This window comes from Hakea prostrata, chromosome 9 (assembly GCF_041222555.1).
Source record: "Hakea prostrata isolate BN-2017 chromosome 9, UWA_Hpros_2, whole genome shotgun sequence".
NCBI classification, from domain to species: Eukaryota; Viridiplantae; Streptophyta; class Magnoliopsida; order Proteales; family Proteaceae; genus Hakea; species Hakea prostrata.
The window spans coordinates 61262949-61380991 of record NC_142608.1 but is presented as its reverse complement, the minus strand read 5'-3'; the positions used below and the strand labels follow the sequence as shown (position 1 = coordinate 61380991).

The window sequence follows — 118043 nt, the reverse complement described above, 5'->3', positions numbered from 1 at the left end:
ACCTTTTGACTCCTTTTCTTAAAGAAAATATTCAAAAAGTTACAAGATTCAATCATGTACAATATTCTAATCCAAGGACATTCATTGGATTTATTCTAACCTTCAAATTAGAATATGCCATGTGACTGAATCTCATATATACTTCATTGAAAACTTATTGAGAGAGCCCTCCAAAAAGAGGATCCATACTAGTGAGTGGGTGCTTGTGTGGCATATTTTTTTAAGAAGCTCATATGGAAAACTTTAAAATCCTTCCTCTCACAAAAAATATGTAGTCATTTTAAATTTAGTGATGCCCATTATCTGTCATTTTTTCTTTTCTCTTTTTTGTCTGTTTATTCCAATGGTAGTGTATTTCAGTCCAAGTTTGTCACGAAAGCAAGGACTGAGATGCTAGGTATGATGCCAAGTGGCCAGGAGAGTTATGTCGCTGGATCGTGCTTATGTGGTGTGTCTAACATAGTGGTCCCTACAATGCCCAAGTGGATATCATTAAATTTGAGCCACTCAGGACATTATGTGTACAACCAATTTAAATGAAACAAAACTAACTTTTCTTAAAATAAATTAAACCATATTTTAAGCGGTGGGGCATTTGATATAATTCATATGGTGTGCATCCAACTGTGGGCACCATAGGTACCACCACGTCATACACACCACCCAAGTATGATCCCCACCTTTTAAGGTGATTAGTATGTCCAGGATGGAACCATGATCATATAAAGGAGTGGGTGTCAGAGAACATCAAGAAATGTAGGAAAATCATAGGCCATGGGAGAACAATTGTGTAAAGTGCGTCAGATAAGAAGGGAAGAGTCCATAAGAAAAAGTTTGGATCACCTCCTCTCAAGGCAAAACAATATATTCCCATGCATATTAACAAGATAAATTATAGGAAGGACTACCAATTAGGGGTGTAAACAGGATCGAATAGTGGTAATACCATATAGTCATCCTATTATATTCGAAAGATTCGGATAATATTCTATAGATTTTGGGACGGATCCAATCGGACTTGGATGAATTCAAATTGAATTCAAATTCTTTACTATCTATTGACATCTTTATCATTTTATTTGTGAAGACAAAGTTTGAAATTTAACAACTTTTGTAATTATTTAGAAGAAAAATAAATAGTCACGTATCTCAAATAAAATAATGTACAAAAATTAGAAAACAAATCAAAATAAGGTACTTAATTGAAATAATCGGTAGAAAAGAGGTATACATCCGAATCTCCTAAACAGATGCGGATGAGAATTCAAAAGTAGATTTTGATTATTCATTTATGTAACCAAACAGGCCCTTACACCTTTACTCCCACCGAATCTCACATATATTTTACCACTATTATTAAAAAATAGAAAAGTGTAAAAAAAAAAAAAAAAAAAACATTATTCTCCCGTGACGCAGTGGATCATGGTGATCCACTCTGGTACGAAAAGGCATGAAAGAAGTTTTTCCCCAAATTCCTAACTAGTGTTTTAATGTCGTTCTACCTTCCTCTTGTTCTTCTATTAATTCGATGAAACAGGGCAGCCGTATCAAAGTCCCGTCGGAATCCCAAAAGGAAGAAAATCAATGAGGGTGGAAATGGTGGAAGGAGCTGCTGAGTTGGTGTTTGTCCCAGCCATGGGAATCGGTCACCTTGTTCCAATGATGGAGTTAGCCAAGCATCTCTTCGACAGAGATCATCGCTTATCCATTACAGTTATCCTCATCAAAAGCCTCTTTGTTTCAGATTTCACCTGTTACATCGATTCGCTCACCGATTCCCTTCCTCGGCTCCGATTCGTTCAGCTTCCAAACCTCGATCCACCTCCTTCATCGTCTAATCTCCGAACTCGAGAAGCGCTCGTTTCAGTTCTCGTCGAAACCCATACACCACTCGTCAAGCAGACAATCACCGCTCTCTTCTTCTCCTCCGTCTCCGGCTCTGAATCGGCTCCAACTCGGTCTCCACTAATAGGGTTAGTCATCGATCTTTTCTGCACCAACCTGATCGACATTGGCAACGAACTCGGCGTCCCTTCTTACGTCTTCTTCACCTCCACCGCTGGCTTGCTCAGTCTTATGGCCCAACTTCCTGAACTCGACAACCGGATCGACACCGATTTTAAGGACTCGCCGACCGAGTTGAGCATTCCGGGTTTCACTAATCCAGTTCCCCCTTCTGTGTTGCCGTTGCCGCTGTGGAGCAAAAACAACGACGGCTACGGCTGGTATGTCTACCACGGCCGCCGGTTTGCAGAAGCGAAGGGTATTATCGTAAATACATTCGCCGAGCTCGAACCAACAGCGGTCAACTCGTTCTCGGGTCGAACCAAGATGCCAAAGGTGTACCCGGTTGGACCATTAATCGATCTGGACGGCCAGGTTCACAATCAGAAACCGTTGGAAGAGAACATCAAGCGGTGGCTGGACGATCAGCCACCTTCGTCTGTGGTTTTCCTGTGCTTCGGCAGCAGAGGAAGCTTCGGTGCAGCGCAGGTGAAGGAGATCGCTCTTGGGCTTGAGCGAAGTGGACACCGGTTCTTGTGGTGCCTGCGTCGGCCACCGGAGAAAAATAAGCTTGGATCGCCGTCCGATTATGCTAACGCCGGAGAGGTTCTACCCGAGGGATTCTTAGATCGGACGGTGGGGAGAGGGCTGGTTTGTGGGTGGGTCCCACAGACAGGCGTGCTGGCCCACCCTGCGATAGGTGGTTTCGTGTCGCATTGTGGGTGGAATTCAACATTAGAGAGCTTGTGGTTTGGCGTTCCAATGGCAGCGTGGCCTCTGTATGCGGAGCAGCATCTGAATGCGTTTGAGATGGTGAAGGAGTTGGGAGGGTTAGTGGTGGAACTGAGGTTGGATTATAGGGGTGGAGATGATCTGGTGACGGCAGAGGAGGTGGAGAGAGGGGTGTTGCGTTTGATGGATTCTGATTGTGAGGTGAGGGTGAGAGTCAAGGAGATAACAGAGAAGAAAAAGAAGGCTTTGATGGAAGATGGATCTTCATCTACTTCTCTTACCTGCTTGATCAATGACCTAATGGGTTAGACTGGAACTCCTGTTAAGGATTGTAAGGTGTTGCAGCAAAAAATAACAGAAGTTTACAATTTCATCCAACTTGATGTACTTCATTCTGTGTTTACCAAAAAAAGATGTGCTTCTTTCTGTTATTGCTTAGTGAAGAAAGAGAATCAGAAGCTATGGTTTATCAGAAAACATCTATAACTAGACTGACTGAATCCAGGATGGATCATCATTGTTACAAAATCACAATGGGTTAGGTGCACTAGATTCAGATTAGTTGATGAAAATCACTTTCAGATGCAAGTAGTCAAAAACATCAGTTGACACACAAATGATCAATATATTTGAAAGAATGTAACATATGAGAACAAGAGTACTCTTCAAAATTCAATCCATATACCAATATGTTCAATGCTCTCAATTATCATGAAGCTGTCAACTAAGTAGGTTAACAACAACACAACTTATTCCTCTATAGAGCATCAGTGCCAACCCCTCTATATCAGCTGGCCACAAGGTAGAAGGTAAAGATCGAATCTAAGATGATGAGACATGCCTGGCTGCCATAGCATCGCATAGAATGCAGGAGAGAACAATCACCTGGTTCCTATTGACAGCGACTTCAATGTTGGATGAGATCAGAATTAAATCACTGATTCAGGTTTAGCCGAAGTGTGTAATTGAGATACAGCAGTGTCAGTCTCTTCATTCTCCTCAAAAATGATAGGATTCCCACTGATAAGCTTCCTATCATCAGAATGAAATTTACATGAGTTCATCTAGAAGAGATTCAGTGTCAAAATAATCAAGATTAGAAGCACAAAACATTAGAATTCTCATGCAATTTTCATTTGGAAACTGTGGTCGCATAACCTGCAATGCAGAATCAAAGTGAAGTAGCTAAGGGAACAAGTATGACTTACCTTTGGCAGACATTATTCTCTTCTGACAATGCTTTCTCTAACCTCTCCTCAAATGGGGTGGCATGAAAGTTGACTCTTTGATCCTAAGAATAGTAACAAAATGTAAGCAGAAATGAATGTTACAGAAAATAATATGTACGAAAAAAGATTATGAGAATTACCTCCTTGTATTTCCTAGTTGAATTTGGGATTCCGTTACCATCCTGCCACTTAGGTGTATCATGAGATAGCCCCTCCTTCCAGTGTGCAGCAACCATCCCTAAAATAGGCCTGCTGTACTGACCAGATAGTTTGGGAGGCTTTTCACTTGATATAGAGCAAACACCACTATTTTCTTTCCCCTCATTTTGTGGAGATGATGGCTTTAACCAGTGAGCCAAACTTGCATCCAGTTTCAAGTGTTCACCAACTGTAGCTGCTTCTTCATGGATGATTTCAGACTTATTGGAAAAAGATATAGGTGTACACTGAGGAGTTGAATTTCCACACTTATCAAGAGATTCTCTTTGTTGACCAACTTGTAGGTAAGGATTACAATCTTCTTTCAGTAGCTTCCATTGAGAGAAGTTCTCAACAGGATTTAGAACCGGGTACACATACTGGGACCTGATCCTGGCATTCTTCACATTTTCAAGATTCTCTCTGCTTCTTGGGTAAACTGTTCCAGGAGTTTGCATCTCATCAGTTAGTTTTAATGGTGTTGGATAAGGAGAACATTTGGATCCACTCCCTGGAACAACAGATGGCTTTAAACTCTCACCATTTGAAGGAAGCGATTCCACTTGTGACTCAAATTCAAAGCGCACACTCTTCCTCTTGGATTGGATATCTACTACCGAATCAGGAGTTACTGAGGGGAGATTTATATTGTCAATTGGAATAATAGGATTTTTAGTCTCTGAGTTGGGACTTTCAAACTCGCAACTGTCATTTGTACAATTCTTTTCTTCCAGCTCTCCTTTCCACATACAGCTGCGGGAAGTAATGAAATTAGTCATAGCATCAGTAAGCTACACAAATTTGAAAACAAACTTAAGTTCCATAACTAAGAATAGTCATACTCATGATACAAGCAGCCCAAGATCGATCTCCTAGAGGATCATTTCGTATTAGGAACAACTGAAAACACCAGCCTAAGTTCCATACACTTATTTTGCAGATTCTTAAGTTCCTTCATTTATTTATTTTTTTTCTCTCCCATCTCGTAATTATTGAAGGGAATAAGAGATATAGAAGAGAAGCCATCAATCAAAATAGTCTAGTTAAACATTCCAGGGATATGCTAACCTTATGACAGGGCCGTTCATTCAGACAATTTCCCCAAATATACCTAGATGCAAAATAACACAGAACAGGTAGTTGACAAAGCGAGGAATTACCTGCTATGTTTGTGCCCAGGAGAACCCAGTTCCTTCCCCAGATCTTCACAAAGTTTAACAGGCGAACTAGAAACCTGATCAGGTTTCTCCTCCATTTGCAATTTCTTGACAGAAGAAACAGGGAGCCATGAGTGGAACCTGGAAGATGCTGTCTCTCCATTACAGGACGGTGAATCTGTCACTGTCTCAGACACTCTCCAAATTTCAGGAATCACCTGCAGTGTACCACAGGCGTTGAGAAATTTGGCCTGTCAAAGGGCCATGTTAGAAAACATTATTCATTATGCAGGGGCTTAATGGTACTGAATTAAAGAAAGGCATGAAACAGAGAAGAGCAACATTCATAGTGTGGAAAACAGAGTAAGAGATTGCAAATTGTACTTAACATTGGATTTAACAAAACGATTTTTTGTAATGGGAAAAGAAGTCATCATCCATAAAATAATCGGTTAAGGATTTAATTTAATGTAGATAAGTTTTTCATGATCAAAATGTTAGCAGCATAAAAACATCCTTGTTTGAGTTATGAAATGATCCCCTCAGAAGGTCTGAATTTAGCATTTCCAGCCCCTCTAATTCAGCAACATAAGTGGAGATCTAGTGATCCAACAATCAAAGCACAGTCAAGAAGACGACAAAAGTTTACTTGATGAAGAAATTGAAGAGTGTTTAGAACTATGCTGCTATTGGCAATGTGAGACTAATTTTCTGAATCCTGAGTGTCAGACACTTCATAAATCAATCAGATGAGATATACAGGATTTGAAGAAATTTGGTGTTTAATATGTATTTCATATTGTTTCTAGTCTATCTTTGTCTCTGTTAGTTATTCATTTGTTTTTCCTCAAAAAGCTATCGTAACCAATTTTGTTACTATACATTATTTTAGTAAGAATGAAAACGTGGGCTTCCTCAACCTGGATTTCACTAATAGAAAGACAGCAAAATCAAGAACCACAAGTCATCAAAACACCAAATGAATATTTAAGAAATTAATAGCATCATAATCATCACATTAACAGAGAAAAACAGTCTGATTTGAGCATCCACTAGTTTTCCATTTTGTTTTCTATCGTTTTTTTGGGTGGGGGGGGGGGGAGAAGAAGAAGAAGATAGCAATTACTTAATTTGTTTCTGTTTACAGAGAAGAAGAGGAGTAATAATAATCATAATAATAATCATAATAATAAACCAAAAGGAAAAAACTCCAATGTGTGTACTGGAACCCTTTTGCAGCATGATACTAAATTTCACTAAATTCGTAGCTGAACTCCCCAAAAGCTGAAAATTAGTAGTAAAAATGCACCAGAAATCCATAAGTAGTTAACCACAGTCAAAAAATTAAAAGCAGAATCATCCCACATGATTCAAGTATAAACTCTTAAATGGCAGAAGCATCCCACATTCAAGTAAGCAAATGAAGATACACCAATGACCCCCCAATGTAATCAAGCACAACTAAATTACTGAATGTAATTATCTGACAGCTAGAGCAAAACAACGTTGAGTCAGTCTTGAAATGTGAAGATAAAAAGCCCCCACCAAAAAGGGGGGGGGGGGGGAAAGGGAAGGGGAGGGGGCAGGTTGGTGGGGGTTGAAGGAACCACAGAAAAAGATCACAAACCTCATCTCTGAGCTCCCCTACATCACCATCTTCACTGAGCGGTGCAGATCGTAGAGGGTGACATTTTGTGTCCTTGCAGGGTGAAGATTCTTTGTCTTCTAGGGGAAAAATCACAAATAAACCAACAAATTGAGCAGATTAGCCAAGGGAAAATGAAACTCTGAAATGTTAATACATTCTAAACGATCAATTACAGATAGTATAAATATATTTGAAACAAAAACGCAGAAAAATTTTAGAACGAACCATTGGATCAAAATTAAAGACCAAATCCAATTGTGTTTACCTTCGGATAGAAATAAGGATCCTCTTTTATTTCTTGTCAGTAAAGGATCCTGCAAAATTAAGCAAAATCAACAAGAGAACGCGAATATACAGTATAGACCGCATTAATCAAATACAGCTTCAAGCCAAGAAAGAAACTCAAAATGAAAGACAAACCATTACAAGAAAATGAGTAACAGATCGTACTGTCTTCTTCGATTGAACTGCGTCAGAAGCAAGATGAACCTGAGATCGTTTATCGTCTTTAACACGAAAGCATCCAAAGAAACACGCCATACTTCTCAGTAATCCTAGGAAGACACACCCTGTTTACAGAAAATTGTGATGTATCAGAACAAAAGAAAACAGATGATATTATATAAAAAAATAAAAAAAATAAAAAAATAAAAACCGTAATTCGATCGAACGAAATCAAAATCGAAATGCCCTATTTTACACGGACAAGGAGATGGAGGAGAAGAACGCGAAACGGGGCGAATCAGAGCGGAGTCTTCTCTTTCTTCCATTGTGTTCCGTTTGTGTGTGTGGGTTTGTAAATTTATTCGTTTGCTCTGCTTCTTCTTTTAAATTTAAATCTGGTTGAGAAAGAAGAGGGAAAATAATAATGAATTAAATGCAGAGAAATTATTTGGTGTTGTGGTTGTAGTTTAAGCATGATAGAACCAGCGGACCCCACGTAAGCTTGATGATAGATCCCAACGTTGATTTTGTTTACCATGATGTTCTGTTTATTTATTTATTTTTACTTTTTTGGGTATGATGATGCATTTTATATATTAGGATAAGGATATTACATGTATGACATTTTGTTATCAGCATTAGGGTTACAATGAGTTTGAATCACTTCCTCGTCAAAGGAGCACATTTTTATCACGTATATTGTGTGGGACTCGTGTGAGATTCATTGAGGATCATACCTCTGAATTTTGCCATCAATGGACATGTTAAAACTCTTAAGTTGGGCTAGACTTTTTAAACCTGATCTTGACAATAAATAATCTAAGGTCGCCTAAACTTGACCTTGACCCTTACCCTAAACATACAAAGCTAGGTTGGGTCAAGTTGGGTTAAACATTTGACTCTAATTGTCTTCTTGAACTTAGCCCTAACTCACCATGATCCTAACCACAAAATACATAATTCTATATTGTGGCTTTGTAAGGTGTTGGCGGGTGGTGAGTCTAGCTGACCTTAGCCTAATCCACTGGATTTGAGTTATAAGCCCAAACCCTATTCGAAATCAAAGTAGCAAGACACGTGCAGGTGATCAAGACAAAACTTGCACTGTTAGTTGAGCGGTTAAAGCTTAAACTCCCATAAGGAGGTCTTGGGTTCGCACCCTTCCGACAACCCCTATATTAGTAAACCCCCCCCCCCCCTCAACCCTCTAAGTCCTAATACGCATTTGTATTTATTTTGGAGAATCCAAATATATTTGAAAACTAATTGGATGGGGATATGATAATATTCCTTTTGACAGGTTAATTATATAATTAATTACGTGTTGGGTCTGTTTTCTTATTTTCATTTAAGTTAAGATAATGTGTTTATTTTTCCAGGTTTTCTATTAAAATAATTAAAGATAAAAATCAATAGATAGAGCCAATGTAAGGTTGTTCAACTAGTAAGATCCATATCTCTTAGTGAAGAGCTTCTAAATTTGACTCTTGCTGATGTCATATATAATATCCACATCCCATATATTAAAAATCAAAAGCTAAGAAATGTAGAGTTTAAATGATACGGCATGATATTTCATTTTATATATAAGGCATGATATTTAATTTTTTTTTAAATGATAATTAATTAGTTTTCAGATTTTTATACAGAATTAGTAATAAATTTCACAATACTCTATCTATATCTCGACATTTGGTAAAATTTGTCAAAATTAAGTTGGGCTAGCTTTTAAGCTGGTAAATTTATCCCAAGTCATTACTCGTATGTGGCCATTAATTATAAAGTTTTTGTATAAAGGCAAATAATGTTTCGAAGTATAATAAGAACTAGTGAATAAAAGTGAAATAAACCAAACACAAAGAAATGTTCAAAATTGTGGGTTTAAGTAAAAATACTGATCATTTGAGGCATTTTAATAATGCTTCATTTCTTTTTTATTTTCTCTAGTTATTTAAAACTACTTTGTCCATACATTTTGCATGATTGAGGATATTATATAATCATAACAAATCCATATGGATAATCGGATGTTTGTGGCTATTGTATATGGTTATTCTATATATTTAGGTATAATTTAATTAACACAATGATTTTCAATTTGTCTTTTTCTGAAGAATAAGTTTGATGTACTGGAGGCAATTGATATACTCTTAACCTAAAACAAGAAAATCTTAGGTAACTTTTGTTATCTCTAATTTCATAATAATATGAACTAAGTTATATTATTTATTTTGAATGAGTTGAATTATTGTTCAAATCTTTGAATTATAGAATTTCATATATGTGAATGCATATATTAGATGCTTGACATTCTTTTTTATTATGAACTATAATTTTGAAATATTATCATATAAAAAAATAAGTTGAATAAAGTTACAATTTTGTAATTGTGAATTAAAGTTGTATTGGAATTGTTGTGATATTAGGTTAATTTGAATTCAGGAAATTTTTTTGTTAATTGATATTTAAATTTTGATTAAAAAATTAGATTATTTATTTTTTCCTCATGTGAGACAAATTACATGTAGACCCCCTGCGTTTGCAATCAATTACATCTACTACACCTAAAAAAATCAATTATAGATGTCCCTTATTGCAACAGAACTGTCCATTTATAGTTTTCAATTCTTAACAGTAGGGGACATCTAAAATTGATTCATAAATATTGTTTTGATGGTTCAATATGGACCGTTAGATCGTGCGGCCGAACGATCCGACGGCTCATATCTGAACGTCAGCATTCGTATCCCTACAGAGAGGTGCACCCATACGAACAGAGTCATGGACTGTTCAGTAGAGGCACCTCAATGCCTATATATACGTCTAGCTTCACAACAGCAGTATAAGAGAGAAAATCCCGAAGTCTTCTCTGTTCTTGAGTTTTGCGAGTGCTTAGCAAAACTCAAGAGATTCAACTCGAAGTTGAGCTTCTTTGTATCTTGGGAGACGGTTCGCAATACCTCATAGCACCTTGATGTGAGGGCGAATTACGTCTTAAAGAAAACGACGTTGTAACGCGCCTAGAAGTTCCAGCTCAAACACTGTGATCCTTTTTCATTTTCTTTAACAAATTTCATCATTGAGATCCTCCAGCACTCGATGATGCTGCGGTCAAAGGCATAGACAAATCCAAAGCTGCTACCAACAACATCCATTATGATCAGAAACTTCAGGAAGAGAAGCTCTTCCGAAGGACTTGTTCAAACCCAATATCAAACACTGGCTGTTACTAACGAGACTGAAAGCAATGTAGTTGGGGAGATTAAACCACAAGAGAAATCAAGCGTGAAAGATTGTAAGAAGAACTAGGAGACGAACTGTGATGTCAATTTCTACCAAAAACAAAAGAAAAAAAACAGTGATGCCAATTAGGGAAAGGCGAATCTGTGATGTCAATTTCTACCAAAAACAAAAGAAAAAAACAGTGATGCCAGTTAGGGAAAGGCTCAATCCGTGGGAAAAAGTATTTGTCACTTCTTGAATCCATGAATTACCCTTGAAAGATGATGTTGGATCCGAGTGCATTCCCTTTTCTAAGTTTTCAAATTTTCAGGCTTAAGGATTTTCTGTTTCTATCACATGTTTTATTGGATTACCAAGAAGAAAAAAACTTGCCCCATGTTTTATGATAGTTCTGCAAGTCCTGAATGGTAATATCTTGGCGTTGTTTGATGAGTGCTAGCTAAGGTTATATCATCGCTGGATCAATCTAATGGTTTCACATCTGTCTGTTTGCGGTTAAAAAGCTAATCTAACATTAACAATAACACTGGAGTGAAGAATGACATAGTCTGAGAAGGGAGTGATTTTCGAGGAAGGTGAAGGCAGTGTTTGCTAGCAGGGGAAGGTGTGGGATGGTTTTAAATGATGGTGGTGGGCAGTTTTCAACGAAGTATAGATAGAAGATGACCCACCTAAGGGTTGGATTTGAGAGGGTTTAAATGATAGTAGTTATGTGTTTGATTATAATGAGGGTAATATAGTCATTTTACTCATGATTTAATAGAATTTTGTATGGAATGTTATGAGTGTACAATTTGTAATTTTGAGAGTGTGCAACCTTTGATTTAGGACACTAATAAGCGTGCAATGCAGGGTATAAGTCCTAATAAAACATGCAATCTGTAATTTTTTTTTCTTTGTCTTGGCATATTATTGACATCTACATTATAGCATAATTTAATTATTACTTTATTTTTTATAATTTTTGAAATTACTTATTCAATTTTAGATTTTACTCGAAATTACTGTTGCCCCATTTACCTAATCAACTAATGATGTGATAATTCTAATTTTTTCAAAAAACCCTAAAATAAATCTAAGGTTCCAATTATTTACTTATGTCATTTTGGATGGGACAATAATACAAGGGCAAAAAGTCAGTATTTCCTATGATTTTTCTAAATGAAGTTAATATTATCTTTTAGATTCTTAATTCTGATAGAATTTAACCCAATTCTCAAAAAAACACAAACAAACACACAGAAACGAACAAAATAAACACTACAACAACCTAAATAACCTTTTGACACATTAGAAGTGAAGAGATGGTTGCTATTGGTAGTAGCTTTGGAATCGTGGAAGATAACTACCCTCAGTGGGTGGTACTACGAGCTCGCAATGAAGGCATTGTAAAAAAGATTCCAATCTATCACATAGCCGTGTGCACTACATACACTTCAACTACTACATACACTTCAACTACGTATATAGGGACACAAAATAAAACTGTTGATTGGATGTCCAAGCTTCGTCTACTTCAAAGGACTTTTTCGGCTTCCTTTCACGATCCCTCTTAGGATTTTAAGGAGATCCTTCAAGCCGACTTAGTTGCTATTTCTGGGTAGTTGTTCGGTGTTGTGCTTGGGCTTATAGCCCCATCTTTGTTCCCAAAAGAAAAAATAAGCGAAAGGACAACAATAATTCCATAAGAACTAGGATTCAATTGGTAATTAGGGAGCAATTTATCCCTCTCTCCATCTCGCGCTGCTCCCCCCATCCGCCCTTCGCCTGCGCGTTCTGTCTCCTCCCTCGGCGAGATAAGTGTCGCGAAAGAAGAGAGATGATAAGAAAGTTTCCTTCATATACGAAAGGAAAAAAAAAGGTTTTATACAACCACACTTCCCTAGAGAGGAAAAAAAAGAAGGGGGGAAAAAATCTACCAGCGCCATCTATGGCTATACATCCAATCTCATGCAGCTGCCTATCCCTAAGTCCCATTAGATTGGAGATCTTGTCTTCTTCTCCGGACAAGATATTATACACATTTTCAACCACTGGTCTTGATCAAATATGTTCTGGCTCTTCGGTGTTTGTAGATCGTCTGTGTATAACTGAAGAATTCGAGTATTCAACACTGCTACCAGTTGATGTGAAATTAGATGATATAGATGAGTTAGGAACTGAAGCTGTCACTGAATTTTGTAGTCTGTTGTTCTGGGCAGCTAGTGATGGGGCTGGTCTTTGTTGTTCAGGAGTTAGACGACCTTGGGCTTCTTCAGCTAGTCTCTTCATAAGGTTCATCATTGTGGGAAGAAACTTCGACAAAATAGAAATAATCCCTGCAAGCTGCAAATGTGCCAATGAAACATGATTATGATCAGTTTACTCACAGTTGTCAAGGATAGCAATTAAAAACAGACGAGGTAAACTAGATGAGGCTCTCAAAATTTTCAATTTCACTGCCCACAGCAATCAGGCTTTTTATAGCATGATAAAAGATGGCAAGGTGGATCAGCACCACCATTTTGTTAAAGGATACTCTTACTCTTTGTTCCCCTAACCTAAAATCACTGCCATGGCTCACCGTCTATGCATCTTCAAGCCCAAGAATGATAGATATTGAATATTTACTAAAGATTTTAATATTTCCTAACAATAAGAAAATTGCATAAGAAGACAAGTCTTCTTACTAAATGGTTAAAAAGAAAGAATTAGCACATAGAAAATATTACACAAGACAACATGACGGTAGTTATAATGGAGCCTAGGTGGCCTCAGGCGATGGAGGAGGCCTAGATGCAAAGTGACAACAAAAGGTGACTAAGGCACCAGAATGCTAGGCAATGCTGACGAGATGCACCTCCACAACTATAATTTGGAGTCAATTAGGGCTAGGCTGCACGGATAGTTTCATAGCAGAAAACTCGAACTTTTCAATTATGACATAGAAGTGACAGACAGCTACCTAAAAAATTACCCAAAGAAGAATCCGTTGAACGAACCAAGAAACACCAGTTTTTTTTCAACAAAAATGTACCCTACTTAGATAAGAGATTTTAGTATGTACAGATGGAAGGTAACATTTTTTTTAGATTGACTGTTCCTTGATATTTCTAGTTAAACTAGATGTTAACATTAGAAATAATACACTTGACAGTTCATGACAACCCAGGTTCTACTGTGTTTAAACACCCCCCCCCCCCCTCTCCCAAAAAAAAATCCCCAGAAAGGTTCTACCCAGTGCAAAGAGGGAAAGCTCCCCATTTGGTAGGATCTAGGGAGGTCAAACGTAAAACTCTTACCCCAGTTTCCAGAAAGGTTGTTTCAAGACTTGAGCCTATGACCAAGCATTCAACAAGTGAGCACTTGAAAGAATGAATCAAGACAACCTTCTGAAGGTTCAATTGAGTTAAATTCCCAGAACCGAAGTAAGATCATATCCAGTTCTGGAGGTCAGAAATTAAAATAAAACCATATAAAAAAAGAAGAAAATGAATTGCTACTCACTGTGCCATGGCGGAATTCCCCTGGAATATCAAGCTGTACCCATATGGCTTTAGACAATAAATAAATAATAAACAATGCCAGCATATAAAGAGGATTCCTGTTTCATTGGCACAAGCAACAGTGATCAGCTTTAGCAAGGACATAAGGTGGAATGAGCAGGTAATGTAAAAAGTGAAGCAAAATAAAAATGAAATAAAAATGACAACAGTAGAAATAATAAAGTAATAATAATAATAATAATAATAATAATAATAATAATAATAATAATAATAATAATAATAATAATAATAATAATAATAATAAAAGAAATAGTTGGTGATTACTTTAGAAGGATCATAAACTCATTAAATCCAAGAACACCTATTGCAAGTATTGTCCATAATGGAGGTAACCAGCTGTTATTCCGCTTATGAGCTTCCTGAAAAAACAACGTATCTCATGTGTTAGATTCCACCAATCAATAAAATATCCATGCAGAATTGATCATTTACCAGCTTCTTCAACAGTGCTTTCATAAATGAAGGAATGGATAAGTATAAACAACAACGTAGCAATAAGTAAAGAAACAATTTCAGGGAGAATGGGACACTACCACAAAACCAAAATGTGCTCTTTCTCTGTTTCATGCAAATTGTAAATCAAGAAACCAATCAAAGACAATGAAAATTCCAATGGAGCAGCCATTGCTCTGAATCCAGACTGATATACTTTTCCCCGATCAATGGCAAGCTCAAAATCATAAATTACCCTTGCAGCTAATTGATAAATAACTCAGTATAGATCATAAGAGTATAAAAGTTAGCTCGAATATTTGTTGCATATATCCAAAGGAACAGCTCAGCCATCTTGAGCTGAGTCTTTTTAAGTACTGCAACTAAAATTCAAAGCTGCTAGAGGAATAATATTCTTCTCTGAGGGGGACAGTCAGATGACCAAAATGAGTATCTTTACCCTTATTTTGAGAGTGAACAAGAGTAGTAATAACCATGGAGAAAAAAAAAGGAGGTCATCAGCCATGAGATGTTAACCACAAATCCCATGTGAACACATGAAACAATTCTGCACGCATGGTGAAAAACAAACAGTATTACCTCACAGAAACGCTACCCATGGGTGGCCTGGGTAGGTCATCAGCCATGAGATGTTGTATTTTTTTTTTCAGCTCCCATAAATGGTACTAAACACAAATGATCACCTTACCCTCCCACAATTCTAGTCCCAAGAAGTTTTTAGTATTTGAAAAGCCATATCTCTCCAGATGTATAATATTAACATTAAGGTTGTCCTCGGTAATTTTAATTTTTTTTATTTGCTATTTTCAACTAATAAAATGTCTCTGGTTGTGTTTAGTACCATTTATGGGAGCTGAAAAAAAATACAACAAAAAAAAAAATTGGCTGAGAGCTGTTTTTCATTCTTTGTTGGAAACCATTTTAGGTTGGTTTCTGCACGGAGTTTAAAACAGAAGTGTTAACAGGTGTATTTTGAGGAAGAAAAGATTTTAGGTGCCCAAAGTACTTCTGGAACCCTCCTGTCCAGTCTCTCATCTCTTACTCCTTGTATCATCTTGTTCCAGCCCTTACTACTCGTCTAAGTCTGACACCCATCTTATTCCAGCACTGCTGAGTGCTGCCTCTCACACCTCTATCCGTCCAGTTCTGCTACCTCTCATACCAGTTACTCTTAAAACCTTGAAGGAGAAAAGTCAGGAAATCTGACATGACAGGTCCAATTAGTCCATATGCTTGAGTCACAAGGCATAAGCGCCAAGTAAGTGACCGCGGAATGAAGGAAAAAACAGTGTTGTGCCAGAACTGACACAGTTACTTCTAATCCTCAGATGTGTGGGCCTCCTTTTACTTAGGAGAGCTGAGTTTTCTTGGTTATGCTTGCATCTACTTTTTCCCATTATGGTTGATACTTCAATTGCTTTCTTTCAAGATTCACAAGAAGACCAAAATTGCACCCTTGGAATTCAACTCTGAAGCATTGCACCGGCTATAGACCATCAGATCCTAGGAATTGTGTCCTTGCATTACATGATTTGAGATTGAATAGGAAATGAAGCCCTTTAGTAGCTGTAACAGATAAATACAGGCAGTATAAGCTCCTGTTTGTGGTTTGTATTCCCCACCAGAGATTCAAGCATCTTAGTTTGCTGATGTTTCAAACAAGGTCTTCAAGTTTGCGGGGTTTTGACATACAGGTTCACTCTTTGATTTCAAGTAAAGCAGCTATTTAGCTTTAGCTTGACTAGGACTCATTGAAAGCAAGACAAACAACTGGGACAGATTTTCCTACTGCAGCTATGCAAAGGAATAGAGAGATGAAGATGGGTGCATTAATCAGAATATACCATAGAAACTCTTTATACTTGGGTAACTAATTCTCCATTATGTCGTTACCAAACGGTTTTTAAGTTCAAATTAAAAAATGGTTCTCATTAAAGTTTTTATTAAATAGATAAAAGAAAAAAGAAAAATTATAAGAGCATAAGAAGAAAGATGGCAACAAGTACAACTCGGAATGATTTGAATCAGCTAATAAGATGTAGGAGCAATGGGTACAAACATCAATGAAGAATTCTGATAGCCGATAGAAAGGAGATTTAAAAATAAAAATAAAAACATTGAAGGGGATTTAATAAAAAAAAAATTTAAAAATAAAAAAACATTCAGCAGAAAAGAAGAATTCAAAATTTATTTATGAAAGGAGGGTGGTTTCACCAAGGAGCACCCCTCATCCTCATTCTAATAGGAGGCTGAGGGATTAAACTTTTGTTTGAAGCAACAGGGATATCAGAGCTGGCTGTAACTTTTAAGGAGATAGAGATTTCACATGTCAGCTTGCAAATGATATTATCTTGTTTGGTAGAGATGGATAGGACTAGTCCATCTGGTAAAATCTTATGTAGTTTGCAGCCAGAGATTAAGTGCCACATACAAGGGTGGTGTGGCAAATCCAGACATTGTATATCCAGTGGATGATCTAGATTGGTCATATGTCAAATTTCAGATCAAATTCAACTATACAACATACGAGGCATCCTCCCTCTTGATGGTCAATGTATAGGCATGCATTTTTCTGCATTCCTGGATATTACATCCTTGACATACACCGATCAAGATATTACATTGAAATGTTTGTCCAGAACTTTCCAGTCTTAACACCGATAGAAAGTGGGGTTTCACATGATTTTAACCGGTATACTTGAATCCACGGCTCTAAAGCATGGAGAATTAACTCCAATAGCTTCTAGAATTGTTACAAGTGATATTTGTCTCTGACAATCAGCAAACAGAGTGGCATGCTCACAGAACACCCTTGTTTATTGTTTGCAATTTATATGTAATGACGCTGCATGTGATCAAAAGTAAAACAAACAAAATTGAAAGAGATTAAGACTCAAGTCACATTGACCTCCCCAAATATGTCCCTCATATGCTGAATATCTGATAAGTTTTTTAAGACTATAGAGAGTGATGAGTGTAAAAACACATTAGGTGGTCTCTGTAGCTTTCGAGGCATCTACACTACCCCAGGTGTTTCAGGGATGCCTGAGCATAGTTCACGTTCTGGTCGTGATCTCAGTAAAGATCTCATTTTGTCTTTGCTACCGAGTTGAAACCACAGATGAAACAGGGAAAAGATCCACGACTCTACTAAAATTCTTGTCTGTACCTAGCTTTCTTACTGGTCAAAATGTTATGAACCACCTTCTATTAAGTACCAAAACTGAAAATATTCCGTTGGTTATTAGCAGCTTTGAAGAAAAACCCTTGAATCTCTTATTTGCCCCAGTATAACCCCACAAGCCTGGACAAAGAGGATTAGGTGCTCAATAACAACATTTGGAAGAATAGGAGTGAATTGGTAGTTGTTGCCCTGTACAAGTACATATGGCTGTGGAAAATTTATAGACCCTTGGGGGGACAACACCCTTTCATATCTATTGAAGTGGGGCAAGTGTTCGTGTGTGAGAGTGTATGTGTTTCTTTTCTTTTGGGAGTAGGTGTGTTGGGAGAGACATGAAAGGAAAATTACTCAGACAATATGTGACATGAAGAATGACGAAAGGGGGGTGGGGGGAGGGAATAAAAAATCCAGACGTACCTGTGCAGATATAGCTTGAACAACAGTATACTCTGTTTCAGTTTTCAACTGTCTCCACAAAGACTTACATTGGACTGGTGTAATTAGTGTATTACTCCTAGGAACCTTTTACATGCACCTGTTAGTGAAGAATCATAACAAAAGTTTCATCCAATTAAATTCAGAAAAGAACTTACAAATACCTCATCCCATGTGCTTGAAGCTAGGGGATCTGTAGTGGATTCTATTCCCCTCTCCTGGGTAGAAGAAACAGCAACTGTACCATCCATAAGGGATGAATAAAGTATAGCCTCAATCTTGTCTGGCTTATCATCCAAGCGAATGGCAGCCATTACAGATAAAATTTTCAGAGACTGCAACAAGATTACAGGATCTTCATCATACCACAAACGTTAACGATGTACACACACAATGCATTAAAATTTTTAACTTTTTATTCATCCAGGAAACGCAAATTACCACAGAAAGGGCAGCTTTTTTGATTGCCTTTATATCTTCCTTCCCAGTCCAAACCCTGGGCATTGAATCATCATCATGACTGAAGACTGTTGAGAACCTGGAAACAACTCAATGGTGAGACCACCAAATAATGAAATAAAATGAATACACATGATAAGAGTATGAAAAATTAACCTTTACCTGTCCTTCATACGAATAAGAACTTTCCCCGCTTCTTCTCTTGCTTTATTTTCCACCACACCTCTTCCAAAGTCCCGTATATCTTGCACCATTTTATCAAATTCTGCTTGATCCACCTCAAAACCAGCAATAGCAGTTGAAAACCTTGATACAGCAGTTTCAGTTTCACGCTTCAGAAGTTTTCTTATTGATGCCCAGGTATCACCTTCAGCAGTGTCAAAAAGAGATTCTACAGGATGGGTGAGTGCTTCCGTGAGTTGGTTCTACAATTCAAAAAGGATATGTTTGTCATGGCGTTGTGAAGAAATGATCTCACATTCCCCCTGCTAATAAGAATTTCAATATATTTTTTTTTCAATTTTGAAGTACAATACCTCATAGTTTGATACCATCTCTGATAACTTTGCAGTACGAACAGATGCTACATGTGCATCGATATCTCGACGAAGCTTTTCCCTCACTTTTGAAGGATCCCAGTTAGCTTGCTTAACAGCAGCATCTGTCAGAAAACAAAATCACAAATAAAATCTCCACTTAAATGAGTGGGATGGACAGGTTCATGAAATAGAGGATATTTCATCCATTCCCCTGGTTATGCTTAACCAAATAAGCTGGAAATGGCTCAGAAGTCAAAAACTTAATCCTAGGTCTTACAATGTCTTTACACTGTAACTATATCACTTCAGAACTTGCTTTTTCATGTCTTCCTCTGCCAGGAAGTATGGTGTGTTCTCCTTTTATCACATAACCGACCCTCTTCAACCAATATGATAGGTTGAATTCAATAAATTCAACTTCCCTCCCCCCCTCCCCGCGCGGGGATGGGGGGGTGGTGGTTGTCTTAATGCTATCTGTTCATGCAGTTGTTGCATTTGAGTGTTGTCATTGTTGGCAACAGATTTGTAGCCATGAAGTGAAGACAGCAATTGGCTGGTTAGCAGAGTATCTTTGATGTTTACGTGGGGTTTCAGACGCTGAAACACCTGAGGCTTTTTGGGTGTATTTCTCAAAAATTGCATTTGCAGCAACATGTATTTCTGGGCAGACAATCTTGCCTCATTGTGGACCATAATCTTGCTTTATTTTTGGAAGAAAAGTTGGAGTGATATCTACAGGATCATGCATATGTGATTTCCTTGGAAATGGAAATTATTTCTTGAAAACTCAAAATACTAGAGAGATATATTAGAGAAGATGGAAAATAGCAGACATGTGTTGGAGGTGATGGGTTGCCCTCATCTGGACTCAACTAATTACCTTGGAGGAGGTAATCACATTTACAAAACCTTGAGCGTTCCAGGCAGTTATTATGGTTAAAACCATACTTGGGAAAACCTAGAGTGATTGGGTTGGGTTTGTACCTGATTTCCTTTAAAATTTTGGGAAGGCCAAGGCCTACACAATTGGGAATCGAAGTTCCAGCCTCATTGAGGCACAGGTTGAATTAGGGTTAAGGATATCTTGGCCATAGGGGTAGCATATCATATTAAGAAGAGTATTGAGCATATGCGAGACCCCAAGGTGTACTGCTCAGTGGACTAACCTTAAACATTGTCAGGTAAAACACATATATTGTGTACCAAATTGTGAATGCTTGATTTTATTTGTTGAACACCAGTCCCTGTTCTGCAAAGTATGTTTACAATTTTGATAGACCCAGTCACATTCTTCTATGGGTGTAAGGTCAGGTTTTCAATGAACTTTTGTCCCATAGAATGCAGCAAAAAAAGTGTGGAACTGATTCAACACCAACAGACAAGACACCCCCCCCCCCCTCGACCCTCTTGATCCCATGTCAACAATATCAAACGAGTCTCTAATAAGAAGAAAAAATATTAATTAAGCTCACCTGCACATGCTTCATCAAAGTCATGCATACATGACTGCTTGAGAATACGAACAGAAGCAGAGAATCCTTCTCCTCTATTTAGTGATTGTTCCAGTCCCTTCTTGAAATTATTTAGAAATTTAGAACGCAGATGCCCCAACATGGTTTGATAAGCAGGATGAACAAACTGGAAAATAAACAAACATGAATAAGAAGAAGACCAAGACATCACTAAGAAAGGAGGAAAATAGGAAAAACAAAGAACATGAAATGAATGCAAAAATAGCTTTTGCTTATCAGTCTGAAATGACTAATTTCTATTTTCAGTAGATAATCTGAGTTTATATAATAACCAAAGATGCTCACTTCTGATAAATCTAAGGAGAATAATGAATTGTCATCAAAGTGTTAAAGCATAATTCAATAGTGGTGAATTTTCCTCATTCTGTGCTTACTTCTCCCCAATCTGCAGGGAGGCATATTCAGCATTTTGGTGGGGCTATGTGGAGGCATATTTTTGGCTCTTCACATAACCTGAAGTCATGCATGCTAGATAGCAATATTTCATAGTGTTTGCCTAAGAAAAATGTTATTTTAATTCATATAGCTAGTAAAAAATATCCTCCCTCTGGAAAACTGTTACCATGTCCAGTAAATGAAATAGCATATTACCATACTAACATTGAATCTTGGAGGATAGATTCTATTTATCACAAAACAAAATGGAGAAGTTATGTAATAGAAGGAGACAATTTTGGTTTACTTTCTTTTCACACTGCATGGATGCACTGTTAGTTCAAAAAAGTGTTTTATGTACATGCTTACTGTATTGTAACCTGATGAGTGATGTAATGCGTTACTTTTAACATTTTACCTTTTTACCTCCCCTAGCTATCTTATGCTAGCATAGGTGACGTAGGCTAGCAAACACGATTGTCAAATTAGAACCAACCAAATAGGTCTTTTTTAGAGTTAGGTTTCAAATCCGGGGAAAACAAGAGAAGTAGGGTTTAAGGTTAGATGGCGGTGGGGAAGGTTCAGTACAAATTTGAAGAAAAACTAACGCTGGGAAATATGACTTCTGAAATTTGGGTTTTGAGGCAATTCTAGATTTTACAGTTTTGGGGCTGCAAGTAGGATAAAGTGCAGGTACTTTCAGGAGGAATATATCCTAAAAATTTGAACCAATTCTCATGATGGGAATGGAAGGAATAATGAATCCTAGACTCCAGAGTTCAAGGATGGAAAAGGGCCTTACCAGAAACTAGGTCTAGAAGCGAAGAATATGCTGTCACTTGGATCAAGTGTGGGGGCTGCTGTTGGGGTAAAACCTTTTGACTCCGGAAAGATTCCGATGGGTGGAAAGGTTGGAATGGAAGGATGAATGGTTTGTAGAGTTATATAAAAAAATTGAAAAAAAGGACGGAGGGGACAAGATGAAGATAATGGGAAGGATAAGATCTGGATTTTAATGACCAAATCAGGCTTCAGAAACTAGGATATGACTGACGTAGAAGCTCTATTGAATATACAAACTGAGACAAATGGAATAACTCACCAGCCAAGGTTTCCATGATGAAGAAGACACAACAACAGCAAAAAGCTCATGTAACCAGCAATCAATTATCAAAATCTAGTCTACTCTCATGATGGGGGAAATAATAGGGGTTAATCGGCCTTACAAACTTAAGGTCTATTCCAACTTCAAGTGGCCTGAACCTTACTTAGAATGGAAAACTTGTCCTTTAGAAAGGAAGATGCATTATGTATCATGGGATGCAATCTGCAAACCAAAGGAGGGAGTTTCGGGATTCGATGCATAAAGGACTTCAATATTGCAGGCATACTAAGATTTGGTCAATTGCTTCCAAGAAAGAGATCATATGGTCCACTGTTGCATTGTAGATACCTTAAACAAGGCTCTATATGGACACTTCAACCAAATGCTAACTGCTCCCGGGTTCAGAAAAAGGTTCTGCAGTCAGGGATAAGGTGGAACCCCTCATGCAGCATGTCATTGGTGATGGAAAGGGTACTTGTGTGTGGCTGGACAATTGGCGGCCTACAGGAGCATTGATCAAAAGATACAGAAAAACAAGCAGATTAGCCAAAAGGTCTCAGCATATGAATATGGCGGACAAGTTTCTCATTGATGGACTACGGAGAAGTTGTACAGGACTATTGAAGTGTACAATTGCTAGGAACACAAGCCCAGAAAATGATGCAACTTCCCCATTAATAAAGCATTTATGAACTACCAACTATTCTGAGTATACAAACTGAAAACAAACGGATGATCACAAAAGGAAAATATACTTACATGCAACATTTTAGCTCGCAACTGTTCTCGTTTTGCATTTCTTACACCTTCATCAAAGTAGATAGCCTCCATGTCATATCTACAGAGAAAGCAAGTACACATAAACTCAGAAAGAAAGGCAAATGCAACTAGTCAAAGAACAGTATTTGAAACTGTTAGGTACCTGAATGAGGCTACTTAACAAGGTGGAATAACTCAAGAAGAAAAAAGGGACTTTGAATAAAAGTTGAATAAGAAACAATACATTCTACCAGCAGTAGGTGATTCCTATGGCTACCCAAGAGCAATGGCTCTCACATAAACTTCTCTATATCTCAAAACATGTCTCTTCTACTCTTCCTTCCCCCTATTTATAGCAATTGCGTTCCTACAATATTAATTAACAGAATCATCCCAATTCGAATAGGACTCTTCAAAAGTAACCTGAATTCGAATAGGACTCTTCAAAAGTAACCTGAATTCGAATAGGACTCTTCAAAAGTAACCTGAATGTAATATGACTCTAACCTGAATGTAATATGACTCTTCAATCTAATCCTAAAAAGTAACCTGAATACAATAGGACTCTTCAAATCTTCCAATCATTTCCTTCCCTAGAATTTAGGGATTTACTTTCCCTGTCGAGTGTAGACTTGTGATACTAGGGACCTATCAGAAACCCTAGCTGAGTCACCTACTTGGTCAAATGCATTGAATATGCCATTCCAAATATACTTGGCAGTCTTCTTTCTCACAAACCTCCCATCGCTCTCAGGTCTTATAGATGATGTCAGCCAAATTATAACAGTGGAGTTCTCTGTCTCTCATACACTGAGGCATCAGGCAGAGGCTTGAATGGCACCTGTAATATACCTTAGTTTGTCCCAACTCCTTAGGGAAGGCTATACCAAATAATCCAATCCAAGTAGTTGGGTCTTGTTCGACTTCTCAAGTAGAAATCTAGGTGTTAGGGTCTGAAAGACCAGAGTAATAACCTAAGAACCACTTGGAATACTGAGCCAAAGCATGCAATGCCCAACCTCAAACATAATGGTGGAATACTCTTGAAAATATGGGAATGATATCCAAACCAAGATGGGGGTACACAAAGGGTTCAAAGTATCAGTATATATCATATTGTACTACATCCACCAAAACGACTCAATATTCAATCTTGGTTTTTCTCACTTTTAGACTGAAAAATGAATGCAGTGTTAGAACATTATTCTTTGTGTTCTCCAATACTCTTATGGCCATAAACTGTTACAACACGCAAGAGACCTCATCCTTTATTTTTTTTAACAAAATATCCAAATTAATGCACCTGTTGGTACATTATTCTTCTTTTAGTGTTCATCCACAGTATTCGTTATATATTTGTTTAGTGTCTCAAAAGTGTATTTCTATGCATATTTGTAGTGCTCAATATAATATGATATGGTACATCTCTTAAAATTACCTAACAATATGATAACCAATACCATACTTTAAACCTTGGGTGGAGACTAAAACCCAAAAACACCTCACCAGTACTCGGGGGGGGGGGGTAAGAATTCAATGAGAAGAACGACCAAACTTTAAGGGTAAAATCTTCTCATGGCAACTCAAAGAATCATAATTCATCTGCGTTACATACCAAAAGTCATCACATTACCTCTCCAATGCATAAAGAAGCAAGGAGAAAAGATACTAGTGGTACCGAGCAAACCACAATGATTTGATTCATGATCCAACACCCTTAAATGACAGAACATGAAGCAATCAAAGAGGACTCCTTGGTAATTCAAATGAACCATACACAGCCCCAATGGCTGCCAGAAGAGAGAGAGAGAAACAAGCTAGTGGTAACCCAGGAAATCTGCCTTTGTCAATTTGGAGCTTCAAGGGACTCACACTCTCACATGAGATCTTTTGGAGCTTTTGTAGCCTCCTCCATTGAAGACTTATTTCATTCTTCTTCAATCTATTCAAATGGTATTCTCTTACTTGGGAACTCTTTGTACCCTAGGGTTCCAAAGAGAGGGAGGACATCTAGAACTTGTAATACGACCCTCAAACCAACTGTGGAGGCTATCATACTCACATAAAAAATTGCAAGGGAATAGAGGAAGTAGTTAAGAGGAGGAAGAAGGGGAAGATGAAGATGAAGAGAAGTTGTGTAGGAATAGCCTTCTCTCCCCATATTGATTCACTTAGCCCATAGAATCAATAGTCAAGAACAGCAGAAGTCGAATACATATTGACATACTAAAGACTGAATAAAGAAAGGTAAAATGGAAAAACGCAGAGCACAATACAACATAATGTACCATACTAAAAGTACCCTTATTACATGAAATCCAACATGTTTGCCAGGAATAATCCCAGGTTTAGCCAGTTAATATTCTATGATTCAGTCCTTAATACAATTCTTATTATCTGGTGTTTACCTTCTTTTCTACACTTTCTAATAAAGTTGTACATCTTATTTTAAGCTTGTGATGCTCTGTTTTTACGGAAAACTTATGAGTATTGACATTTTTTCTGGTTCTAGTGGAAATACAACTCCATAGACTTCAGATATGGTCATAATAAAGGACGTGACGACATCAACTCAGAAAGGGAAGAGAAGGAGATGATGTCTTACTCTGAAAGATAAGTCTCCAAAAGTGAACTGAGCTTTTTGCCAAAGCTTGATACTGGCCCAGTTTGAACAGCTTCATCCAGAGCTAACCAACCCTACAGGACACCTCCAAAGCATAAAAACTCAAAACTTAGGATAACAACAAATGCTGCAACAAGAAAGATGTTTTCACTACCTCATCTGAGTTCAAACGGCTAAGCTTCTCATTGGCAATCTCTTCACATCGAACAGTAGCAACCATTACCTAAATAATAGGAAAAGATGGCACAATTATGCCTAAAAAGAACAATCTTCTTTATATTTAACAAAGAGGAGTATGAAAGGAAAACCTTGTGAGCAGGAAGATCTAGATCCTTATTCTCTCTTATAACTTTCCATATCTTCTGGGCACTAAAGGAAAATCCAGATGCAGGGACAACACCACGCCTGTCTCCAGCAAGACCTCCTGGAGCAATAGAATGGAAAAATCGCTGCCGCAATTGTGCAACCTGCATAAGGAAGAGAGAAAATGTTACAGTCTCCACCCAAAGATACCAAGCAACACATAGTCATAACTTCTCCCTAGTACTTATTAAAAGGCATACTCAGTGCACAAGGCTTCCACAAGGTTCTTCTTTTTCTCTTTTTTTTCAACTTTTTTTTTGGGTGTGTGTTGGGAGAGGGCTTTACAATGAATACAATTACACCCAATATGGAGAAAGGCTGTTTTTAATTAAATTATTTAAAAAAAAAAAAACACCTCAGGTGAGACAGAATGGCAGTATGGCCAACCAACTCCCAAATGGCAGGGACAAGGCTTATTCACACTTCAATCATTGACTAAGGAGCTTGCATGAGCTGACTACTCGTGCAAATTGTAGAAGTCGCAGAAATAGTGGAAGATGGTGCTATAAACCAGGAAACATAGACTGGTAATTGTATTTAAGCAGTTACCTGCTCTTTGAACTGCTCCTCCTTTTCCTCATAACTGGACAAGGCAGTGACCTTAACCTTCAAGTCAAATGGCAAAAACATCAAAGTTCTACTTATTTCCAAATGACCTAGATTTTCTTTAGAAGAAGTGATGACTCACATTGAAAAATTCACTAAGCGGGGTGTCCTTATGGGCCAGGGGCTTAACCACATTATTCCATATCTGCAGAAAAAATCTAAGACTTAGCTTTGAAGAAACAGCAGACACTACAGCAGCACAACTACATTACAAGAAAATGGCAAAGAAGGGTACCTTCTGAATATCTTCCCTTAGGATTGGCTCTAAATGCTCAAGTGGAGTCTGTAGGAGAAGAACAAAGACATTAGGTGGATTTCATGGTCAAAGCACAAAGTGTTTAACGAATATCTTCTGAAAAATATATAATTATCTGGTAACCAACCCTTGTTTTGTCACGAATAACAAACAGCAGTGTTGTTTTACGAGGGCTAAATAAGCGCATCATGACCTACAAATTGAAATAGAAAATTAAAGAATAGAAGATCATCATAGGTACACCCTTGTCAAACTATTAAGCCAGACAGAAACTAAATAAAATGTAAAGATATACACCTGAAACACCGTTTTAAGAAGAGGTTTGTTGGCGGCTTGTTCCCGACCAATATCATGGCACCACCTAAATGCAGCCTCATAGTGATCAATTATATCAACTGCAGAATGAGTTCACTGTAGGAAAAGAACTAGCTCTCTATCTAACAGAAGCATGCAAGTGAAAGACTCAACTTACATGTTTATTAGCAAAATGTCCGAAACTGCCAAAGCAAATAGGGCACTCTGTTTCTCAAATGCAGTATCATCCTGAACGGATAAGCACAATTATATTATTAAAAAGAGACTTCAAGAATCATAACTAGAATCATAAACACAAGTTTAGCAGAAATACTATGATCATACATGATACATCTAAGGAAATATTTGAAATCAGAAGAAACATTTCACTTTTACTGAATTCAAATTAAGTTCCATCTCAAACATTTAAAAAGACAATCAGTTACCCCCTTCTGAAAGACGGAAGGAAGGATAGGATATACCAAATCCAATCACAAAGTTCAATAAGCCAACGCAATCTTATAAAAAGGCATAAAATTGGGATTAATAAACCTATACAATTCCTATATATGCTTTCTAATCGCAATATGAAAGAAAACTTTCATAAAAAACTCTGTGCAAGTCCCTTGATTCATTTTCAGTTGCCCAAGAGAAATCCTAGATAACATCACTTCTCAAATAGTCAAACAGCACTAACCAAGATCAATCAGCAGTTCCCAGCAACCCTAGACAAAACTCTGAATGCAAACAAACTGATGAAGTGCAGAGCAAGAACCCTGTGCAGCACCCTGAAAAGTGAAGAGATTGTTTGCAAGGTTGAGTTTTAGAAGGCATAAATGAATCTCACCCAAATTTGGTTGAATCATACACTTAGAACAGAAAGGCTTTTGGAGACACTAAATCAGAGCATGTATCCACTCAATTATAAGTTGCACTTGATGCGTGGTTCCCCCTTAGCATTGGTTGAAGTAGATCAAATGGTAATGGAGAAGACTGAAAGTGACGTAGGCCAACAGGCTCACATGCACAAGAAAGCCCAGAGGAAGAAGTCCAAGAAAATGTGGCCTAAATAGGCTATATGCTACGTCGTTCTTCAGTGTTTTAGGTTGAGTCAATTGAACCAGGTTCAATTTGGGCTCAATCCATTTTTATTGAGTCACTTTCAGTTAGTATTAGCCTCTTACTCAGTATACCACTATACCTACATTCCTAGTATATCCCCTTAGCCCCTCCAAGTTAGCCCCACAGACATACCCGAAAGTGCGAGGTTCTTCTTCTGTTTTAAGAGGATCCTGGTGTATTGCTGCCTTGCTAGGACTGCCCAATCAAGGCTGCATTAAGAAGACTTTGACTAGGATCAGACCACTAGGTAAACGGACTTCTTCAAGTGGGGCCAGGGTGGTGGCTTTAAAAGTGGCCTAACCACTTGATGCTTGGTGTGCGCTTAGCCTTGGTTGAAGTAGACCAAATGGACTTGGAATTGGATACACACTGACTTCTTGGACTTGGATTTGGACTAGGATTTGAGTTTCATCATTATGGTATGGCTGGCGAGGCTAGCCTGCAGTGTTATGAGCTTGTTGGCTGCATTACTTCTTCTCTGCCTCCCCTTCTGCACTTTTACTGTTTCGTTTGGTTTGGTTTGTTCTTGTTAATTCTATAAACACAGTTCAGAAATACCTCCACCTCCTTTTTCCCTGCAAAATAAAACTAGTGAGGAAGAACATGATATATGTTCATCTTAGTAGGAAGAAAGGAAGAGAGCACTGGAATTTTGACAACTCAGAATACAAAGATGAGAATATGATCATATATGTTTTGTTGATTTCGAGTCCCAAGTCCAACTGCATCATTGATACCTATTAGCAGCCTTTTCGGTTGAGTGGGACAAATGAAGATGGACAACAGTGGGAGAGAAGGGGAGGGGCCCGCACAACATGGCTGTAGGAGGAAGCTATGGGACAGGGTTGCTGGAGAGGAGATGCAGGAGGTAGGTGAGATCAGGAGGAAGTAGTGGCAGGGGTAACAAAGGCAGGATGCAAAAATGGGGCAGCAGCAGCTGCTAGGGCAACATAATATGGGTTCAAACATAGGGTGATGGATCAAGACAAGAGGCGGCTGTGTGCAGGAAGCATGGCTTGGCTCTGACTCTGGGATAAACACATCTTCCCTGTAAAGATCTCAGTGGCAAAAGAGCAACAGGCAACAGGCAACAAGTTCTATATTCAGAGGTTTATAATGTATTCTATTTAATGGTTGCCAAACTGATCATTATTTAGAGGCCATAGTTAATTCTCATGAATGATATCTTATAAATAGATTACAAGCACAAATAAATATATACCAAAGAGAGTGTAAGCTGAAAAACATGTTTGGGCTGAACTCAAATGAGTCAGCTCTTCATATCTATCTCCTGAAGGAAAACAATAGAAGCAAATCAGGTTACCTCGCCTCTTTCCCTCCCATCAGTACCCTCCAAGTCCATGGCAATAGTGAAAGGTTCAATGCCAACACACTTTGCTATCCAAATGCCCTTGGTGGTTTGATTCCTGCAATAAAAGGATATACCAATTATGTATCACTTATACTGCTGCCACAGAAAGTAAGAAACTGAGATAACTGACTTAACTATTGATATTTAAAGTATGAAAAAGGAAAAAAACCTACCTTCCTCGGTATGCGTCCATCTCCCTGAAATTGGTATGGAAAAGATGATTTAATAGGGTGCTCTTGCCTGTTCATAAAGAAAATGGTTCAGTAACTCCATTTAATTGTAATTTAATTGAATACAAAATAATAACCCTCTTCGGTCAGAAACCTGAAACAAAAAGGATCTAAAAAGCTCATGCCAACAGTTGAGACACCCACCCGAAGTGTAATATAACTGTATACAATGGGAGAATGTGAAAGAGAAGGGGCCACGGGATTAGTAGGATTGCAGAATCAACATGTGAAGTATTCTCATTGCAGGAATTGAGAGGAAAGAACATTGACTTCTTTCTTCTTCAAGTGTCTAGAATTATTTTTGCATGTTTGATAGTTGCAGTTTAAAGAGATATGAATTCCACCATGGCTGGAACAGTTTCAAGATTGTACCTTGTCAACCTCACAGGAACAATGAGTGAACCTCCTCCCCCTCCCCCTCCCCCCAACCCCACTCTGCCCCTCTCAGCCTATCCTCTTCAGACCCTGGTCCTCTTTCCCCTCCCACTGAAATCATCTAAAGATGGCCTTCCCCTACACCTGATTCCCCCTCTCCTTGGAGAATGGTCAGACCTTTGTTTTTGGCTTGGCCGGTGCTCTAGACAAGGAAGCATCTCTTTGGAGCTCCTAAATCCTTGGCCATTTCCTTCACTCTCACTCCCCTTTCAACATTGTCAAGTCTTCTCTATTCAAGCAATGGAAGCCGACTGCCGAGCTTGAAACCTTCTTACTCAACCACAGTTTCTTCCTCTTCAAATCTTTAATTGAAGCGGACAAGACTAGGGTCCTCGAAGGAGGGCCCTGGATGGTTGGGAAGAAACCCATCTTCCTCCAACAATGGCATCGCAAGTTGCAAATATTGAGAGGATTTCTTCACCTTATCTATCTAGGTCTCATTCCCAGGGCTCCCTCTCCATTTTTGGTGTTCAAAGGGGCTAAGCCTTGTTGGCTCCGCACCGGGTACACCATTATTCTTGGACTCTAGGACACAGTGGAAGGATCGTTTGTCCTCTGCTCGCATCTACATTGAAGTTTCGGCATCAACCTCCTTGCCCTTTGCGATCTCAATTAAGGAAGAAGGTGGCTTCACTTTCACACAGCAAGTTTGCCACAAGTGGCAACCTCCCCATTGCTCAGCGTGTGACACCTTCGATCACGCCCCCTGTGCAACAAATCCCTCTTTTGAACGAAGCTCTGTTAACCTCCCCAAGTCTCTTACCCTTGAAAGTGAGGGCTTGAGATGTCACTAGAGTGACAACCCCTTGTTTCTACATGCCAAAACCGTCTGTCCATCCTTAGTCATAAATCCCTAGTTTCCTCTATTGCCGCATATCTACCGTCGCCCCCTCTGATTTTGCCTCTTCCTCCCTCTGCCACATTTACAGAAGCCCCTTCCCACTCTGTCCAGGCCTACAATCGTAGAGTTCGGCCACTCAATCAGTTTCCCCCTCTACACTCTCTTGTCCTGTCACTTTTGCCCCCATGTTGTTGGCTTCTCTAACTGCTACCTCTATTGGCCTTGTTCCGACTTTCCCTCTCATTTCCTCGAGCCCCCCCCCTCTCTCCTCACTCCTCTACGTTTTCCCTTTCTTTGCCACACCCTCCTCTTGCTCTATGCAATTCCCATCTCCCTTCACCATTATTTCCCCTTCTCTCTCATGTTTGCCATGTCACCCGTTGGTGGGGCCCATCCAGGCCCCAACCACTCCTCCACTCTTCTCACTTCCCTTTCTACCCCTAATCCCGTGCTTCCTCTTCCTCCTTTTCATCTAGGCTGGACCAGCCCATATCCCTCCCCCACCTTTCATCTCTTATGGACTGGACACAACCCATATACTTCCCTCACCTTTCATCTCTTCTGCACTGGACCCAACCCATATCCCTCTCCCATCTTTCATATCTACTGGGCTGAATCTAACTCCCCCCCCCCCCGCATTTCTTCTGCTAGGCTGAGCCTTGCTCCTCCCTCTTCCTCTTCTCTTAGGCCCCCTGTTGGGTCTTTGTTTGCTACCCCTCCATTTCACCCTTGCTCACCCCCTAAGCCCCCTATTTCCGCTAGCTCAACCCTTTGTTCCCCTTTTTCTAGGCTTGCCTCTCCACCTCTTCTTGAGTCTAACCTTGACCCCATTTTGACTCTTGTTAGCGAGCCCGAGGGTACTTTGGAGTCTAAAACCCTTCCCCTCCACTTCAGGATTACAGGAGAAGTACCAATTCCGCCAAAGGGCGCCATCACCTCAACCAAGAGTACATTGTCAATATTCAATCTTTTAGTAACAACAACAACAACAACAACAACAACAAGCCTTGTCCCAACTAAATGGGGTATGCTACATGGATTCTTGCCTTCCAATCAATTTTGTTTAAAGTCATGCTAGATACAAGGCCTAAGCTATGCATATCCTTTCTCACCACTTCTCTTAAGGTTATCTTAGGTCTACCCCTAGCTCTTCTAGTTCCTTCAATCTGGATTATATCACTTCTCCGTACAAGGGTATTTATAGGTCTCCGTTGAACATGATCGTGCCACCTCAAATGACTTTTTCAAAGCATATCACTTATGGGAGCAACTCCCAAACCAACTCTAATATGATCATTCCTTATCTTATCCTTCTTAGTTTTGCCACTCATCCAATCTTCCATGAATAAGAAGAAGAAAAATAAGAAAGAATACTCCAAGCTGTGGGCTTGTCTAGGCTCTTTGTTATTGGTTTTTAGTGCATAGTTTCTTGTTTAGTTTCTTAGTCTTGGCCTTGTTGGCTTAGTTGGGGTGCCACCCATTGCTTTAAGTTGTACTCGCTCCCCCCCCCCCCCCTTTCTTTCTCTCTCTTTTGGTTAATGAATTTTTTTTATTCATCCCAAAAAAAAAAAAATGTGATGTTTTGTCATTTTCTCACCTTATGATCTTGAGTCTAGAATAAACATGGTCCCGAATCCCGATATGCCAAAATATTGTGGGCAACAAAACTGCCTCGTTTATCTACACAATGGTGTAACTTATCTCCTCAGTTTTGATGATAAAGATAAGTTCTTTAAACTACATAGATTGTGCACAATGAGTGATGGTTGTGATTGAAACAAGGAAAGAATATCATCTCTTGGGACATTTAGAAAAGATAGGATCTCCATTCTTGAGTGAACTCGAAAGTCCCCACTACATCGCAAATTGTTGAACAGGATTCTCGAAGAACCACTAGTGGAAGAGGACACCACACTAGAAGGGTATGAACAAATCATAGCTGCTCTCATGGTGCCTTCTGCAATCACCTTTACAGATGACCATTTTTCTAAGTCCACTGAAGGTAGGCATGGAGATCCCCTTCATCTGACAGTCACCATTACAGGGTTCACCATACCTCATTTCTTTTGATGCTGGTGCATCCCTGTTTGTGTGTCCCCTCCTTTTACCTTCATATTTTCAATGAATATGAATTTGACTTGTGGCCTCTGAAGTTCACCTATAGTTTTGCTTGGTGTGCCACGAGAATATATATAAAGCAGAGAAAAGAGAGAGAAGGAAATGATAAACAGCCTCTCTGAAAATAGGGTAAGGCAGCATACTCCCCAGACCTTGCTACATGCTGCAGCCTCATACACTGGGAATGACCTTTTTTATTTTTCACTAACATTGTAAAGGGTGCAACTATTTGTGAAGGTATGCTCCATTGAGCTGGGTTTGTGGGAAAACATCATAAAAGTGCTTTAAAACAGTGGCTCTGATACTAGGCACAGAGGTTCATGTAAAATTGGTTGTTCACAATTACTTGACTCTGCATATCTCAGGAATTTTACCGTAGAACAATAATATGAAACAGAAGGGAGGAGATCATGCTTGGCCAGCCTATTTTTGGCAGAACATTTCTCAATCAAACCAAAAATTTATAGTTATCTGTAAACTGATAAATATGAACAGCAGAGGAGGAGATCACACTTGGACAGCCTATTTTTGGCAGAATGTTTTTCAACGAGAACAAAGTTTTTACAGCTGCTTATATCTATGATAAATATGTATTCAAGCCCATCTTTAACTAAGAGAACCTTATGAAAAGATTGGGTTAAGTGGTTGTTGTGGTAAACTGCAAAAGAAGCTTCTCTGTGGAGTTCGAGTACATAGAAAGATTAGGAAAAAAGAAGCTCCTTCTACAGTAGAAGGGAAGCCTTCGTGGCTCTGTCTGAAAATCGGAAATCCTTCCAAACCAAAGAATATGACAGTAGGAGAATTATGCTGGTCCCAATGGAAGCATTATAATATAGCTTTCGCCGCAAGCAATTTCATTTTAAAAACGATTCAAAGAAACACATTTTTAGTGCGAAAACGGCTCAGCTCCCTACCAACCGCGCTCAATTTAACCAATTTTCACAGAAAATGATCAAGAAGATCATATTTAAATAGAGGACAAATATCAATTCTAACAGCAATCACATACCACTGCTTTGAGGCCCCATTATTGCGACCACAGCATAAGAGAGTCCGCATTCAGCAAGCTTTACTGTTTTCACGAAATTCTCAAGACCATCAACATTAAATTCGCCATTGCCGTCAATCAACTGCGTTGGGCAGCACTCGTCCCCCATAACTGATCCAAGAATTAAAGAAAATTTAAATTAAATAAGTGATCAAACAGTTTCCATTTATTTCTTTTCAAACTACTTCTAGCACCAGTACAAGAATTTGGAGAACAGAGACCAAAGCCCGATAGAAAAAGAAGAAATACCTGAATCAAGGTGGAAGAAATCCAAAGCAAACACGAAGAAGTGTTTCAAAGGAAGATATGCCCGAGGAATAGGGAGAGAAGGAAGGAATCCAGTGTTTCCTTCATTTGCCGCTTCACTATGATTAAGTAGTACGCACCTCCATGGACGAGTCCATAGATCTCCTATCCTAGTGGTTATTAAGGAATCTTAGATCAAATCTAGGTAAAATATACCAATTGGACGGATCACAGTATATAACATATCATTGTCGGTGTTGATCGTTGGTGCACCTCACTGGAAATTTTTCAAAAGAAAGCGGCTTCTAGATGAGCGTGTAGAGAATAATGTTGTAGAGCTTTGATTTAATTTTATTTGACGGGCTTTCGAGTTTTTAAAGACTTAAACTTCTCGATGAAGAGATTGTGAATTATTATTGATAATAAAAAAAATTTGTGAGTTGAACATTCCACTTATCCCTCTGTATCTCTTTATCATACAAGGGGTGCCAATTTATAGCCCGAACCGTTAAAATCGAACCAGCCTGTACCGGCCTGTTATAGCCCGAACCGGTCTGAACCAAACCTTAATGGGCTGAGGGTTGTGGAGCCCGAACTAACCCGAAACCAAACTGCAACCCGTTATAACCCGTTTTACAACCCGCTTTATAACCCGCTTTATAATTTTACATTAAATAGCATTTGAATCATTATATTTTCATTGGGTAGTTGGTATAGACAATTTAAAAAATTAAGCATGAATTCAAAAATCAAATAATCATTTTACCACTTAATATCTAGGTTCTTGATTTCTATAGAATGGATGTGTTTTTTTTTAATGAAAATTGACCAATAGCAACTTTCCTTTCCATATAATTTTCGCTTTTGTTGTAGGATGCTCAATTGTTTTTCTTGTTCTTTTTCTTACACACTATAAACTATTAATCAACCCGAATTTAAACCGTTAATTAGCCCAAACTCAAACCGGCCTGAAACCGTTATTTTGCTAATGGGCCGTATTTGGGCTAGGTGTTCTTCAGCCCGAAACCATTAGGCCCAGCCCCAAACTGCCCCAAACCGCACCGTTGACACCTCTAATCATACTATTATTTAAAAATATGTACTTTCTTTGGTGGCAAATCTTTCATTGGACAAAATTATTAGAGATGCAAGTTTGGCCCTGAGCTATAATAGGGCTTTGGCTCAAGATTTTGGCCTTGAAGGAGGGTTAGGGCCAAGGGCGGCTTAGGATTACTCTTTGGCATCCTGAATTTATCCCACTTGTCCCTAATTTTTGTTCTAATCATGGCCTTAATTTTGACCCTAGCATAATCTCAAGAAATTATAAACATCAACAAGGGTATGACCAATCAAGATTAGGGTCAAGTATAGAGTCAATTAAGACCAAGGCTAGGGACAAGACCAAGAATAGGGTCAATCAGGGCCAAAGACAGAACCAATCAGGTTGGGAATAAGCTTGGCTTGGCCCTATAAAGCTTAAGGTTAGGGACAATAATCCTTGACCTTGAATTAAAGTCACAGTGTGAATGAACTTAGATTATAATATATAGGATTAGGCTTGGGATTAGGATTGCAAAAGTTTTATTCACCAAAATTTATAAATAATTACTCACAATTATGCATTCTAATTGTATTTTAGGATAAAAATGTCCAATCATTGTTTTTATATAAAATTGGTATGAGTCTGTATTGTCCTTTTCTAAACCTATTAAGACTTATCATATAAATATTAAGAAGTAAAGATTTTCATTTTTCCAAAGGGTAAAAACGTCAATCCAACTATTCTTTTTCATGTCCTTTAATGATATTATTCTTTGAAATCATCTTGAGTGTTCTTTGAACTCCAGAAGGGTCAAACTTTTTCAATTATTTTATTTGATCTTCATGGTGAATTCTATCTTCAGTTTCTTTAGAAAAAGCTTGTCTGATGTTTACTTTTACGTTAGTCTAAATGATGGAAGACATGGTTAGAGATTAACTGTAAATTCAGGAAGACGCAAACAGTGTTCTAGGATATTATATATACCATCAAATGACTATTACCCAAGAAGGCTTTGCAAACACTAAGCCATCAGAAAACATGGCTGTAGAGCAAAGGATCTTACCAATGATGCATGATTGAACTTAAGTGGACAATGTATAGAGGTATGTCCAACAGTCTTGCGTAACTAACAAAGCACTTGAGGCTCATTCAAAAACGAATAACGGGGTTTTTTACTTGATGTTGATTCTGAAGAAACAGAAGAAGTATCACCATGATCAGAAGCATTACGAGACCTAGAGTTCCAAGATCATCCACCAAACATTGCATGAAGCTTGGGAAAAGCTTAATTAGATCCTTTTTAACTCTATCTAGTAGCATTCGTCTCCCATAACTGATCCAAGAATAAAACTCAAAAGAATAAAAATAAATAAATAAATTAGTTTAATAAGATATCAAATAGTTTCCAATGATTTTTTCTTCCTGACTATTTCGAGTGCTAGTACCAGGAATTTGGAGAACAGAGACCCAAACCTCGATGAAAAGAAGTTGAAACACCTGAATTATGTGAGTTTACGTTTGCACCTCACTTACTAAATCCATTTTAAGAGTCGACATGTCCTCATGTTCAAGAACTCAGACCAACATCAATACATTCTCTTTCTTTTCCCATCAACTGCTGCCACCAATTTGCTATTTTTTTGGGACTCCGAGCCATATCTTTGTAAGGACATGGATCTACAAGATATGGTCAAAATAAATTTGCCACGGTATTTGAGAAACAAATGCCTTATGTGCTCTACTTTATGATGATTGATAGAAGACTCGGAGGGTGAGAGGAAGGAAGATTAATTTGAGGATAAAATGGTAAATTAAGGGTTTAGGATAAATTCATAAATCGATTAAATTACTAGGTATTATGATCTTTCTACACCAAGGATAATTTGGTGGTTAAAAAATTAATTTGAATTTAAAGGATTTAAGTATCAACTGTCACAAACACTAAAAAGTTATGGAGAGGAGTTTCATAACATTTCAAATTTTGAGGGAAATGCGCATTATAGTTATGTGATTTTTTTTCTTGCTCTTTTGTAATTGCTAATGACCGGAACGACCACAGTGGCCAAATCCAATCAAGAGAGTCTACGGCTTAGTTCACCGAACAAACCATGTAAGTCGATTCGACCAATCGGGTTTGAGGTTCAAGCTAGTAGTTACCTATGGCACTTCAAATACCAGAATAAGGGGAGTAGACTCTATGGTAAGGTAAAATATTCTATCCTAAACGGTTTCTCCTTAGACTCCTGATCAAATTCTATCAACTTGACTATATAAATCCCACAAGGGAATGTAAGTTTTTTGGTGAGATCAATTATTTTCGGTTCTTAAAAGTAATTGAGTTTATATCTTCTCGGTAACTGATTTGATTTGCTCGTCAGATGGCGTCGACCTGATTAATTACTGGGTCTTAAAACTAGGATCGAGCACCTTATTGCAGGAACCAAACTTAGAAGGTCGAACAGGATTTCGTATCATCAGAAGAATTTCGTATCATCAAAAATGATCTTGGAAGAGCCTCTCATACTCCAAGCAACACAATAGAAATTCTACCAATATCATTGATTAATATTTTGGAACTACAACTTTTTCATATAATTCTTTGTTTTTTTTCCCTGGTAGAAAATGTTTCCTATATATTTCATAATTTATCCTTGTGGAATACTATTGGGGTTCTGGACTATATAATTTTGGCTGACTCGGGAGGTTCAACCATTGGATTCAACAACCTTGTTACTGTGGTGACTCAAGTTTTTAGACGATGTCTAGATGCAAATGGCCCCAGCTGTAGAGAGAATTCATGAGGGCTTCAAAACAGAAAAACAGCAAAAATGAATCAGTAACAAGGAGACTAAAGAACGAAGATGAATCAAGTAACAAGCCAATTAGGTTCACATTAGGAGAGATTAAAGCTGCAAGATTGGAGAGGGTGACGGTGGGTTTTGTGCGGTTTTCTGAGAAAAGACTAGCTGGGTAGCCATCAAGGTTGCTAATAGGTGGCAGCAGTATCGACAAAGCAGAGAAGAATTTTTCAAAGAGATTACCATTTTATCGTCAACAATGGCAGCTTTGTGTCCGTTTACTAAAAGTCAACTTATCCTCTAGGATATTTCCAATTGCTGTGGACATGGCAACGCGTCTTCCACTCGATTCTTTCGCTTTGGAAAGTTCATGCGAAAATCAAATAATGGTTTCTACAAAACACAACTTTGTAGCCGTGAGCAAACAAAGTTTCTTGAGGAAACGGAGACTTCTTTCTATCAATTTCTCTCTCTCTCTGCAACAGCTAGAAATGGAAGCAGTACGAGACTACACTTCCACTACAATCACGTTTGGATGTTCTAATCCTGATGTCTTCCTCAACTTCAGGGGTGAAGATACCCGTAATAACTTCGTCGGACTCCTTCACTTGGTTATGAAAATCAAAGGAATTGATGTGTTTCTTGATAGTGAAAAGTTATGGATTGGAGAAGCTATTGGACCGGCCTGTCTTAGAGCAATCGATCAGTCCAAAATCTCAATCCCTGTTTTCTCTCAAAGATATGCGGAGAGCAAATGGTGTCTGCTGGAGCTTGCTAAGATTCATAAATGTCGCGAATCCAATGGTCAACTGGTGTTGCCCATATTCTTCGATGTTGAACCCTCGCATGTTCGGAATCAGACTGGGAGTTTTGAAGAAGCATTTAGGGATCACGAGAGGAATTTTGAGCCTCAAATAGTAGATAGTTGGAGGAAAGCTTTGAAAGCAATTGGAAATTTGAAAGGAGAAGTTGTTGACAAGAACAAGTAAGTCTCAATCTCATAAAACTCAAACCTATTGTAAGTATCTTCAGCAAATTTTCACACTGTTTGTTGTTTGATCATAAAGATTCAATTTTCCCTCTCTCTCAAAGCCAATTTAGAGCTGGAATGAAGTAATTTAGGTTATCTTGAAGCTCTTTTATCACTCCGATGAGATTCATGCCTAACCTGTAGATCCCCACTTCATGTATAATAATGCATATCTCCAAATTCTTTAAGTTCTATATATTTTGCTATTCTAGCAGTTCCATATTTTTGGTTTTTTTATTTTTTTTATTTTCTACATTAAATTGTTACAGGAATCAAGCAGAGATTGTTGAATTAGTTGTTAAAAGGGTTTCAGATGTGCTAGTTAGTACCACGTACTTGGCTGAATGTAAATGCCCAATTGGTGTGAGTTCTCGTGTACAGGATTTCTTATCTTTATTAAGTATTGGTTCTCAAGATGTTCAGTTCATAGGAATCTGTGGCCTTTGTGGCATAGGCAAGACAACCATTGCTAAGGCTATCTATAATCGCATCCATTCACATTTCAATAGGCAAAGTTTTATTTCAGACGTCAACAGACAAGCAATGGAATGCAATGGCCTTGCTTATTTGCAGAAGCGTCTTCTTAAAGACTTGTTCAAAACAGATTTCGACATTGTTGATCTTCATAGAGGGAAAACAATGATAGAACAAAGACTTCGTAAAGAAAATGTTCTTCTTGTTCTTGATGGTGTTGACAGTAAAGAACAGCTAGATGCTTTAGCTGGTGAGGCGAATTGGTTTGGTCAAGGAAGTCGGATTATAATAACTACCAGAGAAGAACACATCTTGAATGTGGCCAAAGTCAATAAAGACAAAATCTGTTTGCTTAAAGAGCTCAACCACGAGGAATCTCTTCAGTTGTTTAGTTTGCATGCCTTCTCGACGATTGTACCTCCTGAAGAGTATATGCAACTTTCGCATGATGTGGTAAGTTATTCAAGAGGGCTGCCTTCAACTCTAGAGGTGTTGGGATGTTATTTATCGGATATCAGCAACAAAGAAGAGTGGAAAATTACACTGCAAAAATTGAAAGCTGGAAAAGCTTCGATCTACAGGCTTGCATCTTTACGCAGACGACGAGAAAACATAAGGATAAGCCATATGGAAGAGAACTCCCTTGGTCGTCAACCTCTATTTCGGAGAACCATTGGATTTAACAACCCTGTTACTGTGGTTACTGAAGTTTTTACACGATGTCTAGATCCAAATGGCTCCACAACTAGAGAGAGAGTTTGTGAGGGTTTCACAACAGAACACCAGCAAACTGAATCAGTAACAAGTAGAGCAAAGAATGAAGATGGATCATACAACAAGCCAATTAGGTTCACGTTAGAAGAGATTAAAGCTGCAACAAAGAATTTCGATGCATCACTCAAAATCGGAAAGGGTGGGTTTGGTACAGTTTACAAGGGTTTTCTGGAACAAGCTAGTCGGTGGGTTGCCATCAAGATTACCGAGTCTCGAGAAAGCAGGGAAGAGCTTTTAAACGAGATCACTATTCTATCGAAGTTCAGGCATAGGCATTTGGTTTCACTGATTGGGTTCTGTGAGGAAGAGAATGACTTGATTTTGGTGTATGAGTATATGGTAAAGGGAAATCTTCACGAGTATCTCTATGGCGGTAGTCTCAAACCATTGTCTTGGAAGCAAAGGTTAGAGATTTGCATAGGTGCTGCACAAGGGCTTCACTACCTTCACAAGGGCTCATACTGGATGAAAGTAATCCATAGGGATGTTAAGACAGTTAACATATTATTGGATGACAAATTTATGGCTAAGATAGCAGATTTTGGAATCTCAGTAATATCCCAAAAAAGTACCCATGGGGTGTGTACTGATGATTTGAAAGGAACCCCTGGATATATTGATCCAGAATATGTTCAAACTGGGACACTCACCGAAAAGTCTGATGTTTACTCTTTCGGCATAGTATTGCTTGAAGTTTACCCCTACATTGTCGGGGATGAATGGCTTGAAGGGAAGTACTCTCCTAAATCAATGGAGTTATTTGAGGAGATTGTAATGAAATGCATTTGCAAGGAGGGTATGCATCGACCCACAATGAAGAAAGTGTTGTCGGATTTGAAGCTTGCCTTGCATAATCATGAAGCTTGGCTGAAATGTAAATTGAAAAGTGATGAAGAGAAAATGACAGCTAGAGAAGTCGCAAGACAGCCGTGAGAATTACTTTGAGGATGGTATGTTGATGAAAATAATTAACTATTGCTTAAGTTTGGTGAATTGAATCTCAACCATTACCATGCATTGATTAATTTTATGTTAATCAATCGCTGTTTTTCTCTCATGTCTATCTTTATTTCCTACAGCACGTAAAATTCTCTCTTCAGTGATCGTCTCCCTCATTTGTTCAAAAATCAGTTTGAACCTTAGAAGAGGAGCGGATGGAATTGGTGAAGTGAATATCTAAAGACATTAATGTGGATCCTTATGAAACCATTGAGCTTCTGAGCAATAGAATTTTTTATAAGTTTGATTTCAATTAAACATCAACTGCAGATACCACTTGCAGAAAAAAAAATCCTTCTATGCATGTATGTTCAACTGATCGAGAATCAAGACTAATCAAATCATAGTGCCTAAGAGAAAAAGTTGCATATATTGTTCCTGGATTTCTTGTTTCTATAGTATATATTGATCTTGGAACTGTAAGATTGGTTACTTTTATATTTGTTCTGTATTTTTCTCGCAAACTGAGTTTTGGCTTATGATTCTTATTTGCTCCCCTCCCTATCTGACAGAAACATTTATGAGTGAAAAACTTGAGAAACTCACATGTTTACCCTGTGCAGCACCCTGTTAAACTAAGTCATAAATCAATCTCACACCAAACTTGTTGAATCGTGCCTTTCAACAGAAAGGCTTTCAGAGACGCAGAACCAGAGCATGGATCAGTTCAATTATATTTTCCACTTGATGCTTGGTGAACTTAGGCCTTAGCCCTGGTTGAAGTAGATCAAATGGGTCTTGGAGAAGAATGAAAGTGATTCTGGCCTAAATAGGCTCCAAAGTATGTTTGTTTGTTTGTGTTGTGTGTGTGGGTGTGTTTTTTTTTTTTTTTTTTTTTTTTTTTTTTGATGTTTTTGGTTAAGTCAATTGAACCAGGTTCACTGATGTGCTCAAGTTGCTGTTTTCATTAATAGGTCAACTTAAATTAGCATTGAGGTTCTTTTGAGAGCGTGTCTTGAAGTTGCATGAAGATTGGTTAACATTAAGGTAAATCCAATCCAATGGAGTCGGTTGCTGCTGTCATTTTATTTAAGAATCGTAAAGTTACATGGTTTGTGTTACAAAAATGGTGGAATATTTTGGGATACTTACATGAAAGTGAATGGAAGATCTCTCACTTCATCATGCTAACCCGGTAGCTAATTGTTGATGAAGGCAATGGCAAATCCCAGGACAATCAGCAAGCTCAGAAATGGCCAACATTTAGGGCCTGTTTGGTTATTTGAGTCTGAAGATTTCAAAAATTTAGAACTTTCAAATCTATAGATTTCAAATCTATGGAGTCATGGTTCATAAAATTAACCGTTTGGTTAGCTTTGGATCTTTGGAATGAAATCTATAGATATATCCTAAAAAAATATTTATGGAGTCACGGTTCAAATGTTTAACACTTTTGTTGTAGAAATGAAATCCTTGGATTTCACCTTATACCCAAAAATCTGCAGATTCACGTTTTTAGTGTAAAAAGGTGAATCTCTAGATTTCATGAATCTAGAGATTCACACAACCAAACAGCTATAAATCTCCCATTTGTGAATCCAAAGATTTGAAATCTCTGAATTCATGTAACCAAACAGGCCCTTAGGGATGCCAAGATATATTGTATGTGATTTTTCTCTTGTCCCCAGCCGGAGGGATTGTATATCTTACTTTCCTTTTTGTTTTTTTTACTGTTGGAGCTTTTTCATTTTAGTAATGAAAATGAAGAAGACCCTGTTTTCCTCTCATGCCACTCTTTATTTCCTGCAGCTAGTAAAGTTCTCAAACTGTTATTACTTTGGACAAACATCTTGCTCATTTGTGTGAATATATATCAATTTGAACACTGAAGAGGAGTGATGGGAATTAGTGAAGAAAAGTCCTAGAGACGTCAATGGGGACCTCAGTGTGAATCCTTCAAGTTTCTGAGCAGAAATATTTTACAAGGTTGATTTCAAATTGACTGCAGATACCACTAGCACTGAGAATCAAACTTCTACGTATGTTCTACTGATCGAAAATCATGACTAATCAGATCATAGAGCAAAATTATCACTTGAGTAGCAAAATTAATCTCCAAAGAAGAAGTATTTCAATGTTATTGGATGAAGGGCGTAAGCTTTATTCTCCGGGTGATATTGCTGGCGTTTTTGCCGCCCATATGCAAAAACTTTATCAACCGGTAGAATCCCTGGATCCACACTTTGTAGAATGCCTTTTCCCTAGAATGAGCTCAACCAGCCTTCCAAATTCTTCAATTCCGGATTTGAGAGAAATTAAGGAAGCAGTTTTTTCAATTGGTCCACACAAAGCCCCGGGAGTGGATGGGTTCAATGGGTTCTTCTACCAAAAATCTTGGGATTTCATTCAAGAAGACGTGGTAAAGTATGTTTATGAATTCTTTGCTACAGGAGTTCTTCCCCAGGGGATTAACCATACTTTGTTATGTTTTATTCCAAAAAAGGATGACGCTTGTATGGTGTCGGATTTCGGACCAATAAGCCTCTCGCAATACATCCTATAAAATCATTGCCAAAATTATGGCAAGAAGGCTAAGAGGTATTCTCCCCAGTATTACTTCCCCCTGCCAAGGGGCGTTTGTGGCAAATAGACAAATCATTGATAATATTATGGTGGCTCATGAAATTTTCCACTTTATGCGTAACACACGCAGTCAGCAGGGTGTCATTGCTCTAAAACTCGACATGTCAAAAGCATACGACAGGACTGATAGGAATGTGATCATCAAAATTTTTCAGTTCTTAGGCTTTGACACTTGGTGGTGCAATCTTATCTCGGAATTAATATCTTCACCGACATTCTCGGTAAAGATCAAAGGTTCGCCTTACTCTTGGTTTTCAGGGGCCAAAGGTTTAAGGCAGGGCTGTCCTCTTAGCCCCTATCTCTTCTTATTTGTAATGGAGATTCTATCACGTCTTCTTGACGAGTATAAATCTTTGAAGTTACTAAGTGGAATCAAGATTGCAAGGGGGGCACCAGAAATTACTCATCTGTTTTTTGCCGATGACACCTTTTTGTTTTGTAAAGCAAACACTGAAGAGGTATTGGCTCTCAAAGCGGTCCTTGAACTCTTCTCTGACCTATCCTGGTCGGGAAATCAATTTTGAGAAAAGTGGGGTGTTTTTCAGCCGAAATGTTTCAAGAAGCAATAGAAACACGATCCTCTCAATTCTAAAGGTCCGGGAAATTCAAAAAGAAACAATGTATTTGGGATCGAATTTGACTTCGGGAAGGGCAAAAGCTAAGACCCTACAGACGGTGGTGGATCGGATGTCTAGGAAAATGGCAATTTGGAAGACATCGAATCTATCGTTTGCAGGAAGGGGAGTGCTAATACAAGCTTCAATCCAGTCAATGGCGCTCTATCAGATGCAATGTTTGAGATTTCCAAAAATGTTGTGCAAAAAGATTGATGCGATATGCCAAAGGTTTTGGAATGGACAACCCCATAAAAGCAAGCGAGATGAATCTCATCTCGTGGGGGCGATTCTGTCAACCAAAAGAAAGGGGAGGAATGGGTTTCAAGAAAATGGAGGATTACAATACGACAATGTTACTCAAGCAAGGATGGCGTTTAATCAACAACCGGAAGCATTGTGGGCTAAGACTTTCAAAGCTAGATACTTTAATAATCAAAGCCTCTTTGATCCATTAGTCACCAGAAAAAAGGGATCATGGGTGTGGAATAGCATTGCAAGCATTATACCTCAGCTAAAGGGAATGGTGGCAAGAAAGATTGGGGATGGACGAACTACTTCATTCTGGTTTGACCCATGGGCTCAATCTCAATCACAAATCATTGCAGAAAATCAGGACTTCGGAAGATGGTCTAGACAAAGCACGGTTGCGGATATGGCGAAGCATTCCAAAGTCGCACTCAAAACAGGGAGATATTATCAGATCCTTTATCTTCATTAATCCTTTATGCACCGTTACTGAATTTGGAAGATTGTTGGTCTTCAATAATCTCTCCACATGGAGAATTTTCTGTTAAACTGGCCTATAAAGAATTAGTTAAACTTATGGTTGGGAACCAAGACCAGCACCATGCACAGTGGTGGAAACAAATGTGGGAACTCCCCATACATCCCAAATTTAAAGTATTCTTCTGGAGGGTATTAAATGCTGGATTACCAGTCAGAGCCAAACTTGCTCAATGGTCAAACATTGGGCCGGATTGCGCCATTTGCGGAAAATCCGATGAAATGATATGGCATATATTTGTTTCCTGTGACTGGGGAAAAAGAATCCATGCGGCTGGACCTTTAGGTTTAAGAACTGAATATTGGCAAAATACATCGCTAATGGATCAATGCATCAAGATGATTTCACAATTGAGCAAGGCCAATAAGCGATGGGTTATGTCAGTATTTATAATTACTTGCTACTTTATATGAAAAGCCAGGAATGAAAAGGTTTTTAATAATACACAACCTAATCCAATGGTTGTATTAAATAATACAAACCAATGGATTAAGAAATTGAACCAACAAAGGAGGGAGGAAAGGGACTTACAAAATATTCCAGAAAACCAAAATAACCTCAATATTCTAGTTGAGCCGGATGATAGATTGTGTCTACAAACATTGAAATTTAATAAGAATATTTTGATCGTGCGTAGGGTCTCTAACCAGCAACTAGGAGCGATAGGGTGGAGCATTGGAATCTGCAGAGACGGGCATCTATTAACCGTCAATTTTGGAAAGCGGGAATCTAGGAGATTATTGGACACAATGCTTTCGTGCTTACAAATAGGCATGCACACTGCAAACGGGAAGAATATAAGGATTGATGAAATCTGGACTAATCATCATCAAATCAAGAAGCTTTTACCAAGACCCTCAACAGAGAAATGGGCCCTAGAGGAACTACCAAGGTTAATGGACCTAGCTCAAGCAACAAAATTGGTGAACTATGTGGACTTCCCTAATCCAATGCTTTATCATTATTTTGAAAAATATGCATCTTTTGCAGCTACTCAGCTGGAGGGTTGTAATAGTATATTAAGAACAATATGTAGGTGCTACCAGCACTAACTTATATTTAATTAAAGTTTTTTCTTCAACAAAAAAAAAAAAATCAGATCATAGAGCCTAAGAGAAAAAGTTGGGAAAACTTTCTTTTGCATATATGGGTCATGGATTTCTTGTTTCTATTGCTTATTTCTTGATCTTGGGAACTGTAAGCTTGATTACTTTCATGTCTCTTATGTATTTTTCTGACAGTCTAATTTTGGCTTATGATCCTTAATTGCATTTTGGTAATGTTTGACAACTCACAGATGGTAATTAAGATGCTGCTGTCCCAGGCCTAATTTCTCTTTTGAGTTTTTGATATATGGAAGATATCCTTAATCACTGTTCTTATTTTATTACTCACAATTTTTTGTTTCTATTCCTAGAGAGCGCAATCACATAGTTCACTCTCTAGCTTGGAAGGCAATTACACCCATATTCCAATATTTGGTGTTGATCAAAACTATGTAAGTATGATTTCCTGAGTTCTTCCTGCTCTTTAAAATGAATTTCAGTTCTTCGTGAAAAAAATGTTTTTACAATATACAATTTTTTGTTTATGATAACTCATGTTTGTAAGTAAACAAAATGGTGAAGTGCAGAGTAAGAGCCCTGTTAGGAAATATTGTTCTTTTGGTGGATCAGCAAGCAAGTTCTGTTTGGATCTTGAATATGCAGCTTATAATTGGGGTTAATATAATTAAAGAATTTTTACCGGAATACAATGAGTAGGGCTTATGGTGTGTTTCTTCCAGCAATTTCTTCTCTCTCCAAAATTTGAAGGCTACTAACCCCAATGTGGCAAAATTGGTTAAAAAAAACAGCACTTCTAAGCATGGAACGAAGTTTCGGAAAAATTCGCCGGTTCGCCAGCCGGCGAACCTAGCGAACCGGCGAAATTTTGTCGAAACTTCAGCGAGAAATTATAATTTTCGTTGGCATTTGTCGTTGGCGGAGATGGCTGCTGGACAATTGAAAATAAAAATAAAATAAAAACAATCACATGTGACCTGACATAGTGACATCACAGTGCTTGGGAGAATGGAAAGGTGGGATAATATAAAAATAAAAACTGAGTGGGAATGTGGGAATTGGGATAATAAATTATAAAAATCAAAACTGCCCACTTTAGGTTTCGTGAACCATGAACCTTCATCTTTGCAGATGCAGTCATGGAGGTGAAGCGATGGAGTGGAGCGGTAGAAGTGTTCGTTGCAGATGGAGGTTTTCAGACGATTAGTTGCTGATGGAGGTAGATCGTTTTTAGGCTTGGTTCGTTGCAGATGGAGTTGGAGCGGTAAAGGCTTGGTTCGTTGTAGAGGTGGTTTTTAGGCTTCTCTTCTTCCCTAAAATTCTCTGTTCCTTCTCCGACGACGACAACACCTGAAATTCAAGGCTATGTGGATGCTAGTTATTGTGATGATCGTGATAAGGGGCGATCTACAATGGGGTATGTTTTCAAGTATGGAAATGGTCCAATAAGTTGGATGTCTAAGCTTCAAGCGACGGTGGCATTATCAACTACCGAAGCGGAATACATGGCGGCAACCGAAGCTTGTAAAGAAGCGGTGTGGCTTCAAGGTTTGATGGGTGAGATTGGCATTGAGTCAAAATGTATGTATTTGTTTTGTGATAATATGAGTGCAATTTACTTGGCCAAGAACCCTGTACATCACAAGAGGACAAAACATATATTGGTACAATATCATTACATTCGAGAAGTCATTGAAGACGGAAGGATCCAATTGTTAAAAGTTGGAACAAATGAGAATGTGGCGGATATGCTTACCAAGGTTGTCCAAGGAGAGAAGTTGAATTGGAGTCTATCTTCTCTTGGTTTCAAGAAACATGATTCGACAAGTAAGTGATTTCCATCAAGGTGGAGATTGTTGGGTTTAGTGATGAAAATCACTTTTATCTTTTGTTTGAATTCAAATTTTGAATTTGGTGGGTCCCACTTAGTGTTTAACATGGGTAGGTGTTTGGTATCATTAAGAGAGCCTTGGGAGAGGTAAATGGAGTGAGAAAAAGTGAGTTTCTAGTGACTTCTAAAGGGGGTTTTGTCCAAAAACGGGATTAGCTTTTTAGGGTCTTCTTCTTCTTGTGGTTTTGCAAGAAAAGGGTTTCTTCTCTCTTCTGTTCTTCTCCATTGCAACTCCATTGAAGCTTGAGCTTGGATTGAAGGTTTTCTTCAAGAGCTTAAGGTGGAAGGGTATTCTAAGGAGCTTTGAGATGTTATGTGACCGGTTGAGGTAACATTGTATCACACTAAAATCTTGTATTATTTTGAAGATTAAAATAGTGAAATTCCTCCCCGTGGATGTAGCTAATCTCGAATATTTCGGATTAGTGAACCACGTAAAATTCTTGTGTGTTGTTTGCATTTTCTTCTTCATTCTTGTGGTGGTTTGTTGTTTATTTGCTTTGTGATTGTCTTTCAATTTATATTGCACAAGATCCTTGGTTTATTTTGTTCATTTGGGTGATTTGTTTAATCATCCGGTTCCGTGGATAAGGTCTTGTCTTCTACAATAACATCGTCGGACTCCTTCACTTGGTTATGAAAATCAAAGGAATCGATGTGTTTCTTGATAGTGAAAAGTTATGGATTGGAGAAGCTATTGGACCAGCTTGTCTTAGAGCAATCAATCAGTCCAAAATCTCAGTCCCTGTTTCTCTCAAAGATACGCGGAGAGCAAATGGTGTTTGCTGGAGCTTGCTCAGATTCATAAATGTTACATATCTAGTGGTCAACTAGTGTTGCCCATATTTTTCGATGTTGAACCCTCACATGTTCATAATCAAACTGGGAGTTTTGCAAAAGCATTTAGGGAACACGATAGGAATTTTGAGCCTCAAATTGTGGAGAGTTGGAGGAAAGCATTGAAAGCAATTGGAAATTTGAAAGGAGAAGTTGTTGACAAGAACAAGTAAGTCTCAATCTCATAAAACTCAAAACTATTTTTAGCTATCTTCAGCAAATTTTCACACTGTTTGTTTGATTGTATGAATTCAAATTTCCCTCTCAAAGTCAATTTAGTGCTGGAATGAAGTAATTAGTTATCTTGAAGCTCTTTTATCACTCCGATGAGATTCATGTAACCTGCAGATCCCCACTTCATGCATAATAATGGATAGCTCCAAATTCTTCATGTTCTATATATTTTTCTATTCTAGCAGTTCCATATTTTTTCTTATTTTGTTCTATTTTTTACATTAAATTGTTACAGGAATCAAGCGGAGATTATTGAATTAGTTGTTAAAAGGGTTTTGGATGTGCTGGTTAGTACCACGTACTTGGTTGAATGTAAATTCCCAATGGGTGTGACTTCTCACGTATATGATTTCTTATCTTTATTAAGTATTGGTTCTCAAGATGTTCAGTTCATAGGAATCTGTGGCCTCTCTGGCATAGGGAAGACAACCATTGCTAAGGCTATCTATAATTGCATCCATTCACGTTTCAATAGGCAAAGTTTTATTTCAGATGTCAACAAACAAGCAATGGAATGCAATGGCCTTGCTTATTTGCAGAAGCGTCTTCTTAGAGACTTGTTCAAAACAGATTTCGACATTGTTGATCTTCATAGAGGGAAAACAATGATAAAACAGAGACTTCGTAAAGAAAATGTTCTTCTTGTTCTTGATGGCGTGCACAATAAAGAACAACTAGATGCTTTAGCTGGTGAGCACAATTGGTTTGGTCAAGGAAGCCGGGTAATAATAACTACCAGAGATGAACACATCTTGAATGTGGCCAAAGTCATTAAAGACAAAATCTGTTTGCTTAAAGAGCTCAACCACGAGCAATCTCTTCAGTTGTTTAGTTTGCATGCCTTCTCGATGCTTGAACCTCCTGAAGAGTATATGCAACTTTCGCATGATGTGGTACGTTATTCAAGGGGGTTGCCTTCAACTCTAGAGGTGTTGGAATGTTATTTATCGGATATTATCAGCAAAGAAGAGTGGAAAATTACACTGCAAAAATTGAAAGCTGGAAAAGCTTCGATCTACAGGCTTGCATCTTTACGCAGACAACGAGAAAACATAAGGATTAGCCGTATGGAAGAGAATTCCCTTGGTCTTCAACCTCTATTTCAAAGAACCATTGGATTTAACAACCCTGTTACAGTGGTTACTCAAGTTCTTACACGATATATAGATCCAAATGGCTTCACAACTACAAATAGAGTTTGTGAGGGTTTAACAATAGAAAACCAGCAAACTAAATCAGTAACAAGTAGAGCAAAGAATGAAGATGAATCATACAACAAGCCAATTAGGTTCACGTTAGAAGAGATTAAAGCTACAACAAAGAATTTTGATGCATCACTCCAGATCGGAAAGGGTGGGTTTGGTACAGTTTACAAGGGTTTTCTGGAACAAGCTAGTCGGTGGGTAGCCATCAAGATTGCCAAATCTCGAGAAAGCAAGGAAGAATTTTCAAAAGAGATCACTATTCTATCTGAGTTCAGGCATAGGCATTTGGTTTCACTATTTGGGTTCTGTGAGGAAGATAATGAATTGATTTTGGTGTATGAGCATATGGAAAAGGGAAATCTTCGCGAGTATCTCTATGACCGTGGTTTTTGGGAGCAAGGTCTACTGCCTCGGAAGCAGAGTCCACTGTTTTGGAAGCAGAGGTTAGAGATTTGCATAGGTGTTGCAGAAGGGCTTCACTGCCTCCACGAGGGCTCAGCCGGGATGAAAGTAATCCATAGGGATGTTAAAACAGATAAAATACTATAGGATGACAAGTTTATGGCTAAGATAGCAGATTTTGGGATCTCAGTAATATCAAATCATGAATCCGGTGAAACCTGGGAATCCGGTAGAACTCGTGATCTGTTGAAGGGAACCCCTGGATATATTGATCCAGATTATGTTGAAACTAAGACACTAACTGTCAAGTCTGATGTTTACTCTTTTGGCGTAGTACTGCTTGAAGTTGTTTGTGGCAAGACACCTTTTGAAAATGTGAACCATGCAATCTTGGACACGTTTAGCTGCTTTCACACATCCAGATTTAATAGAGACACCTGGCAACCTCTCGTTGGGGACCAAAAGCTTATATGGAACTATTCTCCTGAATCACTCAGATTTGCTAGAGTAGTCTTGCAACCTCTCACTGTGGACGAAAAGCTTAGAGGGAAGTATTCTCTTGAATCAATGGAGTTATATATGGAGACTGTACAGAAATGCATTCGCAATCACGGCGAGCATAGACCCACAATGGGGGAAGTGTTGTCGGACTTGAAGCGCGTCTTGAAGTTGCATGATGATTCGTTAAAATTGCAGAAAAAAATTGTTTGTAAAAGAGTCCCCAGATGGCCGTTGGAAGCAGTTGCTGGTACGTCAATGAAATTCACTATTTCTTTTGATCAATTAATTCTCAACCATACATTCAATATTTTTGTTTAATTAATTAACCCCTATTGTTTTCTTATGCTTATGCTAGAGTGACAGATGACTTCCAAACATGCTCAAGAGTTTGCTTAAACTAAAGTGGTACCGGCAACGGAGCAAAGGGTGGATATGCTTTGGATGGAGGGGGAGTTGGTTGCTGCCGCCGCTGTCATTTTATTTTAGAATTGTAAAAGACAACGGTCTCACTGATTTGTCTGTTTGAGACAACGATTCCTTGAGAATGTGAGATGAGGTTTAGGAGGCAGGGTTTGAGTCTTGTAGCCATAATTTTAGTCAGAATCTTGTAATTAACATTATAAAGGCTGATGGGTATGAAGTCCAAGACCTCCTCAGGGTTGTCCCGTTTTGGAATAAAACATAGAAGAGTGTGGTTTGTTCCAAATGGGAGGGTGAGGTGGGAGAAGAAGTTATTGACAAAGGCTTGAAGTTCATTAGAGATTAAGTTCCAGGTTTTTTGGTAAAAAAAAGCATTGAATCCATCAAAACCCGGTGCTTTGTGGGGACTTATAGAGAATAGGACATCTTTAATTTCCTCAAGAGATGGTGGGTTAGAAATGTTGTGTGGGATTAGATTAGGGTCCAGAGGGGGAAAAAAATAGGGGCGGGACCTAGTAAGGGGCTGGGAGGCCATGCCCCCCCCCCCCTGGATTTTTTATTTTTTTTACTATTTGCTTAGTTTTTCATTTTTTTATATTAATTTCCTGCATTTTTTCAGCTTTTTTCTATTCTCACATATGAAATATCGCTATTTCCCCCCCCCCCAAAAAAAAATAATGGGTATAAATGTCATCCCTATTTAAAAAATAAATCATCAATCCCTAATTATTCTCCCCTCTCTTCTCTCTCACATATTTTCTTCCTATTTATTCTCCTTCTATAAACGTGGATTAAGGGAAATTTTTGAAAAAATTTATTATTAAATATTCAAAATGCAATTTCTAATGGAAACCAACTCCTCAATTCCTATTAATTCTCTTCACTCTTCTCTTTCACGTCTTTTCTTCCTATATATTCTCCTTCTATAAACTTGGGTTAAGGGAAATTTTTGAAAAAACTATATTATTAAATATTCAAAATGTCATTTCTAATGGAAATTAACTCCTCAATCCCTATTTATTCTCTCATATCTCCTCTTTTCTTTCTATTTATTCTCTTCGGTTCCTTTCTTTTTATTTATTCTATAAGTGAGGATTAAGGAAAATTTGGGAAAAATGTACAATTAGGTTCTCTTTCTCTTTTTCAATTTATATATTTTTGTTATAAAATAAAGAGAAAATATATTAGATACAAAGAAGAAAGACAAGATTAGTTCAATCAGAAGTAATTCATTCAGTTGAGTGCATTACATATTTATAGTAGAAGGAGCATCTACTCTGATATGGAAATACAATATATGATTCTGACACACAATAAGATATTCTTGATATGGAAAGATAGATTGCCGCCCAAGATAGAAGGTGCATAGAATGGAAATATTGACTGCCAATATTGTGTAATGAGATGGTTGTGATCTTCACCAATATTGCATCCTGAGGTAATTGAGATCTTCAATTGGAAGTACAATCTCTTTGGGGTAATGGACATCCATAATAAATATTATTTATAACACTCCCCCTTGGATGTCCATCAATAGATAATGTACCTCGTTAAAACCTTACTAAGAAAAACCCTGTGGGAAAAAAAAACTTAGTGAAGGAAAAAGAGTATACATATCTAAATAATACGTATTGGTAGCTGCCTCATTAAAAACCTTACCAGGAAAACCCAGTGGGACAAAACCTTGGTTAAGGGAAAAAGAGTGCAGCACGTATTTTACTCCCCCTGATGATAACATCATTACGTATCTTTGAATACGTACATTCCATTATCATATACCAACTTCTCAACATTTGAAGTAGGCAACGCCTCAATAAATAAACCTGTCAAGTTATCACATGAACGAATTCAATGAACATATATTTCACCATTTCATTGAAGATCAAGAGTGAAGAAGAATTTCGGTGAAATATGCTTCGTTCTATCTTCTTTGATGTATCATCCCTTCAATTAAGTTATGCATGCAGCATGATCTTCATATAATATTGTTGAAATTCCTTCTTCTAGTAGAAGACTGCATGCTTCATGAATGTGTTGTATTATTGATCTTAACCAAATATAAAATAGCTAACATTCACTTGAAAATAAATAGCATGTTTGAGATCTAGTTTTATGTAGATCAGATAAATATCAGATAAATATCTTGCATCTGCAAAACTAGTAAGTTGATATCCACATTCATAAAATAATATCATGTCAATAATTTCTCAAATATACTGAAATATATGTTTTATAACATTTCAGTGTCTTCATATTGGAGAAAAGATAAATCTTGCTAATACAGTTATAGAAAATGCTATATCTGGTCTTATACTATTAGCAAAATACATTAATGCCCCAATTGCACTAAGTATGGTACTTTATGACCAAGAAATTTTCCACTATTTTCTTGAGGTCGAAATGAATCTTTCTTTATATTGAGCGATCTCACAACCATTGGGGTATTCAATGGATGTATTTTATCTAGATAAAATCTCTTCAAAATATTCTCTATATAAGTTGATTGATGAACGAATATTTCATTCGTCAAATGCTCAATTTACAAATGAAGACAAAACATTGTCTTTTCAAGATTTTCATTTCAACTTTCTTAAAATAATCTACTGCTTTTGGAAACTCTTCAGGAGTTTCGATGATATTTAAATCATCATCATATATACTTACTAAAATTAGATCCATATCCTTTAATAAAGGCACAATAATAAATTGGATCATTTTTATGCTTTTCATTTAGTAAATATCCACTAAGGAGATTACCATATATGCCTTGATAATCTTTGAAGCCTTATTGAACAAACTTCCTAGGAATTTTTATATGCTTCAGTCATTTTGAATCCTTCAGGGATTTTCATATATATTTCACACTCGCGTGAGCCATATAAATAGGCTGTAATAATATCCATTAGACGCATGTCAAAATTTTCATATACTGCCAGATTAATAAGACATTTGAAGGTGATTGCATCCACCACAAGAGAACATGTTTCCATGTAATCAATGCCAGGCATCTGCGAAAATTCTTGTGCCATAATTCATGATTTATATATCACGATTTCATTCTTTTTCTCATTTCATTTTTTCGCAGAAAACTCAATTGTACCAAACTGGCTTTATACCTTTAGATATTGGACTATAGGTCCAAAAACTTTATTTTTCAAGCGAATTCAATTCTGCTTAAATTGCGTCTCTAGATTTTGACCAATCATTTCTTGATTTATATTCATCAACAAATTTATATTCAAGATCCTCGTCTTGTTGCATTATTTCAACAAAAACATTATATGCAAAAATTGTTGTCGACAACTTTATATTTTCGGTTCCATCTTTTTCCTGCAATGACATAACTAATCGAGATCTCTTCATTATTTTCAGGTACCGAACCTCTTCTGGGGTTTTATAGAAAGTTATGTCTTCAGGATCTTCATAATCAATTGTCTCCATATTATGACCATCTTGATCATTTGCTCCTTTCCTTTTCTAGGATTTTATCCTTGGAACCGATTGATCTTTCACGTTTTAAACGTGGTTTAATTTCATTTGCACTGATAGATTGTTCTGCTGGGACATCAATTCTAATTGGAGCATTTTACACTGGAATATGAGATTTAATAACTCTTAGCAGGTCAGCAAATCTGGCAGTTGATTCATAATATTCATTGCATTATCCTTCGAACTTCAAGTTCACAGTGCTCAGTGCGAGGATCTAATTAGATAATGATAATGCATACAATCAATCTCTTTTTCCAACTATTTATTCTCTCCCCCTCATGTTGGAAAAACTAATTCATTAAATAAATCTCCTATCATTGGCAATATATTGCATTATATAAAGAGATTCATATCCAACATATATTCCCAACTTTATTTGGGAACTCATCTTTGTGCGCTGTGGTGGAGCAATTAGAACATAAGCCGCACATACAAAAAATTCTAAGATGAGAAATATTTGGCTTCTGACCATAAGCCAATTGTAATAGGGAGAATTTATGACAACCTTTTGGCCTGATGCGTACAAATGATGCTTTGTTCTCATAACCAATGGTTTAGCTATTAATTGGAGACATTTAATAAATGATTTTACTAAACCATTTTGGATATAAACATAAACAACAGGCTATTCAACTGTGATTTCAGTTGTTATACAATAATCATAAAGCCTGAGATGTAAATTCACCAGCATTATCAAGACAAACTGTCTTTATCTTATAATCCATAAATTATGCTCTTAATCTCATTATTTGAGCAAACATTCTCGCAAACACCAAATTGCGAGTTCATAATGAACATACATGTGACCACTTTATAGATGCATCTACTAAAATCATATATTATCTGAATGGTCCACATGATGAGTGAATGGGCCCATATATTCCACCCTCTATAAGTTTTAAAAACGTAGAATTTTCAATCTCAACTTTAGCTGATGAATATTTAATAATAAATTTTTCTTGAGAACAAGCAATACAAGAAAATTCACTTAATTGAAGAATCTTCTGGTTCTTCAATGGATGACAATTGAATTTTCAATAGTTTTTCGCATCATACTTGATCCGGGATTGTCCAACCGGTCATGTCAAATAATAAAATTATTGGAATCAATGTTCATTTGATTTACCCAAGCATGTGTTTCAACCATGCGATATTCGTGTAGTACAAATTGGGAGAAATATCTAATACCTTTGTATAGATATTTACTTATATCATTATTTGTAGTCTCAATCTGATAATCATTTTGGCAAATAGCTTTGAAACTTAATAAGTTTCTTTGAGACTTACTACAAAATAATGAATTATTCATAGCCAATTTTATCTCCCAGATAATAATAGATTAGCTCTTCCGGAGCTTCCAATCAATGTTGTACTAACAATTCTAGTATGAACATTGGCTTCCGTGTCATCAAACAAAATAACCATAATCAAATCTTCAAAGGAGTTTGCAGCATCTAGATGTGTAGGATCTATGAAGCCATTAAAATCATCATTTTGATAGGCAAAGATTGCTCAAATATCATGATTTTGGAAAATCAAATTATCTCCACATTATTTTTATTTTCTTTAATTAAGGCTTGACAAAGCTTAATTAAATATTGTGGAGTACGACAGATACATGTTTAATGGCTTTCATACCACATCGATAACAAATATTATCTTCACTCCTTGAAAAGTTATATTGAGAATCCTTATTATTCTCTTATTTATTTCCATAATAATGACGGTAATTATTCCGTCTTTTGTCTCATCCTCTTCCACAGTCATGACCATAATTTTAATTTTGCCTTCTTTCGGGCATATCATGAATTGTTGCATTCACTTCAGGGAATGGAGGCAGAACCAATAAGACGAGCTTCATGACTTTTCATTAATAGTCCATTATTTTACTCACCCACAAATAGGCATGATATCATTCGGAGTATTTCTTAAAACTCCTTTTACAATATTACTATTGTAACAACAAATATGAAACTTGAAAATTTGCTGGGATATTTTCATGAATAATATTTTCTCCTTATAATTTCAAAAGAGAATTAATTTCAAAAACTACAGAACTGTATTTATTTACAGTTTCAAATTTTGCAGTTTCAAATCTTGCAACTTCATGTGCATCTGCAGAACTGTATTTATTTACAGTTTCAAATCTTGCAACTTCATGTGCATCTGCAGAACTGTATTCATTTACAGTTTCAAATCTTGCAACTTCAAGTGTATCTCAGAATCGTACTTATTCTACGATTTCAAATCTTGCAACTTCATGTGCATCTCAGAGAACTGTATTCATTTACAGTTTTAGATTTTGCAACTTCAAGTGCATCCGAAGAACTGTACTAATTTACGCTTTCAAATCTTGCAACTTCAGGTGCATTTAATAGTGTTTGTGGTGCAAAACTAGCAACCACTATATACAATAAATAAAACCACAATTGTTAAGACAACCTAATATCTTATTATTTGATTGATTCTTAGATTCAATAAAACACATACCTTTTTATCACGATGCACTTACCTTACAAGATGAACAATGCAAACTCATCCATTGTTTACAGAAACACACAGGGAGATCGATCATTATTTTCACTTTAGAATAGAAAACATAATGATACATAGTTTGCTGTCTTTCTTCTCAAAACACAATACTTCGAGCGGATTCGTTCTTCGAGCGGAATCGTGCTGATAACGTGTTATTAAATAAAGAGAAAATATATTAGATACAAAGAAGAAAGACAAGATTAGTTCAATCAGAAGTAATTCATTCAGTTGAGTGCATTACATATTTATAGTAGAAGGAGCATCTACTCTGATATGGAAATACAATATATGATTCTGACACACAATAAGATATTCTTGATATGGAAAGATAGATTGCCGCCCAAGATAGAAGGTGCATAGAATGGAAATATTGACTGCCAATATTGTGTAATGAGATGGTTGTGATCTTCACCAATATTGCATCCTGAGGTAATTGAGATCTTCAATTGGAAGTACAATCTCTTTGGGGTAATGGACATCCATAATAAATATTATTTATAACAATTTTTTCTTTTTTACTTATTTTTATGTTATTCTTTATTTGATTTTATATTCTTTGTTTTTGCATTTCTTTTACAATTTTTATTATTTGATTTTATATTGTAAATCAAATGTCTATAATTGTAAGGTAACTAATTACCATTGGTTTGCATCTTTTACCTAAAGTTTTTTTTGTTTGCAAATTTTTTAGGGTTAAAGTCAGATGTATTTTTTTTTTAACTGATGCTTTAATTTACCTATATTTTGTTGAATAAAAATACCAGTATTAATAATTTACTTATTTTTGTCAAATATATGTGGACCCCACAAAATATATGTAGGCGTATTTCTTAATATAAGGGCCCACACAATATGTGTGGCGAAAAAGCATTGGTGCTTTCCCAATCTAAACTTTTATTATTCGGCCCCCCACTATTGAATCCTGGTTCCGCCCCTAGAAAAAACCCTTCCACAAAATTAGGGTCAAGAAAAAGGGAGGTAGTGAAAAGGTTTTTCATGAAGTTAGCAAAGGCTATAGCAATACCCACAGTATTCTTAAGGGTTTGTCCCTCGTGTTTAAGGGTCAGAATTCTTCTTTGGTGGTTGTGAATTCTAGCTGCAATGTGATAGTACCTGGTATTCTTGTCTCCATCAGAAATGTATTTCTCACTGGAATTCTGAAACCAGAACGGTCCTCAGCCCTCAAAGCCCATTGGATTGTATGGATTGAAAAGATCATCATCTATTATTAGCTTTTAGTATTTGATAATTTGTGAAAACGAAGGCACATGATTCTTCATAATTCGACCCCCTCCTATATTAAATTCCAGCTCTGCCCATGGCAGTCCCAGTTCTTAGAATCCGGTTGCCTCTCACCAATGATTCACAATGTTCATATTTCTTCCCTTCTACAGCCATCTGACCTTGCATGTGAAAACAATATAAAGAAGACCTGACCTTCCAGGGATGGATGTCTTCAAGGGATCATCAGTTTTTGAGATTTGGGGTTTTCCTCATTTCGGAGTCGATGATTCACAGAAATTCATCAACCCTTCGTTCTTAGATAATATATACATATAGGGAGACCCGTTCAAAATTTTTAGTAGAGAAAGCTACAATTTCTAGAAGTCCATTTTATAAAAAGCCAAAGGTCAATAGTTTCATGGTGGGATAATGTATACTATGGTGGGATAATATATACTAGGTCGAGGTCAATGTCTCCTCTTAAATATTTTCAATTGTTGGGATTTTTTGGGTCAATAATCGTTGTGGGAATTAAAAATTAAAAGGGAGGAGAGAGCTAGCAAGCAACACAGAAAGCCCACCAGTTGACGCTGCAACATGCCTTCCAGGCCACTACACATGCACAATTCACAAATTTGTTTTTGTTTGCAAAAAGAGTTCCTTGAGAAAACAGATAATCCTTTTTGAGCACCCATCAATCTCTTTCTTTCTCCAAGAGCAAATTATGGCAGCAGTACTAGATTGTGCTTCCACTACCATCACGATTGGATCTTCTAATCCTGATGTTTTTCTCAACTTTAGGGGTGTAAATACTCGTAATAACTTCGTTGGAATGTCAATGTCTTGAAGTTGCATAATGATTCGTTAAAATTGCAGAAAAAAATTGTTTTTAAAAGAGTCCCCAGATGGCCGTTGGAAGCAGTTGCTAGTACGTCAATGAAATTCACTATTTCTTTTGATCAGTTAATTCTAAACCATACATTCAATATTTTTATTTAAATAATTAACTCCTATTGTTTTTTGTTTTTTTTTTTTTTGTTTTTTTTTGTTTTTTGGGTAAGAACCCCTATTGTTTTCTTATGCTTATGGTAGAGTGACAGATGACTTCCAAACATGTCCAAGAGTTTGCTCAAATTAAAGTGGTATTAGCAATGGAGCAAATGGTGGATATGCTTTGGGTGGAGGGGGAAGTCAGTTGCTGCCGCTGTTGTCATTTTATTTTAGATCGAATTGTGAAAGGCAACGGTCATCTTCTTTCTTTTTTTTTTTTTCCCTTTTTTTATTATATATATTTAATTTCAATTATTTGGTGTGACTTAAAAACGCGTGTCACTCATCCATAAGAGAATGAATGGTTTATTTCTTTGTTAGAAATAGAATGAATTTTCACTTACATTGTTTTTGGAACGGTAAGATTGATTACTTTCTATTTGTATTGTGTTTTTATGGCTCTAATTTTTAGCTTTTGATCCTAATTTGCTCCTAGTCTAAGAGAAGCATGTAAGTGAAAAAGTTGACAACTCACATGTTTATAAATAAACAAAATGATGAAGTGCAGAGTAATAACCAACCATGTGCAACACCTTGCTTTTTCTCGGATTCTAACATGTTCAGGAAAAATGGGATAACCACTGTGGTCAGGGATGGATCTAGCATTCAACAAGGGGGAGGAGGGATAATAAGATCAAGATCACCTCTCCGTCGCAGAGAGCACTGACTCTTTTTTACCACATATATTGTGTGGGTTCATGTAGGACCCATTGAAAGTCCTACCTTTGAATTATTTTATCATATTTAAATTATTCTTTTTTAAATATAAGTTTTTTTTTTGGGTTGCATGGCCCTCTCGGCCTATATGTATTTTTGCCACTGACTGCAACCCTTGCACTTCAACCAACTTCCATGGCTGCTCACACTACAAGAGCCAACATCCTTGAAAGCATTTGATGCCCTCAGGATTGCCTCCATGATCTATAACACTTGAAATTTTCTTGGTTCCATCCTGTGGGATAGGAAGCCTCCTGGCCCCGCTTGAAAATGCTACAACATCAGGTTTTCAATAATCTAAGAGGAGGTGATGGCTGGTAGTGAATACAACTTCAAATATCGGAGGTGATCATTACAGTCTTTGAGATTTGTGTTTTTCCTGATCATATCAGAGTCGATGATTCACATAAACTCCTTTTGTTTTTTTGTGTAAGATTCACATAAATTCATTACTTTTTTTTTTAACGACAAAAAATATATAGATAGACAAGATCCATTCAAAGTGTCTAATAGAGAAACCTATAATTTCCAAAAAGTCATTTTGCAAAAAGACAAAGTTCATGGTAGGATAAAATACAAGATCAAGGTCAACGTCTCCTCTTAGATATTTTCAAATTTTGTAAACTGAAAATTGAAGGAGAGAAGAGTGGAAACAACTCAGAAAGCCCGCCAGTTGACACTGCAACATGCCTTCCACTACTTTCTTTCCACAATTCAAACGAATTTGTTTATGTGAGCTAAAACAGTTTCTTGACAAAAAGGAAAAGTCATTCTGAGCATCCATCAATCTCTGTACCTCTCTGCAACAAGAAGTTATGGCAGCACTACCGGATTGCACTTCCACTACCATCACGATTGGACGTTCTAATTCTGATGTCTTCCTCAACTTCAGAGGTGAAGATACTCGTAATAGTTTTGTTGGATTCCTTCACTTAGTTATGAAAATCAAAGGAATTGATGTGTTTCTTGATAGTGAAAAGTTATGGATTGGAGAAGCAATTGGACCAGCCTGTCTTAGAGCAATTGAACAGTCCAAAATCTCAATTCCTGTCTTCTCACAACAATATGCAAACAGCAAATGGTGTCTGCTGGAACTTGCTCAGATTCATCAATCTCTCATATCCAATGATCAATTGGTGCTGCCTATATTCTTCCATATTGATCCCTCACATGTTCGGAATCAAAGCGGGAGTTTTGAAGAAGCATTTAGGGAACACGAGAAGAATTTTCAGCCTGAGATTGTAGACAGTTGGAGGAAAGCTTTGAAAGCGATTGGAAACTTGAAAGGAGAAGTAATTGACAATAACAAGTAAGTCTCAATCCCATAAAATTTACACCTGTTTTGACATGTCATCAGCAATTTTTTTACAGTGTTTGTTTATTGGATTATAAAGATTCAAATTTTCCTATCAAAGTCACCTTTGTTATTGAGCTTTTTTTTTTATTTGCATTAAATTATTACAGGAATCAAGCAGAGATTGTTGAATTAGTTGTTAAAAGGGTTGTAGATGAGCTCATTAGTAGCACATACTTGGCTGAATGTAGACATCAAGTTGGTATGAGTTCTCGTGTAGTAGATCTCTTACCTTATTTAAGTATTGCTTGTTCTCAAGATGTTCAGTTCATAGGAATCTGTGGTGTTTGTGGCATTGGGAAGACAGCCATTGCTAAGGCTGTCTATAATCATATCCATTCACGCTTCGATAAGCAAAGTTTTATTTCAGACGTTAACAAAACAATGGATCGCATTGGCCTTGCTTATATGCAGAATCAAGTTCTTAAAGACATCTTTAAAACAGATTTTGACATTGTTGATCATCATAGAGGTAGAACACAGATAGAACAAAAACTCCGTAAAGAAAATGTTCTTCTTGTTCTTGATGGTGTGGATAGTAAAGAACAAATAGATGGTTTGGCTGGTGAGGTCAGTTGGTTTGGTCAAGGAAGTCGAGTAATAATAACTACAACAGACGAGCACCTGTTGAATGTGGCCAAAGTGGACAAAATCTATTGGGTTAAAGAGCTTAACCATGAGGAGTCTCTTCGTTTATTTAGTTTGCATGCCTTCTCAAGTGATGAACCTCCTCAAGAATATATGCAACTTTCACATGATGTGGTAAGTTATTCAAGAGGGATCCCTTCAACTCTAGAGCTGTTGGGGTGTTATTTGTCAGTCATTAGAAACAGAAAAGAGTGGAAAACTACATTGCAGAAATTGAAAGCCGGAAAGGCTTCCATCTACCGGCTTTCGTCTTTGCGCAAGCAAAGGAAAAACATAAACATACGTCCTGTGGAAGAGAATCCCATTCGTCGTTACCCTTTATTTCAAAGAACCGTTGGATTCAACAACCCTGTTACTGTTGCAACTCGAGTCTTTACAAAATTTCTAGATCCAAATGGCCCCACAGCTACAGAGAGACTTCATGAGGGTTTCACAACAGAAAAGGAGCAACATAATTCGGTAACAAACACGCCAAATACTCAAGCTGAGCCATCAAACAAGTCAATTAGGTTCACATTAGAAGAGATCAAAGATGCAACAAAGAATTTTGATGAATCACTCAAGATTGGAAAGGGTGGGTTTGGTACAGTTTACAAGGGTTTTCTGGAAAAAGACAGTCAGTGGGTAGCCATCAAAGTTGCTGATCAGGGAGGGAAACCTGGAGAAAGAAGGGAAGAATTTTTGAATGAGATTAAGATTCTTTCAAAGCTCAAACATAAGCATTTGGTTTCACTGCTTGGGTTCTGTGAAGAAAATAATGAGATGATTTTGGTGTATGAGTATATGACAAAGGGGAATCTTCGCCAACATCTCTGTGGCATTGGAAAAAATAAACTCGAACCATTGACATGGAAGCAAAGATTAGAGATTTGCATAGGTATTGCAAGAGGGCTCCACTATCTCCACACGGGCCCATCAGAGATGAAAGTAATCCATAGGGATGTTAAGACAGAGAACATACTATTGGATGATGATTTCATGGCTAAGATAGCAGATTTTGGAATCTCAGTAATATCTGATGGTCCTGATCAAACATTAATGGTAGAAAGTGGTGTATTGACTGATTATTTGAAGGGAACCCCTGTATTTATTGATCCAGCATATCTTGGAAGTAGAACATTGACTGTCAGGTCTGACGTTTACTCTTTCGGCGTAACACTGCTTGAGGTTGTCCGTGGTCAGATGATTTTCGGGCCAGCGATGGGCACGTTCACTCTCCGCTCTCGCACACGTCAACTTGGAAAAGGAGCCTTGGAATATAGAATACCAAGCCTGAATACTATTCTTGTGGACAGACGGCTTGAAGGGAAGTATTCTCCTTATTCAATGGATAGATTCAAGACGCTTATACGTTTATGCCTTGAATATGAGCGTGAGTTTCGACCCACAATGGATATAGCATTGCGTGTTTTGAAGAGCACGTTGAAGGTGCATGAAGCTTGGTTAAAAGATAACCCAGAAGAAAAAATGATAGAAAAGTCACTGAGCGAAGGTACACAGGCGAAATTAAATTATTACTTTTGATCAATTAAATCTTAACCATGTATACATTTAATACTTGTATCTTAATTAATCCTATTGTTTTCTTATGTTTATGCTAGAATGATCGGTTTCTTCCACAGATTTGGGTGTTTGCTCAAATATTGTTGATGAAAGGTTTGGAACGGACAACGGAGCTAGCTAAAGTTGGATAAGCTTTGGTTGTAGGCGTACTCGATGGAAGTTACAGTTTTGTTTCAAAATCTTAAAATTACTTGGTTTGTGTTGTAAAGATGGTGGAATTTTCAGGAATACTTGAACAAAATTGAATGAAAAATCTCCCACTTCGTCGTGCTAACCCAGTTGTTAATTCGTTTATGAAGGACAACGACAAAATCTCAGATATTAATGGGAATCTCAGTGAAACCTTCGAGTTTCTAAACAAAATTATTTTACAAGGTTGATTTAAAGTTTCTAAGCAGATACCACTTCTACTGAGAATCAAACTTGTATGTATGTTCTACTGATCAAGAATCAAGAGTAATCGAATCATCGTGCCCAAGAGAAAATGTTGGAAAAACAATTTTTGCATATATGCATGGGTCTAGGATTTCGTTTCTATCGCATATAATAGTTTTGGGAACTGTAAGATCGATAACTTTCATATTTGTTTTGTGTTTTTCCAGATGAGTCGTGCCTTAGATCAGAAAGGCTGTCCGAGACACTGAATCAGAGCATGTATCAGAATAAATTTGCGAAAGTATTTGAGAAACAAATGCCTTATGTGCTCTACTTTATGATGATTGATAGAAGACTCGGAGGGTGAGAGGATGACATGAGGAGAAGGAAGATTAATTTGAGGATAAAATGGTAAATTAAGGGTTTAGGATAAATTCATAAATCGATTAAATTACTGGGTATTATGATCTTTCTACACCAAGGATAATTTGGTGGTTAAAAAATTAATTTGAATTTAAAGGATTTAAGTATCAACTGTCACAAACACTAAAAAGTTATGGAGAGGAGTTTCATAACATTTCAAATTTTGAGGGAAATGCGCATTCTAGTTATGTGATTTTTTTTCTTGCTCTTTTGTAATTGCTAATGACCGGAATGACCACAGTGGCCAAATCCAATCAAGAGAATCTACGGCTTAGTTCACCGAACAAACCATGTAAGCCGATCCGACCAATCGGGTTTGAGGTTCAAGCTAGTAGTTACCTATGGCACTTCAAATACCAGAATAAGGGGAGTAGACTCTATGGTAAGATAAAATATTCTATCCTAAACGGTTTCCTCCTTAGACTCCTGGTCAAAATCTATCAACTTGACTGTATAAATCCCACAAGGGAATGTAAGTTTTTTGGTGAGATCAATTACTTTTGGTTCTTAAAAGTAATTGAGTTTATATCTTCTCAGTAACTGATTTGATTTGCTCGTCAGAGGCGTACCTCGACTAACTAGGTCGAGCACCTTATTGCAGGAACCGAACTTGGAAGGTCGAACATGATTTCATATCACCGAACTTGGAAGGTCGAACATGATTTCATATCATCAGTAGAATTTCGTATCATCAAAAATGATCTTGGAAGAGCCTCTCATACTCCAAGCAACACAATAGAAATTCTAATATCATTGATTAATATTTTTGAACTACAACTTTTTCATATAATTCTTTGTTTTTTTTCCTGGTAGAAAATGTTTCCTATATATTTCATAATTTATCCTTGTGGAATACTATTGGGGTTCTGGACTATATAATTTTGGCTGACTCGGGAGGTTCAACCATTGGATTCAACAACCTTGTTACTGTGGTGACTCAAGTTTTTAGACGATGTCTAGATGCAAATGGCCCCAGCTGTAGAGAGAATTCATGAGGGCTTCAAAACAGAAAAAACAGAAAAAACAGCAAAAATGAATCAGTAACAAGGAGACTAAAGAATGAAGATGAATCAAGTTTCAAGCCAATTAGGTTCACATTAGGAGAGATTAAAGCTGCAAGATTGGAGAGGGTGAGGGTGGGTTTTGTGCGGTTTAAAAAGGTTTTCTGAAAAAAGACAATAGGTGGGTAGCCATCAAGGTTGCTAATCGGTGGCAGCAGTATCGACAAAGCAGAAGAATTTTTGAAAGAGATTACCATTTTATCATCAACAATGGCAGCTTTGTGTCCGTTTACTAAACGGTCAACTTCTCCTCTAGGATATTTCCAATTGCTGTGGACATGGCAACGCGCCTTCCACTCGATTCTTTCGCTTTGGAAAGGTCATGTGAAAATCAAATAATGGTTTCTAAAAAACACAACTTTGTAGCCGTGAGCAAACAAAGTTTCTTGAGGAAACGGAGACTTCTTTCTATCAATCTCTCTCTCTCTCTGCAACAGCTAGAAATGAAAGCAGTACGAGACTACACTTCCACTACAATCACGATTGGATGTTCTAATCCTGATGTCTTCCTCAACTTCAGGGGTGAAGATACCCGTAATAATTTCGTCGGACTCCTTCACTTGGTTATGAAAATCAAAGGAATCGATGTGTTTCTTGATAGTGAAAAGTTATGGATTGGAGAAGCTATTGGACCGGCCTGTCTTAGAGCAATCGATCAGTCCAAAATCTCAATCCCTGTTTTCTCTCAAATGGTGTTTGCTGGAGCTTGCTCAAATTCATAAATGTCACATATCCAATGGTCAACTGGTGTTGCCCATATTCTTCGATGTTGAACCCTCGCATGTTCGGAATCAGACTGGGAGTTTTGAAGAAGCATTTAGGGATCACGAGAGGAATTTTGAACCTCAAATCGTAGATAGTTGGAGGAAAGCTTTGAAAGCAATTGGAAATTGAAAGGAGAAGTTGTTGACAAGAACAAGTAAGTCTCAATCTCATAAAACTCAAACCTATTGTAAGTATCTTCAGCAAATTTTCACGCTGTTTGTTGTTTGATCATAAAGATTCAATTTTCCCTCTCAAAGTCAAGTTAGTGCTGAAATGAAGTAATTAGTTATCTTGAAGCTCTTTTATCACTCCGATGAGATTCATGCCTAACCTGTAGATCCCCACTTCATGTATAATAATGCATATCTCCAAATTCTTTAGGTTCTATATATTTTGCTATTCTAGCAGTTCCATATTTTTGGTTTTTTTATTTTTTTATTTTCTACATTAAATTGTTACAGGAATCAAGCAGAGATTGTTTGAATTAGTTGTTAAAAGGGTTTCAGATGTGCTAGTTAGTACCACGTACTTGGCTGAATGTAAATGCCCAATTGGTGTGAGTTCTCGTGTACAGGATTTCTTATCTTTATTAAGTATTGGTTCTCAAGATGTTCAGTTCATAGGAATCTGTGGCCTCTGTGGCATAGGCAATACAACCATTGCTAAGGCTATCTATAATCGCATCCATTCACATTTCAATAGGCAAAGTTTTATTTCAGACGTCAACAGACAAGCAATGGAATGCAATGGCCTTGCTTATTTGCAGAAGCGTCTTCTTAAAGACTTGTTCAAAACAGATTTCGACATTGTTGATCTTCATAGAGGGAAAACAATGATAGAACAAAGACTTCGTAAAGAAAATGTTCTTCTTGTTCTTGATGGTGTTGACAGTAAAGAACAGCTAGATGCTTTAGCTGGTGAGGCGAATTGGTTTGGTCAAGGAAGTCGGGTTATAATAACTACTAGAGAAGAACACATCTTGAATGTGGTCAAAGTCAATAAAGACAAAATCTGTTTGCTTAAAGAGCTCAACCACGAGGAATCTCTCCTGTAGTTTAGTTTGCATGCCTTCTCGACGATTGAACCTCCTGCAGAGTATATGCAACTTTCACATGATGTGGTAAGTTATTCAAGAGGGCTGCCTTCAACTCTAGAGGTGTTGGGATGTTATTTATCGGATATTAGCAGCAAAGAAGAGTGGAAAATTACACTGCAAAAATTGAAAGCTGAAAAAGCTTCGATCTACAGGCTTGCATCTTTACGCAGACGACGAGAAAACATAAGCTTAAGCCATATGGAAGAGAATTCCCTTGGTCGTCAACCTCTATTTCAAAGAACCATTGGATTCAACAACCCTGTTACTGTGGTAACTCAAGTCTTTACATGATGTCTAGATCCAAATGGCTCCCTGTCCATAGAGAGAATTCATGACGGTTTCACAACAGAAAAACTGCAAAATGAAACAGTAACAAACAGAGTAGAGAATGAGGACGAATCATGTAACAAGCCAATTAGGTTCACATTAGGAGAGATTATAGCTGCAACAGATAACTTTGATGCATCACTCAGGATCGGAGGGGGTGGGTCTAGCACAGTTTACAAGGGTTTTCTGAAAAGAGAAAGGGTAGCCATCAAGGTTGCTAATCTGAGGCAACAATATGGACAATGCAGGGAAGAATTTTTGAAAGAGATTACCATTTTATCGAAGCTCAGGCATAACCATTTGGTTTCATTAATTGGGTTCTGCAAGGAAAATGATAAGATGATTTCGGTGTATGAGTATATGGTAAAGGGGAATCTTTGCCAGTATCTCGAGCAGAGTAAGTATAAGAGTAACCTACTCCCACAATTGACATGGAAGGAGAGACTAGAGATTTGCATAGGTGTTGCACAAGGGCTTCACTACCTCCACACAGGCTCATCGGAGATGAAAGTAATCCATAGGGATGTTAAGACAGATAACATACTATTAGATGACAAGTTTGTAGCTAAAATAGCAGATTTCGGAATCTCAGTAATACTTGAAGGAACATTGGATAATACTCATGATGCTGTGTGTATTGATACTTTGAAGGGAACCCTTGGATATACTGATCCAGAATATGTTAAAACTGGGATACTCAGTGAAAAGTCAGATGTTTATGCTTTTGGCGTAGTACTGCTTGAGGTTGTCTGTGGTAAGGCACCTTTTAAAAACAGGATCTTGAGCATGTTTAGCTGGGGCGCATCGACAAATGAATTTGCTAGAGTAGTCTTGCTACCCCTCGTTGTGGACCGCTGGCTTGAAGGAAAGTACTGTCCTGAATCAACGGAATTATTTAAGGAGATCATAGAGAAATGCATTTACAGGAAGGGTAATGACCGACCCTCTATGGAGGAGCATACGTCCTATGGAGGAGAATCCCCTTGGTTGTCAACCTCTATTTCAAAAAATTATTGGATTCAACAACCCTGTTACTGTGGTAACTCAAGTCTTTACACGATGTCTAGATCCAAATGGTTCCCCAGCTCTAGAGAGAATTCATGAGGTTTCACAACAGAAAAACAACAAAATAAATCGGTAAAAAGCAAAGTAACAAATGAAGATAAATCATGTAACAAGCCAATTAGGTTCACATTAGGAGAGGTTAAAGCTGCCATAAAGAACTTTGATGCATCACTCAGGATCGGAGCGGGTGGGTTTTGCGCAGTTTACAAGGGTTTTTTGAAAAAAGACAGTCTATGGTTAGACAGCAAGGTTGCTAATCAGTAGCAACAATATCAACAAACTAGGGAAGGATTATTGAAAGAGATTACCATTTTATCAAAGCTCAAGCTCAAGCATATGCATTTAGTTTCATTAATTGGGTTTTGCGAGGAAAATGATGAGATGATTTTGGTGTATGAGTACATGATAAAGGGGAGTCTTTTCTAGTATCTTTGTCAGAGTAAGTATAAGGATAGTCCTCTCCCACAATTGGCATGGAAGGAGAGATTAGCTAGAGATGAAAGTTATCCATAGGGTTGTTAACACATATACCATACTATTAGATGACAAGTTTGTAGCTAAAATAGTAGATTTTGGAATCTCAGTTATACTTGATGGAGCATTGGATGATACTCATTGTGAAATCTCCTAAATTCTAACCCGACAACCAATCGTTTCAGGTCTGCAAACCTGGAGTTCTAGTAAGTGGTAACTCTGGACCATACGAATTGAGTCTGAGAGTTCGAAAATCGAACTTTTGGAGTCGGAAGAGTTAGAAGAAGACCCGATTACTCTACTTGAGTTCAAGAGGAGAAAGAGTGTCAGTTTGAAAGGCATAAAAACAAGTTTTTGGCATATACGAAAAACCTGTGCTACTGGTCTCGAATGCCAAGGTAAATTATACCATTGATTGGGGAATGTTTAGAGGTTTCTACTCTCTGAAGCCCGTTGAAATCGGCCTTCATATGAATAAGTTGGAGGGCCGGTTGATTAGGCCGATTGTATGGTTTGATCAACCGCCCCTACCCATGAGAGGGGTATTTTCGATAATTTTTCTTTTAAAACCCTATTTTATGGTTTCTCTCCTCATATACGAATTGTTTATGCTAGAGGGAGGCTGAGAGTATGGCAGAGAAGGGGAACTTGAAGATTTGAGGGATCCTTACTCATTTGGCAATGCCGGAGTGCGAATCATGAGGAAAATCGCGTGTTGAGGTAGGAAGACCTCCAAAACCCTCTTTGCAACCTTTCTTTTGGACTATTTATGATGAGAATTGCAATAATGGTGATAGTTGTATAACTTGGGTAGTGATGCGTCCAAATTCTGTTAAGCCGCCGAACTTCTTGGTGATCCTGTAAAAAAGGGGTTAGACGTGGTCCGACCGTGGGGTTGGAAGGCCACCTCCGAAGCTTAAGTCAGTAACCGGACTAATCACAAAGGCTTTGGCTACTTGCAGAGCAAAATAATAATGAATATGTAATTGGGAAATGATTCAGATACCTGGGAGGTTGTACGCTCTTGGTTTATATAGATTTTACCTCTAATCTTCGACTGTTGAATGAATTCTCGATCTCCTTTGGTGGCCGTCCGATCTTAGGGTTTTTCCCTAGATATTCGGGCCATAACCAGTTACGGATCTCGTTATGATCCTTCCACCGCTTTGCTAGTAAAGGGCTTTAAAATCAAGTTCACATACTGCAAAGTTCGGGAAGCCATAACGGATAGTTAACTAGAAGACGACGCCTTTATGATTGATTCATTAGGTCTTGATAGGCCCTAGTCACGGTTCGACCGGGCCTGATAAGGTGATCCCGGTCTGACGGGTTCGGTGCAATTTATATCGTATCATTTGCCCCACAGGCCAAACCTTCAGACAACATTGCGGAATGTTTGGTCTGGATCGGGATGTTCACCGAATGTGAGTGAGTATGGGGCATCTCTTTCGACCAAAATATCTTTGCATTTTATGCCCCTGACATCTTTTTCCATCGAGATGCCGTCGAAATGTTCCGACGCCTCGTTGCTTGTGCGTTATGGGCCACGTGTTGATTGAAGAAGCATGCACATTACCTCCTGCTATCCAAACCGTTATGTCCCGAATTTTTATCATCATGGCGAGGGTTGTGAACTGTCAAGGGTTACAAGCCGTCATTGGTTTACAATGTTGGACGTTAGATTTTCTCCCTTTGAATCGGTGCGTGTTCCTATCTACTAGGCATGTAAACGGACCGGATTCAGCTCGGATACACCAGGATCCGTATCCGAATCTAATTAGCAAATCCGCTATCCGAATCCGAATCCGGCAAAAATTTAGAGAAGGCATCCGAATCCGAAACTTTATCGGATATCCGATAATAATCCGATCCGATAAAATATCCGATTATTGATTGATAATTGTCACTTTTTTACATTTTTTATTATAAATTTCTAATTTTCGATTACCAAATACCGCTATCCGAATCTGATTATCATCTATTTTTAAAGAAAAAATGTTAAATACTTTACTCTATCCGGATAAAAATTTATCCGGATATTATCCAATCCGATAAGCAATTATCCGAATCCGAATCCGGTTGCTTAGCGGACGAATACGGATATTTTCCTGTAAGAAAATTTTCGGATACGGATACCCTTAAACGAATACGAATGCGAATTCGGAGGCGGATTTCGGTTATCCATTTATAGGTCTACTATCCGCCAATAGAATTCATCCTTGCTAATTCTTTTATATTTTGAATCTATAAAAGATTCTTTCTTCTTCATTTCATCTTTTCACTTCCTCGCGTTTCTTCAACTGAGCTTTCGCCGTGCGTCTTTCCAGTTCCAAACTGTAATCCAAGCTTTATCTCTCTAGCTTTCTTGGGATCACAAGTATGTTTTTCTTTTTCTTACTTTCGCTTTTTCTTTTTCGCTCCAACTTTTCCTTGTTCTGTATTTTTCTTTTCAATATGGGTAGCGGTGAAACTTCAAGCGATGACTCTGTCTCTCGTATGGTTTCGGGAAGAGATTCTGCTAAACAGAGATCTCCCATAGTTTCTATTGAGCTTTCTGGTGATCGAGACTATAGAGTGTCTGATGACTGGATTCAATCTATCCTTGTCACCCCTAGGGATCCTCTTGGTAATGCCCCATCAACTCGAGGGATTTCCTCGAAGAGGGGGAAGGTTACTAAGAAGCCTACGGCTGGGAGTTCCCGGTCGTCCAAGCGTCCTACTACTTTGCCGTCGGATATCGAGTCTTTAGTTTGTCCGGCAGATGTTACCAAGCTTTACTCTGATTATTTGATTCCTGTTTCCTGTTATCTTCGCGTCCCGAATAATAATGAGAGGGCTAACTCTAACCCCCCTGGAGAATTTTCTCTCTATGATGATTCTTTCAAGAGTGGGGTTCGGATCTCGTTTTACTCCCCTGTTATTGCTGAAATTCTTACCCATTGGGGAATCTGTCCGGGGATGCTTCTCCCTAATAGTTGGAGACTCATGATTGGTTATCTGGGGCTTTGCTATGATCTCGGGCTGACCCCTTCCTTGGGCATTTTTCGCCATTTTCATGTTCTAAACAAGTCGAACCCCCTTGGATGGGTGTTTTTTTCTAAACGCTTGATCTGAAATGGGAAGGAAGAATCCTTGCGGAAGGTACTTGTCCCTCCAATAATAAGGGATGGCGAAAGAAATTTGTCTTCTGTAAGGTTCCCGATTCCAATCTCGGATTTCCGATGAAAGGGAACCTTAGGGATTCCTATACCAAGATCAACCGTTTGGTGATCCCTTCCGATCGCGATATTGAGGCGATTCGGGCCATCAAAGCCATTCCTTGGCGTTCTAAAATCCATGGTCATGCCATGGAGTACGAAGCAATCCTTCGCTACTGGGGTTTGAGCCATGGTGAGCGCTCAACTTCTGCTCTCTTCCATTGTACGCATATTTATGACCTTGTAGTGACTAGTCTTTTGTTGTCATGCAGTGCCTCCTAAGTTCGATCGCCGTGCCCTTAAGTCATTGGCCCAACAAGGGTTTGCTGCTGTTGAGGAGAGAGTTCCTCGTAAGGCTAGAGGAGACGCTCCCGAAGGTGCCCCTTCCCGAAGGAAAGCTTAGTCCGCGGCCGTCCCGAAGAGGGTAATCCCCCCGAAGGGTCTCCTGAGAACTAGGCAAGATCATGCTGCCAAGGGGAAAGGGCCAGTGGAGATTGAGGAGTCCACTCATGATGATGCCGCTGTTGTTCGAAGGAAGCGGGAGCTGATTGATGATGCGGCTTCTAAACGGAGGAAGACCGATCAAGGGGAGATCTATGTTCCTGGCTGGAAGTTGACTCTCCATGATGCGGTTCTTTTGGATACCGATGCCTCTGTTGACTGGGCCATTAATGCCCGTACCTCGTGCGATCGGAAAGTTTTGAGTGACATGCCGGATGAGGAGTTTGTGAACTCCAATATTAGGTATATCCTGACTTTTTTACCTCCTTGGGTTGATTCCTCTGTTGCTCAACGACTTGTTCTCTTGTTTGTCAATATAGGGTTTTACCGAATGCTTTCATCGTGAGATGGAAGCAAATTTGAAAGTCGGCTGTCTTCGGGAGGAAGCGAAGCGTAGCAATGCTACTGTTGAGGAGAAAATCGAAGAGATTTCCCAAAGGGAAGAGGAGATAGAGCGTCTTCGTCTTACTGCAGGGGAACTCATCATTACCAAGTCTCGGCTAGAAGATCTTAAAGGCAAAGCCTCGATTTCTGAGGCCAAAATTGATTGTCTCTCTCGGGAGAAAGAAGAGTTAGAAAAGAGGCTTGAAGCTGTTACTCTTCCACAGGATCCCGAAGATTTGCAGCCGGAGGTTCGGAAGGCCTGTGTCTGGAAGTATTTGAATAGTGTTCTGTTTAGCAAATTGCTCAATCGGTACAATGTGGTTGCTTTTTGGGAAGGTGCTAATGAAGTATGGAAGAACATCCTAACAGTCGACCTTGCCTTCCCAATTGGAGAGTATTGGGACCTGGTTTATGAGGAGACCTTTGAAGATCTTCATCAGCCTATCCCTGATTGGGTTGCAACGAAGAACAATCCTCCTCCGGCCGAACCTACCACTTCCGAAATTGATCAATTTCTGGACGACGAGCCTCAAGTGACTGCTGAGGGGGAGGTCGTGGCAGATAATGCTCAAGTTCCCCCTGAAAATATTGAAGGACAGACTCCCGAAACCACCGATGATGAACTTCCGCACTCTTCCGCCAATTTGTAGATTCCTTATCAGTGCATTTTTTGTTTTTTTTGTTTTTTTTGTAAGGGTAGACCCTCCCTTTCGGATCTTAGACTTGCAATGAAATCTTTCTTGGCTTATTGGTTGCTGTTGTTTTGTTTATGTTCCATAGTTTTCCGGTGCTTTCTTAGCCGAATATACTTGCATTAACCCGAACATAAACTGAAAGTCTTTTGGATTTATCGTTGTGCTATTTTGCTCTTCCACTGCCCCTTATTCAAAATATTTGAAGTGTTGGTAGTCGAACGATACTGCTTGTTCGGGAAAGATTTGTCCGTTCGGTCATCTAACGGCTGATGCGGATGACTCTTCATTTTTTTTTTGGAATTTATCTTCATTGGGAGTCGCAAACGTCACTCAGGTGTTAATGCGCTGATTAACGGTTGCATACTTGAGTTCGTTGTCTTCGTAACTGGCGCCTTCTCTGCCACGTGGATAGATGCGCTGTGTTTGAATCCATTCTTTTTTGAAATTCGAAAAGTCGCTTAATGTCCACCGTTCATCATTTTGGTGTATTCCAATCGTCGCTGGTTTTTAACCCTTGAATTAGAAGCTTGAACCGTCGTTACATTGCTGCCGTTGGATTTCCAAAAAAGACTTGAGACGTTGGATTTCCAAAACTTGAAACGTCATCACCTTATTTCAGTGTCAATTTAAACGCTTTGGCTTGCCTTGCATTTTTATTGCGGTTGTGCGGAGCTTTTTCGTTTCCTTGAACTAGAAACCATACTGCAAAAATTTCTTGCTGCTCGTTAATGGATCCCTCCGGCTTTCTTCTGCACTATTTGTGAAGCGCATTCCACGGGCAAAGTCTGGAGAAGAAGGGGGGGCTACTTCTTCAGTTCCAAGACCTTCCCCTCCAACGGAGGAGGTTTACAGGCCTCCTTGAAAGCTGCGGCGTTCTGACAGGGTCACCGGCAGCTTTGGACGGGCATTGGAGTGGTGCACTCTTGCCCAAACGCCGGCTGAAAGCAAGGCTTTGGACTCTGTTCCTAATGATGTTTTTGTTAAATCGTTGGTGATGTGAGTCTCTTCTTTGAGATTACTCTTTGCTTTTTGTATATATTTCTGAATCTTGCAGATCATTTGTTTTTTGCAGGAGTGCCGTGGATAACTTCCACAAGCAGACGGAGGCAGCTTACCGGATTGGAAAGATGCATTCCGAGCTCTCCAGGCTTCGGGCGGAATCCTCGTCCAAGGATCGGGAGATTGCACACCTTCGGGATAGGCTTTGGGATGAGGTAAGGGTAAGAAATACTGAGATTTTAAATATTTCTCAAGCCCTGGAGGTTGCCAATGATCAAATTCGTGGTTTCGAGTGAAGGGTAATTAATCTCTCGGGGGAACTGAATAATTCCGAAGCCAAGGTGGAAGAGCTGCGGAAGCAAATAGTTCCTCCCAATCTTGATTGTATCCTTACCGAAACCCGGAGGGTTTGCATCCGTAAGTACTTAGGCAGTAAGCCTTTTTGTAACTTGTTGAATATTTTGAATGATCATGATTATCAGAATGGCCAGAATGAGGTGTTCGAATCAATCTTGAGGAGAAATCCGAATTTTGACACGGCTCCTCATCAATTTCTCTATCATCCCGAAGTCTTCACGAAGTTGGGGCTTCCATCTCCCGAATGGGCCGAAGATGTGGAAGATCTGCCGACTCTTAATCCGGACATCACGCTATATTTTGATGACTCACCTCCTGCAACTCCAATAACAGAAGAGATTGCAGAAAACAAGGAAGAAGCTGACACTCCAAATGTCAATCCGGAGGGCGTCAATCCTTCTTCCAGAACGATCCAAAGAACAGGAGGGGATCGGGCTTAAAACTTCTTCGCCAGATTTTCTTTTCCTTCTTATCTCAGCGACCGAAGATGAAGTCTCTTCATCAGTCAAAGGATAAGGATCCTGGAAAAGTTGGACGGTGGGTTCGGGTTGCACTTCCCAGTTGTTGGTGGAGTTCTTGTTTTCTTTATAGAAATGTTCATTGTCCAAGATATTGTATAATCTTCCGAACATAGTTTTACGATTTGAAATGTTCCTTGTCCAAGATTTTGTAACACTGTGTATATCCCGAACATTGTGTAGTTTAGCTTCTGCTAGCCTTTGTATGAATAAAAGACCTTTTGTGTTTAACCATTGTTTGATTATAACACATTCTTTTACCTTTCGGGAATTTAGCTCGGTCAAAAAGAAACGTTTCTGATTCGCTCCCTAAGCTTTTGTAAGTAGTGTTCAGTTAATCCGAAACATCAGATTCACAATAGTTTCTAAGAAATTCTTTCTAAGGATTCAAAGTTATATTCGGTGTACATCCGATATACCAGATCCCCAAAGCATTTTTTAGGACTTTCATGATTTTTAAAGGTCTCATTCGGTCTTACCCGATGCCTTACACCAGAAAAAATTCCTCCTTAGAGATTTTTTCGGCTTTCAAAGGACCCATTCGGTGCTACCTGATGCCTTTACCTTATGAAGTGCTTAAACTTACTAGGCTTTTAAGGTTTTGTTCGGAATTTATCCGATGCCCTTGACCTTAGAAAATTTCTCAGAATTGTCATTGAGGCTTTCGAAGGACCCACTCGGTTTTAACCGATGCCTTAGACCAGAAAAATTTCCTCCTTAAAGGTTTTTTCGGCTTTTGAAGGACCCATTCGGTGCTACCCGATGCCTTTACCCGAAAGTTCCGGGGAATATTTCAGGATGTTCTATGGTCTCATTCGGTATTACCCAGAGGCATGTACCCGAAGCCTTTTGATTCTAAATATACTCTGCTATATATGGCCCCCAATCAAAAAGATTTGGTGGAAAAAAAACCAGTATTCTGCATTAAGTTATTATAGATCCAAATAGATCAAAATTGATGAAACAAAAAGGAATTTTGTCTTGACTTCAAGAAAAATATTTCTTCAGATGCTTGGCGTTCCATGATCGGTCCAAAGCGCTGTCTGTTACCAGATCTTTTAGCTTGTAAGCTCCCGATCCTACCTATTTAATAACCATATACGGTCCTTCCCATGTGGGGTCCAGCTTTCTCTGATGACGTGGGTTTGAAGTAAGAGTTTTTCTTAGAACTAAATCCCCTACACGAAACTGCCGGTAATTGACTCGAGCATTGTAGTGAGAGGCTATTCTTCGATGGTATTGTTGAGTTCGGGCTATTGCTTGAGCATGAACTTCATCTATTAATTCGAGACTGTCCAACATACCTTTTTCGTTTGCCTGTTCTTTAAATTCTCGTTCCCGAACGGTTCCCGTCATTACCTCGACCGGTGCTAATGCTTCTGAACCATAGGTTAGCCTGAACGGAGTTTCAACAGTAGGAGTTCGGACTGTTGTTCGGTATGCCCATAGGACATTTTGGAGTTCTTCAGTCCATAAAGCTTTGTTGGTCTCCTGCCTTTTCCTGATTTCGTCTAGTAACGTTCGCTTTGTAACTTCTACTTGACCGTTACTTTGAGGATATGCCACCGAAGACAATCGGTGATCAATCATATAGGTATTAGAGAATAGTTCGAACTGAGGATTGTCGAACTGAGTTCCATGGTCGGTTACTAGTACCTTAGGAATCCCGAATCTATAGATGATCGACTCCCGTACAAATTTTTCCATTTGTTTTTCTTTGATTGATGCCAATGGAGTTTTTTTTTTTTGGATGAATAATTAATCAATTAAAGACAAGACAAATACAAAGAAAGATCCACAGGAAAAGGATCAAGGGGAAGGATGGATTTGGGAGTTGAGGCCCCAGGCAACAACAATGAGTCTGTTCCTTGGGGAGTCAACAACGGGGGGGAGGGAAAAGCAGAAATTTTAGAGGATACATCAAAATAAATAGCATTCCAAATAGCATCAATGGATCGGGATTTAGAAGTCCAGCGCCGAAGGTTTCGCTCCCACCACAGATGCCAATGGAGTTGCTTCTACCCACTTTGTGAAATAGTCGATCGCCACAATCAAGTACTCTTTCCGTTCTACTGCTGGTGGAAATTTTCCTATTAAGTCAATTCCCCACATTGCAAAGGGAATAGGGTTCAGAATTGACGTAAGTATTGTGGCAGGTTGCTTTGGTACATTCGAGTGTATCTGGCACTGGTTGCACGCCCGAACGTATTTTAAGGAATCTTCTTGTAACTTGGGCCAATATAATCCGAGACGGAGGATTTTATGTGCTAGAGCACGTCCACCCGTATGTGCGCCACAAATACCTTGATGTACTTCGGCCAATGCAGTTTTGGCCCCCTTTGGTCCAACACACCTAAGCAGGGGTCCCGCAAAGGATTGCCGGTACAACCTTCCATGATGGATGGTGAATCTCGCCGCACGAACCCTGATTGATCGGGCCTCTTTAATATCTTCGGGGAGTTTATCATCCCGGATATATTCAATGATGGGATCCATCCAACATCTTTCGCTTTCAATCATGGAAGAAAATTCGATCGAAATGGTCGAAATTTCGATCGACCGCAAAAATCCAACTCGAAACGAAATTCAGTAGTAGGCACGAAAAGTATCCATTTCGTTTCGTATCGACCGAGATTTCGGTCGATACGAGTCGAAATTTCGGTCCAATACCATATCGGGCCGAAACGACACTTGCATAGGCTATAAAATACCCAAAATCGAGCTCATTTTCAACCTACCGTCAGTTTCGATTGTTTCGAGCGATATCGCCTAGGAGATTTCGACCTGATTTTGCATTTTTTGCTCATTTCTCTTGCTTTCATCCCATTCTACACCTAATTTCTAGTATTCCATTTCCTTCAAACACTTGATTTGCTCTTCCATTTGTGCATTTTCTCAAATCTTGCAAGGTGAGTAACCAACTTCCTCATTTTTTGATTTTTGTTTCATTTGTGCCTTAAATCATGTTAGATTGCTTCCAAATTTATATATGTTTACTTTAGAGTGATGATCTATGAATTTGTAGTGTCAAAATTATTTTTTGATTCTTCCTACTATTTTTTTATTTTTCTGTTATTAAAAATTATTTACTAAATTATGTATATTGTTAAAAATGTTTATGTATGGTACATGTATAAGCTTCAAATGGATGTATGTGAGAGTTGAGACACCATATTGTTGTGATGGTGTTGAATTAATTTTTTTTTTTTGTTAATTATGTAATTTTACTGTATTTAATATATATTTAAATAATTAAAAAATATATTTAAATATTAAAAAAATAATTAATTTCTGTTTTAAATTTAAAAATAGGAGAGTATTAGTGGAAGCATGTATGCAATTTTTTGAGCATGTTGTGGATATTTTTAAGATAGTTAGTGTGTATTTTATATATTTTAAAATTATTTATATATTAAAAAATACTTATATAGTTATACATATTTTTTTTTATATTTAAAAATAGGAGGTTATTATTAGAAGCATGTATGTCATTTTTGGAGCATATTGTGGAGCTTTTCAATATACTTAGTGTGTGTTTCTTGTATCAGACACTCTATTTTAAAGATGTCAGACATAGCTTGGGATCATGGGAGGCCACTGACAGCTGATAAGAGGAAGAGTGAGTGTAATTACTGCAAGAAACAAATTGGAGGAGGTGGGGCCACTAGATTGAAGGTGCATCTAGTTGGTGGCAACAGGGATGTAACAGGGTGCCCAAAGGTGCCTGTAGAGGTTAAGAAGGCAATGGCCTCATATATTAGTGGTGGAAAGCAAAAGAGGAAAGAGAAGAGAACACAGAGGGATGAGTTCGAGGATGCCTGCTTAGATGACCTTCCAGATCCTGAGGGTTATGGTAGAGATGAGCCAGGTGACAGTGACGCCGATCCAGAGGCCAATCAGCTGAGGAGGGCGATGATGATGAGTAGGGAGCAACAGAGGATTGATGACATCAGGAGGCAACAGAGGGGTCTGGGTTGTGGGTCCTCTAGAGAGCCAGTAGGTATGGGAGGCATAGGTGGCTCCCAAGTCCCTATGAGGAGGTCTCAGAGTGTCAGGCAGGAGGCTCCTATCCCACGGGCCCCTACAAGGGGTCGAGCTTCCTCAGCACATCCTACAAATCCGGATCTTGAGATTCTTCGCAATGATCCGGCCCTATTTACGAGGCCTGAGCATAAACAGAGAAAGTTGAAGCACTTATGGGGGAGTGTGAAGGAGAAAGTGGGGATGGCTTTCTCCAAATGGGCGCATTACCATAGTGTTCCAAAGCACATACAGCTCGGGGCCCTACTACGGAGATATGATTGAGCGAGATAGGCGGGAGTGGGAGTGGTGTACAGGGCCCCACTCCATATGAGATATATAATGTGTATTTGCCTAAGCATAAAGAGGACATAAATGAATACATTAAGGGATTGAAGCCCATGTGGAATCATTATGGAGTGATTCTGATGGCTGATGGTTGGACTTGGCCCACTAGACAGTCCATCATCAATTTCATGTTGAATTGTGATGGGAGGACAGTGTTCCTCAAGTCAGTAGATGCATCCCGGTGAGAAGAAGGATGCAAAATACATTTACAAATTACTGAAGCAAGTGGTGAAGGAGGTTGGAGTGGAAAATGTAGTTCAAATTGTGATTGATAATGGCTCCAACTACAAGAAAGCTGGGTTGAAGATGCAAGAGAACTCCAGGTATCTAAAGTCTAAACATATAGTATTAATTTTCATTTGTAAATACATATATTTACATTACACATATACATGTACACTTTATAACTTTGTATTGATGGCTTGATGCCTTGATGGATGGACAGATATAGGCTCTTTTGGACTCCTTGTGCTGCTCACTGCATTGACTTAATGTTGAAGGAGATTGGAAAGGCCAAGCTTGTGAAGAATACGGTGGACCAAGCTCGACATGTTAGCACCTTCATATATAACCACACCTATGCATTAAGGATGATGAGGGACAAGTGTCAAGGTGAGTTAGTGAGGCTAGGCATAACCAGATTTGCTACTAATTGGATAGCACTGCAGAGCTTTGAGAGTAGGAAGACTGGCCTTAGGAGTATGTTTGCATCAGAGGAGTGGTTTAACTGGGAGGGTTCTTCATCAGTGGGAGGAAGGAGAGCTCAGTTGACTATCCTTGATGAGAGTTTCTGGCACAATGTGAGGATAGTAGTGAAGATGCTTGAGCCTGTGGTGAATGTGTTGAGGATGGTAGATCAGCAAAGAAAACCTACTCTAGCACACATATTTGCTGCAGTAGATAGGATGAAGCAGCAAGTTGCTCAGGTCCACCTACGCGGCAACAAGAAAGTCCTTCAAATCATCAACAGTAGATGGGAGTCTATGTTGCAGCATCCACTTCATAAGGCTGGTGAGTTGTTAAGTTGTTAAGTACTTAAGTGACTTAAGAATTTAATTTAATTTTCATTATGTTATCACACTATTAAGGCTTAAGCATTAACTATTCCCTTTTATGAGTTATGACATACTTTTTCTTACACAACATACTATTTAAATCCCAAGTACCATTACAAGGACAATCTTGGGATGAGGCAAGATTTGATGGATGCTGTCCAAACTGTAGTGGAGAAGTTCGAACCGGATACAGCTAAACAAGCAGTCATCCTTATGGAGGTGAGATAGTGATTAAAATCATTTGATATTCACAATTCGTAGTTTTATACTAAGTCATTAACCTAGTAACTACTAACTAGTTATTGTTTTTTCTCTTTATACATTAGATAAAGGCTTTTAGGGATGCCACTGGGAGCTTCGGTCGTGCTGTGGCCGTATCGGGAATGGAAACCGCCCCTACGGGTAAGTTCATTCATTTATTTCATTATACATTTAATTATTATATATTCTATGTTTAATTTAGTTATTTAAGTATTAAAATGACTTGGAGTCTATGTTTGTTGCAGCTGAGTGGTGGTTGCAATTTGGACGTGATTCACACAACTTAAGTAGGATTGCAAGCAAAGTGCTCTCCCAAACATGTTCTGCCACTGGTTGTGAGCGAAATTGGAGCACCTTCAGCCTCATTCACTCGAAGAGGCGCAACCGATTGAGTCTGAAGCGTCTAGAGGACCTTGTCTACCTACACTATAATATGAGACTGAGAGAGGATCATATTAGATAGGGGATGGACAGAGAGAGCACCAATATCGAGTTGGCCGACATATTTGAGATGGATGATGATGATAACCTAGTAGTTGACTGGATCAGGGATAGTGGAGACGGATTGCTGGATGAGGATGGAGGTCTTCCCAATAGTCAGATTGCAGAGGAGATGGGGGCTGATGTGGGGGACTTTATGGCCCAGGAGGGGAGGCCACATGCAGGGCCCACCCGTCCCTTCGTGCCACACCCTAGTGCATCCACCCAGAGTGAGGATTTGATTTTCTGGTCCGACACTGAGGATGAGGTGACTCAGGCCTCCGGCGATGACGACGATGGTGGTGATGATGACGGTGATGGTGATGATGGAGGGGATGAGGAGGGTGTGGGACCTCGTGATCAGGATTTAGCTGATCCTGGGAGAGACCACCACCACCACCACCACCGCGGACGTGAGAGTCGAGGGGGGGGGGAGGATGACCACCGAGATTCACGAGAGAGAGTCGGTTCACCCACGCGACACGGGATTCGGACCATACTTGGAGCTGCATCTCGAGGCAAAAATGTTTCCTCTACATATTCGAGGAAGGGGAAGGGGAGACAGCATGGCTGGAGCACAGAGGACACGCCATCATATGGGTCCTACCGTCCATCTGATGCCGAGAACTTGGTGGGATCTATGAGATCGATGAGCATTGATGATGGTAGAGACTCCTCCACCTCCAGAGGATCCAGATGGCATAGGCCTGCAGAGTCCTCATATGATACTGCTGTGGAGAGTATTGGTTCTACCGAGTCGACTTATGGTTATGGTCCTTATGGTTATGGACCATATGGTGTCCCCTCCGGCTATCGGATTCAGGGTCAGGCCAGTCAGCCACGACTGGAGCCTTATGGTTATGGAGCGGCCTATGGAGCTTATGGTGTCCCTCCCACTGTCGATTATCGGAGTCAGCCACTGCGACCTTATCAGTATCCTTATCCTTCTCCTAGTCCTGAGAGCCAAGGGCAAGGTGGTCTTTCATTTGTTGAGCAGATCTTCCACACTATTCCACAACCACAAGGCCCACCACCACCAGTTCCTTTGGAGATTCACAACTTCCCACCGTTAGGGAATCTTATGCATGTGGATGAGGCCACATACAGAGGTGTAGTTTTTGACTATGTCCAAAACTATATGGGGCGGGGGCAAACATCATGGGAGTTATATTGTCATTTGTATGGGGTGCAGACGGAAGAGGGAGACCTTGAGGCTTGAATAGAATAGACTTGTAAGTTGTAAGTTGTAACTTGTAAGTAATAACAATACAGCTTCTTCTCTGATTCATGTATTATATACTTGGAATGTTGGATGAATGGATGTTACATTTTCAGTAGTTTTTTAGTAAACTAGTAGTTATTATAGTGTTTATTATGCTTGAAATAGCTAGTATGCAAAAATCCAAATCAATTTGAGTGCATTTGAGGCTCGAAATTGAGTTTTCAAGAATCAGGAAAAAAGTATCCAGTTTCGGTCGAAATTTCGACCGAAACCTCGAAATTTCGACCTTTTCCAAGGTTGAAATGTTCATTTCGATCGAATTTTTTACCTTGCTTTCAATGTATGAGATGATTTCGACCTTTGCGCTCGGGAAACTTAACTCCTCAATGTAGACGGATGGTTCTAATGTTTTTTCTTTAGCGTTCGCCAATCTTGAGAGTTCGTCCGCTACTGAATTCTCCTTTCAAGGTATTTGGCATATTTGAATATCTTTGAAATCCTTCTTTAAGATTTGGATCAGCTTTTGGTATTTCTGTAGGCGTGGCTCTTTCACTTCATATTCCCCCTTTACTTGATTGACGATGAGTTGAGAGTCATTGTATATTGTTGCTTCGGTCACTGCTAAAGCCTTTGTTAATCTGAGCCCTGCAATGAGAGCTTTATACTCGGCTTCATTGTTACTTGCTTGGAACCCGAATCTCAAAGCATATCAGATCAATAATCCTCCCGGACTCTTTAACAAAACACCTGCTCCCGAACCAAGTTTATTGCTGGAACCATCGACATAAATGTGTCACATAATGGACAAGGCAGGTTCTTCTTCTCCTTCGTTCGGGATTGTCGATTCTACTATGAAATCGGCTAAGGTTTGTGCCTTTATAGCTGTTTTGGGCTTGAAATCCACCTGGAATGCTCCTAACTCGACTAACCATGCTACCATCCTTCCCGATAAATTTGGTTTAAAAAGTACCTTTTTCAAGGGTAAATTGGTTAGCACCTCGATCGGATGAGCTTGGAAATAAGGTCTTAACTTTCGGGCTGCTATCATGGAGGGCCAACCCCGCTTCTCGATCGCCGAATACCTTGTTTCATGATCCAAGAGTACATGGCTCACATAGTAAATAGGCCACTGTTTTCTGTTTTTCTCCTGGATAAGGATTGCACTTACCACCAATTGTGATGTAGCTAGGTATATTTGTAAAGTTTCGCCTTTTTCGGGTCGAGAAAGTAGTGGTGGCTGCCCGAGTCTTCTTTTTAATTCATCGAATGCCTTCTGACATTCCTCCGTCCAACGAGCCTCTTTACTTCCCTTCAGGTCCTTCAATGCTTTGAAGAAAGGTAAACATCTTTCCCTAGACTGTGAGATGAATCGGGTCATAGCAGCAATTTGCCCGGTTAAGCATTGTATATCTCGAACAGTCTTTGGAGGATCCATGCCGATTAATACTTGTATCTTGGCGGGGTTTGCCTCGATTCCTCTCTGGGAAACCATAAACCCCAAGAATTTCCCTGAAGATACCCTGAAGGCACATTTTTCGGATTCAGCCTCATCTGGTATTTTTTTCAAGACGGAAAATACTTCCCGAAGATCCTCAATGTGGCCTGTCCTTAGGAGGCTTTTTACCAACATATCATCTACATATGCTTCCATGTTCTTCCCGATTAGATTGCTAAATATCTTGTTTATAGCTCTCTGATATGTAGCCCCTGCATTCTTCAAGCCGAACGGCATGACCTTATAGAAATAGCTCTCCCGATCGGTCATAAATGCCGTGAATCTTTCGTCTTCTTTATTCATCAAGATTTGGTTATACCGGAATAAGCGTCCATGAAACTTAACGTTTCATACCCGGTAGTAGCATCAATCAAAAGATCTATCCGTGGCAGGGGATAGCAGTCCTTCGGGCAAGCTTTGTTGAGGTCCGTGTAATCAGTACACATTCTCCATTTTCCATTGGACTTTTTCACCATTACCACGTTGGCCAACCATGTTGGACACTCAATGGGCTCGATAAAACCAGACTTCTCGAGTTTTTCGACCTCCCCTCTGATAGCTTTGTGCTTCTCAATCGAGAAGTTTCGTCTTCTCTGAATTACAAGCTTGAAGTCAGGATTGATCCATAGTCGGTGTTCAGCCACAGCTCGATCAATTCCTGGCATGTCATTGGCTGACCAAGCGAACACATCTATGTTTTCCCTTAGGAAAGTTAATTCTTTTTTGAAAGGCTCAGGTTGCTCAGATCCGATATGAGTAAATTTTACTTCATCTCCTGACTGCAAGCATATACGTTCCAATTTCTCCACGGGTTCGGGTCTCTGCATGGTGTCTTCGTCCCGATCATCCCTTACCTCAATAGGTAAGGCCGTGGCCTTTTTAGGTCCTTCCTTGTCTTTGAGGTATGCCACATAACACTGCCGGGAGAGTTTCTGGTCTGAAACTACTTGCCCGATCCCAGTGTCAGTGGGAAACTTTATCTTCATATGCTTTGGTGAAACCACCGCGCCCAGCTTTGTTAACTAGGGTCTTCCTAAGATCATGTTGTAAGCGGGAAGATCCCGGACCACCGAAAAATTTGCTCGAATGGTTGATTCTTTTGGGAAATTACCTACTGAAAGATCCAATTGGATTGATCCTTTAGCCACGACAGATGAACCAACAAATATGTATAGATGTGTTGAGGAGGGCTTCATCAGCCCTTCCTCGAGATTCAGCTTCTCAAAAGCTTCATAAGACGAGATCAGCTGAAGATCCTATGTCAACCAGGACCCTATGCACCTATCTTCGTCCGACTTCTACTTTGATGTCAATCGCATCGTCACGAGGCATGCAAACGCCTCGCTCATCCTCTTCACTGAAAGTGATAGGCACCTCTTCTGTTTTCTTTCTTTTTTGAGCTTCTCCTGTTCCTACGAATTTCGATTTTGCTTTAAACTTTCATAAGGATTCAAGTCCGGGTCCCCCAAATATCGTGAGGATTGGAGACCTGCTAGGTCCCACCATTTCCTTTCCTTTTTTAGACTTTGGATCTTCAACTCGGCGTTCCTTGCTTGGCGAATGACCCCTTTTTTCATTGATCGTTCTCTTTTCATCTTCCCTGCCTTTCAGAAAGTTTGTGAGATGTCCCTGATTGATTAGCCTTTCAATATCCGCCTTGAGGTGCCTACATTCATTAGTGTAGTGCCCATAGTCTTTGTGGAAAAGGCAATATTTCTCCATGTTCTTTTCTCCCGTTTTGTCACAATTTTGGGAGGCTATCTTAAAATATCTTGATTCTTTATCTGCATTAGTATCTCCGATCGAGGAGTATTTAATGGTGTGTACTCGTCTTGGTCTGGAGATCGCCTTCTCCAGGTCGAACGTGGCTTTCTAGCCTTATTTGGATCAGGCTGCTTTTGCTTCTTTCGTTGCTACCTTAGGTTCTCCTTGTCGCGCACCATCTTCCTGTCGGGCATCAAGTATCTCGGCCACCTCCGCTGCTTTTCCGCACTGTTGCACTAATTCAGCATAAGTAGTTGGCATGTCCTGAAGTAAATACTCCAATAGCTTTCGATTGGTTAACCCTGTAAAAAGGGCCGTTTTGCAACCCTGATTGTCCAAGTTACCTATTTCCATAGTAACTTTATTGAATCTCTTCAGGTATTCCCGGATTGATTCATTCCTTCTTTGCTTGATAGTAAAGAGTGTCTCCTCCGTTTTCCTAATCTGGATACCACTCTAGAAACGTCCGATGAATTTACGAGCAAGATTCTCGAAACCGTTGATTCTTCCCTAAGGAAGGTTTGAGAACCACTTCTGTGCTGCCCCGGTAAGGGATGAAGCGAAAACTCGGCAGAGGATCTCGTCAGAGTTTCCAGCCACCGCCATTGTTTGTTGATAATAACTAATATGGGCTATGGGGTCTCCCGAACCATCAAAAGCCGTAAAAGTTGGGAGCTTGAAATTGTGTGGAAACTCGAACAGAGTGATAGCATCGGTGAAAGGAGTCTTTCGGATGACCGAATAAATATCATCAGCCTTTCTTCCTCGAGAGAGTTGCCCTAATCTTTGGTTTATATTGGCAAGCTCTCGGCCAATATGTAGCGATCATCCATCTTCCGTCCGGATATTTCTACCCAAACGTCTTGAGGTTGGTGAGTGGGTGTGGACTCCCCTTTGCTGCCTCGTTGCGATTCCTGTTCGGCTTGCCTGCGGCCTATCATGCCGATTATCTCTTCTAGGTGGTTCGCCGGCTCTCACTTCTCGGATTCGATCTTGACGATCTTTTTGATGATTCTGGCCATAATTCTAACCTTCACCTTGCTGTCCATCTACATGATGAGAAAGTGTTGGTACCGGGATTAACGGTGGAACCAAGACTGCCTCTTGTGCATGTCCTCTCGCCTCTATTTGATTGGGCGCTTGCGGTGCAACCACCTGTCTTGTCAACATATGGAGTGTTTGCTGCATCTCCAAGAACTGGATCTGTAACTGCTCCATTTATCGTTGGAGAGGATTGGGAGAGTCTTGATTTTCTTCCCTTCCTTCCTCCTGGACCTCCAGGAGTTTGCTTCCTTCAGGTCTAATAACCGGAACATCTATCTGAGGATGAGCATTAATTTCCCATAAAGCCGCTGCTGCTGCTGATCTAGTCACCATGACTTTTCGAAGCGTTTCCCACAGACGGCGCCAGATGATGCGTCCAAATTATGTTAAGCCGCCGGACTTCTTGGCGATCCTGTAAAAAAGGGGTTAGACATGGTCCGACCATGGGGTCGGAAGGCCACCTCTGAAGCTAAAGTCAATAACCGGACTAATCACAAAGGCTCTGGCTACTTGCAGAGCAAAATAATAATGAATACGTAATTGGGAAACGATTCAGATACCTGGGAGATTGTACGCTCTTGGTTTATATAGATTTTACCTCTAATCTTCGACCATTGAATGAATTCTCGATCTCGTTTGGTGGCCGTCCGATCTTAGGGTTTTTCCCTAGATATTCGGGGCCGTAACCAGTTACTGATCTTGTCATGATCCTTTCACCGCTTTGCTAGTAGAGGGCTTTAAAATCAAGTTCATGTACCGCAAAGTTCGGGAAGCCATAACGGATAGTTAACTAGAAGACGGTGCCTTTATGATTGATTCATTAGGTCTTGATAGGCCCTAGTCACGGTTTGACCGGGCCTAATAAGGTGATCCCGGTCTGACGGGTTCGGTGCAATTTATATCGTATCAGGTAGTATTGAATGCTTGTTGAAGTCCCCTTTATGCCTCTTAGTCTTTATTGAGTGTTTGTTGGTCTCGTTGCTCCTGTTTAAGACCGATCGAACTTCTTTGAGATGCCCACGGGCGACTCTCTGAGAGCTAATTTGGGACTAATTGAGATGTTTGGAAGTTGTTTTTGGGATAATACTAGTGTCCCATTGAGGTGCCAAAAACCACCAATTTAGTGAATTTCGAGAAGAGCTTGAAATTGAGCACTTTTGGTCGCAACCCTAGGGGCAGTCGACCGGCCTTGGCAGGCCTATCTTGCTGCCCCCCGGTCTGGATGTGTAGATTGCCTTGTTTGATGTCCGGTCGATTCCTGATTAATACCTAATTTGATCTACATGTTTTCTAGGGTTATTTTGGGTCATTTGCACTCTCAAATTTGTGGAATTCTTAGATATTGGAGTTTATTATTGTCGCTTATAGGTGAGTGATGCATTTTCATGTATCGTTTATTAAATTTGATTTTATTGCTTGTTATTATATTGTGTGGGAGACAACATCGTACATTATGCATTTAATTTGATTATACTTTTTATTATTTCAAATGTCAATTATTTTCTTATGAACTACGTGAGACTTTGCAGGAATGAAAGGTAATTTGGTTTATGTTATGCTACTATTCTTTGGTATCTATGTTCGTGTTACTATTCTAATTCATTCAAATGGTGTTGTGAATGTGATGTGTTGGAGTTTGGTGCTAGATTGCTATTTATTTATGTACTTATATGAACTCGAGATTGTGGGTTCACCCATTACCTTTGGTGTCTATGCATCTATATAGATTCACTAGGTGCATGGTAGTTAAGTGTCTAGAGGTGTTTGGCTAGTAAACCAGATTGAGTGCTACTATCCTTTTGGCAGGGGTATTGAAGCTGAGTGACTCGTGATGGCAATGGCTGGGGCCTGTGAGCATTTTGCAGGCCCACTGTGATTATGTAGTGGTCGAGTTGCATATGTTAGGGTTGGACTCATGGGGTGTGCAAAAGATGGCTTGAGTGCCGTGAGGAGACATGAGAGACATCTGCCCCAACATATGTGGATGACCATAGGGTGAAAGAATGGTAGTTTAAAAGACGGCTTGAGTTGTGTGAGGAATAGCATTCCTAGGTGGGAAAGATACGTGGACCAAAAGGGTACTAGGCATGAGGGAAGGTATCCGGAACACATGTAGCACAAGACATAGTTGACCTTGCATTTGGACTAAATTTATCCTTAATACACGCCAGTTTTTAACCAGTTGTTGGAGAGAGAGTGGTGATCTAAACCCCAACCACGGTATGATGTGACCTGACCCAATTGCCACGGGGAACCCAAAAGACGTGCTTGAGTGCCGTGAGGGAGAGTGACGAGACCAGCCAGAGGAGGCTGGTGTTGTAACTTAATGCGTATCAACCATGGAGACTTCATTCGTTAGAGTCTAGGATCATATTTGCATCATCATCATTCATTATTTCATTATAATTATATTGTATATAAATGCGTGTAACTGTTGTGCGATGTGTGATTATGTTGACCTTACTGAGCTCTGTGGAACTCATCCTTTTACGTGTATTTTTTTTAAGATTCTACTACAGATTATGATGACTCCTTTTACCTAGAGGGTTCACTGCCGGTTGAGTCCCACGAGGGACCGACGGGAGAGGACACAAAGATACATGGAGAGTCGTGTTCTTGTTCAGATTGTGCCTACGGAGTCCAGCCCTTTTGAGACTATGGAGATATCATGGGAGGAAGTAGCTGTGTTAGTTGCTATTAGTTTTGTTCTATACTTATCTGTTAGGTAGGGGCACTACTTAGATTCTTGACTTCTCCTCAATAGCATTTAGACTTCCCTTGTTGAACAATTCCTTATTTTAAACTTTGATATGATTCTGACTGACTTGAGAAATGATTTGAGGATGACTGTAATAACAATCTGACTTAGAGATTTAATACTTTAATTCCCTTCTCTGCTCTTGGATTATGCTATGTTGTATTATTGTTATGGGTTGACTATAAACCTGATGCTATAGTGTTATCACCCCCACGGGTATTCGGGTGAGTCCTGATTTGACTGGGTGGGGTGTGACACTCATGATGCTGTGTGTATTGGTATTTCGAAGGGAACCCGTGGATATACTGATCTAGAATATGTCAAGTCTGGGACACTCACTGACTAGTTTGATGTTTACTCTTTTGGCATAGTACCGCTTGAGGTTGTTTGGGGTGAGGCACCTTCTAAAAACAGGATCTTGAGCACGTTTAGCTATGGCTCACCCGCATGGGAATTGGCTAGAGTAGTCTTGCTACCCCTTGTTGTGGACCGATGGTTTGAAGGTACTGTCCTGAATCAGTGGAGTTATTTAGGGAGATCATACAGAAATGCATTCGCAAGGAGGGTAATGACCCCTCTATGGAGGAAATGTTATCAGATTTGGAGCGTTTCTTGAAGTTGCATGAAGCTTGGCTAAGATTAAGGTAAATACAATCCAATGAAGTCGGTTGCTGCTGTCATTTTATTTCAGAAATAGTAAAGTTACATGGTTTGTGTTTCAAAAATGTTAGAATATTTAGGGATACTTGCATGAAATTGAATGGAAGATCTCTCACTTCATTATGCTAACCCGGTTGCCAATTTGTTGATGAAGGCAATGGTGAAATCTCAGGACAATCAGCAAGCTCAGAAATGGCCAAGATTTATCATATTGGAGATCTATAGGGATGCTGCTATGCTGCCAAGATATTGTATGTGATTTTTCTCTTGTCCTCAGCTGGAGAGATTGTATAGCTTATTTTCCTTTTGTTTTCTTACTGTTGGAGCTTTTTCAGTTTAATAATGAAAAAGAACCCCTATTTTCACCCCCCTTTTTCCGGGAGATTCTCCGACTGATTTTACAGTCAACGCGCCATTTGGGAATATGCACAAGCACATGAAGAGGAGTGTGGGAAGTAGTGAAGAAAAGCCCTTGAGACATCAATGGGGATCTCAGTGAATCCTTTGAGTCTCTAAAAAAAAAATATTTTACAAGGTTGATTTCAAATTGACTGCAGATACCACTAGCACTGAGAATCAAACTTCTATATATGTTCTACTGATCAAGAATCAGGACTAATCAAATCATGGTGCCTAAGAGAAAAAGTTGGGAAAACTTTCTTTTACATATATTGGACCGGCCTGTCTTAGAGCAATCGATCAGTCCAAAATCTCAATCCCTGTTTTCTCTCAAAGATACGCGGAGAGCAAATGGTGTTTGCTGGAGCTTGCTCAAATTCATAAATGTCACATATCCAATGGTCAACTGGTGTTGCCCATATTCTTCGATGTTGAACCCTCGCATGTTCGGAATCAGACTGGGAGTTTTGAAGAAGCATTTAGGGATCACGAGAGGAATTTTGAACCTCAAATCGTAGATAGTTGGAGGAAAGCTTTGAAAGCAATTGGAAATTTGAAAGGAAAAGTTGTTGAGAAGAACAAGTAAGTCTCAATCTCATAAAACTCAAACCTATTGTAAGTATCTTCAGCAAATTTTCACGCTGTTTGTTGTTTGATCATAAAGATTCAATTTTCCCTCTCAAAGTCAAGTTAGTGCTGAAATGAAGTAATTAGTTATCTGGAAGCTCTTTTATCACTCCGATGAGATTCATGCCTAACCTGTAGATCCCCACTTCATGTATAATAATGCATATCTCCAAATTCTTTAGGTTCTATATATTTTGCTATTCTAGCAGTTCCATATTTTTGGTTTTTTTATTTTTTTATTTTCTACATTAAATTGTTACAGGAATCAAGCAGAGATTGTTGAATTAGTTGTTAAAAGGGTTTCAGATGTGCTAGTTAGTACCACGTACTTGGCTGAATGTAAATGCCCAATTGGTGTGAGTTCTCGTGTACAGGATTTCTTATCTTTATTAAGTATTGGTTCTCAAGATGTTCAGTTCATAGGAATCTGTGGCCTCTGTGGCATAGGCAAGACAACCATTGCTAAGGCTATCTATAATCGCATCCATTCACATTTCAATAGGCAAAGTTTTATTTCAGACGTCAACAGACAAGCAATGGAATGCAATGGCCTTGCTTATTTGCAGAAGCGTCTTCTTAAAGACTTGTTCAAAACAGATTTCGACATTGTTGATCTTCATAGAGGGAAAACAATGATAGAACAAAGACTTCGTAAAGAAAATGTTCTTCTTGTTCTTGATGGTGTTGACAGTAAAGAACAGCTAGATGCTTTAGCTGGTGAGGCGAATTGGTTTGGTCAAGGAAGTCGGGTTATAATAACTACTAGAGAAGAACACATCTTGAATGTGGTCAAAGTCAATAAAGACAAAATCTGTTTGCTTAAAGAGCTCAACCACGAGGAATCTCTCCAGTTGTTTAGTTTGCATGCCTTCTCGACGATTGAACCTCCTGCAGAGTATATGCAACTTTCACATGATGTTGTAAGTTATTCAAGAGGGCTGCCTTCAACTCTAGAGATGTTGGGATGTTATTTATCCGATATTAGCAGCAAAGAAGAGTGGAAAATTACACTGCAAAAATTGAAAGCTGGAAAAGCTTCTATCTACAGGCTTGCATCTTTACGCAGACAACGAGAAAACATAAGCGTAAGGCCATATGGAAGAGAATTCCCTTGGTCGTCAACCTCTATTTCAAAGAACCATTGGATTCAACTACCCTGTTACTGTGGTAACTCAAGTCTTTACATGATGTCTAGATCCAAATGGCTCCCTGTCCATAGAGAGAATTCATGACGGTTTCACAACAGAAAAACTGCAAAATGAAACAGTAACAAACAGAGTAGAGAATGAGGACGAATCATGTAACAAGCCAATTAGGTTCACATTAGGAGAGATTATAGCTGCAACAGATAACTTTGATGCATCACTCAGGATCGGAGGGGGTGGGTCTAGCACAGTTTACAAGGGTTTTCTGAAAAGAGAAAGTCTGTGGGTAGCCATCAAGGTTGCTAATCTGAGGCAACAATATGGACAATGCAGGGAAGAATTTTTGAAAGAAATTACCATTTTATCGAAGCTCAGGCATAACCATTTGGTTTCATTAATTGGGTTCTGAGAGGAAAATGATAAGATGATTTCGGTGTATGAGTATATGGTAAAGGGGAATCTTTGCCAGTATCTCGAGCAGAGTAAGTATAAGAGTAACCTACTCCCACAATTGACATGGAAGGAGAGATTAGAGATTTGCTTAGCTGTTGCACAAGGGCTTCACTACCTCCACACAGGCTCATCGGAGATGAAAGTAATCCATAGGGATGTTAAGACAGATAACATACTATTAGATGACAAGTTTGTAGCTAAAATAGCAGATTTCGGAATCTCAGTAATATTTGAAGGAACATTGGATAATACTCATGATGCTGTGTGTATTGATACTTTGAAGGGAACCCTTGGATATACTGATCCAGAATATGTTAAAACTGGGATACTCAGTGACAAGTCAGATGTTTACGCTTTTGGCGTAGTACTGCTTGAGGTTGTCTGTGGTAAGGCACCTTTTAAAAACAGGATCTTGAGCACGTTTAGCTGGGGCGCATCGACAAATGAATTTGCTAGAGTAGTCTTGCTACCCCTCGTTGTGGACCGATGGCTTGAAGGAAAGTACTGTCCTGAATCAATGGAATTATTTAAGGAAATCATAGAGAAATGCATTTACAGGAAGGGTAACGACCGACCCTCTATGGAAGAAGTGTTATCAGATTTGGAGTGTGTCCTGAAGTTGCATGAAGATTGGAGGTAAATCCAATCAAATGGAGTTTTCTGCTGTCATTTTGTTTTGGAATCGTAAAGTTACATGGTTTGTGTTAGAAAAATGGTTGAATATTTAGGGATACTTACATGAAATTGAATGGAAGATCTCACTGCATCATGCTAACCCAGTTGCTAATTTGTTGATGAAGGAAAAGGCGAAATTTCTGGAGAATCAGAAAGCTCTGAAATGGCCAAGATTCATCATATTGTAGATCAAAAGGGATGCCACCAGGCTGCCAAGATAGAGTATGTGATTTTTCTCTACCCACCACCCCCCAAAAAAAAAAAAAAAAAAAAAAAAAAAACCCTCTTAACGTTTTCATTTTAGTAATGAAAATGAAAACCCTATTTTTCTCTCATGGCTCTCTTTATTTCTTGCAGCTAGTAAAATTCTCCAATTGATATTACTTTTGTCATTGTCTTGCTTATTTGTTCGAATAGATATAGCAATTTGAACATAGAAGAGGAGCAGTGGGAATTAGTGAAGTAGGCCCTAATGACATCAATGGGGATCCCAGTGAATCCTTTGAGTTTCTAAGTAGAAAATAGTTTACAACATTGATTTCAAATTACAGGTACCACTAACACTGAATCAAACTTGTATATATGTTCAACTGATCAAGGATCAAGACCAATCAAATCATAGCGCCTAAGAGAAAAATGTTGGAAAAACATCTTTTGCATACCTATTGGCTATTGCATATATTGATCTTGGGAACTATAACATTGATTGATTTCATATTTGTTTTGTGTTTGTCTGGCAGTCTGATTTTTAGCTTATGATCTTTATTTGCATTTTGGTAATGTTTGACAAACTCACAGATGCTCATTAAGATATTGCTGTCACAGGCTGAACTACTGAAGACTCTTCTGAGGTTTCGAGTGGTGGATATCCTCCATCTTTCTTCTTATCCTATTATTTGCAATTTTGTTCATGTTGCATCTCAGATCTGATCTTGGTCCCGAATAAAGTGGATTAATTCTCAGTCAAGGTCTCGAGAGGAAGATGATGAAACCTACAAAAGAACTTAGATGAGGGCCGGGCTAAGATGTCGGGCAACCGCCCTCGATGGCTAAGTCAGTCGGGGATCAGATTAGGATATGAGCGAAGTTTGCTTAGAGATTACCCAGAAAATGTTCGTGTCCTTATTGAAGGATTGGGACCTTGATAAATAGTGTGTGGGTTATTCTTAGAACCGACAGAGTCCCGCATACCTGCTTGCCCAGCCGCTTTGGGAGGGACTTCTGGCTGGGAGTTTCCATTCGTATTGATGTTTCTTTTTTGCCTTAGTGTGAATGCGGCATTCCTTATTGGTCTTACTTAATTGGGGAGTGTCCCGACCAGTAAGTCAAGTGAACGGCCGGGTGATATACCGACCCCGTACATGTGTGAGTCCACATGTGTGCATCTCATTCGTAACACTCGCCCCCTAGCCCGCGCGATGGTGGTTATCATCGGGCGGGATAGTCCTTGTCGGGAAAGTGACCGATACTATTATTCCTACCCATTTAATGGATATGTGGCTGTTGAGCTCCTTAAGAATCAGCCCCAGTCGTGTGGTTACATGTCACCTGACGGGACGGTTAGTCATAATGGCTCCTCCGAGTAACTCAATCGTCTCGCGATCCTGATTGTTGATTGCATCACTTTTCGTCGGTTCTATCAAGATCGTTTCCACTTCTTCCGGAGGTATAAATACCCCCGTCATTTCTCTGTTGTAAGTACTTCGCACATAGCTTTCGTTGCCTCCCTAAGTTCCCGGTCTTACTTTGCCTTCGTTTGCTTTCGCGCCTTCTCCGGATCAGTAAGTTTTGTTCCATTATGAGTAAGAAACGTGGTTTAGGTCCTGATCATAGATTTAAGTTTGGTCTGGCAAGAACCCGAGAAAGAAAACTCATCCTGCCTGGGAGTGCTATGGAAGATAGGGTGATAGGGATCAAACGGGAGCTATCAACCTCACAGAGGATCGCTTTAAGGATTTGCACAAGCAATCCTCTGAGGACTTATCCGAACGATCTCCCAGATATAGTCCTGACGACGACTATCCATCAGAATATGTTGAGGTCCTTAGGCTAGTGAAATCCCTTTCTCAGTAGGGTAATCAGGTGGGTCCCTTGTCAGTACAGATTGAGGAGGATCCTGATATGATTTGTTGGGCTGCCTCCGATTCTGAGGATGAGTTCGAGTTCCCTTCTACCTCTCTTCCTAGCAATACTTTTCTCGTGCTGGTCCCTCTGGTACTTCTTCCCAGGCTGGCCCCTCCATTACTGCTTCTTCCCAAGCCGGCCCTTCTTCTCGAACCAAAGCCTTTGTTCCTCATCCTCCATTCCAATGCCCGAGCGGGTCTTATGGCCCTTACCCTCCTAAACTTGATAGGAAGAGGCTAAGTGCTGCTGCCTTGGCTCGGGCCCAAAGCGAGCCTCGTACTCCGTGGCATGTTGACTATGTCCAGAGTACTTCGGGTCCCGACTTCTATCTGTGCACCCTCACTCCTACGGATTTGATTTGGTTTCTCTCCTATTTTAAAATTCCCAATGGATATGAGGTCTTTCTCCTGACTAAGGATGATCAGGCTAATCGCTTGCCCGAGGGATGTTTCTCTGTTTACTTTGATGCTTTCATTGGGGGGCTATGGCTTTCTCTCCATCCTCTTTTCGTTGAAGTCCTTGATCATTTCGACATCTGCCCGGCCAACCTGAGCCCAAATAGTTGGCGTAATGTCATAGGTTTTGTAGGCTTTTGTGGTAATCTGGGCATCGTCCCGACCTTTCGTCTCTTTCATTACTTTTTTATGCTTTGTCCTCACTCGCAACAAGGTTGGTACTATTTGGCCAAGAGGCCTTCCTTAATGCTCGAGTTCTAGGGCAACTTTATTGAGCACGACACCCTCCTGTCCACCACTGATATGGAGAATTATGATCGGACCGAGTTTATACCTGGTTCGACCCTCGACCGACCCCGGTCGAGTCAGAGGGAACCGACTCGCTCCTGAGCGAACCGGATCTAGAAGATGGTTTGCTGAGGAAGAAAACTTATTCAGCTACAAGCACGCCCTAATTCAACTTATGAATTAGGTTAATTACCCTAATGATGGCAGACTCAAATTGACGGCTGCGGATAATCATTATCGAAGGGATAATCATCGCATAACCTAAAGGTTATCTCAGGAGTCCTCTACTAGTCCAAACTAGTAGAAGTCTATTGCTCAACGGATCTAGCTGTTAAGATCTAATTACTACCCGAAGAAGGCTCAAGTGCATCCAACGAAGGAGATTCGAAGGTACACTCTATATAAACCTCACTGCCATACGAGGTGAAAACACACACAATCTGAGACTCAGACTCAGATTCAGATACATACTGATAGACGTAAACTATCAGCGGCTTACGATCTAGATCACCTTTCCCGTTCTTTATTCCTTAGCTCGTGCTTCTCAGCGAGAGCCGTTTGTGATTAAGTTCATCAACTGATTTAGCCTTCGGAGGTGGACTCCCGACCCCCGCGGTCGGGCCACATCTGAAACTTTCGTTTTGCAGGTCATTAAGAGGAGATATAAGGGCTGAGCAGATTTTGGACGCATCATTTGGCGCCGTCTGTGGGAAAAGACTTGAAAAGCCATGGTGACTAGATCAGCAGCAGCTGCTGCACAGCGCGATTCCGGTGTTCAGATCCCTGGAGCGAATAATCTAGATATTCCCTGGGAAGCCAAAATCCTATCGAGGTAGATGGTGGTCAGGGAGGACGTAATCCTCCTGATACATTCCAAGATCAATTGAATCAGGTAAAGATTCAACTCTTGGAGGTGAGCTAATCACTCCGCATGCTTCACCAGACAAGTGGTTTTACCACAAGAACCTGATCAACGCGATTCAGGGAGACGTGCGTTGCCACGTGATCAAAGATTGGCTGAAGACCGGAATATCGGTCAGAATTTTCGTGAAGGAGACCGAGGACCTAGGAGAATTGACGATCAACCTAGGCGAGACGATCGGTTCGAAAGACCGCAAGAGAGTACAACTGATTCAAATACAAGGTTGGATACAGGGGTAAGAACTCACTCACCAACTGTCAGAAGAACCGTTCGTGATGATCGAATAGCACGTGATGATCGTGTTAATCGAGGTCGTGATCATATCGCTGAAGATCACCTGACCCAGATTGGTCAGGAATTGGCCAACATCAATCGGAAATTGAGGCGGTTGGCTAAGGGAAGGATAGCGAGGATATTTACTCAGTCATTCGGAAGACCCCCTTTGCCGAGCCAATTGCGGGATATCAGTTTCCCCATAACTTCCGTTTGCCTACCTTTTCTACATTCGATGGCTCCGGAGATCCAACAGCTCACATTGGCTATTATCAACAGACCATGGCAGTTTTAGGTAATTATTTTGAAATTTTATACAGGGTTTTTGGTTCATCTTTAACCGGAGCAGCACAAAAGTGGTTTTCGAACCTCCCCTTTGGAAGGGTCGTAAACTTTGATGAATTGGCGCGCAAATTCATAGGGCGATTCCAGAGTGGGATACAGGTCAAGAAAACGGAAGAAACCTTGTTTACTGTCAGACAAGGAAAAAACGAATCAATCAGAGAGTTTCTGAAAAGATTCAACAAAGTAACGATGGAGATAGAAAATTTGGATGAGCAAGTAGCCAAAACTGCTCTATTCACGGGACTCATTAATCGGAAACTCCTGGAGTTATTACTACAGGATATGCCTGCAACTTATGCTGAGTTGGTACAGAGATGCCAGAAGCAGGCCGAAGTTATGGAGATTCTAGATGCGCGCCAAGGAGATAATAAAGTCTCCAATAAGGAACAGAAGGCTCCTGAGCAGAAGCAAAAGCCAAAGAAAAATGTCCGTGATCGGGTTGGAAAATCTCAGACTTGGCGCCAGAGATCTCCCGGTAAAAGTGAATATACTCCATTGAATGTTCCTCGGGCTGATATTCTAATTATCATCAAAAGAAAAAATATTTTGAAGTGGCCACCTAAAATTCTTTTGAAGCCTGGGGATCGAGAAAAATATTGCCGATTCCACAAGGACTATGGTCATTATACAAATGACTGTCGTCATCTGAAAGCAGATATTGAGAGATTAATATCTCAGGGACACTTGTCCAATTTTGTTAGCAGAAGGACGGAGGAGCCACGTGAGCCACGCGCGGCTGCTCCTAAAAGGGATCGTTCGGTTAGTTCAGAACGATCGAGGGAGGCTCCGAGGTCTAAAAAGGGCAAGGAGGTGACTGAAACTACTCGGTCACCTATCCTTACCATTTTCGGAGGACCAGAGCCCGAATCACTCCGCAGTTTGAAGACAAAATCCAAATTTGTCGGAACCGGAGAGACGCAGAAGCGAAAGAAGCTGAATGGTGAAGATTCTATCACCTTTGGCGAGGAGGATGAAAGAGGCGTTTGTTTACCTCATGATGACGCCATAGTCATCAAGGTAGAGATTGCACGTCGGGAAGTGCATAGAGTTTTGGTTGATATAGGGTCTGCAGCTAACCTGATTTCTTATGAAGTGTATCAAAAACTGAAGGTGGATGAGGACTTGATGGAGCCTTCATCCACGCATCTATATGGTTTTGCAGGGTCGTCTGCTGTGGCGGAAGGATCTGTCCAATTGGACTTATCTATTGGAAGTTTTCCTAAGGAAACAACCGTCCGAATCAATTTTTTGGTGGTTCGGGAACTGCCAGCTTACAATGTTATCCTCGGGCGACCATCTTTATCCAAGATAGGTGCTATTGTTTCGAGAAAACACTTGAAGATAAAATTCCCGACTGATATGGGAATTGGTCAAGTTTCATCTGACCAGAGGATCTCTCGGCAATGTTACGTTGCCTATTTAAAAGACAAGGAGGGCCCGAGGAAGGTGACTGCCCTACCTATAGAAGTTCGAGACGATCGGGAAGAGGCAGAGATGCAAAGGCCCGAACCAGTGGAGAAGCTGGAGCAAATCCAGCTGTGTACCGAGGATGAGTAGAAGATTACTTATATGGGGTCTGAACAGCTGGAGAAATTCAAAGATGAGTTGAAGTTATTTCTTCAACAGAATAAAGACATATTTGCATGGTCTGCTGAAGACATGCCAAGAATCGATCGGGCTGTCGCAAAGCCTAAACTCTGGATAGATCCGAAGTTGAAACCAGTGATACAGAAAAGGAGAAATTTCTCCATTGAAAAGTATGAAGCCGTTCGGGGCGAGGTTGAAAAATTGAAGAATTCTGGTTTCATAGAACCAATTGAATGCCCAACTTGGTTAGCTAACGTGGTAATGGTAAAAAAGGCGAATGGGAAGTGGAGAATGTGTACAGATTACACAGATCTCAACAAAGCTTGCCCTAAAGATTGCTATCCGTTACCTCGGATTGACCTTTTGATAGATGCGACTGCGGGATATGAAACTCTAAGTTTCATGGACGCCTACTCAGGGTATAATCAGATCCTTATGAATAAGGAAGATGAGAAGTTTACGGCTTTCATGACTGATCGTGAAAGCTACTACTATAAAGTCATGCCATTTGGCCTGAAGAACGCAGGAGCAACATATCAGAGGGCCGTCAACAAGATTTTTAAAGATTTGATAGGAAAGAATGTTGAAGCTTATGTTGACGACATGCTAGTGAAGAGCTTTACAAAAGCAAATCATATTGCAGATTTGACTGAGGTATTCTCGATCTTTGCGAAAATATCAAATGAAGCTTAATCCAGAAAAGTGCTCCTTAGGAGTTTCCTCGGGCAAATTCTTGGGCTTCATGGTGTCACAGAGAGGTATTGAGGCTAATCCTGCCAAAATACAGGCTCTGATTAATATGGAGGCTCCCAAAACTGTTCGTGATGTGCGGTGTTTAACGGGGAGAGTTGCCGCTTTGAATCGATTCATCTCCAAGTCCGGAGAAAAGTGTTTGCCATTCTTCAAGGCACTCAAAGATTTGAGGGGTAACAAGGAGGCAAAATGGACTGAAGAATGCCAGAAAGCTTTCGAGGAGTTAAAAGAAGCACTCGGACAACCGCCAATCTTGTCCCGACCAGAGAAGGGGGAAATATTACAGCTATATCTAGCGAAGTCCCTTTCAGCGGTCAGTGCGGTACTTGTTCGTGAGAAAGATAAAAAACAGTGGCCGATTTACTATGTGAGCCACGTATTGCTAGATGCGGAGACACGATATTCGCAGATTGAGAAGTAGGCTCTGGCTTTCATGATGGCCGCCAGGAAGCTAAGGCCATATTTTTAGGCTCATCCAATTGAGGTATTTACAACTTTTCCTCTCAGTAAAGTTCTTAATAAACCTGATTTATCTGGAAGGATGGTGTCCTGGTCGGTTGAACTCAGCGAGTTCCAAGTGAGCTTTAAGCCCAGAACCGCAATCAAGGCTCAGGCGCTAGCCGATTTTGTAGTAGAAACTACTGCACCGGTGGAATCCACCGTTAAGGATCCCATTATACCAACCATTTGGGAGGTATATGTGGATGGTTCGAGTAATAAAGATGGAGCAGGAGCTGGAATTCTATTGAAAAGTCCAGCAGGATTTATTATTCGATATGCTTTGAGATTTGCATTTGAAGCAAGTAATAACGAAGCAGAATATGAGGCTCTGATAGCTGGACTTCAGTTGTCAAAAGCGTTATCTATCGCAGATGTTACTATTTATAGTGACTCTCAACTTATTGTTAACCAAGTCCAGGGGGAGTACGGTATTAAAGAACCACGCTTGCAGAAATATCAAAAGATAGTGCAGGCATTTCAAAACCAAATTCGGAATTTGAAGATATCTCAGATTTCGAGGAATGAAAATTCAGTGGCAGATGAGCTATCCCGACTAGCCAATGCCAAAGAAAAGAATCTAGACCCTTCGGTCTATATTGAAGAGATAACTTTTCCAAGTTATCATGAGAAAGAAATTTCTTATATTGAAGTAGAGCGTTGCTGGATGGATCCGATAATCGAGTATCTGAGAGATGACAAATTACCTGAGGATCTGAAATAGGCAAGGTTGATCAAGATACGATCAGCCAGATTTGTCATTCAGAATGGGAGACTATATAAAAGATCTTATTCTGGACCCCTTATGAGATGTATAGGCCCCGAAGGAGCAAAGTCGGTTTTGGCTGAGGTTCATAAAGGAATTTGTGGGGCTCACATGGGTGGACGAGCCCTGGCCCACAAAATTCTAAGACTTGGGTTATATTGGCCTAAGGTCCAAGAGGCTGCTATGGAGTATGTTCGTCGATGTGGCAACTGTCAAATTCATGCTACAGTATCGAAGCGCCTGGCGGAAACCATGACTTCAATTCTAGATCCCATTTCCTTTGCGATGTGGGGAATTGATATCATGGGCAAATTCACCAAAGCGTCAGGCGGACGGGAATATCTGATAGTAGCAATTGATTACTTCACGAAATGGGTTGAAGCGGTAATGCGGCAACAATTCGAGAGAAAAAGTGGAGAAATTCGTGCTCGAGTCAATCATATATCGTTTTGGGATTCCAAAGATTATCATAACTGACAATGGTACTCAGTTCGACTGTCCGCAATTTGAACAATTATGCGGAACATATATGATCGAGCATCGTATGTCCTCAATGGCATACCCCCAGAGCAATGGACAAGTAGAGGTTACTAACCGAACGCTACTGGAAGGAATAAAGAGAAGACTCGAAGCTGACAAGGCTTCTTGGGTCGAAGAACTTCATAACGTCATTGTGGGCCTATAGAACTACGGTTCGAACACCCACAGGAGAAACTCCATTCAGGTTGGCATATGGATCCGAAGCATTGGCACCAGTGGAGATAATGGCGGGGACATTACGGGATCGAGAGTTCGAGGAAAAAGCAAATGAGCAAGGACTGCTTGATAGTCTTGATCTGTTGGACGAAGTTCAGGCAAAGGCAATAGCACGAACTCAACATTATCAAAGAAGGATAGCGTCTCATTATAATACTCGAGTGAAGAATCGTCGGTACTTAGCCGGAGATTTGGTGTTGAGAAACACCTTAGCTTCCGACCCACGTCACCAAAGAAAATTGGACCCTTCCTGGGAAGGACCTTATATGGTTGTAAAACCAGTTGGTTCAGGAGCTTACAGGCTGTAGAACATCAACACCCAGAAAGAGTTGGATCGTTCGTGGAATGCCAGGCATCTCAAAAAGTTTTATCCTTGATGATGATTTCAATTTTGTTCGCGATGTAAACATTTTCAACTCAATCAATGCAATTTTTGGCTTTTAACAAATTATCTTTTGATTGGAGGGCATCATACACCACATTCAAGAACAAGATCCAACTGTAAGGCATCGGATGAAAATCCGTGTGGGTCCTTCAACACTTATGAAAATTTTTCGGAATTTCTTAAGTCAAGGCATCGGATGAAAATCCGAGTGAGTTCCTTCTGCAAGGCGTCGGTTTGAAACCCGAGTAAGTTCCTTCAAGACTTATTGAATTTTTGAATTATCCTTAAGTAAAGGCATCGGTTTAAAACCCGAGTGAGTTCCTTCTCAGACTTATTGTATTTCTCCGGAAATCCTTAAGTAAAGGCATCGGTTTAAAACCCGAGTGAGTTCCTTCTCAGACTTATTGTATTTCTCCGGAAATCTTTAAGTAAAGGCATTGTTTCAAACAAATAAGACCTAATGCAACAGCAATTCAAGTGGCTAGCAAAGTTCAAGATGAAGTTATTTTCTTATTTCTTCAAAAGATCGAAAGAGGCCAGTATCAAAACATAAGATTACAAGAGCTGGATACAATCTTCGGTCAAAAAAGAAAGTCATCATCGGTGATCATTAAGAAGTCATATAAGATCGGCACAACTTTGCTAGAACAAACACATGAGTCAACCATTGGTATGGATTCAAGGAAAAGAAGAGGAGAAATGAGGATTACAAAAAACATTTCAGAATGTATAAAATCCTCCGCAATTTCATACTCTTTGTCCAGCTTGTCCAGGAGAAGTATGGTCTTCGACCAAACTTGCATTCAAAGCGAGCTCGTCATAATTGAATCCTTCCAAGGGAGAGTAAACAGGAGAGTCTTCCAGATAATGCATAATATCTGGATCAGAAGGCAGAGGATCAATCTTATTTTTGGTCCAGTCAGGAGGAGGAAGGCCCAGTTTGGTAAATACTTCAGGATGGCAAACAGCACTGTAGGGAGTCGTATCAAAGGCAGGATCCTTCCTTAATATTAATTCCCATACTTCGTTCTCACCATCCCGGTACGCCTGCAAGTTATAAGCATTCAGCATATCAACAAAGGGCTTACTGTGTAAATACTTGAAGACGCAGGCTCTGCGAACATCAGTTGGAAGGGATTCGGGCAAAGGAACGACAGCTTGCCTTTGGGGTAACGTTTCAGATCCTTTGGCTCCTGACTTTCCAACTCCTCCCTCCAGTTGCCAGATCTTCTCCCTGGCATCATCCAAGTCCGACTGAAGACGATCGATCACCGAATTCTTTTCTCCTGCAACCTCCCAAGCTAGTTTCCTAAGGCGAGCAATCTCAGCATCTTTAGCTTCAGAGATTTCCCGAAGCCTGGAAACTTCATTGCTCAACCTATTGAGCCTAGAGGCTGCTTCCACTTGGTTATGGAAGTTACCAGTAAGACTCCTGCAAACAACTTCCGAGTTAAAAAGGAGCAGAAGAGTAATATTCAGAATCAAAAGATAATGAAGAAAAACTTACATCACCAGAGACTTCATAAAGACTTCATCTGGAAGTTTGGAAAGAACTGTGCTCTCAGAAGTCATTCGAGCGGCAGTGCACCATTCCAACGCTCTGTCAAACTCGTTTGACACTAATTCGGGCGAAGGATGAGAAGGATGAGCTACATCAAGAGAAAGATGAGCTGCATCACTTGTCACCCGACGGCGCTTCCTGGTGGCAAAATCCTCCAACTCCAAAGGAGAGGAGGAGGATGCCAAACAAGCACTAGAATTGGAAATAGGAGCAGCACCTACTGGGACCACACCTTCATTAGATGCCAACATAGTTGCCTCAAATGCCCGAAGAGTCTCCTTCGGGGGTGCACCAACGGTCTCTGCAACAGGGGCGTCAGCAGCGCCATCAACAACGGAGTGATCAAGATCTTCCTGAGAAAGACGAGCGATCACTTCGGGCAGAAGAGGCGTGGGGACGGCATCAATAGAAACTGTGGGAACATGACTTGAAGATTCACCAACAGCAGTCGCCTTACGCTTGGAGGATTCACTAGCTGAAACCACCTCACTGGTCCCAACCACCGCCAACGGAACGATTTTCTTGCTAGACTTCGCTCTGATAAAGTTCGGGTTAATCTTGGGAGCCACTATATAAACAGAAAAGCCTTATCAATACAGATATCCAACGACGAAAGAAAAGAGGGAAAACCCTAGTTTCTATCACTTATGAAAAACCCGATTCACTAAACCCCAAGTATTACTACTGTGCACTTTACTAGGGGGGAAGGGGGAAAGAGATGAGTAATCAAAAAACTCACTTGTTCAGAAGTTGATAGAGCTATTGTTGGAGTACGAGGAATACGGAAGCAAGCAGGAGGACGGAATGTCGCTTTGGCAAATCTAACTTGCAGATAGCAGGATAAATAGAGAGTACCAACGAAGGCTTTAAACAGCCTCAGGTATTAAGACGACAGTTGAGAGCTAAAGAAAACCAATGGCCGAGATCGAAATGACGCTTCGAAATCCGCAGAAAGCAAGATTAACGGTCGGAGGGATGCCACATGGAAACATGTGGAGGCGAGCACCCGATGCAGGGATACCTCCAATCGTCGCATCGCCATTGTAATAATGGATGTATTTCCGATTCATTGGAAACAGTGAATGGTATATGATAAGCCCCTTGTGTCAGTCTACACTTGTAAGCGTGGCAAGGGGATCCACACAATCTAATCAAGAAAAGATCTCCAGATTCAGATTGCATTCAGATTGGGAAGGAAATGGTTGTGAGATCTTGCGATTCAGATTGAGATCAGATTGCATTCAGATTGCCTTATAGGTTGAGATTTGGGATGATTTTATTAGATTTGGGGAGATTCTATGGAGGGATATTGTAGGCAAGTAATTACTATTAATAGGGGGAAGGTAGAGTAAGTTGGTATGCTTTTGAGTTATTAGGGAAATAAGGGAGAGGGCGATTGCTCTTGGGTAGCCGTAGGTTTTCCTGCTGCTGGTTGTAGGCTATGTTATGTTTCAGCATTTAATCCAAGTTCGTTATTATTATTACTTCTTTGTGTTGTTCTTCCATTGTTGAGTCACTCTATTTGGGTACTTAACAAATTGGTATCAGAGCAACCTTCCAGTTACCGAAATCGTTAACCAACGCCTTCTTGAAGTTCGTCCAGGTAAATTCCATCAAGTCCTTGCAATAAATCCAGTCGAGTGCTTCTCCTTCCAAATGTTGGATCGCCACTCCTAGCCACTGGTCTTCCTCGATTTGGTTCTCCCAGCAGAACAGCATAACTTCTAGAATCCATCTCTGACTTTCTCCTTCGCCAGAAAATGAAGGCAGTGCCATTAGCTCCCTAGGATTGTGAAGGCTCTGATACCAATTTGTTAAGTACCCAAATAGAGTGACTCAACAATGGAAGAACAACACAAAGAAGTAATAATAATAACGAACTTGGATTAAATGCTAAAACAGAACATAGCCTACAACCAGCAGCAGGAAAACCTACGGCTACCCAAGAGCAATCGCCCTCTCCCTTATTTCCCTAATAACTCAAAAGCATACCAACTCACTCTACCTTCCCCCTATTAATAGTAATTACTTGCCTACAATATCCCTCCATAGAATCTCCCCAAATATAATAAAATCATCCCAAATCTCAACCTATAAGGCAATCTGAATGTAATCTGATCTCAATCTAAATTGCAAGATCTCACAACCATTTCCTTCCCAATCTGAATGCAATCTGAATCTGGAGATCTTTTCTTGATTAGATTGCGTGGATCCCCTTGCCACGCTTACAAGTGTAGACTGACACAAGGGGCTTATAAGTATACCAGAGCAAGGAAACGTTTGGACTTCGAAGATACGAAAAGGGAAACGTGTGGACTTTGCAGTAAATGAAGTAGTGGGGAAGATTAATGCATCTTTCCAAAACGCATCTTCATAATATCTCTACAAGATTATTATTCGTCGAAGAATGTGAAGTTAAATGATAAGTTTTGTCATTTATATTTTGATATTCAAGACAAGATTTCAGCAGGAGACAGGGAAGGCCAACATGAAAAAGGAGTGTATATTCATTAGCAAGGAGGTCAATCTTTACAAAGAAAAAAAAAGATGACTCCCTAAGCCTCTCCTTCATTGTTGCCCAAGGAGCCCTGGTCGGGAGGACTTTTCTCAGGATCTTGAGAAGAGCCTTCCTCAAGAATAACATTGTCAGAGTCCTCTTTAGCGGCAGCTTGTGACTCGGCTTGTGACTTCTCTTCTAGAAGCGCCTGCTCGTCAGCCAGATATGCCTCATATTGTGGGTCAGCTGGAAAAGGATCATTTTCTTCCCGACCCAGTCTGGGAGATCCATGCCTAATTTCCCGAAGACCTCTTTATGGCACACCTCACGAGAGGGAGCAGTATCGAAGGCAGGAATTGATGCGAGAATTCGCTCCCAAACGTCATTTTGCCCCAAGCGATAAGCTTGGATGTTGTAGGCACCTAGCAGCTCGGAGAAAGGTACGCTGTTCAGGTATTTCCGAACACACTCCTTCCGAAGCTCTTGCTTGATATGCTCGGGCTTGCTAGGGACCGCCCACTTCAGATATTCTTCGTTCTCCCTACATTGAAATTCAAGCCTGTCACCAAACAACGTGGTAGCTTCTTTTTGCTTCCTGGCCTCGCGCTCGGTAGCAGCGGCACGAGCCTTCGAAGCATCAAGGGCCTCCTTGAGGGAGATCACTTCTTCCTCATGCTTTCTTTGCAGCTCCTTGGCAGCTGCAGTCAGCCGGTCTATCTCAGAATTGGCTTTGGCCAAATTCTCTTCACAGGTTTGCAGCAAGGAGCTGTTGCGGCCAACCCGGTTCAATGCTTCAATGTGTTGATAGAAGCTCAACATAACATTCCTGGGAAGGCGGAAATTATCAGAAGAAGTTATAAGAAATTATGAAAAAATAAATAAGCAAGAAGACCGGTACCTTGTGGATTGACTAACAAGGGCAACGTCATCCAGGTTTTCAAATTCCTGGCGATCAGAAGGAACAAGACTGAGGGAGCTCCACTCTGCAGCTTTCTCAGGGTCCCGAGTCACCCTGTCGGTCAACTTCAGGGTCCACTGGGGGGGTGAATACCTCCTCACAATCTGTTGAAGTTTTGGATTTTTTATGGGAGGAAGCATCAATTGTATCATGCCTCCTTTTGGTTAGGGCGGAGGAGACATTAGACCTCTCCACCATTGGCTTTTTCCCTTTACCCGAAGCATCATCCACGGGTCGATATTTCCTGATACCCCTGTAAGAGGGGTCGAGACAGGGAACAGAAGCCTCTTGATCTACGGTCAAGGCTCTGGGTGATCGTTGCTCGGCTGTCACAACGGCCCTAGCAGCCTTCACTCGTAGGTTCTCGGGGTTCATTCTTGGAGGCACTGCAAAGAAGAGCAAGAGTCAGAATTAAAGACATATCACTTCAGTAAAATTAAAAGATGATGGTTAGAAGCTCACAATGTGCCAGGCCCCAGTACTGAAGAATGGAGTTATACTCCACCTCAAGTCCATGTATCTCTTGATACCATGGAATGGATTTGATCTTCCTGACGGCCGCCTCGTCTTCTTTGGATAAGGGAAGGCCTCGGTTATTCTGGAAGAAGAAGTACACCGCCTCCAGGCGGTCGGGAAGTTAAGATCTGATGGAGGCGCTCGACAGAAAAAATATCGTTCGCGCCATCTTTTGTGGTTAGAAGGGCAAGTTCCTTTGGCAAGGATGCTGCCCCTCCAATAAAGTTCAGCCTTATTGCGTTTGGACAGAAAAACCCATCCGGGAGGATGGGAGATAGAAAGAACATGAAAATGTACAAAGAGAGAAAGAGATGGCGTAATGCCAAGTTCAAAACACAAACCCAAGAAGCCGACGATGAGACACCAGCTATTGGGAAGGAGCATTCCGGGACAAATGTCCCAATGATTTAGAACTGCGGAGAACAAAGGATTAAAAAAGGGAAAGCGAACCCCGCTTTCTAGTGCATCTATGTACAGGGAAAATTCAACCGAAAGGGTTGAATCAACCCTCTCATCAGGATGGGGAGCCCTAACCTGATAAGAGGAAGGAAAATTAAAATCTTGGATGGCTGAAAGAAGGGTTTCCTCCTTGTAAATGGAGGGAACAGAGCCAGGTCCACCATCGGACCTGGAAGTTTGAGGCTCCCTAGAAGACTCGGCAGTCTTGGAAGATCCAGACTCGAGGAGGACAGAAGGAGTTTCGGTTTTTCTCTCTAAACCTTTTTGAGAAACTTCAGCAAACTCGCGCCAGAGGACAGTTAGGGTTTTGTTATCACTATCCGACTGTTCGGAAGGAGGAGAAGCAAAAGCTTCATTACCACTACTATTACTAACACTGGGTATCAGTGAAGCCCTATTATCCGCCATTATTTGTTTCAGTAAACTACAAAAAGAAAAAGACCAGTAAACTTACTGATTCAGTGAGGCAATAGCTTGAGAGCAGGAAGGCGCGAAGCAGACAACAAAGGTTCAAATTCCGGACAGGAAGAATGAAACCTACGAAGACAACGAACCGCTTTTAAAACACCCGCACGAGTGTTCGGGAATCTGAACGATCGAGATTGATTCTAAATCGACGATCAAGATTAAAAGACGTTTTGAAAGTTTGAACTCACGAATCCGAAACAAGCGTTCGGAAACCGTCGCTTGGATTACGTGAGCCACGACAGATCGACTGCAATAAGACACGTGGCCTTACCCTCACAACGCTCGAGGAAAAGTGACCACCGCATTAAATGTGATATGACATTTAATGGAACACGCAAAGACTATGGCCTGACAAAGAACCCAGTTAAAAACCAAGCCCTCGGTATCGACCGAACGCTTGGTCTGGGGGGCTCGTGATATGGAGAAATTATGATCGGGCCGGGTTCATACCTAGTTCGACCCTCGACCCCGGTCGAGTCAGAGGGAACCGACTCGCTCCTGAGCGAACCGGATCCAAAAGATGGCTTGCTGAGGAAGAAAACTTATTCGGCTACAAGCACGCCCTAATTCAACTTATGAATTAGGTTAATTACCCTAATGATGGCAAACTCAAATTGACGGCTGCGGATAATCATTATCGAAGGGATAATCGTCGCATAACCTAAAGGTTATCTCAAGAGTCCTCTACTAGTCCAAACTAGTAGAAGTCTATTGCTCAACGGATCTAACTGTTAAGATCTAACGACTACCCGAAGAAGGCTCAAGTGCATCCAACGAAGGAGATTCGAAGGTACACTCTTTATAAACCTCACTGCCATACGAGGTGAAAACACACACAATCTGAGACTCAGACTCAGATTCAGATGCATACTGATAAACGTAAACTATCAGCGGCTTACGATCTAGATCACCTTTCCCAATTCTTTATTCCTTAGCTCTTTGCTTCTAGCAGAGCCGTTTGTGATTAAGTTCATCAACTGACTTAGCCTTCGGAGGTGGACTCCCGACCCCCGCAGTCGGGCCACATCTGACGCTTTCGTTTTGTAGGTCATCAAGAGGAGATCTAAGGGCTGAGCATATTTTGGACGCATCATTTCACAAAGAACTGGAGGGAGTTTTTCTTGTTCTGTCGGTCCGCTTCTCTTGTCCCTTTTACATGTGACTTCCAAAAGAGAACGAGGGAGGAGCTTGACAGGCTGAATGCCGAGTTTGACTTCAGAGGAGATGTATATCGTCCCGGAGATCAATATGGTCGAGGGAGATTCCTAGGCCGTACATGGATATGCTATGGAATACACTCCCGTCCTACAGCTGTGGGGTTTCGCCCCCGGTGGGCCCCTCGCTTTTTGTTTCCTTTTCTCATTTCTCATTTATGTATTTGACCTGACCATCTTTCTTTTTGTAGTTCCTAAAGGAGTTCCTTTGGATGCCTTGACGGTCGTTGCCAGTGGGGCGATATCTTTCCTTGGGCTAGGAAGCCTTCATCCAAACAGAAGCCAGCTCCCGAGTTGGCCACTGCTGCTGCCGTTAGGGCCCCACCCCCAACAAAGAGTCCCAAGAAGAGGCTTGCTTCTAAGTCTTCTGAGGGGGTTGGCGCCCTCGTCCTGGATTCCTCTTGGGTAGTACCCCAGAAAAGGGCAAGGGTGTCAGTGGCCGGTCCTTCTATCGGGTCTTCGGATGTTTTTGTCCTGTAATGGGACTTAACCTCCTAAGATTCCCTTTTTGCCAATCCAGCTATTTCTTAGAGCTGGATCGAGAAGTCAACCCTCCCGTTTGATTGGGAATTTATAAAGGATTCCCGGGATGATGAGCTTTTCCTGGATCCTATAGGTGAGCCTTAGTTTTGCATTTTATGAGCTTGTTTTGTACTTGTGCTTCTGATAACTTTTGTCTTGTTGTTTTCTCAGGTACTTGGCTAGGGCGGCTCATTGTTTTGCAGAGGTGGCAGATCGGGCTGACCATCGGGCAAAAGAGTTAAAGCTTTCATAGTAATTGTGCCAGCAGGCCAACCACAACTCTCACTAGGTCAAGTGGGATCTTGAGGCTATCCGGGGTGGTGGTGGAATCCCTTTGGAAGGAGAAGTCTGAACTTAAAGAGAGTCGGGACAAGTATAAAGGGAAAACTAAGTCTCTTGAGAAGAAGCTCGGGAAGGCTTCTTCGAGTCTGGACAAGGCCAACACCTGCCTCGATCAGTTGGAGGGTGAAAACCAAAATCTGTAGGAGGAGGTCAAGTGTCTGAGGGGGGCTTCATCTCTCGGGGGATCATCTGGGGATGTGAAGAGAAAAGTATTGGAGGAGTACTTCAAGACTCCCTAGTTTGCAAACTTGCAGCTGGCTCTTTTAGTATTTGCCTTTAGAAAAGGGAGGGACTAGACATTTAAGCTTGCCTTGCAGCAGACCACCTTCCCATACATTGAGAAATTGCACTTGTACCTAGACCCGGTGGTGTTCGATCAGCTTGGCATCCCTCGTCCCACAGGACTTCCCGTTCTGCCATTGGTGGAGTATCTTGATCCTGAAGACTTTATTGATTCTCTTGTTCTGCAAGAGTCCACTCTCGAGTGCCAGGTTGAAAAAGAGGAGATCCCGGGAGGCGTTGTTCTTGAAGGTGTCGCCCCCTCTGAAGATGTTGCCCCTTCTGCTTCTCCCATCCATACTGTTGACCCCTCTGCTAGCCCAAGTCAACCTTGAACTTTTTGTACTTTCTTTTCATCTTACTCAGGATTTTTTTTTTGTGTCTCGAACTTTTGTAAGCCAGGCGATACCGGCCCCCTTTTATTAAATGAAAACTTCTTTCTTCCTTAATTGCATTGTCTTTGGATTGGTAGATGAGAGAAATCATTTGTCCTCCCCCCCGATATGTCCCGAGCAACTTCTCGAAGCACGTGTGACCCAACACATTTGAGACATCACCCCATGTTATAGATAATTATAGGGATGTCCCAGTCAACATCCCGATCCATATGTGAGACATCACCCCATGTTATAACCATGGAAGCAATAGAAGGAATGAGGGTAACTTTGGGTGTAGCTGCCATTTTGAACTATTATTTGCAAGGTCTTTTCCATCTACTGAGTATGTGGTTGGGTCAGCCTTGTATGAGTCCGGGGGTGTGCCAATCCTCAAATGAGGTGCAAGAAATATAACTGGGTTGATTCCCAGGTGGTTGTACGTAGAAGTACACTTAGTCCTCAAGTGAGGTGCAAAAGTATGATTGGGTTGATTTTTGGGTGTTTGAATGTAGAAGTATAGTCCTCAAGTGAGGTGCAAAAGTATGACCCGGTTGATTCCTGGATGTTTGTACGTAGAAGTACATAGTCCTTAAGGGAGGTGCAAAAGACTTGTAGCCGGGCTCCTTCTCGTGTGGTGGCAGGGCCAGCGGGAGTTTATTGTTGAACATAAGATTCGTACAATTATTGGTAGAATTTCCTCAAATTGGTGGAGTTCCATGATTGGTCAATTGGTTTTCCCGTTCTGGGTCTTTTAGGTGATCTGCTCCTGGGTTTGTTTCCCTGTCCACAATGTAGGGCCCTTCTCAGGTCGGGGGCTCGATTTTCCTTGATTCCTTGGATCTGACACACCGGTCCTTTATAGCACCAAGTCTCCCAACCTATACCTCCGGTTTTTCACTTAGTAGTTATAGTACTTAGCTACTCTCTTTTGGTATCTCTGATTCCTGCAGTTGGCCATATTGTGAATGTCCTCTAGGAAATCGAGGTTGATCCTGAGTCCTTGCTCATTTTCCTTTTCTGCATAGGCTTGATTTCTCATTGACCCGGCCAGGACCTCCACCGAGGCCAAGGCCTCTATTCCGTAGGCTAGGTGGAACGGTGTTTTGCTTGTTGGTATTCGGGTAGTCGTCCGGTATGACCATAGGACGCTCGGGAGCTCCTCTACCCACATGGCCCGGCTTCTTCCAACCTCTTTTTTTATCCCGTTCAGTAACGTTCGTTCATGACTTGGACTTGTTGGTTACTTTGTGCGTATGCTACTGATGAGTATTTGTGTTCAATATGGTACCTTTTTGCCCCCCCGTTAGTTTGAATATTTTAATGCCTTCATTAAAATTAGAAACTAAAAACGATATCCTATTAACCATATTAAATGTCAATTTCCCAACTCATTTATTTTGAATTAATGAAATGGACAAAATTCAAATCCGTTTGTTCCCTCACCACCTAGACTGGGTTTCCAATTGGTTGACATCTCCTTCCTCTCGATAGTATCGACCATTATTCTTTGTTTTTTTTTTTATTTTTAAAAAAAAAAAAAAAAAAAAAAAAAAAAGAAAAAGGGAGGGGGGGGGGGGGGGGGGAAAAAACACCGGAGGAGGGGGGGGGGGGAAAGAAAAGAAGGAGGGGGAGCGAGAGATATTCTTTGAAAAAAATTTACATCTGATTTTTTGTAATGGAAGTCATGGGTTTTGTCTCTGCTCATTTTGTGAAATAGTCAATGGCTACGACAAGGTATTCCCGACCCTTGTGGCTTTGGGTAACATTCCGACTATGTCCATCCCCTACATAGCAAAAGGGGTCGGGCACAAGATCGGGGATAGTGGTACGGCTGAACCTTTAAGGACGGTGGTGTGCTTCTGACATTGTTCACACTTGCGGACGTACTCAAGGGCTTCCTATTGCATGGTCAACCAATAGAGTCCCGTCCTTAGAATTTTTTTGTGCCAAGGCTTTACCGCCCATGTGGACCGCACATATCCCTTCATGAACTTCTGCAAGGGCACACTTGGCTCGGGACGGGCCAATGCATTTTAAGAGGTTTAGAGAGTAAGCGTTTGTATAGTTGGTCGTCCAAGATGGTGAACCTTGCTGCTTGGTTTCTGATTTTTCTGGCTTCTTTTTGGTCGGTTGGGAGTTGATAATTTCTCAAGTAGGACATGATCGGGTCCATCCAATTGGGCTCTTGCCCGACCTCCATGGTTTCTGGCTTAGGAATGTTCGGGTAGACAAGTTCTTCTATGTATACAGCTGAGTCAAGGGTTTTGTATTTGGCTGAGGATAATTGGGACAACTCATTGGCTTCTTCATTTTCTTCAGGGGGATTTGTTTAAATACGACCCGATCAAACTCCGCTTTGCATTGCCCCACTTTCATGATGTATTTAGCCATTCGACTTTCCTCAGCTTCATATTCCCCTTTAATTTGATTCACAACAAGCTAAGAATCACTTCTCACTTCTAAGTCCCGAACTTTGAAGGCCTGGGCAACTCAAAGGCCTACCAGAACTGCCTTGTACTCGGCTTCGTTGTTGGAAGCATTGAAGTTGAATCTCAGAGCGTAATTGATTTTGAAACCGTCCGGGCTCTTTTGGAGTTAGACCTGCCCCAGATCTCGAGTCGTTGCTTAAACCATCTACGTGCAACCATAGTCAGTGCTGGAGGATGCCATACGAGGTGAAAACACACACGATCTGAGACTCAGACTCAGATTCAGATACATACTGATAGACGTAAGCTATTAGCGGCTTACGATCTAGATCACCTTTCCCAGTTCTTTATTCCTTAGCTCTGTGCTTCTAGCAGAGCCGTTTGTGATTAAGTTCATCAACTGACTTAACCTTCGGAGGTGGACTCCCGACCTTCGCGGTCGGGCCACATCTGACGCTTTCGTTTTGCAGGTCATCAAGAGGAGATCTAAGGGCTGAGCAGATTTTGGACGCATCATTCCACAAAGAAGTGGAGGGAGTTTTTCTTGTTCTGTCGGTCCACTTCTCTTGTCCCTTTTACCTGTGACTTCCAAAAGAGAACGAGGGAGGAGCTTGACAGGCTGAATGCCGAGTTTGACTTCTGAGGAGATGTATATCGTCCCGGAGATCAATAGGGTCGAGGGAGATTCCTAGGCCGTACATGGATATGCTATGGAATACACTCCCGTCCTACACTGTGGGGTTTCGCCCCCGGTGAGCCCCTCGCTTTTTGTTTCCTTTTCTTAATTTCTCATATATGTATTTGACCTGACCATCTTTCTTTTTGTGGTTCCTAAAGGAGTTCCTTTGGATGCCTTGACGGTCGCTGCCAGTGGGGCGATATCTTTCGCTTGGGCTAGGAAGCCTTCATCCAAATAGACGCCAACTCCCGAGTTGGCCACCGCTGCAGCCGTTAGGGCCCCACCCCCAGCAAAGAGTCCCAAGAAGAGGCTTGCTTCTAGGTCTTCTGAGGGGGTTGGCGCCCTTGTCCTGGATTCCTCTTGGGTGGTACCCCAGAAAAGGGCAAGGGTGTCAGTGGCCGGTCCTTCTATCGGGTCCTCGGATGTTTTTGTCCTGTAATGGGACTTAACCTCCTAAGATTCCCTTTTTGCCAATCCAGCTATTTCTTAGAGTTGGATTGAGAAGTCAACCCTCCCGTTTGATCGGGAATTTATAAAGGATTCCCGGGATGATGAGCTTTTCCTGGATCCTATAGGTGAGCCTTATTTTTGCATTTTATGAGCTTGTTTTGTACTTGTGCTTCTGATAACTTTTGTCTTGTTGTTTTCTCAAGTTCTTGGCTAGGGCGGCTCATTGTTTTGCAGAGGTGGCAGATCGGGCTGACCATCGGGCAAAAGAGTTAAAGCTTTCACAGTAATTGTGCCAGCAGGCCAACCACAACTCTCACTAGGTCAAGCGGGATCTTGAGGCTATCCGGGGTGGTGGTGGAATCCCTTTGGAAGGAGAAGTCTGAACTTAAAGAGAGTCGGGACAAGTATAAAGGGAAAACTAAGTCTCTTGAGAAGAAGCTCGGGAAGGCTTCTTCGAGTTTGGACAAGGCCAACACCTGCCTCGATCAGTTGGAGGGTGAAAACCAAAATCTGTAGGAGGAGGTCAAGTGTCTGAGGGGGGCTTCATCCCTCGGGGGATCATCTGGGGATGTGAAGAGAAAAGTATTAGAGGAGTACTTCAAGACTCCCTAGTTTGCAAACTTGCAGTTGGCTCTTTTAGTATCTGCCTTTAGAAAAGGGAGGGACT

The 118043-nt window shown here is 40.0% G+C and overlaps 7 protein-coding genes and 2 pseudogenes across 16 annotated transcripts; 7 read left to right on the top strand and 2 right to left on the bottom strand.

Annotated features, from left to right (window-relative positions):
* The first annotated feature begins 1411 nt into the window (after positions 1-1411).
* LOC149005996 (UDP-glycosyltransferase 71K1-like) lies at positions 1412-3177 on the top strand. Its single transcript, XM_089169039.1, has one exon. The coding sequence runs from the start codon at positions 1585-1587 to the stop codon at positions 3043-3045; it is 1461 nt and encodes a 486-aa protein (XP_089025165.1). The 5' UTR covers positions 1412-1584; the 3' UTR covers positions 3046-3177.
* Positions 3178-3362: 185 nt separating this feature from the next.
* LOC149005995 (protein JASON-like) lies at positions 3363-7755 on the bottom strand. 8 transcript variants are annotated; one of them, XM_089169037.1, is made up of 9 exons: positions 7675-7755; positions 7389-7537; positions 7234-7282; positions 6948-7045; positions 5324-5571; positions 4705-4916; positions 4106-4602; positions 3945-4027; positions 3363-3768 (listed from the first exon to the last, which is right to left on the bottom strand). In XM_089169037.1, exons 1-9 carry the CDS (start codon positions 7736-7738, stop codon positions 3666-3668), a joined length of 1503 nt encoding a protein of 500 aa, XP_089025163.1. In that variant the 5' UTR covers positions 7739-7755; the 3' UTR covers positions 3363-3665. The 8 variants fall into 8 exon arrangements, with proteins under 8 accessions (XP_089025163.1, XP_089025156.1, XP_089025157.1 ...); XM_089169030.1 differs by having other exon boundaries at positions 3365-3768; positions 4106-4916; XM_089169031.1 differs by having other exon boundaries at positions 3365-3768; positions 4106-4916; positions 6948-7042.
* A 4863-nt stretch (positions 7756-12618) lies between these two features.
* Positions 12619-34674, bottom strand: RL2 (Root hair defective 3 GTP-binding protein (RHD3)). The gene is made up of 23 exons (XM_089168360.1): positions 34599-34674; positions 34311-34460; positions 29851-29917; positions 29630-29732; positions 27362-27432; positions 27187-27250; positions 27017-27082; positions 26869-26916; positions 26716-26778; positions 26577-26633; positions 25973-26131; positions 25819-25887; positions 25647-25738; positions 23042-23120; positions 20743-20908; positions 19268-19392; positions 18894-19156; positions 18714-18810; positions 18437-18607; positions 18255-18359; positions 14465-14559; positions 14142-14238; positions 12619-12980 (listed from the first exon to the last, which is right to left on the bottom strand). The coding sequence occupies exons 2-23, from the start codon at positions 34456-34458 to the stop codon at positions 12699-12701; spliced, it is 2487 nt and encodes an 828-aa protein (XP_089024486.1). The 5' UTR covers positions 34459-34460; positions 34599-34674; the 3' UTR covers positions 12619-12698.
* Positions 34675-38610: 3936 nt separating this feature from the next.
* Positions 38611-48137, top strand: LOC149005993 (uncharacterized). Of its 2 annotated transcripts, XM_089169562.1 has the most exons (5): positions 38611-39420; positions 39735-42493; positions 42627-42699; positions 47114-47194; positions 47892-48137. In XM_089169562.1, the coding sequence occupies exons 1-2, from the start codon at positions 38762-38764 to the stop codon at positions 41644-41646; spliced, it is 2571 nt and encodes an 856-aa protein (XP_089025688.1). In that variant the 5' UTR covers positions 38611-38761; the 3' UTR covers positions 41647-42493; positions 42627-42699; positions 47114-47194; positions 47892-48137. The 2 variants fall into 2 exon arrangements, with proteins under 2 accessions (XP_089025688.1, XP_089025689.1); XM_089169563.1 differs by lacking the exons at positions 47114-47194; positions 47892-48137 and adding an exon at positions 43462-43817.
* On the top strand, positions 47900-52148 carry LOC149005992 (uncharacterized; annotated as a pseudogene).
* A 9932-nt stretch (positions 52149-62080) lies between these two features.
* On the top strand, positions 62081-64571 carry LOC149005991 (disease resistance protein RUN1-like). The gene is made up of 3 exons (XM_089136020.1): positions 62081-62574; positions 62637-64434; positions 64563-64571. Exons 1-3 carry the CDS (start codon positions 62081-62083, stop codon positions 64569-64571), a joined length of 2301 nt encoding a protein of 766 aa, XP_088992146.1.
* A 2144-nt stretch (positions 64572-66715) lies between these two features.
* LOC149005990 (uncharacterized) lies at positions 66716-79606 on the top strand. Its single transcript, XM_089168370.1, has 2 exons — positions 66716-67608; positions 67916-79606. Exon 2 carries the CDS (start codon positions 74462-74464, stop codon positions 75146-75148), a length of 687 nt encoding a protein of 228 aa, XP_089024496.1. The 5' UTR covers positions 66716-67608; positions 67916-74461; the 3' UTR covers positions 75149-79606.
* Positions 79607-81453: 1847 nt separating this feature from the next.
* LOC149005989 (uncharacterized) lies at positions 81454-83375 on the top strand. Its single transcript, XM_089168371.1, has 3 exons — positions 81454-82709; positions 82817-82892; positions 82997-83375. Exons 1-3 carry the CDS (start codon positions 82623-82625, stop codon positions 83212-83214), a joined length of 381 nt encoding a protein of 126 aa, XP_089024497.1. The 5' UTR covers positions 81454-82622; the 3' UTR covers positions 83215-83375.
* A 7981-nt stretch (positions 83376-91356) lies between these two features.
* LOC149005988 (uncharacterized) lies at positions 91357-98852 on the top strand (annotated as a pseudogene). The gene is made up of 5 exons (XR_016169963.1): positions 91357-91481; positions 92018-92079; positions 92813-93155; positions 93463-95434; positions 95599-98852. The product of XR_016169963.1 is annotated as an uncharacterized LOC149005988 (transcript).
* Positions 98853-118043: the final 19191 nt, after the last annotated feature.

What these genes read in the sequence shown, in the direction of transcription:
- LOC149005995 (XM_089169030.1), bottom strand. Translation starts at nt 7,738, where the DNA reads ATGGAAGAAAGAGAAGACTCCGCTCTGATTCGCCCCGTTTCGCGTTCT. An exon ending in TTACTCATTTTCTTGTAATG is followed by an intron (nt 7,283 to 7,388) that starts GTTTGTCTTTCA and finishes TTAATTTTGCAG; the next exon opens with GATCCTTTACTGACAAGAAA. An exon ending in CCTGGGCACAAACATAGCAG is followed by an intron (nt 4,917 to 5,323) that starts GTAATTCCTCGC and finishes TACTTCCCGCAG; the next exon opens with CTGTATGTGGAAAGGAGAGC.
- LOC149005991 (XM_089136020.1), top strand. Translation starts at nt 62,081, where the DNA reads ATGGCAGCACTACCGGATTGCACTTCCACTACCATCACGATTGGACGT. An exon ending in GAAGTAATTGACAATAACAA is followed by an intron (nt 62,575 to 62,636) that starts GTAAGTCTCAAT and finishes ATTTTTTTACAG; the next exon opens with TGTTTGTTTATTGGATTATA.
- LOC149005996 (XM_089169039.1), top strand. Translation starts at nt 1,585, where the DNA reads ATGAGGGTGGAAATGGTGGAAGGAGCTGCTGAGTTGGTGTTTGTCCCA.
- LOC149005989 (XM_089168371.1), top strand. Translation starts at nt 82,623, where the DNA reads ATGAGGCAAGATTTGATGGATGCTGTCCAAACTGTAGTGGAGAAGTTC. An exon ending in AAGCAGTCATCCTTATGGAG is followed by an intron (nt 82,710 to 82,816) that starts GTGAGATAGTGA and finishes TTTATACATTAG; the next exon opens with ATAAAGGCTTTTAGGGATGC. An exon ending in AATGGAAACCGCCCCTACGG is followed by an intron (nt 82,893 to 82,996) that starts GTAAGTTCATTC and finishes TGTTTGTTGCAG; the next exon opens with CTGAGTGGTGGTTGCAATTT.
- RL2 (XM_089168360.1), bottom strand. Translation starts at nt 34,458, where the DNA reads ATGGGGGACGAGTGCTGCCCAACGCAGTTGATTGACGGCAATGGCGAA. An exon ending in CGCTTAGTGAATTTTTCAAT is followed by an intron (nt 26,634 to 26,715) that starts GTGAGTCATCAC and finishes TTTGACTTGAAG; the next exon opens with GTTAAGGTCACTGCCTTGTC. An exon ending in TTCAAGCTATATCTGCACAG is followed by an intron (nt 14,560 to 18,254) that starts GTACGTCTGGAT and finishes TTGTTTTTTCAG; the next exon opens with GAAGCTCATAAGCGGAATAA.
- LOC149005993 (XM_089169562.1), top strand. Translation starts at nt 38,762, where the DNA reads ATGGCAACGCGTCTTCCACTCGATTCTTTCGCTTTGGAAAGTTCATGC. An exon ending in GAAGTTGTTGACAAGAACAA is followed by an intron (nt 39,421 to 39,734) that starts GTAAGTCTCAAT and finishes AAATTGTTACAG; the next exon opens with GAATCAAGCAGAGATTGTTG.
- LOC149005990 (XM_089168370.1), top strand. Translation starts at nt 74,462, where the DNA reads ATGGAAGCAAATTTGAAAGTCGGCTGTCTTCGGGAGGAAGCGAAGCGT.